This window comes from Boleophthalmus pectinirostris, unplaced genomic scaffold (assembly GCF_026225935.1).
Source record: "Boleophthalmus pectinirostris isolate CB_2022bp ecotype Guang Dong unplaced genomic scaffold, ASM2622593v1 HiC_scaffold_7, whole genome shotgun sequence".
Lineage (NCBI taxonomy): Eukaryota > Metazoa > Chordata > Actinopteri > Gobiiformes > Gobiidae > Boleophthalmus > Boleophthalmus pectinirostris.
The window spans coordinates 15,117,535-15,261,713 of NW_026571473.1; the positions used below are offsets into that span (position 1 = coordinate 15,117,535).

Consider the following 144,179-nt stretch of genomic DNA (forward strand, 5'->3'; position numbering starts at 1 on the left):
TACATATTTTAAATACTTTTTCAGTTTTTCTCTTGAGCTTATTAACCATTCAATTTTATTAATGTACATACTTTTATTTATTTGTTTCATTTTTTTTGTACTTTTCAAAAGGTTATATAAAAATAACATTGATATTATCTGCTGAAAAGTCTCTGGATATTTTTCAAGTTACAAATCTAATCTAATCTACATGTATTATTATTATTTTTATTTTTTTTTAGTTTTGTTTTTCCATCAGGTGTTTCCCTTTAGTCCACCCTGGCTCGTGTGCGTGTTTCATATCTGTGGGTGGCACTGTTATCACGTCACGTGGGCCCAGTGGAGCGTGTGTTGCAGGAGGATGTTCTTGTATTGTTGTTGTCAAGCATGTCAGGCATTCTGAGACCTGCTGCTAATCTGTTCTGCTCCTGGATGGCACGGATAGTTAGAGCTACTGTCAACACAGCCAACCGCATATTTACATTTACGAAGTGATGGCAAGGTTTAGCTGTTACATTCCTCATCACTGAATTGTATTTTTAGATGAGTAAAAATTCTGGAGTCTGAATTGGAAAATAAAATAATGTTTGTAATGGATATAATGCAACAGTATCACGTGATTGCATATAGGCAAAATAAGTTTCCTCTCTGCATGTGTATTTTCAATTCAATATAAAAAAAATGTAAAGCTTGGATTTTACAAATTTTATCTTGATTTGAGTAGGTTTCGACTCTGCTCTTTGTTTTCTTTATCAGTCAGGCAATTTTATTTTTAATATTTCAGATAGTGCTTTAAGCTTTTAACCAACAAATGCTTTCAAAGTATAACTCTAATGCTGTGCTTTAACTGTATATTCTCCATAATACAATGGCATAATGATGAAAATGTCCAACACTAACTATGCCTCTGTCAAATGATTATGGCCCATTATCGTCCACATTAGCACCAGATTAGCAGTCTGCCAAATTAAGGCTGATGCAAATCTTTGTTAATGACCAATAAGAGCGTGCTGTGTGTTTAGACTCGCCTCACTATAGAGCAATAGAACAAACCGCTCTATGTTACAGTACCAGGGATCACAGGTCGTATTAAAAGCGCATCTCATTTGTTTGTCTAGTTTAATTGAAAGATGGCTTCACTCTGCACCAGATGTCCCACATTTTGCTTTCACAACTATCCACTATAAAAAGAGGACATGGTTTACCCAAGATGCAATGCGATGAACTTTGTGTGACCCTGTCTGCCATGATGCCCATGTCTGCCTTGGGCGGAGTTACGTAGCGGCAGCTTTCGTCCAATCACTGTGCAGCCTCATAATGATGTCATCAGAGGATATACACGAAGACATGTTTGATTCATTCAGTCTTTCACTCCTGCTGTGTCCGATATTCTAGCGTTTTGGTGACCGTTTTTGTTCGATGACAAAGCAGCAGGTTTGTGCTGTTGACGGGTCATTGATGGTGCAGAGTACTAAGGCCAAGTTTGTAATGAGCTGACACCAAGTTCAACATAAAAACTTACTGGCCACCAGAGCCACACAGCTGCGAATCCAACCAGAATGTGGCGCATTAAGTGCTGCCCCCTGTGGCCTCACCTTTGTGTGTCTGCCACCACACATTAGTGAGCTGCACTTTGTCTGGTTAGTGAAGTGAGGGGCTCAGGGAACATACAAAACACGTGTGCAAAACCTAGAGGTCCAGAGCATTTTAAAAATGTCCACAAAAAAGTTTGGTCATTGTGCGTGAGACAGCACCTCCTTTGCCTTTTCTGAACACAGTGTTTGTGTGAGTGGTTTGAGTTGGAGACTGCAATGGTGCAGATTGACAGAATTGAATTTCTATCATTGCTAAGTTATAATTACCAGTTTCACAATTTCCTTGAGAATATTTAAACAAATGCTACAAATGACCACACACTTTGACAAAACTTTACAAAGACAAGGGGACAAGTGGATCTGGAGCCATATCCTGTCTTCCTGATTTCAGAGGGCTTGATTGACCAATCAGAGAAACACATGCTCTGTTTGCATAAAAAACTAATGTGGCTGCTTACACATAAAAAAAGGAGAAAAAACAACATAAAGGACTAAGAAACAGTGTGGAGTTTTTTCAGAATCAACAATCGAAGCACCAAACTATTACTTATCTAAAAGACCTTCTATATTTTGTTGTGAATGATACAAGAGGAGATTTCTTCCACATTTGAGAAACACATGCTACAAATTAGAGGTTGTGGTTGGGCCATCTAAGAATGAAGTAGGACTGTCTGGTCAGGCAAACTAATGACTGAAGTGCAATATGACAACAACTACGCTTCTGTCATGCTAATTTTATACACAGGTCCTGTGCCATGACGCACATTTTTTATCATGAGAATCAAGGACAGTGAGGTGGACAGGGTGTGATTGCCTCCAACGTCCAGGAAGCAATCATGGCAAGCCTGCCACCGCTCTGATTAAGACTGATAAATATCGATGAGCGCTTAATGAGATGTCACCCCAGAACAAGGCCCTTCCGTTTGGCCGTGCGGCGATGACAGCGATGGAGAGGAAAAATGACCTTGACCTGGCAACGTCCCCTCCAACTACACAGGTACAGTCTGTGTGACATTCATTATCATAAACGGGAGAGAAAATCAGATGGATTACACATGCAGTGGAGAGAAGGGTGGCAGATGCTAGCTAGACACAAGTCTGTAGTGAATTACTTCTGCTATACAATCGAAACACTCTTCACATCCATAGTACTACAAACTCAAAAACTTACTACTACTGCTGCTCCAAAGCAATTATAAAAGTAGCAGTAGTTATAACTGCTGTTTCCATCCTCAAAAATACTTTCTTTATACACTTCACGTTTTTTATTAAATCCGCACTAGTTAATGAAACCATTGACGTGATACTTTTATATTAATTGTAAAATTGGTTTGGTTTGTTGGATTGATTATTGTGTCATGTGGTGGTGAACCAAAGACACGTTCCCATATGGGAACAACAAAGTTAAAGCTGTTGTTGTTGCTATGGTAACAAAAATGTCTTCAGTAAAGCATTGTGTGTATATATCTTTATTTTCATGGCCAATATTAAAAGTCCTATATTACACTATTTTCTGATCTGTGTTATAATGTTGTTTCTTCATCAAAAACACACCTGGAGTTGTGTTTTGTTTCATTCACACATATTTAACACACAAACAGACAAAGGAAAATTACCATGACCTCACAAGTTGGAACAGAGATTTTTAGCTTTAGGGATGTAGACAGACTAATAATGGTTTACTCAAACGTGTGAATGAACCAAAACACAACTCCAAGTTAACAACATTCTAACATGGCTAAGAGCTCACAAGAGTCAATTCTTGATAGTATAGGACCTTTATCGATTAAACAATACACAATACATGTGCAGTCACCACTCAAAATGACTGTGAAGATGTCTGCTCCACAGGGTCCTACAACCTGACCCCAGAGATTCCTCGACCAGTGTCTGTCCATTATCCCTATTTACAGTAAATTAGGGCTTTATCTCCATGACCCATCACGAGAACATCTTATCGGTCTGAGCTCAGTTCCTCATACCTGATGTCTACCACACTGTGACTTATACTGGACCTCATACTCCCCCTGTCCAGCTCTGAACTCAGCCTCACCCCGTGTTTGCAGCGGCCCTTCCCTTCCAAACACAGTGCTGAAGAATATTGTCCCCTGGCAGAGCAGAGCAGAGCATCAGACAGAAAGAGCCTGCAGCTGCGCCCAAACACCCAACAATAGGTAGCCTGTTCTGGGGTAGAGAAAAGCCCGGGTCCCCCTCTTCTCCATGGGACGGGGGGCCCATGTGAGCGGGTGGTCAAATATTTTCAGCCTTTTGAATGGGATAATCCTCTGTGATGTCCCATTGACTAGTATGCCGTGCTCTTATGTATGGAAAAGGGCACAGTTGATGGAGCTCACCAGTTGTGTGTATGTTACAATTTGCTTTGCTTTTCGGGAAGATAGTGAGTTGTCAAATGATGTGTGCTGAAGCAATTTAAGGCCAAGAAGAAGGATTTCCATACACTCTTTGTCAACCCCAAGCATTAAGGGGAAAGTTTTAATACCAAGGGCATCTGAGTGAAAAGAAACTATACTTTTACTACAGTTTTATTGACAAACGACATTTCTAACCATTTCTGTTGGTAAAATTTTTCTTCAGTCCTCTGAGGCAACTAAAATTGTTGTAAAATTGAGCTATACAAAAATAATTTGACTTGAATTTTGTTACTGTGCCACACTCAAGGACACTCAGTTGGTTGGAGAATTTCATTACTTTGTAATATGGACACAGTGCTGATGAAAACACTTATACTGGGAAAAAAAAAACAAGCTGTGGTAGTAGTTTATTGAAAAGTGCACTATGTAACTTTTTGGATGGGGGTCCGTCACCTGCTTGTTTCTATGGATATGTCATTTCTCTGCTTGGAATGTTCCACAATATGACATTAAACAGCTCTACCGTACATTTAGTTCAATTGCATGTGGGTTTATAGCTCAAAAATACCTAGAAAAGCAGGCATTCTGACTGTGAGCGGGGGTTCCTCTCCACAGATCTGACCTGTAGTTGGTCTGGCTTTGTCTTGATGAAAATTGAAAGGTTTAATATCATACTGTGAAAGATTCCAGACAAAACAATAACATCTCCATGGAGCAAAGCATTTGACAAAGTTATACAATGCAACTTTTAGATCAAAGTTTTAGTGATCTTAGTAAAGTAAGAGATTGAGTGTAAACCAAATCTAAACCAGATCTAAGGATGGCAGATTCCTAAATAGAATCAGTTAGTAACATCTCTGCCCCTGAGCATTATGTAACTGTACATTCTCCTGTTAAAGAAATACATGGACAAGCAAAATCAGGTCTTAGGAAGGACTGTTTTTAGAGAATCACTATCTGTGATAGTAGTTTATTTAAAAGTGCACTATGTAATGTTTTAGTTGGGGGTCCTTCACTTGTTTGTTTCTATGGATATGTCATTCCTCTGCTTGGAATGTTCCACAGTATGACATTAAACTTTACATTTATTCAATTACATGTGGGTTTATAGCTCAAAAATACCTAGAAAAACAAGCATTCTGACTGTGATTGGGGTTTCCTCTCCACAGATCTGACCTGTAGTTGGTCTGGCTTTGTCTTGATGAAAATTGAAAGGTTTAATATCATACTGTGACAAATTCCAGAGGAGAAAAGCATTTGATGGACGTTCCACCTGAAAAGTTACACAATGCACCTTTTAGATCACAGTTTTAGTTTGAAATGATCTAGTAAGAGTACATTTTTCCTTTAAACAAATTCAAAAGATTGAACCAAATCTAAACCAGATCTAAGGATGGTAGATTCCTAAACTAGTAACATCTCTGCTGCTGAGCGTTATGTGACTGTACATTCTCCTGTCAAATAAATAAATGAAAAAACAAAATCAGGTCTTAGGAAGAACTGTTTTTAGAGAATCACTATCTTCTTTGCTCTGCTTCCAAGATGGCCGACACAAACTCAAAAATTAATCTTCAGAATGCCGATTTTTTTCCCTCCGTGCTTTGCTCGGTGAAAGTCATTAACTACAGACAAGATCCAGAGATGTGCGCACAGACCCGCACTCCTCTCTGCTGGAAATTTTTGCCAATTAGCAAGTTGTGAGCTGCGCGTGGTAATTAAGCTTTCCAGTCCACCGCCGCTGTGTACAAGCTTAAGTCCAGACAGGTCCGAAAGCTAAACGCCTCGCTTTTTGTCCGGCAATTATGTCAGGTCCTGTGTCACCGTGACGACGTGACCAATTAGCTGTGCCACGCCAATGTGAAAGACAAGGATTATGGTGGAGGGATGGAGCGAAAAAACAGAGGGGAGTCAAGGGAGTTATGATCCACTGGGAAAAACAGAAGAGAAAGAAGGTTTGAGTTGGGCTACACAGCTTGAAATAATAGAAGAATTGTTTGTGTTTCTGAGCTGGGCGGTCCTGATTTTCAACATTCAGCTAGTTGTTTTCATATTTAAGCTAATGACGGATCAACTGAGGGAGTTTTAAGCTTTATTGATGGTACAATAATTCTCCCATGCTTTCGCAAATCCAAAAGAAATCCCTCTTAAATAATCAGACTTTGACGAACAGAGCAATATGGAGATGGTTGACATTGGACTAGGGTGGTAAACAAAATGGGCGCAATGTATGGCAGAGTGGTTTGCCCTCACTGCGTACTAATGATGCAGTGAAAAATGTGTGAATCTTTTGTATTTTTGGTTTCGTTTACACTTGCGCCTCATCAGAATTGGGAATAAACAGATACTAATCATGAGCAAGACCAGGATTAAGCCAGGACTATAAGAGGACTAAAGCAGGACTACATTGGGCTCAAACCAGTTTCAAACCAGAGCAAGTATGAATGCAAACTAAGGCTACATTCAGACTGCAGGGCTTAATGCTCAATTCCGATTTTTTTGTGAAATCAGATTTTTTTGCGAGGTCACGACGATGTCTGTGTTTACAGAAGTTGTCCAAATATGGACGTGAGCATTGAGCACCTGGAGATTTTAAAGTTTCTGAACATGAACAACGTACCTGTTTTAAAGAGGAGATTGAGAAGGAGAAGGACGAGGTTTTTGGCTGTGGTGTTTTGTGGGGCAGCGGCAGCGACGTCCGTTGAAAGGAACGTGTGGATGTGGAGACGTAGCCAAGAGTGGTGAGTGGTGATGTGCTTCGTTTCAGTGACACAGAGTTCATTAACAATTTTCGCCTACTTCAGCGCAGAATAGTGACGTTTGTGGCTTGTTGATAATGTGTAGTTCGTATGAATGCGCTTTGGCCGTTCAGACTGAAGTGGCATGTCAAAAGATCAGATATGTATCAGTTTCAGGAGCACATATCCAAGTGGCCTGGGTCGCATTTGAAAAAATTGGATCTGTATCGTTAAGACTGTCATTAAGTGATCAGATACAGGTCACATAGGGGCCAAAAAATCGGATTTGGGTCACTTCAGGCTGCAGTCTGAACGTAGCCTAACTGTCCTCAAATATAATAAATGAGGTATTATTAAAACTCTATAGTCCAGAACCTTTTATCCATGTACTATGATGCTGATCTGCTACAGTTATCCATAGAAAGTGGATTAAGTTAGGTTACTTTTTTCGTGCCCGTAGGTAAATTTGTTTTGCAGATTTGAGAGGCAGGTCCCACATTTCACTTTCATTCATCCACATTATGTACAATAAACACGTATAAAAACACAATTACAAAATAAAGTGTTACAGTGCTCCAGTGCAGAGTAGGTTTGTTACATTCATTCATCACGCTTGGCTAAAATCACAATAAATATTAAATATATAAAAATGCACAATTTTTCCGAGACAAACCTACTAAAATTGATAGATAAATAGATTACAATTTATTCATAAGTACGATAGCAGCTGGAACGAAGCTCCTTTTAAAATGATTTGCTCTAGATCTTGGGACTAAAAGCCTCTGACCAAAGGGAAGCAGTTGAAACTCTGAATTTAGTGGATGTTGCACGTCTTTTAAAATACTCTTGAGTATAGGGAGTACAGTACCTCACTCGCCCATTTAACCAACTGATTCAGGGTGTTCTTGTTTTTAGTAGAGATGCTCCCGAACTATGAGACCAATGAAAACGTTGAAACTGATTCCATAAACATTTTATAGAATAGTGTTTTCATGGTTCTGTCCACATGGTAAAAGGACAACTTCCTCAGACAATGAAGGCGCTGGTGCCTCTTTTACACACAGCAGTACAATTATCATCAAAACTCAAATTTGAATCAATGAGTGTTTCGAGATACTTATAGGAGTCCACACACTCAACTGACTGCCCCTTTATAGATGTGATGTTATTCTGAGGCACTCGCTTTCGAAAGTCCTTTGTTTTAGATACGTTTAGGTGCAGATTTGACTCTTCACATTTTACAAAGTCCTCAACAACTGGCCCATGTTGGTTTTCATTTTTCTGGAGCTAACTCACAATGACAGAATCATCCGCATACTTTATTATTGTTCTATTCTCATAGTTACTCTGACACTTATTGGTGTACAGTATGAACAATAAGTGTCGGAGTTTGTGATTAAGTGAGATAAGTGAAAGGTTGGGATAAACGAACAGTTTTTGGCCATCTCTTTCAGTAGAATTTACAGGGCCACTTTTTTAAATTAACATTTTTGCAACATAAAAGAAAATGAATAATAAATTGTCCCAGCTGTTGAGTTCACAATAGCGTCTTGGACTCAATCCTTCTGAATGTTGCACCCTGGCAGTTCTAATAACCCAGCAGAATGTATCCACACAGGGGCACATTAAAAATAGATGAACTCGGGCTAACTCCTCCCAAGGATCAATATCCACTCATCAGCCGCCTGTAGCTATAAAGATGAGCAATAACAGTCCAAAAAATAGAATTACATGCAGCGCCACTTTAAATGTCCCCAGGCATTACTAAGACAGCACTAAACCTGTCTGAAGCTAAAACATCAAATCAAAAAACTTGGATTAAAAAATGACATATTTCTACTTAAGAAAGCGAATGAAAGTATAAAAGTGAGGAGATATTTCATGTCTAAAGAAAAGACAAATGCTGTAAATAATTGAAAAGGGATAGATAACAAAAAGTCTACGTAAACAACACAAATGTGAAATATGGAAGGATTAGTCCAGAATATCAAAATATCTGACAGTTATTACTTTCTTCTTGCTGTGTATTTTTTTTTTTAAACAAACTTTTTCAATGGTTGCAAGATTAAATTATATGCATCGATTTAACCCCATTTCACATCACAAATTCACATTTTTGTCCAAAGAAATTGACTTTCGGGTTTTTCATTTTGGATCTTTTAATCCACCTAAAGACATGTGTCCGTACTGTGAGCCAGAGGCGGGACCAAGTCTCAAGTAAGTCTCAAGTCTTTGACCTCAAGTCAGAGTCAAGTCCCAAGTCAAAGACAGGCAAGTCCAAGTCGAGTCTCGAGTCACTGGCCCACGAGTCCAAGTTATGTCCAAGTTAAGCCCAAGTTGTCTGCTTTGAGATTCAAGTCATTTCAAGTCTTTAAAACAAAGTACCAAATATATAATAGATTTCTGCACTTTTTATAATGTTTTAACTAAATTGTACTTAAAAAGTCTTGGTATATTTATAAATGAATATTTAAATAAAAGTTGTAGAAATTTAGATTTTTCCTTTTTAAATGCCTTGATAAGAGTGTGAATTATTACGGTCAGAATGGAAAGAATTCAGATTTAAGAGTGCTTAATGACATTTAATCTGTCAACTAGTCAAAGCATCATGTCGTCTTAAGTCACAGGGCTCAAGTCCGAGTCAAGTCCCACTGACCTTCAAGTCCAAGTCAAGTCCCAAGTCTTTGTCTTTGTTTATCAAGTCAAGTGTCAAGTCCTAAAGACAGTGGTTCAAATCTGACTCGGCTTACATTCCATTGTTCCTTTGGCTATAATACTCCCCAGTGTATGGCATAAAATGTGTCTATCTCTATGGAAAATGTTCCGGAGTATGCTTTCCAGTTCCACGGAATTATGCAGGTGAAAAGTTACACGGTGTTGCTATATTTAATTTCAATTTCATGACATCCATACACCCCTTTGGAAGCTCTAACCTCAACATCTTTCTACCAGTACCCAATATTTCCTCTCAAATCCCACACACAACACACATACAGTATATGGGTTTATTCTCATCTCTTTTCCTAAACATCTTCACCCCTCCTGCTCCAGCTGCCCTTTCTCTTCTTCATTGTGACTGTTTCTACACTCTACAATATTACCAGCACACTCTTTTCCAAACTCTCTCTAAGGCTCTGAACTATTGACCACCAGTATACTTTAGATTCTGCACCATTTTCAACTTCCTCCGCTGTTCCGCATGGATCCATCTCATTCACATATTCTGTCCGGCTTTGGCTAACCTTCATTTTGCTTTTTCCACCTGTGTCCACAAGATGTTTTGCTCTCTTTGCTGTATCGCCTGAACACTGTGTTAGAAGGTTTAAAAGAACCATATAGTACCCAGACTGTTCAAACTTGAATTTCAAAATTCTAGAATCTGCTTGTCTCTAATATTGTTTTGCCAAGAATGTTCCACAGTATGGCATTAACGTATCTATCTCACATCTTTTCAAACACTGGTGCTCAAAAAATATCTTATACATATATTTTCAGTGTGACCAGAGCTGCGCCTTCACAGATCTGACCTGTAATTCGCCACATGCCTGTCTCCATGGATACTGATAAGTCACTTTAGTGCGGAACATTCGGCAAAGGAATAGCATCACCATGGAGACGAGCAGGTAGCGGACTCTTCACCAGGAAGGTTACGTGGTCCACATTTAAACTGGAATCAGCCTTTTTACAAGCGAATAACCTCGACCACGGCATATAAATAGTGTGCTGTTGCCATGGTAACACTACTTGCTGTTTAAATCCCATACTGTACAGCTTGTGAATGTACAAAGAAAACAGTCAAGGCCAGAGTCAAGTTTGTATAATAATTTAATTGCAAAAAGGATAATTTAAAAATATCTCTACAATAACACATCATATTTTTTGTCATTTCATTTGAGTCATAGAATACGCCTGGATGCTTTTCAAAGAGAAACTGACAACTGCTTTGTTTCGCATGGATTTTTGTGTATTGTACAGTTGTAGTTTGTCTCTACATGTATAATATCGTATATCATAATAACTCCAGGAGACACATGTTATGAAATCCATCAGAAACACTGGGCTTGTTAGTAGGAGAAGTCAGCTACTGTAAAGGCAGTAATGGAAAAGCAGCCAAAGGGTTAAGTGCAGTCATAGAAACGGCATGTTGAAGGAGTCTAAACATGGGAAGATAAGATGAAGGAATGTTCCAACAAGTTTGTATTGGCACAGGAAGACGTGTTTGGCGAGACCAGTGACTGTGATTCACAAACTTTTGACACCACCTCAGGAAATATTTGGATTTCCAAGTATCATCTGAATGATTGACTTACTCTGGTCTGGGGGAAGGTACGAAATGAAAAAAGACATGGAATATCAGCGGTAAAAAGACTAGACCACGGATAAATCTGCTCTAAACATAAACCACAAAAACTGCATGTTCCAGTTCTAAGATAAGGTAAGAAATGATTTAAGACTTTCACAGTGTAGAAATCTGAGTAAGTTCAAATGGATGAAGCTAAACCAATTTATAGCCTCACCGCGTAACTTTTTGGTGTCGGCACTTCAACTGCATGAATCCATAGAAACAGAAAATTGCAAACCAGTCTTTTTTGAAAAATTCTCCAGATACGATTCAAGGCATACAATTTTATCCAAAGTAATACAATTTCATGCTATGTTTGAGCCAGGTTTGTGGAGATGCAAGCCTGCTCACACTAAATGATGAATGTTTTTCAAAGTCCTAGTGCAATAAAAGATTGACTGTGATATTTGCTTTTATTTTAGTCAGTTTTTTCTCAAGTGAGTTACACGTGGTGCTTTATATTCGAGCCTTGTTTAGAAACCCTTGTTTACCTTTGGCCTGTTCTATATTAAAGGTCCTATATTACACAAAATTGACTCTTATGAGCTTTAGGCCATGTTATAATGTAACCGTCTCAAAAACATCCCCAGAGTTGTGTTTTGTTTCATTCACACTCTTATTATTAGTCTACATCTCTAAAGCTCAAAGTTCTACATTGTAATGTCATGAAACGGTAGATTTCAGCTTCTTTTTACATTTTGCTCAGTGGAAATGGGCAATTCCAGAGATGAAATTATCCAAATGATTGTAGTGAAGATGTATGGAGTTTGAAAATACAGTGGAGCACTTCTTGTAATTACCACATGACACCACAAGCGTTTTCTGTTTGAAAGAAAAACTCCTAAATATGCAGGGTTTCTGTTCTAAATGTGAATGAAACAAAACACAACTCCAGGTCTATTTTTGATGAGAAAACATTATAACACAGATGAAAAAATAGCGTAATATGAACCCTTTAAGCTGTAAACACAACCAGTAGAAGCCAGTTTATGAAATTTTGCATCCACAGCTTGAGAACCCCTGAGAACTACACTTTCTACACTAACAAATTGGTTTCCCCTGTTGTTGTAAAAGTTAAATTTTAAACACTCCCATGGACGTGTTGGAGGCTCTTCCTCAAAGATGAATTGTTTGCTGCTGATGTGTTGGCAGCATAATCATTTAAAGATGTGAGTTGGTGCCAGAGGAGCTCATCCCTCACGCCCGCCTGGCTTTGGCTCAAAACAACACCACACCATGTGCACTTCATCAATAGTTCACCGGCTCCAAAGTGCTGCCGTTTTTCATACACACCTTTACCATATGATCCTGCTTAGTCCCTCAGTGGGACCATCTTTGTTTCATCAGCTCGGTGATGTATGGTCTGCAGCAGCGGGTGGCTTATGGGCTATTCAGGAAGTCAAGAGCAAAAGTTCTCCTGGTAATCCCGGAAGACATTTTGGTGTTGGTGTAGTATTTATGGTTTTAAAGGGTCAATATTACGCTGTTTTGTGATCTAAGTTGTAATGTTGTTTCCTCATCATAAACATACCTGGAGTCGTGTTTTGTTTCATTTGCACATGGAATTGCTAATCTCTTCTGAAATAAAGATAAAAGGTAACTGTTAATTTGTAAACTACCTTTACATGACATCACAAGGTGGTACAGAGCATTTTGAGCTTTGGAGATGTAATTACACTAATAATAAAGGATTTTTAAAATGTGTGAATGAAACAAAACACAACTCCAGGTATGTTTTTGAGGAGGTAACAACTTTCTAACATAGCTTAAAGCTCACAACAATTCATTCTGTGTAATATAGGACCTTTAAATGTATTTTTTTCTACTGAGATTATTTTCATTCAGTCTGTGTGTTTGAATATTGTAAAAAATAAATAAATAAAAAATAAACTTATTTAGACACTGCTGTTTGTCTGTTTACTATGCTGTTGTAACAATGCAATTTTCTTCATGGAACTGAATGTACTGGGTTCATCTCCTCAGTTCTTTTTATATTGATTTCAACAGGCTAATCACAAAGTTCCAAACCTGGATATGTAATGTTCTGCTCACTACGGCATCTGTATGGCATGCATAAATCATGTGACAGACTAAATAAGAATCAAAAGGTTGCACAAGTGGCATCAGATTAAAAACATACCTTGTGCTGATAGATCTAACCCACATAATATGAAAACTAGCTTGAAATTCCATAGCAGACACTGCACTTAACAAAATGCTGAAATAATCTGGACTCGTGCTCATCTGCTATCATTTAGGAAACTACGGGGTACACAAATTCGTACAGTCTCCTGGAATTGTAGTTGACTTTGACTGTACTGATCACACAGTCCGAGTGGAGACAGTGATTGCGCGGCAGACAGGAAATTAAGAGAGATAATGATAGGTCAGCCTGTCACACTGTACGTTTCTACGGCGATGGATCCTGACAATGCCTGATCCATTCCCGTGGTAATCGACCTGACAGGCGGAGACCAAAAGGTTTCTCCAGGATTCTCTGATGAGGTGGAAAAAGCGTGGGCCCTGTGACGGAGCTCTGCCTCTGGGCCTGCTCCTGATGATTGGCAGGCAAGTTGACAAGTCTGACACAGCACTATGTCAGGGTTTTACAAGCATTTAACAGCTATGGTATGTTAAGACAAGCTGGCGGTGTGAGGAATTATGGGAAATATTACACATGAGAGACATTGATGAATCGCTGACATGTGTTAAGGTGCATGGAAGATCATTAAGCAAAGGCCCAGTACTTTGGGATATGCTCTTTTGAAATTCAGGAAGTTTTATACAGCTCTTAAGTGCCAGTCTAAGCATACCTACATAGAGCAGAAACTAGGGTTCGTACACTAATGTCAGTGGATGTAATATTCTGTCTACTCTTAATTCCACCCCAACCCAAACATTTCACAACACCTGTTTTGTCAAAACACAGAATTTCATTTGTTATTTATCATATTTTTGTTACAAAACATTTACAGGCTGTTTAGAACAACAACAAAAATACAATATCCAATTTATATGTCATTTCTTTAGTTTAATGAGAATCCTCTTGAAATTCCTCTCACTTCTGATTGTTCCATAGTCCCAAATGGCCAAAGGTCCACCTGGTTTTGGTGCAGGGGGAGATGGGTGGGGGAGGTACAAATAAATACATAGGGCAGGAAATTAAAACAAGAATTTTGATTATTCTAAATCCAGGTAATATTAAGTAGAAAGTAAGGTGTCCATCATGGTTTCTCTCCGTATGATGCATACATATAATTATATATGTGTGGAAGTCCAAAGTTCTTTTTTTAATTCAATAAAAAAGTTTAACAGTTGTCCACAGAATATAGCATAACTTTTGCTCCATGTCACGGTTCAGTTCATGCGGTAACTCTCCACGTTGGCAAATAGCGGAAGCTGTATTGTACAGTATATTTGTGTGCAACTAACACACGACCAAACCCACACACTCCTCTGTCATTCACTCACACAGTGCACACTGGGTACAAAACACACAAAAGGCCAAGTGGTCGGTCACTGTGGTACAGTCTTTTGTAGCACATCAAGTGTCCATCAGGGGTCGACTTGGTTTATTTTGAAGTCATTTATCTCCCAATTGTGAAAAAGTGAAAACAAAAATGTGGACAAATGGGAGGGTGTAATGAAACACAGAGAGAGTTAATGGAGACATGATCCCAAAGAAGAACTGAGGGAGTCAGGTCACGTGGTTATGAAACAGCCAAAACAGTCTCCAGAGATGTGGCTGCCATCTTTGCCCTCTGACCTCCTCGCCCGGACCCGATCATTATCCTCCTCCCCAGCAAGTGCCCTTTTGGATAACACACCTTCAATATGAAGATGGAAAATAACATATATGTGCACTGAGAAAATGAAAGCAATAACATCTACTGGGTTAGTTTGTCCTTGTCTGGGTCAAAATACCTCTTCAGTTTCCTTTGACTTGATGTTTATGTTATTTTCATAAACCAGGGAGTGTCATTTCTGCCGTGTTCACAGCAGATGGGTTTGGATCAGAAGGTTAAGGCAAACCACATGAGAACGCACATGCAAATCCATTAGACACTGGAGGTGATGGTGAGGCATGGGGAAGGTTTTTTTGTCTCAAAAGCAAAACACACAAGTTCTTGTGGGATGAGAAATCATGGTAAATAAAACTGAGCAAAAGCTGAAGCGTCGGTGAGAAGGAGAAAAGACTAGTCCGAGGCACTGCACGCCTGTTCTTTGTGTCTAATTGGAAGAGATGGTGAGGCAGCTGGGGTTTCCCATGGCTCTCTCTGGCCCTGTTCAGCCCCGTTCAGCCCCTGGAGTCTGTCTGTCCTTAGACTGCATCAGTCTGTGTGTCCCACAGCTCACACTTGTACAGGGAGCGTCTGGTTCATCTGTAGTCTCATGTCCTGAATGCTACCAAGAATCTTCTTCTGGTGTCCGGCTAGCGTCACTCCTATCCGCAACAAATCCCTGTGAGACAGAGAGAACAGGTGGCTCAGTGATAATGCACAGAAGTCAACATGCAAGTGAAGATTTCACTTTCACCTAAGAGCAAATACACACATGATAACAGGCTACACAGGGCGAGAGAGGGGCCATAAAATGTGCTCCTCATGGGTAAGTCAACAGAACAGGGACACTCATGTTAGTGGATTCTGGGAACACAGAATATGTTCGTTGCCTGGCAGATGTGAAAGAGCTATAATCTCACTGGTAATGATTAACACAGTCATTTGCCACAGTCTGCACTCTGAGAGACAGCGCTTTTGGATGCTTAATTTGTTACTTTCAAGAGATTAAATTCAACCACATTTCCAACCATAATATTCCTTATACCATCAATACTGACTTTGCAAAATCTTCCTGAAATCTGGCCTAGTGTATGTTTGTGTGTATGTGTGTAAAACCTTGACATACAGTTAATATTACTACAACTGTAAAATGCCATGGGAGAGGGCACCTACACTGGGAGTCATTAGTCAGACTGCACAATCTAATCACCGAGGCTTTGTTTGGTTTAACACCGTGCTTTTCCGCTCACTTGTTTGATTTCCCCCGTTGATAGCTGCGCAAAAAAGCGTCTGGCGTCTGGGCCCTGCGATTAACTGATTGTTGGTTGTGTGCCACAGTCTGCGTCCTTCCCATTCATCCACGCACACACTGTATAATCTAATATTACACGTGATTACCATGGACTTCCTCAATGACTGCCTATCTTTCAATGTGGCCACTTAAACATGGACAAACATAAGCCAGTGCCATTCAGGCATTCATACTCCATCTGCAAATTCACCCTCTCAAAAAGCCAACAATAAATAATAATAAATACTTTTTAAAGCGCCCCCCATCAGTGCTGCGATGGAGGATGAAATGATAATAAATGGAGACTATTAGAGGAATTACTGGCCATTAAGGGCAGCAGAGAGCCACAGTACAGCACACCTGTCAGCCTGCTCAAATTGAAACAAATTACCCCCGCCTCCGCCGCCTATTATGCAGCTAATGAGGAAGATTTATTTATCATTATCGTCCTAATTCATTCATTTGATCATCACCGGACCGCAATTTCGCCCAAAGATTCCATTACATCATTTCCTGTTTGTAAACATGCAGGGAGGCACCAAGGTCGACCAGTGACCACAGTTAAGGGAACCTGCTCAATGATTAGTGTTGATTAGGACTTGTTATCCGCTGCAGCAGGTGATATTAGCCTCATCCTTATTGCATAAACCTTTCCATAGCAGAGGAAATGTGATTTGCATGCTACTTGGCATTCCCTCTCTTGTTATTCTTGGCTGCCAGAATAACATTATTGGAGTTCTTTACAACCTCCTCTGGATAAACATTTGCTGGGGCAATGCTCTGTGTAATTACTATGTAAAAGCTTTTAATTAAACTAAAATATTGCAGCGCAGAATCTAAATTGCGTCAATATAATAAAAACAAATTTTTAGCAATTTGTGTCAACACAGCTTCTCCATTCTAATTGCTGGGGTTTTATACCAGGTGCCCTTCCAGAAACAACCCTATTTATAGTTCCTCGAGTCTATACCAACGTGGTATAGGTGGCCCTTATGGCTAGATTCCCTGTGTATTAAAATGTCATCATCTTTTTTAATTTAGCATACACTTTTCTAATTCCCACAAGGTCAATCTATATAAGTCTAATTTGAGTCCATCACTCCAGGCCTGATTATGCACCCCCTCTCAGACTCACTCTGCTGTCATCTGGGCCACCAGGTCGAACGACGCAAATCCGGCGTTGACGAAGTTGTCACGGTAGCGGCTCATCTTGATGGCGTCCAGCCAGTCCCCCACAGTGGTGAAAGTGGTATAGTCAGGCACACAGCGGTCAAGCAAGGGCTGAGAGACCCTACAATTAATAAGGGAGGGGAGGGGGAGAGAGAGAAAGAGAGAGGGTTAAGGTCTATTGTCTCTGCCAGGCCAACCTCGCACCCAAACCCCCCAGCTGAGTGCCACCTCTCCCCCTCTCCTCTCCCCCTCCTCCTCTGGTCTCCCTATGTAAGGAGCTGTGTGCAGGGGGCAGGGCAGGGTGGGCGGGGGTCACTGTGGGGACTGGCTGGAGGCTTGGCGTGGAGGTATTCATTCATTTCATACAGATGGGCAGTTTTAAATTTCACATTCAATTCTCACCAAACACCAATGAAATGTACAGTAATGTCTCCCGTTTAGATCATAATAATGAGACAAAATGATTTATACATCACATTTTCATCTAAATGGAACAACATTTGGCAACCGCTTCATCAAAATGTGAAATGTCTGTGCTATGTAAACACAGATGTCTGCGTGTGGCTGCCTTATGTGTGGGAAAAATGTTGACTCAGCGACCAGACCAGAGAATGATAGCAACAAATGGGCAGAGTGCTTCAATGTCCACACTGTGATTTATGCGATGGGTTAGTGCATTTAAATTTAACTGCATGCACAACGTAAAACCATTATCACTATTTTAAAGTGGCATTTTTTTGTACACCTGTTGACAAGCCTAAAAGACCTTTCCATAAAATCTACTTTGATCAAGGCTGCAGATAGCGAGGCCACCGTGCAAGTTTTAATAAGTCTGGGTTGCACGCTATGGAGCAAAACAGAGTGGGCGAAGCGCATATGGAGGCATGAGGGTGACCCGGAGGTGTCTACTGAACCAGGGAAGAGAAAGAGCTGCACTGTCTCTCTGCTGTGCTCTGCTGATCCTGTCATCCTTTTTGATGGCATTAGATTCATTAACAATTTAAAGAGAAAGACCAGGAGAAAAAAGAATAGTCCAAAAAAGAGCCCTTAGTTTAATAAGAGTGATACAGAGGCTCCATTGAGTGGTGTAGATGGAGTGATTTTTAATAAGGGCTGCGCTGGGGAGACCCTGGCCCCCGGGCTGTAGTTAACGCACAACTCTGGCTTTTCTTAATGGAGCATTGTTAGGCATCTTTCTATAAAGCACACTTCAAAAGAGTCCAGACAGTTGCTGGCCACATGTGAGCCTGGAGCAGCAGAACGGGGAGGGGAGCACATGTACAGGGACTCAAGGTCAAGAGCTTTTAGAGAAAATTGTGAGAATAGTCTAGGAGGAGCATGCATATTGTTGTATAAGTAACTCTGACTTATGGTATATATTTGATACATTTGTTATTCTAGCAAGCAACAGACAAAACCACAGCAGGACTAAAGAAAGCATTGTAGTGAAGACAGAATTCAATTCAGTCATTTCAAAATCTTTCCGTATACATCTGCCAATAATTATTTCATGTCCTCATCTTTACATAAAGGTGCACTGTGTAACTTTTTTTGAGGAGGGCCTGCCTGTTTGTCTCCATAGTGATGTTATTGTTTTGCATGGAATGTTCAACAGTAGAGCAATAAACTTATCTATTTCCACAGAGAGAAGTCAGATCAGTGGAGAACAGACTCCAAACGGGTGTATTTTTGAGCAATAAAAACAACTGTAATTAAAAGAAGCTACACAGACTAGAATTCAACCATTACCAAGGAGAAAAATGACATTATGGAACTTTAAACTATAGAAAGAGTCCAGCTATTGTGCAAACGCTACAAGCCACAAGACCTACACATCTCAAATAAATCAGGAACTTATGAAGATCAACGGCAAAAGTAAATGCTTGCTTCTGCCTAAATTGTGTACCTTTCAAAGTGCCCTAATAATCTGTGTATTCTATGCATGTAGACGTCCAATAGCAGCCAGGGCCTTTCAGCAGGAGGCCATCTCTCTGCTGGCCCGTTTAAAATCTTGTTAGAGGCTAATTAAAAGGCGCCACCATCTCTTTTTTGCATCGCCTTAATCGAACTAATTAACTGCAAGCCTAATCTTCCAAGAACGTCACTCCGGCAGCCAACCGAGACCCCGGCTTTCCTCTCGAGCCTGTGCCAGGATTGTCTGGAGCCCTCCCCTAAGACACCAAGACCCGGGTGGCATGATGGGTAGGTAGGTCAACTGCCTCTAATTCAGTCTACAACTTCTCCATTTTCCTAGTTCAGGCTAAGTTTAAGTTTGAAAAGAATGGTAGAAGGGCAAAACGTAAAGTTTGGAGCCATAATGCTGAGAACTAATGACCTTACATTGAAATTTTTGATCACCATTGAGAAAGAGAATACCCCTAATTACAACAGACTTGCACAGTTTTTGTAGTGGAGAATCTGCCACATGCTTGTCTCCATGGAGATGTTATTGCTTTGCCTGGAATGTTCCACAGTATGGCTTTAAATATATCTATCCAGCATTTATTCATTAGGGTGCTTCTACTGCTCAGAAATACACAAACTCCATCTGTGATTGTGGTTGCATTTCCACAGATCTGACTTGTAGTGTAGTCTAGTGATGTAACCTGCTCGTCTACCCCCTGGTGTGAACAAATTTAATGCTATACCATGGAACATTCTAAATAAAAGCAATAACATCTTTATGGAGACAAGCAGCTAGTGGAAAAATCACACAATGCACCTTTAACTTGCATTGCAAATGGACTACAGTCTATAATATCTCTTCAAGTGTGTCACTGTTCCTGATTTACCACAGTTTTTCCTTGGATCACTTTTGATAGATACTGACCAATGCGGAACAAGAAATCCCACATTGTTTGGAAGATGCTTTAAGTGTCTAGACATTACAATTTATACCGCATTTATTGTAATTGGATATAATAGCACTTAATGTTGTTTTCTATCTCACATCTCAACAGGATAAACAACGCCGCGCTTGGAGTTTTAAACTGCTGAGTCTAATTAAACTCAGAGTGCTCCATTTGTCACGCTATATATTTCATGGTCTATATCTGGCTCTATAAGAATGTAGCAAACTTACCCAGTGGATTGTGTGCTGTTGGTGACCACTTTGAGGCTGGCCGCGTTGCGAATGAGTTTGTCCAGTGTGGCCACGATCTGGGTGAACTTGGGTCGTAGGTTCCTCTCTTTGACCCAGCAGTCCAACATGAGCTGGTGCAGAGCTGTGGGACAGTCCATAGGAGGAGGCAGTCGATAGTCCTGCTCCACTGCATTTATCACCTGGGAGGGAGGACAGGAATCACAATCAATTTGCCTGGCTAGAAATAGTAGGGACAAGGACGAGACTGTACAGAAAATAAAGTACAACGGAACAGGTTATATAAAAAAGTGAGTAAACTTTTTGTTTAGCTGTAAATTTCAGGGTGATAAAACTTCAGAATGTTTTTTATTTTTATTTTTATTAGTTTAGATGTAATTACTTAGACATGACTGAGGGCAGAGACCAGACTGATCTCAATTTTTTTTTTTTTTCTTCAAGCGAAATGGCAGCAGGCCAGGGTAAGTCTTTTGTGTTGTGTTTTTTTAAAATGCAATTTCCTTCCTCAACTAGAAAACTCTACAGTTAGGAATATTTTGAAGTAAAACAATCCCAGCCAAGCACGAAAGCTAGTCAAACAGTCAAACCAAATTCACTCTTCTAAATGCTGTAGTTATTGTTAAGTGCACCGTATCTTTTCTGATGGAGGGCATGCCACCTGCTTGTCTTCCCTGGAATGCTCAACAGTATGACATTAAACTTATCTATCATCTTGGTTCTTACTGTGAAGAGGACACCCTAAAGAATGCAGATTATTCAAGGTATTTTTCAACAACCAAAACAGCTCCGTGGACAGAAGCAGGTGGCACACTCCTCACCAGAAAAGTGCATCTTTAATTTTATAGATAAACAAATGGTACATGGCACTTACATCCTGATTGCTCATGTCCCAGTATGGCCGCTCGCCATAGGACATGACTTCCCACATGACGATGCCGTAGCTCCACACATCACTGGCGGAAGTGAACTTCCTGTAGGCGATGGCCTCGGGGGCGGTCCAGCGGATGGGGATTTTGCCTCCCTGTGGATATGCGAATGAGTAGGTGAGCATGAAATACTGGAGGGATGGAGCACGGACACAGATCACATACACACACGAGAGGGAAGAGAGAGGGTGAGTCAAGGAAACACAAGGGTCCACTCACAAGGTTAGTACAAAACATGGTATGAGCATATGGACAAATATATGGACTATACAGCTTAGCGTTACACAGTATATACACTGGTACACATGGTATTCTTATAGGGATACCATGACTGGAAGATAGTTTCTTCTACACATTTACAGGAGTTAACAGAGCAGAGGTAGAAAGTAGCAATTTCAAACTAGAGAACTACTTGGAGATTACACTCATAAAATCTAAAGCTGAAAGCTTTTTGAGGAGGATAAGAGCCATGGCAGTTGCAATAGCAGCAAGTACTTTTGTGTGTACTGTACATGAGTAGAATTTCTTCAGTACTTTTACTATTCAGTGGAATTTTATTTTAGTATTTAGTCTTGAATGAACAAAGACTTAAATCATAACGAACAAATGGTTCATTAAGAGTGAGTCAGACTTAGTAGCATTTTAATTAAGGGGTCATGGTTAGAAGTTAGGGTCTTAATCAAATAGTTACTAAGCCTATATTATCATTCTTAATTCACTTTTTGTTCAATATGAATTGAGTCTACGTTTATATTTAATTAAGGGTAATTAAAGTGTAGTGTTACCCAGTATTTTACCTGTCTCTGATAAAACACTTGTTAGCATCCACAGTCTTGCCCTGGACTCACCAGTGAGCTCGTGTATGTGGGGTCCGTAGGGTCGTCCTCCAGGAAGCGTGACAGGCCAAAGTCGGACACCTTACACACCAGGTTACTGTTGACCAGGATATTGCGTGCAGCCAGGTCTCTGTGTACGTAGTTCATATCTGACAGGTACTTCATGCCCGCTGCAATGCCACGCAGCATGCCCACCAGCTGGATCACAGTGAACTGACCATCGTTCAACTGCAAACGGAAGAAAAACACTTTAAGGATTTGTAACATGGACTACTTTTTATTGTGGTGTAACAAATCATTCATATTGCTCAGTAATACCACATTACAGAGTTAACAACAAGACATGTAATCATTTAATCCATGATATAGCCATAACATTGTTCTGCTGAAAGCACATAAACTGTAGAACACATCAAATGTTTAATGTATCCATGGTTTCTTATAGTTTTTTTTTTTGGTAAATTGTAATCTAAAGTTTTGCTGTGTTTTTGGCCACTTCTCTATCAAACAGTGAACAGTCAAGAATCTTGAAATTGAGCTAAAGAGTATGGAGAGACATTCAACAAAAAAACTTTAGTCACATGTGTAATGAAATTACTCATGCACTGAAGAAAAGTAAATTCTAAACATAATACATAATTTGCAATAACGCTTGTTTTTTTTTGTTTTTGGTTTTAACCACAAACTTACCCTTAAGAATGAGTCGAGCGCTCCATTTTCCATAAACTCTGTGACGATCATCACCGGCCTGCTCTTGGTGACTACTCCCTCCAAGCGGATTATATTGGGGTGATCAAACTGTCCCATGATGGAGGCTTCGGACAGAAAGTCTCTCCTCTGCCGGTCAGTGTAGCCAACTTTCAGAGTCTTGATGGCTACGATGATTTCCCTCCGCCCCGGTAACTTGAGGCGACCGCGGCACACCTCTCCAAACTCCCCTGTGATACAGCCCATGTGGGACAGGCAGAGGAGCGATGGACAGACAGACAGAGACAAAGAGAGGGAGAGGGGAGAGAGGCCATGAGGGAAAAAAGTGGAGGAGAGTGGGGGAAGAGAGGGGACAGTTAACTGGTTAGAACCAAGGAGCAAGGGACGGGCTAGCAAAAGGTGGGGTGACTTTCAAAAGGGGTAGAGGAAGGACTGCAATTAAGCCCAGGCCACTGTCAACAGGATGATGGGTGCTAGCATGGGGACAAACTTTGGGTGCTGTTAGGCTATGATTAAATAATGTAAAACAACTGGCATGAAGCGTAATGATGGCAGGTGGGAGCGTGGCAAAAGTGTGGAAAATACTAATACAAATAATGTTAAATAAAGGAAGAAAGGGGAAATGGGGGATGGATGGCCTAAGCTTCAGACTGGCTTGTGTAGCGAGCGCATGAAGAGGAAAGAGGTGGAGAGAGCAGCTTGGGAGTCGAAGAGGACATTTTGCGTTGAGAGTCTACAACCAAGCGTGTGCCAAAAACATGAGAAGAAGGAGAAATGGTGACGTTATGGATATGAAAGTTGTGATGGAGTGATAATGGGTGGAATAATGGATGGATTGATTGAGGGAGGGGCAGAGCAGAGGAAGGAGGGACAAGAGGGAGGAAAGGGTTGAGGACTTGTCACTTTTTAAGGCGAATGCTGGGAAGCGACGGGTTTTTCAAGAAGTAGTAGCCTCAGCAGAAGAAGAGGTAGTAGCTTGTCGCAGTAGAAGTAGTAGCAGTAGCAGAAGTATTGGTAGTAGCAGAAGTAGTAGCAGGGTTCTCCCATCTCTGCCTTCACAATGGCCTCAGATACAATTCTAACTCAACGTGACCTTTCCTGCAGCTTATGAGCAGAAATATTACTTAGTAATAATGTAATGTATTTAACATAGTATACAAAAAATAAATCAATGACTACATCATCAAAGTTACTTTAAAAAGGGACACACCCACATTGTGCACAAAATAAAAGTGTTCCCATGTTTTTCATTCACTACTTTGTGGGTGAGAACAGAGTCAGCCAATCCTGGAAGAGTGTGCATGTGATGGGCCCAGACTGATGATGTGTTTATTGAAACATGATTGCACTGGGCTGTGTGTTCATGAATACTTCCATATCTTTGGAGAACATCCATGAACATCATCCAGTACACTTTACCCACAGTGTTGGCTATCGTCCTTATGTCACATGACCCTGTATTCAGTGCACAGTATGTTCTGATTTTTAGAAGACAAACAAATAGTATATGCTATGGATTCAGTCAACTTGAAATCTTTTTAGTTTGTTAAGATTTGTTAAGAATTGGTTCAGTGTGATCTAAATGTAACTCAAAAATCACTGTAAATTGACTGCAATTGCTTATCATGCATCTCGTTCCAGGACTGGACTCTTTTTTTAGGGACAGATGTAAAAACAAATGTTCCACACATAAGGAAAAGTACTACATACTATGCACAATGCATAGTATCAAAGGGATGCTACAACTGGGCAAATCAGGCTACCTCAAAGACTACACATCTAGCACACTAACCACATGACAGTGTCTATCTGGGGAGTCTTAGCAGGTGACAGGTGAAGGTATAGAGGAAGGGGCGAGATGAGCTAGCGATGAATTGAATCAAAGTACCGCTTGGTGTGAAGTCCTCTAACGGAATGGCCTGGAGGTGACTAGCAGCCTTCCCCCTGTAGCTCAGGAGCTTGGGTGGGTTACCTGCGCCGATGACCTCCTCGATCTTCACGCAGGAAACATCGATCTCCTTGGCAAACTCGCGCACCGCCTCGTTGGGGTCCTCGTAGGTGAAGGGGTCGATGTAGACTTTCATGCCCGGCGTTACTATGGGGGATTCAGTAGCGAGAATTGGGGAAAGTGAATCGATGCGGCCAGACAAAACTTGATGATCTAACACCAGATATACATCCCAGTTAACATTCTGCAGCGACATTTGCATACAGTTATCATCAGGCACAATGTCAGAGGTGGAAGGCAACATGGTACTCACACGTCAGTTACTGTATCACTGTGGTAGTAGCGAGGGTTTAGTAGTACGGCACTAAAAGCAGTATCAGCAGCAAAAGTAATAGTATCATTAGTATTGAGGTTAGAGATAAGAAGAAGAGGTTTTAGCCAAGTAACCTTTCAATTATTTTGATGATTAATTCTGTTATCTTCCACCTCTACATTGCCGTGGTTAATGCATAATTAGTCAAATGCACATGAGTAAAAACATGCGTGCAAAGAGTTGCTGTTTACAAACAGCACGTTTCAGCTCAGAGACTTACTGTATTGCTGCAGTTTCTCAGTGTACTCTGACTCTGAGCCATTCCTCTGCTTCCTGTTGAGACGTTTGGAAACACAAAATGAGTGATTTTGACTCGACACAGCACGGTGCAAAAACACAAGTGAAGGCTAATTTCTGCAGTGTACAATGGAACACAATGGCAGTTTTGCATGGGAGGATAATAAGCTCTACCATTGTCTGAAGATTTCTAAGAAGAATTCAAGTAAAATAATGAAGTAAAAGCCATTTGGAGACATAAAACTCTCTAAAAGGTTAAATAAGCAGTTTTCAAAGTTTCAATACAGTTTTGATTCCATTCAGTACAATAATGCATCTAATTTGTCATTCTTGCATATGAACTGGGCAAGAGTGCAGCAACAGTGATATGGGGGCGGGTTGTAGAAATGACATGTTAATGCGTTGCTTTGTTGTCTAACCACTATCCAGGGCAATAATACCCGCCGGTGCATTAGCATCTCATTTCAAATTCTAATTTAGTTTCTGTAAAAATATGCCGATTCTGTGTTTCGTGTTATTACTATTCGTCTATGGTAGTCCTGAAGAGGATAGGGGCCGTGCTAACACCCTCCGACAGACACAAGTAATGTAAGGGAAGAGACGGAAATTATTATTCAGTGTAGCATGAACACAGTCCACGCCTGTCAGCCACACTGTCTGCACGGGCGTTTGGAGAGGACCCAATGGGTACTATTGTATACGCACAAGGTAGTCACAGACACAAACACACACACAAACGAGGGGTATAGGAAAGAAGTTATTAGCTGATGCAATGTCAATTTTTGGAGTTGTATTTTCTGTCAATAGAGCAGTGGACAGGGCAGCATCTGGGCTCATTGTGGTTGGGAAACAGTTGATTGCGAGCACAGGGACACGAGGGCGAGTCTATCAGGCCCAAACATCTGCTCCTCCATGCTGTGTCCGCTCTGCAATGACTAACTATTTTGGCCAAGGATGACAGCTATTCACAGATTCTTAGAGCTAATCTGCTATTCAGAGGATTCACAAAGGACATCGCAAGAACCCACTAAAAGGTTTCGTAGCGTGATTGGAGTACAGCTGACAATGACATTTATACAGATAGATATATTATGTTTTGCTTAGTTCTAGCAGCCTAATTAAAGCGGTTTGTGTAGATGTGTAGATGTGTTTCTTACCTGAGGCAGACAATGGCAATGACCACTACAGCAATGATAAATACAAAGGTAGCAGTGATTGATCCAACAATGAGTGGCCATAGCTCTTGCCAAGTCTTAGGTGGATCAGCTGAAAAGAAGAAAAAAAAATCCAACTGAATAAAAAATACTGGAAAAGTGGAATACAAATACCTAGATTTAATAATACTGCTGTTACTTAATACATTTGAAGAATAGTTGGTATTCCTCTTGTGTATTTGAGTAGAAGTAAAAGAACTTTCTGCCCAAAACTGCCATGTTTTTTTAATGCCTGACTGCCTACTTCACATATACTTGCATAATTGAAATCATTACTGAATTTCCATATCTGAGTTCTCATCAATTTTAAAATGAATTGACAGATATCTGCTCTTAAATAATGCACTTCATAAGACGTCATTGCATAGTAATGACTGGAGATAATGAGCGAACCGAATATTTTCTTAACCTTTTGGGGGGCAGACTGGTTTATGATTAAAGGCACTGCTTTGGGTCAAAAGTGCTTCTTTGCAGATCCCAAATATCCATGTATAAATAATGCATACTTTGGAGGTTAGTGCTGAAGTCTGCTGGGCTGCTGTACCGGCCGTAGCCTGCCACAGTGCGAGCTCGGACTTGGACTACATAGGGAGTACCCGCTTTGAGGCCTTCTATACGTGCGCTGCTTCTTTGGGCGGTCATGGTGTGAGCGATCGCCTCTCCTTGATCCTATAAAAGACGAGAGAGAGAAAGTAAAACATTAGATCTTGTTAATTGCTAATAGATCTCCAGTGAAAACTTTTAGTGCATTGAATTTTTTGTAAACTATTGAAATGTGCACTTTTTTAACAGTGCACTATGTAACTTTTCTGGTGGAGGGTCTGTGGCTTTTCTGCAGCCCTTCAATTACAACAATTATTTTTCTTCTTCTCAAAAATGCATCCAATACTGTTCGTGAGCTTGCCTCTCCACAGATCTGACCTCTAACTTGACCTGGTGACATTACTTGCTCGTCTCCGTGAAGATAAATCATTTTAATGCCTTACTCTTTGCCAACACATCTCTACGGGGACAAGCAGGTGACGGACGCTTCACCAAAAAAGTTACACATTGCACCTTTAGTCGAAGTGAACTATGTCAAGGCAAATATCCAAAATTATTAGTTGTTATTAAGTCTACTTTAGTTCTTTTCCACAGTACCTAAAATCAAGCTTTACTTCCTAAGGCATGGACTGAGCCGCAGTGAGGATAAGAAGTAGAAACAAAGGTAGCATTATCAATGGACAATGGATAATGAAAACATAAAACAGCTAAGGCAGATAGGGTAGCGGAAAAGCTAATTAGGGGAATGCGATCACACAGGAGCACAAGAAGAAAAATGCCTGGAATTTTGGGTTTATCAGCGGAGGCATTGTTTCCCCACAGTCAGAACAACATAAATAAAACAAAAGACCAGACTAAATGAGCTAGATCAAATTAACCAACACCGCATCTTACCTTTTCATGGTACTTAATCTCATAGTCGAGAATTATTCCGTTGGGCTTTTCCGGGGGCAACCAGGACAAACTCATGGTGCTCGCCGTGGCCGCCATCAGGTGAACTGTGGGTACAGCAGAAGGCGCTGCACGGGACAAAACACAACATTGGGTTAGATGTATTTCCCATGGCGTGTCTATTCATATTCTACGGCCATTGTCTATATGCATACAAGCCCAAATCCAGTTTTTGAAAAAGACTTTGAAAGGAAGTATGTCCGGTAGTTAGTATGCACCACCACTCCTCACTAATGCGCAGACTGTCCCCTCCCGGAGTCCTTGGGGAGGCAGGAGGGACCAGTAATTCTCCGGCGACATCAGAAAGAACGGCAAAAGTGATAAACAATCTCCGGTACATTGAGTTTTATACTATACCAGCTGCGGGCTATACCACACACATAGAAAAGTAGGGAGGTTCAATTTTGTACCGTTGTGTATGGCGTAAGATTTAAGACAGGAATTAGTACAACCACTATGAAGGAAAAGAAGGAAGTGTACGCATTTTTGGGTATACCGTGTTTATATGATGTACAATAAGTACAGGTAGAGGTTATAATCTTTGGGCAAACAATCCAAGGCCTAAGTCTGTTCAACAAGCCAAGATTTTAAGACTTGCTCACTTTTGCTCTACTGTTTTACCTGCCACAGCACTGGTTGAAGAGGATATTTTTATTTTAATAACTTCATCAGGTTCCTAATATATTTTATTTCAACTGTGTTACATTTTAGAGGAACATTACTTTTGAGATTTGAATTTAAAAGTAATAGTTGTATTGTTACAGAGAGTAGTACAAAGTCATAATGAAAGTGGTAGCGGCAGAAGTAGTAGGACAGTGAGTAGTAGTAATACATATAAAAGTAAAAATTTTAATAGCACTGGTTTGAAGGTCGCGTTTGCTCACAACATGAGGTCCATTTCTTAACTATAATTGTCCACTGGTACAATATTAACTCTCCCTATCTCCCTATCTAATGTTCGGATTCCCTTTAAAGTCAGCTCTGTCCTCAAGACTTCCATCTCCTCCGGCTCCCTCCGTCTCCCCTCCTCCTCTCCTCTCTCACTCTCACTAGTTTTGTTAAAAGCTTTTTAATCCCTACTTTTTCTGTTCTTTTGATCCTCCCTTTGCGTTTCCTTTCTCTGCCTCCTCGCTGCTTAAGTTTGTGGCTAGGCATCCCTCTATGTCTCTGCCTTCTCTTCTCTGCACCCTCATTCTCCTCCACTAGACAATGCTTCCTGGGCAAATCCCCTGGTTACCCGAGCCGTGGGATTAGGGGGGTCCTCCGCAGGGACAAGAACTTGTGTTAACTGTGGTAGGTGGGCCTTGAAGCTTATCACCCCCATAGTATTTATTTTGCTTCTTAAAAGGTGAGTTTGCATGTCCGAGATGGTCTGCAGACTACAATCACAGGGATAATCTGATCACAGCTGATGCTCTCTTGGCCCCTTCTTCCCACTGCTGGTTTTGCTCTGACCTCTCATAGTAATTCCAAGATTTTCACACCAGGTACCACCCCAAAAATCTGTCTCTTTAGGTTTTAACTGGCTAAAATGAGACTAAATCCTACTAACATAGCTAATACAAGAGATAAAATATGGTTTAGAACTGGACGACATCAACTGAAAATGCAACCATGTCTCCCCAAGCATCTTGGCTTAGATCCATCAAGGTCTAAGCCAAGATGCCCATTGTGTAACTTTTTAGCCAAAAATAGTTTTCAATAAAAGCTTTTTTACATTTTTGATATTTTTATTGCACTGAAAAACAAAGAAAAAAGACACTGCAGGCAAGCTGCTTGTCTCCATGGAAATGTTCCTGGCTGTAATATGTAGTATGGCATAAAATGTATCTGTCCCCATGGAGAATGTTCCTGGATATAACTATTTCCATGAAATCATGCAGGTGCTCCCTCCAAAAACTACACAGTGTTGTTTTAAGTTCCTGCCCAGTTTCAATCAGGAAAACAGATCAAAACTATTACTAAAATTAGGGGAGAGGGAGGCGTCTAGCAGCACTCTGTCCTCAGTCCTGATCAGACTAGTCGAGCGATAACTAAATGACCACATATCTCTTGTTGTCAACCCACTGCTAAACCATGTGTAACACAAAAGCTTGCAGCCCCTCTCTGTCCACTGAGGGTCTATGGTCCCAACAGAAGGCGTTTGAAAGAAGCAGAAGACAGAGAGGCTAAAGGTGAGGCGGACTGGGCCGTGAGGAAACAAGAGAGATGATGGGGGTTGGTGCTCTAGATAATCCTGGGTGTGTGTGGGGCAGGCCCAAGAGCAAATTTAACTTAGTGACCAAACACATCCATCACAATGTAAGAAAACCTGGGTAACCACCTCAAAAGAACAAAGCTGTTTCTTTAAGTGGGTTAAACATCACTGCAAAGTTTATGAGCCTAAGAGTGTTTCAGTATTGTTTTCATTCATTAAAATATTAGCATTATGCTGCTGTATTTTCTGCTCATAAAAATGATAACTGTGACTGATAAGTGCATATGCTCAAGTTTTTACATTCAGAATAATGCCTCTTTATTTCATTTACACTTGAGGGCCTGAGATTATCACGCATTCCATTATCATAATAAAAAACATATTTTCTGTGCTGTGGCTTGTACAAAGTTATTTTAAATAGTTGGTTAATGTCTATTTGATCTTACTTTATGTTGCCGTCAAATCCTGGCTAGTCCAATGAAAATAAAAAGTCCTGCATTATACAAAATTGCTAGCTTTAAGCCTTTTGTTTGATTTTTTTTTTTTCATTTCCACATGTTTGAGTAATCCTTTATTATTAATCTGTCTACATCTTCAAAGCTGAAACTGCTCTGTTCCAACTTGTGATGTCACAAAGTGGTAGTTCTCAAATTAACAGTTACATTTGACCTTTAGTTCAGTAGAGATTGGCAAATTCCAGGGCTGAAATGATCAAAATGATTCTAGTAAAGGGGTATGGAGTTTAAAAGCACAATGGGACACTTCCTATATTACCAGGTGACATCACAAGGTGGAACAGAGTGTTTTCTCTTTGAAAGAACTATGCAGGCTTTCAGTTTTTGATAGGGAAACATCATTAGAACATACTGTAGATCAGAAAATACTGCAATATAGGGCCTTTAAACAATTTGCAAACCACTATATGTCTATTTTAAATACACAAAATACTAGAAAAACAACTTAGTGATATATTTTTGTTGGACCAGCACAACACAACACTTGAATTGCATTTTTATCTTGAATGGCCTCGTTACCACAGTAGCTGGTGGGTTGCAGTAAGTGGGCAGCTCCAGGAGGCTTCCAATATGCAAAGCTTCAGTAACAATTGCTATTTGCAGTATTGTGTTAATACAGAGGCGAAATGTAGGCGTGCGAAAAAAAGGCCCCCTCCTGAGCTCATTCAGAAGATTTTTCCTGATCCACGTTCAATGAAAAATATACCATACTCCCACACACACTAAAGAATGATCACTGCTTCTTAAAGGGCCCATTACACTATTTCCTGATCTATGTTATAATGTTGTTGTCTTATCAGAAACATGCCTGGAGTTTTTTGTTTCATTCACACACGTTTAACACACTAACCCTGCATGTTTAGGCTGAGTTCTTCTCTTAAACAAAAAACACTCTGTTCCACCTTGTGATGTCATGGTAGTGCTCCACTGTGTTTTTAAACTCCATACACCTTCATTAGAATCATTCAGATGATTTCAGTCTTAGAATTGCCAATCTCTTCTGAACTAAAGGGAAAAGGTAGCTGATCACTAAAACTACTGCTTAATGACATCACAAGGTGGAACAGAGCATTTTGAGCTTAGGAGATCTACACAGACCAATAAAAGGATTACTCAAATATGTGTGAATGAAACAAAACACAACTCCAGGTATGTTTTTGAGGCCTTACAACATGGCTTAATGCTCACAAGAATCCATTTCGTGTAATATAGGATGTTTAAGAAACATATATGTCCTTGATAGTCTTGTGCCTGTTTGCAGCATTGTCTTACCAGCCTGATTTGTAGTGATGTTAACTGCGGAGAACTGTGGTGTGTAGGGACTCTTGCTGGACACCCCATTGACGGCCTGGATCTCAAAGCTGTACTGCGTGTGAGCCTGGAGGTTCCGTACAGTCACGCGGCGCTGGGTGAGTCCGAGATGGCGAGGAGAGATGTCCACATTGTCGTCACAGCGGGTGCACATGCCCCGCTCCGGAAGGCATTTCTTACAGATGATATTGTAGAAAATGTCATCGCGTCCGCCCATATCACGAGGCTCGCTCCATTCCAACACCAGGGAGGTCTCATTGACACTGGAGATGACACTGCGTGGCTGGGAGGGAACAGCTGAAATAGAAGGAAGATTGAATGCAGTGGTGGAATAAGTACTCAATTGTATTATTTGAGTAAATGTACAGAGCAAAGAAATACTCAAGTAAAAGTAAAAGTATCTCCAAATAGTAGTACATTGTGTAACTTTCCTGGTGGAGAGTTCATCAAATACTTCCCTCCATGGAGATGTTATTGCTTTGTCTGGAATGTTTCATGTAGAACATTAAGCCTGTCTATCTTCATGGAGACCAAACCAGACCAAGTTACAGGTCAGATCTCAGTAAAGGCAAACTTGCTCACAGTCGGAATGTATGTTAAGTATTTTAGGTCTAGGTATTTTGGAGCTGTAATTTAATAGAAGAATAAAAGATAAATGTAAGGTAGAGCTGTTTTATGTCACACTGTGGAACATTCCAGGCAGAACAAAGACATATCCATAGAAACAAGCAAAAAATAAATAAATACCCACTTAAAAATGTACTTAAAAGAATAAAAAAGTATTCGCACAGATTTTGAGATCTAATAAAGCTTCAAATGTAGTGATTTTGATAAAGAATTGTGCTGAATTTTGTTCAGAAAAAAACAGTTGAATCTTTTGATTTAGCTGTTTTCATTTGTTTATTGATGTTACATTTGTCTTTGCTCACATTTTGAAAGTGTTAAAAATAAACCCTCAGACTTTTCAGTAAGTCTCAAACAAAAAAATCTAGTGGAGCAGAAAATACAGATACCTGCTCTCAGATTTAGTGACGTAAAAGTAAAAAGTGACCACTTTTAAGTCTACTTAAGTAAAGTACAGATACTTAAAATGTATACTTTTACTTATTACGTTCCACTACTGATTGAATAGAATTGTCTTGTGCCATAGGTGGAAATAAATACAGCATAATAACAGGACATATTTACATTTGATTATCTGTGCATTCAGTGTACGGCTATCAACATAATACAAGAAATCTTCCACTAATACGTCTTTTATGCCTTTACTTTTCAGCTTTCCAGATGAGTACAGGAGTTCAAATTTGAATAGCATTGTGTTCAGAAAGTGACAATATAGCAGCAGAGCTCTGCTAAGTCTTATCCAATTAAAACTGCCTTATCTCACTCTGCACAGTGGGATAACCTGACTCTCTCCCAGCTACTGAAAAAATCTCTACTCAAAGATTCAATAACATTTCTGCAATTGCGAAAAATGTAAAAGTAGCAGGGCCCAAAATTGTTCTGCAGAAAGGATGGTTGAATTAACAGGAGATAGCCTTTCTGGCAGTTGGGGAGAAGGGGTATAGGTTGATAAGGTTGTAAGGATAAGGCTGGGAAAGCTGGCAGATTTGTTTGCTATCTCTGCAGTGTGGTGGGAACAAACCCCTGTAGACTGATAAAAAGCTATAGCAGCTACAATTCAAAGAGGGAAGTCTGGGCGGACATGGTTTACAGTAGGAGTTAATTTTTACAGCAGCCAGTGTTGACACAGGCCGAGTAGTTAGAAGAGACCATTCTGAAGAAGAAGTGAATATGAACACAATGTAGTGTCATAATGCAAAAATTACAAACTCAGAAAAAGCCCTGTTACTCAATGCTGATTCTGATACCATATTCGTAAATAGAACTCCTTCTTTTCCAGTGTCCATCATAACATAATGCTATTTTAATATTACAAGGTGTTTCTGATATAGGTGAAGGCAATATAAAACTATTGTGGAAATGTCAAGCTTTGTCTTATTCAACAGGCCAATAATATTTAATACGGTTATGGGGCAGCTAGAATTGATATTGCTAAAATGCAGAAATCTACTATAATATAGTGAGTTCCAGGGTGTAGCCACTAATAGAAATGTATGTAATTTTTTTCAGTATCAATACTTGTTCACGTAAGCATCTAGCTTTGATACATGCTTTTGTATTGATTAGTATGAAAACCATTTAGCAGATACTTACTGGTGCAGGCAGACTCAGGTGCATCTGTGTCGGAGCGGTAGAAGCCGTTCCGACAGGAGCAGATGCTGGCTGCTCCTGACGTGGCTCGGCTGTTGGCAGGGCACGGGAGGCAGAAGCCATCCCCTTGTTTGGACTTGAAGGTTCCAGGACTGCAGGCTAGAGAAATACAACAAAAAGATCATTTTATATGATTATATTTTATAACATCATAACCACTGTAGCATTCAGATGCAAACTAAATGATGAAGTAATAAAAAATAATCACATCTTGATGATTGCAAGATCTGCCCTGCCCTGGTCTTTTTGTGCATTCACACACAAATTCCTTCTCAAAAATATCAGAATTTTTTACGGTAATGTGGAGCTTATTGGTCATTTTTATAGTGAAAACTTATGCCTACAACTGGTAACTATGCACATGCAAATGATGTGTTTTTCTATCTCTACATGCTCCCTGTGCTCCTCACTAATGGCCTGAGCACTGTGTGCACAAGTAAAGAGCTTTAAAGCAGCCGGTCGCTGTTTGCATAAACCAATGCTCATGTGAAACCACTGTCAGCCCACATCATCAGCACAGCCTATAGAGGCGCCACTGTGGCATGGAGCTTTCATCTGCTCCTGCTTAATGATAAATGTACACATAAACATACGGCCTGCCAATCAACTACTGAACAGGACTTCGTGTAAAAAGGGTACAAATACATGCATCTATGGACATAAAAGAAAGAAATGTTTTCATTTATTTCCAAACAACCATATCTCACAATAGGCCTACATCACAGGATAGTTCCCAGTTAGAATTGCAGTGGAATTCAAATGAATAATGAAAAAGATGTCATTTATGTCCAATTCATGATCAACCTACGATTGAATGTACAGTACTAAACAAGATGCAAGCTAGGGTTTCAGACTAAAGACATTCTAAAAGTGTGATTTGGCACTGACAAAATCTCCCACAATTTTTAGGATCTTGAGCGAAAAAACAAATGTATACAATGATATATACTATAAATAGTATCTTTATGAGAGAAAGGGTGGAGTAAACTGTTCAGTCACTCCCAAAACTATAACTCAACTCCATGCTTTCTCCTTTCAACTGTTATCCATATAAACCCCTGTAATCCTAATCAAAATATTTGTCAACTACTAAAGCATTTGGTGTATTAAGACTCAACAGGACGATTACTTGACTAATCGGCCAAAGTATAAACAGTGACTTTAATTCTAGCATAGACTGATCCTGAATATTGATAGGTCTGTTACAGTTTTTTTTTTTCTGTTACAGTTAATGATGCATTGTTTTTATTGCATTTCTGATAAGTTGCAGATTGCAAGCAAACAGTGACACTTCATAAAAGCCGCAGTAAAAGTACAAAGTGTGCATGGAAAACTTTTCAAAAGCTATCCATGATTTGTTGACCTACTAGCACATTTCACCATGTTTGTTCTCCTGAGTGATAGATACTCCCTGGTTAAAACAGGTTGGAGGTCAAATTCACAGCAGACGGCTTCTTGCTTCTGCTGTTTTCTCATTTTTTCTAAGTCCAATATTAGCACTAGAGCCATGGTTGACAGCAACGTGTACATTAGTGCAGAGACTGTTTGCTCTGGTTCCATTAATCAGAACCATCCACACCACTGGCTAACAGGAAGGACGGCTTTATAAACAGATAAGAAATCTTCTGGTCTTTAGCAGGTGGGAGAATCAGACCTCTCTGCCACCGAGATGTACGGGTTCATTTGAGTTCGTGTCACCAGAGTAAACTATAAAGTCTTTTTTTTTACATGCAGCCTTAATGGAGGAATTGAAGAAACTGTTAGGCCAAACAGTAGCAGTTTATTTCAGTGGAGGGCCAGTCAATCACTTCTAGCTAAAAAAAAAAAAAGACAACATGCAATTCCTTGATCATTAGATCTGGCCAATACTTTGTAATATCATTATATTATCACATATAAAAAACTCTAGGGGTGTAACGATATCCATGTCTCATGATATGATATCGTCACGGTATGAACCTCACTCTACAATATTTATTGTGATATTGTGGAAAAGCTCAACAATAACAATAATACAGCCTTGACAAGACTTAATCCAAAGAACTAAGACTTAAAAGTGCTTAAAACTGTTAATTCTTCTTGTAGTCTGCAGTGAAATAGAGCAAAGGATCATGGTCTATGTAGTTCCCGCTTTCTTTTTGTGGCTATTGATGCACTATAACTCTTAATTTAAGCAAAGAGACTTGTAATTCAATATATTGTACTGGGCTATGATATTATTGTGAGAAATTGATGATACAATATCAAGATATCTCAGTTATTGTTACATCCCTAGTAAAAACACAGAAAATGGCATTGTAATCTTTCAAAGTGGAGTTGCCAACACATATTTACTATTTACTACTACTATTTGACTATGACTATTAGAAGGGCTCGCCTGTCCACAGATCTGACATGTAACCTGACCCTGTGGTGTCACCTGTTGTCTCCTTAGAGAATAAGTGTTATGTCATACTGTGGAAAGAAAAGCAGATGACTGTCCCTCCACCAAAAAAGTTTCACACTGCAACTTTAACTTTTTTTTTTGTGTCTATCCCTAATTATAATGTAATTTATCCAAAAGCATATATTTTCTTTAGCTGAATGTGCAAAAACATTTTTCCATCTAAGTATATTTGTGCGTTACCTGCAGGTATACCATTACGGCTCATTACATTATTGGTTCTTACAGGGTCAGGTCATTTTACTGCTTTCTTTCTTTTCCCGAGAGAAAAACCACCAAAAATGGAGAGGGCAAAAAGGAAAACAAGAGTCTACAGTTGTGGGAGGAAGAGGTGGAAGAGGTGGAAGAGGTGGGGGCACAGAAAATGCTAATCCGGCCCCCCTCCCCACTCCCCTGTGTCTTATCCTCTCAAGCAGAACATAGAGCTTAAGGAACTGATTAGAATGTATGCCCAAATTGGAAAAGTGTGGAGCATGGAGAAAAGTAAAGAATATTGGGGCGAAAAATGTGCCGCTGCGATGGGTAAGAAGTAGGAAAAAACAGGCCGAACAATTAATATTAATGCAGGAATCCTTACTGTAACTGTGGTGGCGTGTTAATGAGAGCAACAGCCTTGAGACATAAGGGAGCGGATTGGAGAGGAATAGTGGAGATGGGGCAGAATGCGAAACAAGGACAAACGGGAATAAAATGAGAAAAAAATTGTGTTACTTGTACTAAGATCAGGTCAACTGGCTGTATCACACTGTGCCAAATGATTAGTATTAGTTGATTCAGCTTTTATTATGAAATGAAGCATTCTTTTCAGTCCAGATTGCTAGGGATGTAAAATTACTGAAATATCGTGATCTTGTCTCACAATCACATTATGGGCTGTCACAATATATCAGATTGTAAGATTCTTAGCTTACATGCATTGTTTTATTGCAGTAACAGGTAAAAAACAGAGGGAAATACTTAAGAGTGTGATCTTTTGTTTTGTTCAGACTCAGTGTTTCCCATCAATCAAAGAGACTCTGATGGGCCTGCATAGTCTAAACCTTTCCCCCATAGTCTAAAAGAACACGGACTAGACATTGGCATAGCTAAATTTCACTTTGTTGCTCCATACAAAGCTTAAAACATAATTATACTGTACAAAACGACTGCTAAAATATCAAATGCAGGCAATACGTGATTCAAACTCCACAAATAGTATGAGAGAAAATTATTACTAGACTTGTATTTCTGTCTCCACAATCTAAATGAAATCTATGAGAAACACTGCAGACTGTATGAAGAAATAGCTGTTAAAAATAACTTCTATCTTAATTCTTTGGAATATCAAAGTAATATAGCACCAAAGGCTCATCAAGGCTTTTTAAAAGGAAAAAGTAGCATTTCTTCAATTCTTTTAGCATCTCCACAATATCGCAATAAATATCGTAAATGAATATCGTGAGACCAGGAGATGTGCATATCATTACATCTCTATAAATAACTGCACAAAACAACGTATGTACAGATTCACAGACGCTTACGTAGCTGTGTAGACATTAAATTGAGTGAATTGTACCCATCGTAATATTAAAACTAGATTTTAGTGTATTACAAAAATGTCCTCTTCAAGATAAATGGCCTATAGCCTGGTGCTAGAAGAACTATGAGGATTTATCTTATGTGGTTCCAGTGAAGCCTTGATTAGAGTGGGTTTTATCAGGCGGCGGTCACCAGGGTTTTCACCTTGAGCTGTCACAACAAAACAAATGACTTTTCAACTGTGTGTGCTGTGGACCTGTGCTCTTTCACCAAACACACAACCTGCTCTTAGCAAGGGGCCAGCTGCCATTTGACCTGTGAGCGCAACTTTAAACAATTTGTGTTCAAAACAGGTTAACAAAAGTGATGGGCTATTTATAACTATAGCAACGAATGATGAATGATTTCACTCATTCTTTTACGAGTTTATTTCAAGATAATTAATTATGTAATTGACGAGTAAGCAATTAGTCAACAAGTGAAGTGACTATTTCTATACCTACATTGAAATTTTGGATCAAATGACATTAAAAATCACAAAATATTCTTGTGCTGTTGAGTAGTCACATCTGAATAATTGTTGCAGCAACTAATACTTTTTTCATTTGTCTCGCTATTTTTGCTCCTTTTTTTAATCACCATTTATATTTTTGCTCTTTGTTATTATAATATATTTTGATTGCGAGCTGCTGTGTCCAAATAATTTCCCTTGTGGATCAATAAAGTTTGTCTATTTCTTCATCTAAAATACTGTTGAACTGCAGTGGTAATAGGGCATATTGATATCTTTGACATTTCCAAAATAATCTTTAGATTTTGTGTGCTTTTCTAATTTCATGCACCCCTACAGAGCAATCCATCCAGGCGATCAATAGTTCCACCAGTCTCTCTCTCTCTCTCTCCCTCTCCTGTCTTGGTTCCATCTGCACCCCGAGCCTAATTTTACGCCCCCCTGACCCCGCTCACTGCCCCCACCCCCTCCCTGTCACCGCACCCCGTTTAAGCCCAGACCTTGCTGTTTAAATTCACCTTGCTCTCAACCTCTGTGAACCCATCATGTTTTCCCATCTAACCTGAAACCGCCATGGTCCCTCCCAGCAGCGGCTCTCGTAAACACAAACCAGCCCGTATTGTCATTTCCATTTATTTACCTGTACCAGATGCCAGGCACAAACTAGGGTCAGAGGAGCGCTGCCAGTGTCACACATTATTTTAGCGTGTTGTCCGTGGATTAGTTTGTCAATGAAAACAAGGCGACTAAACGGTTTGTGATGATGTGGATTGGAAGAGGAGGTACTAACATTAACCTGCGATGGAGAATTTCAGCAAAACAATAGTACGCTTTTACAATTTGCATGCATCCAATTACAGGCCAGATCAAGTGTCCTTCAGCATGACTTACGACTCATTGTAATTCTCTCTGCAGTCAAGTCCATGCAAAATGCAAATCCAAGTTTCTTAGCTGTAACATGATACATTATTGATAGGGCAAAAAGCCTAAAACAGAGTCACGCTGCATACAGTTATTCCTCCATGTAGGCCTGTAGTCCTTAAAGGTGCACTGTATAACTTTTCTGGTGGAGGGTCTGCCACCTGCTTGTCTCCATGGAGATGTTATTGCTTTGTCTGGAATAGTTACATGGTGTGATATTAAACATATACATCGAGCATTTATGCATTACAGGTGTTTCTATTGCACAAAAATACAATAATTCCTTCCCTTGCGTTAGATAAGTTTAATTTATACTGTGAAACACTCGAGACACAGCAAGTTTCCATGGAGACAAACAAGTGACAGACCGCACTAGGAATGTTATGCAGTGCACCTGTAAGTCCCTTGTCGATTAATCGTCAACAGTGTCTCCGTTTATTTAATTAGTCAATGATTTATTTTATTAGGATATTATAAAGATTCATACAGACCGCAACAGGAAAGAAAAGAATAAATAATAAACTAAATGGAGTGTGTTAGCTGTAATTTTGGGAGTGACTGGATAATTTAATGGACCTTTGAAGAAGCTGTTTAACCACAGAAAATATATGCACAGAGGCTGTAGCGTATGACATATTTTTACAATCTCAAAAATACTGCACTGATAATTAGTGTATAAAACTCACCTTGACACTGTGTATCCTTCATGGCTGGTTCAAACCCAGCTGAGCAGGTGCACGCTCCGACTGGCACCATCCACTCTCCGTCTCCGTTGCAGTAGAGCTTGAGTGGCACAGACACCTCCAAGGCATTAGGAACACAAGTACCAGGAGCAATCACCAGAGAAGTGGCCTCTGCTCCCGTCGCTGTCTCCGGAAAAACAGCAAAGTTGGCAATAGTGGTGGAGCACTTTTTGTAAAACACCCTGACCGAGATCAAGGACATGCAAGCTCCAAGATCCTGGAAGGCCAAGTAGAAGCCAGCTTTAGATAACGGTCCAAAACTTCGGACTTTAGTGTTCACGCGACCAGATTCAAGCATCGTAAAGCTCTCGTCTGGGGCTATCGTGTCCACTTTGACATAAGGGTTTTCCATCCAAAAGGGGCTAGTGGCAGTGGCAGAATCTGAGTCGGATTCATAATAAAAGAGGTTGAAGGTCTCTTTGCAGGAGCCGGGGATGTTGGGAATGCTGTTACAGTCACGCACAGTGAACTTCATCTCCACATACACACGCAGCACATCCTTCCGTGGGATGAAGTCACTCCGCAGCCAGTTATTCTGGTTGAGCTCACGTACATTACACACTTGGTATGTCCGGATGGGGTTCATGGCATCGTCGTAGCCGCTGACCTCTTCCCACTGCGAAGAAAATAACCACAATCAGTAACCTATTCTGACATGCACAAGAAAACATTTCCAAAGCAATATATGTCTGAAACTAAAACGCTTGTGTTTATCTGGGGTACATCTTGTGCTCAAATTGTATGCGCATTACATAATAGAAGAATGTTAAATAACTTGACAGAGGTTGTGACCCGGGGCAACAAAAGCCAAGGAATGTCTTTCTTCTTTCTTTTTTTTAAGTAATACCAAAATTCACCTCCTCTTTTATGCTGAGATACGCCTTTCAACTTGGTTTATTGTGGTGAAAAATTGGGATTGATGCCAGGGAATTCATCACAATTACAGTAAACGTCAGCATCTTATCATAACATGTTTACCCCATATCTCTGTGAAATTAGCAGCTACACTCCTTCACAAGCAATTACACATGAGCTACAAGAGCAATGATCACAACATGTTTTAATGATGGGACGAAAGGCACCAGTTAACCTTCGTGTTTTCTGTCTCAACATGACTTCTGAGGCTTCTGTAAAACGCTACTACAGACCCAGGGGAAGCCTTACTTAGGTAAAATGGGGTATATTTCCTGAGCAATGATTACTAACAGGGGTAAATGAGCGCGTACAAAGTAGAATGTGAAAGGTTCAGCAAGCTCTAATGTATTTTTCAGTCTGAATAGAAAATGTCATTAAATCATTTAGTGAGACACGGAGATGCTTTTTGTTTTACATGATGAGAAATTATTTTGAGCTGTACAAAATATTCTGTTTTTTGATCTTTGAGGTGCTCTTCCTGACCTTCATACGACTAAGTTTGGATATACAGTACATAGGTAAGGATGAGCAATTGATAATTAAAGGTGGATTGTGTCGCTTTTCTGCTTGTCTCCATGGAGATATTACTGTTTTTGCCTTGATTATTCCACAGTATGGAAATAAACTTCGTAATCACAATAGAGACAGGTTAACGGTCAGATCTATGGAGAAGCAAGCCTGCAAATTGTAAGAATTCATATTTCTTAAGGTATTTTTGAGCTATAGAACATCTGTAATCAAACAAATACATGGGAGATATGTTCAATGCCCTACTGTGGAACATTCCAGGCAAAGAAATAACATCTCCATGGAGACAAGCAAGTAAGTGACCCTCCACCTTAGAAGTTACATTGTGCACCTTTTTGTTTAGTAACCTGATAACTATAGATATTTTTGTAATCTAACAGAAATCTGCAAATTTACATTACAGTATCACTTCATATTTTGCTTATATTCAAAAGACCAACACAGGGAGTATGCGCCGTGACTACTTATTACTTCCTCCTACATCTAACCTGATAACAGCATAATATTTTAAAAGTTAATCCAATCAAACTAAATGAAATGTCTGCAGTTGTTCTATAGGGGATAAAACTTTGCCTTACTAGACATTTAGCTGCATAGAAAAACACTGATAGTTGTTTTGCTGTGAGCTGTGGGCATCTTAATTAGGCCGGCGATATGGATGTGGCAGAGACAAGGCCATTCATCCAAGACCCTGGAGGCCACAAGGGAGAGAGAGAGAGGAAGGGATGGCCCGACAAGAGGCTGAGAGAAGGAGGAAGAAGCAACCATAGGGAATCAATAATCGCCAGCCGGGTCAATGAGATGGCTAAAAGCATAAAGTGTCAATGGCTATTTAGTTTGCAGTCATAAATCACCCACTGCATGAGAGCAATACCGCTATGAATATATGCAGAAGACATCGCAACGGTTGTGTATGGGTTGATTGTGAGACCTGGCAAGAGGTCCTCCAGCGACTATCCACTTGTGAATCCTCAATGAATTAAGCAGGTCATGTGAGAAAGGTCAAGTTTCTAGGCATTGATTTTTGCAGTAAAGATCATGATATGTGATTTGCTGTTTACTCGATATTGCCTGCGTATTTTGAGCAGTAGCAACCGAGTATCCTTATTTGATACTTAGATGAAGTGTGATTCCCTATGTACTGTATGTCAGAGTAATGTGCAATCCAGATGTTGAGCATTAAGTATGAAAATAAAATGACTGTGACAAATTGACATGTCATGATGTGTTTGGTCGTTTGGTCACGCCAAGGCAGAGACGCAGATGGCTTTAATAGTACCTGAAAATTGCTGTTTGTGTGTTTTAGCTTGTGTTTCTCAGTTGTCAGCTGGTTTAAATTTAGAATTACTACTTCTAATAGCTTTTTAAATTTCAGTCTTTAATGGTGCTGATTTTTACTGTCTCAAATACGTGAAGAACAGAACTTGTTCATTTTAAACAGTTTGCTGAGTAAGATATTCCTAGAATTCTAATTATTCCCCACAATGAGTTTATAAGTGCTGTTGCTAAGTGCTAAGAGTTTGTCATCACAGTAACAACTAGCATGCTAACAACTAGAGCTGGGTTTCATTAAAACCCTCACGCTCTCCTCAGGGTCACATTGACCTGAATAAATTTTTTTTCCTTCCCGCTCTCTTATGAAAAATTTTACCCATCAAAGTGAAAATGTTAAATGTGTCGCATGAGTTTCTGTCCACTGAACAAGCAACAAAATTGTAGCGCTGTAACAAAATAATTTTGTAAAATATACCAAAAATTCTCTATACAGCAGCCCACGATATCAATACTGTGTCAACACATTAAACAATACGATATATCCATATTTCGATATTTTTGCACACCCCTACTAACATGGCACAAGCATTACTTCCTGATTTACGGACAGACCTTTACGAAGTCTTACTGGACTCCAAAATGCTTACTGATAGTGATGATGCTAGCGTTTGACTCTCTAGTGAGCTCTCCAAGTAATTTATATTGATTTAGCAAATATCTGACATAGAGTGAAATGTATATTCATTTATCCAGGCTTGGGACTGGCAGAGCGTTCACAGTACCCATTGTTGAGTTTTGTGGAACTGTATGAATACTCTGAAAAACTGGTCTACAAAAAGAGGCTTAAGCACTGACTGTTGCACATTCAACCACAATGAATAAACAAGACCAACTGCCTGTCTTTGCGAATGGGAACTCTGGAGTGTGTGGCGCGCTCCACTGTATGCAGAAGTCTTCAAAAGGAGCATCTGTTGCTACTTTGGCTGACAGACGCGAGGAGGGGTTTGTCTTCATGGGGCTGGTGGGATCAGAGTTGAATGGCAGCTTAAACTAGCCCGAAGATGGACAGATAGGAGGAGGGACGGGTGAGGAGGCCATGAAAGGATGATGCGAAGGGGGGCTGCACCTCTGATTGTCCGCTCCACTGGTGTCTGGTGTGGCTGGCTTCATTAGCGCTTAGTTACTCTGAATTAAACCAAAGGCCAAATAGGAAGGTTGGGTGACTCGGAACAGCTGGGGTGGGATCTGGAGTGAAGGCAATGAGGTAAAAACAATGAAGAAAAAATGGGGCGCCATCTTTCAAAAAAACGAGGCCCAAGTCAGAAGGCACACACAAAAGCGAAGAGGAGGAGCGCCTTCCACATTTGAAGTATGGTCGAGGAGGGTGGAGGCTCTTTAATGCCACTCTATGGAACCCTTTGTAGGAACCACATGGGAAAGCAACGCAGACTGTCACTGGTACTTTGTGTGCGGTAGATTTGGATGTCTGCCTATGTAAAAGGTCAACACATAGATATATTTTAGTGTCCAAATGGTTTCTCCATGAGGATTTTTATGTCTTTAAGTGAGCAAAACGAAAGGTAACATCTGTCTCGGGGTGGGTCAGTGAAATCGAATTGCCGGGTGCCTATTTCAGCCTTAAAAAGCGCATCTTGTTGAATAGTAATAGGTAATCAAGTAATTCTAAATGATCTGTTGATGTATTTTAAGTTTAGATTTGAAAACAGGCCTGTCACGAGAAACACTATATTGTTCAATATGAAAGCTGGAACAATATAATTTTGGACTCAGTGTTTATTGTGTGTTTCTTTGCACTACTGGGGAATTTTTTGGCGATACTTTCAGCTATACAATAAGATTTAAGCCATAAAAGGTTAGTAAGCTTGTAACTTCTTAATAACTTATTTTACATTTAGAATAATAGAGTTTTTTGTAGGTGATCCTGCTTGAGAGTTATTGTGTCAGTTGCATAAATTAGTTTCAGTATTATTGTTTATCATCTGTATTTACTTCAGCAATATGTCATACTTCAAAATTTGTTATCATGACAGGTCTATTTGAAAAATGTCCAAAACGTACCCCTGTTTCGGGATGTGCCGTCCATGCTAATTCCGTCGTAGCCCACTTTGTGTCCATAAGCGTTTCTGTGGAAATAAAATGAAACAACTGTCAGGAACAAAGCTGCAGACAAGATCAATACAACTTTTGATAATTTTACAACCTCAGACGCCATAAAAGACTCATAAACAAGATTCTTGCTTTGATGTGCGTTTATGACAGTAGATTTCATCATGTCTTTCTGTTATACAGAGCTTGGAATCCAGAAGGTTTATCGCGAAGGTTTATTGGCATTTCTCGTCTGGGTAATTAGTTGCAATTAGACCTGTTTTTTTAAGGAAACCAGGGCAAGACGTTCTGAAAAAAGGTTCCCACTAGCACATGTGTACTCACTCGAAATGGCACGCACACACACATTCACACATGTGGCCTGGTACAGGTTGTAAAACTCAACAAGATATACAACCCAACAAAAGGCTTGAATGGATACAGGGTAATAAAGTTAGTTGGAACAAAAGGGAAGCTCTCGACCGTAGCAAAAGTTAGTAGTGACCTAACTTTGATACCACACAGAGTTTACGTTTATCCCTGTTCACACATTCTGCACAATGCTACGAAAAGGGTCATTTTGGTCACTATCTGAACTGTTCGCAAAAACTGACTTCTCTGAAAAGGAGTCAAGGAACGCTATAAATGTCGAGTGTTTAACTACCTGCCGCTCAAGGCACAGCAAGTAGCCACCGTTATGATCTCGACCGCTGTGGTACAAGACAGTAAAAGACGAGGAAAAACTAGGGCTATAGACTGAGAAAGACTATACTGACAGAAAAAAAAAAAAAAAAAAGACGTGTACATTTTTTATCCCTTATTTGGTTTAAAAAGATTCGCATGGTACGTTAGAGTTCAGTACAATTCTTTCTTTTTTGTTTAGTCGACTCCCTTCTTGCAAATTTGAGAAAACATGTAGCAGAGCTGGATTCCACAGTATGTATCCGTAAATAACGCAAAATATTCCAGCATTAAAAGTGCATTGTGTAACTTTATGGTTATTGCTTTGTCTGGAATGAAGACCAAACCAGATCAAGTTAGAGGTCAGATCTGTGGAGAGGCAACCCCACTCACAATCAGAATACTTTATTTTTCGAGCTATAAAACCACCTGTAACTGAATAAAAGCTGTTTAATGTCATGTCCATAGAAACAAGCAGGTGATAGACCCCAAACCAAAAAGTTAAATAATGCACCTTTAATTGTGGCACAACTGGAAGATTTCAGAACAGTTGGGAATTCTCATTTACTTTTACATTTACATGATAGTAATGAGTACTTTTAAGAATGTACTCTTTCTTGAGTATGAAAAAAACACTACTACACACAAGCAGATTTCAAACGCTGCTGTGGCTTGTACGCCTCGGGGTAAAATGGTCTGGAAGCTTCACAGAGCCAGTTCACACAATAACACAATGAGAAGTGTCTGTAGGGAGTGGCTCTCGAAGCTTAAGTGAATAGCATGTTGCAGTAGCAAGGGTCAAATTCTGCTCCCAGCCTTTTCCGCGAACACTTCTACTGCTACCCCCAAATAAACAGTCTCAGCAACAATCTCTATTCTGGATTTGAGAATTTCATATATAAGCACAAGTGCAATTTTACACACAAATTTGGCTTTCCTTCAGGCTCACTAAAGTCTATCTGTCTATCTGTAGAAATACTTGTGTCCTAATGTCCAAAAGTAACAATAAAGATTACAGCTACTTTAAAATGTCCCTGCTTTTAAATATGTCATATTTATTGCAGTATCGTGGGAAAGCTCCCGATATGGTGGGGAGGCTCACGATTATCGCTCGGTAGGTTATTTATTGCGATATATTGTGGAGATTTTCCTCTTAAAATGCCTTGACAAGACTTAATCCAAAGAACTAAGGCTTAGAACTGTTATTTCTGCCTTTAGTCTACACTGAAATGGAGCAAAGGATCATGGTCTATGTAGTTCCCTTTGTCTTTTTTTTTTAGCTATTGCTGCACTATAACTCAAAATTTAAGCAAAGAGACTTGTAATTCAATATATTGTGATGGTCCATGATATTACTGTGAGAATTATGACAAAATGATATCACAATATTTCAGTTATTGTTCCATCCCTGTTAAATTACTGTACTGTTTATATTCAATTACTGCTCTATTCCTATGTAGCATTGTAGTTTTAAAAAAGCAATATAAGCTTATGTTTGCTATACAGTAAAATGCAATTGAAACTGAAATATTATTTACATCCATTAAAGATGTGCTATAAGTGACCCTATAAGCTTAAGTGTACGGCAAGCTGCTTTAACAAGGGTCAATTTCAACATCAGGCCATTTCCACCACTTATTCAACTCCCATTCAGACATAAATAGTTAGCAATCACCCTTTTGCTTTGGAGCTATATTTTACACTCCAGCAAACACAACTACCGTTTTCATCTCTGAAATTGTGTCAGTGCATGTTAGCAGTAGGACCTCCCCCGGTTCGTGCTGTGAGTGCGATTTGGGACCTGTTACTGCCAGACATAGGCATAAGCCAGAGCGGTGAAAATGATACACCTCCGCCGGCGTGCTGTTTATTATTATGACTAGACTCTATGTACCGCCAGCTTGTCATTACGTCTGACCTTGCACAGTAACAACAACAATGGCTGCCTGAAAGCGCACAGAGAAACAGCCAGCACCTGTGCCGTGGTTGGACCAGAGAAGTGCACTGGCAGCAGTACCATGGACACCCCTCTCCCTTCTGGATGCATCGTCATTGGGGAGAGTAAGTGTGAACGTGCATTGGTGCCTAAGCCGTGCATTGTCGTACAAAGTGTAGCGTGAATCCCTGGTCAATGAGGCAGAGCAAAGCAGAGGCCGACCTGAACCTCACCCGGACCGCTCCCCTTTGTCGCCTGCTCTGTGTTTGTGTATGTGTGTGTGTGTGTGTTTGTGTGTTTTAGACGCTGGTTAAGCTTGTTTATTTGTATGTGCGGTGAAGACCATAGGGTAAATGGAAAAAGAGTGCAGCACAAAATTCAAGCTACATTTGCTAATGTATTACGTTTGCTACATTAAGCTAGCTTTTTCCACTGCAGGTGCTAATACTATAAAGGCTGTTACTACTATTTACTGCAGTTTTTCTCACTTGACAACTATTGCCAAACTACATGTACACGTAATCAACCAAAGTAACCATGTGTTTCAGAAGTAAAATTACACACAATAGTTACTATATATCGACTTATCTTTCAATGTATGATAGCTGGAACAATACTAGAATTTTTGGGGTTAATATTTATAGTAAGTACTTTTTCTTTGGGGAGATTTTTGTTATTTTTGTTGTAATACGCTACAGCAAGTTCAATAAGGCTATGTTCAGACTGCAGGGCTTAATGCTCAATTTGGATTTTTTTGTGAAATCCGACTTTTTTACAAGGTCGTTGACATTTACAATTAAATTCAACTTGTATGTGATCTCCAGTGTGAACTTTAAATGCCCCAAATGTGTCCCGCATACGCACCGGAGGACACAACCATGTCACATGCAACAGTGTTTACGGAAGTCGCCTGAACATGGACACGAGCATTGAGTGCCATTTTAAAGTTGCTGTCGTACCAGAGCCAGAACATGTACAGCTTATTTGTTTTATGGAGGAGAAGGACGAGGTTTTGGCCATGGCGTTTTGTGGAGCAGTGGCAGCAACGTCCGTAGAGAGGAATGTGTGGGTGCGGAGTCGCTGCCAAGAGTGGTAGGATTGCTATGTGCTTCGCTGCTTCACTGACAGGAAGTTCATACAGAATTTTTGTATGACGAGAAGAACATTTGTGTACATCTTTGAGTGCCTACTTGTACCACTCTCAAAGGAGGAAACACGTCTTCAGCGGCCTATTTTAGTGAGCAAAAGCATCGGCATTGAGCTGTATTTGCTTGCAACAGGTGCTTGTTACCGTGTTGTTATGACATAGTGGGATGAACGCGACCTGGCCATTCAGACTGAAGTCGCATGTGAAAAGATCAGATATGGATCAGTTTTAGGACCAAATATCCAAGCGGCCTGAGTCGCACTTGAAAAATTCGGATCTGTGTCATTAAAAAATCAGATACAGATCGCATGGGGTGAAAAAATCGGATTTGGGTCACTTCAGGCTGCAGTCTAAGTCACCTTTATGGCTAATTATTATTAAATGTTTTTATTGGGATTATGATTCTTTATTTTAATTGTTTATTGCTCATCACTTAATTATTATCGTTCATCGCAATATATCTCTCCATATCGTTCTTTAAAATGTATTATCGTGACCTATTTCAAGTGCATTAATATTACAAGTAACAAGACACTATAAAGTCCTTCTGACCTAGAAACATCATTCACCTGCTTGTGTGTGTGCCAAGCCAACAGACACAATTAAATAAATACGCGCAGATCACAGAGAGACAATGAGAAAAGAAAACAATGCTATTTAAAATGGTTTAATGGATTACAAATCACACACTCCAAAGAACAGAAACCTGATGAACAAGTTAAGAGATATGCAGGTCTAGTTTGAATTTGAAAGTTTCTCTTCAGTATTTCACTAAATGGGGTAAATTGAGCACATGAACATGCAAATTGGTGTGTGGAATAAAAGCACAGAGCGGAAGTGAAGCGTGCAGATGTAGTAGGAAAAGTGGATGAGGATTCACGAATGCACCAAGCTGTTTAATCCAGCTTTCCTTGCACGCTTTCACAATCTTTTATTTCCCTTCATTTGATTCAGAATTCTTTCCTCTCTCTCCCCACCTTCCTACTCCAAGGAAGTCATACAGGTCTGACCTCTTTCCAACTGCCATCCCCCTCTTTTTTTTTTTTTTTTTTTTATCCTTTGCCAATTTCTCCATATCTGAGCCTCCCCACTGCGCCATGATGGATGTCACTCGCGGCGTACGACACAAATGTTTTTCAGCCTCCCCGTCGCTCGCAAACACTATTCAATTAGTGATTCACTGTTTGAATAACCTGCGAATCGCTTCAGTAAAGTGTTATTTATAAGAGAGGTCACATACACTCGGGATTAGCATAACAAATACAAGGAGGGGGAAAGTGGCGCTGACATTTGTTTAGCTATGCGTGCGGAAAAATAATAAAGAAATACGGGGAGATGTGTTCTGCAAGCAAATACATGCCTGCGCGCACACACTCACACAAACACACACATGCACATACACTTAGACCAAGCCCTATATCTAATCCTGTAATGATAGGGCAGGCCTAATAACAGGGGACTGGAGCATTTGGCCCCACCGCTGCATCCAACACACATGAGTACACAGCCTCTTAAAATATTTCTTTGTTCAAACAGACTATTTAAAAAGGAAAATAAAAAGACGACTAGTCAGTGAGGGGAATGCATGTTTTTTACTTCAAGGTTGTTCGTCACTATATAGGTCAAAAGAAACAAGCAGTTGGGGGATTTTATTTGGATTTTGTTTCCAGAAGTTTTAAGCATCTTTGTTAGTGAGGTCTCTTTCTGATGACAAGAAAAGATAGCCAAACCCCCCAAGGCAGAACATAAGATGTGTCTCGACAAACTCCCCAAAAAACACAGGCGGGAGCAAAGAGCAACTTTCAAAGAAAATCTTGTTGTCACGGTGATGGATACCTATCCGCTTATTGACCCGCTATGAGGGTAGGTCTCTGATGCTAGTGCTAACTGCAGCACATGAATCACACTGACAGGAGAATTTTGCTTTCAGCCTCGAATAAATAATGACAAATACCTTCCAAAGAGCCATAATGACGGCTTTCCACAATCCTATAGGTGGTGCGCTGTTTTTTTCCGTGATTTCTCAGGTTGGGGTTCGCGTATACAGTCAAACGAGCAAGCGCATGGCAACCTGGCATGGGGCGGCCACTCCATTAAACTCTATACATCTGGGTTGCCAAACACTCGAGCTTCTGTTTAGCCACAGAAACAGTGAAATGTGTCAACAGAGAGCTGAGGACCTGGCGCTCAACTTATTAGCGCTATTAGCCTGATTGCATTGTGGACTATCTTTGTTAGCCCCTGCTTTTGTCATTGAAGGGACAAAAAAGAGGAAGAGGGACAGAGGAGGAGAGATGCCATTCAAATTCAAATGCCCTGTGCAGCCCTTTTTGCCTTTGTAGGGGGCCGGAGTGCCATGATTAGCAGAAGTCCCCCCCTTTCTATTTTATAGCAAGACACACAGCCACAGTAATTGGGTGCTGCTACATGAACGGGCCAAGAAGGTGATTCCTCGGTGGAATTCCTAAGCTTCAATTGACAACCCCCTCCAAAATTCTCCACCCCCAGTAGCACACACACACTTGTGCACCGGCTGTAGCACTCGCTGTCACTCAGAACACAATGCTTGTCAAACAATAAGTGCATCTATCAGGGTTACGACGTCTGAGGCTCGCAAATGAGCTCCTTTTTCTACCTTTTGGACCCTCTCTTGTCTTGCCGTTGCCCTCGCCGACTGTATTGCTTGTCCACATTGTAGTTTGCGTCGGTGTAATGAACGAAGTCGTAGCCCAGTACATTTGTCACCACCAGCTCCCTTGGCCTCAATTATTTTCTACTCATCAAGAGATAGCTCAGGGCCAAATACTATTTCTGTGGCGTCAATTTTTTCACATTGTCTATATTTTCGCTCACTACATTAGGGCTTTGGAGACTGTAGGAGCAGCTGTTCCTCAACAATGATTTACAATGGTTGGTAAGCAGAAATTAATTAATGTTAATGTTAATGAGCTACTACTTAATTGCGTTTAGCAGGATGTCTTTTAGAAGAAATTGTGCTTCTCTGAATATGAGGTCCGCACAGAATATCGCAGTGAAATCAAAATCACAATTTGAGTTGGCACACTTATTAAGACAGTAGATTATGTAATGCTAACAACAAAATATCCTGTCTTTGTACAATCCTATCTAATAGTTTAGATCTTTACAAACATTTTCTGAAATTCATAGGATTCTTGTATTAGTTTATCAGTTTGGATTTCAGTCTTCTGTCAAATATGATTGCACATGGACTTGTTTACAAAGTGTATTTTTATATTATTGTTAGGTAATCTTAGCCTGATTCATCAGCCGATTTTACTTCGTTTCACTTCATACAGTTCATACATACTAACCTCGCAGCCTTAGATTTCGTTCACTCGATGGTAGACGGGTATTTTTTATCATTTAACCAATCACTGCTATTTGGTCGTGACGTATGTAACGCGTCGCTAACAGGGCTAACTGGTATATTAAGCTTTTCCCAAATCCCGTAGGAAGAAGGACAATAACGTCTTTCCCCTTGATGAAATTCACCAAACATTCTCTTTATTCCGGCTTTAAATCCTCAATCTCGGGAATCGTTGACAACAATGAATATATGGCTCTTTGCTGATTGGCTGGTGACTGAACTTGCACTTCTGGGGATTTTGCAAACCATCTATTGTATTTCGATTCCTGACCTAGTTGCTGGAAAAAAATGAAATTGAGTGGAGGCACTAGGTGGAGCCAGCCTGGCTAAAATAATCTACATTTCTAATTAATTACAGCAGTTTTCACTCTTCTACTTTTTCCACCACTGATCAAAAAAAGGCACCACTGTTAAATCTTGCAGAACACATGAACTTTTGAAAACACACTTAAATACAACTTATCTGTGCAGGCAGCCATTTTGCGGAAATTGCTTTTAAAATACTTACAAGCCCTTAAAAGTCTAGCCTAGTTCCTGTCCTGTTCGAGGAATTGGCCCTTTTGTCTTGACCCCTCCCTCCTCCCTCTGTAGTACTTCTCCTCCAAGCCCTCCTCTCTCACTAACTCCGCTAATTACAAAGCACAGGGGCTCTGACACAGGTACGACTGGAGGGCAGCTGTACCGTAGAACCAGGTGTGCCTCTGTGTGCGTGCTGTTTAGATGTGCGTTTTTGTGCGTCAGCATCTTGTACTCTTAAATGGTGACTATGGGGTTTCAGTGCTATGGCGTGACTCATCGGCACACATAAAAGCAGATGTAGGTGGTTGAAACCGAGCTCCTGCTTTGTTTAATTTTGTTTATTGCATTATCGCCCTGTTTTTGACCTCTGCGGCTCCTTCATTCATCTTTTGCCAAATCTATTTTACGTCTAGCCCTTTGTGTGTGTGTCAATATGCGCATTTAGCTCCTTCTATTCATCAGATTTCTGGTTTTCCTGCCTTGGTCTGGGCTTCAGCATTCACTTTGCATTGTCCCCAGTGTTTATCGAGCGTCTACTATTGACCACAAAGTCAAAACACAAAGATCAACAGTAGTCACATACACACATACACTATCTGGGTTCACTATTACTCCTGGAATAATTGGCTAATTGCTCTCTGACTGAGAAGAGAGTTTGATTTTCTTTCTGAATGCACATATTTTCTGTAAGTGTCCAACGACCATGATCAAATCTCTTTAATAAGATAAAACTGAAACTGTTATTACCACACTTATTCAGATCTTTACTGTCTTCAAAACAGGTTGCGGTGACCCACATTTATTACTCGCTCTCCTAACCGCTTCCTAGCATTCTAATTATTCACCACAATGAGTTTATCAGCATGTTTTGCAACTTTAAAGGTGCACTGTGCAACCTTTTCTGGTGGAGAGTCCATCAGCAGTTTGATGGAGGCTGGAGGTTATTGCTTTACTTGGAATGTTATATATATGGTATAAACACATCTATCTAGCATTTATTCACTACGGTTGTTTCTATTGTTCAAAAAATTCAATAATTCTCTCAGGTGAAAAGGGTTTCCTCTCCACAGATCTGACCTGTAATGCAGCCTATAGATGTTTCCATCAGAATAGATTTAATGTCTAGGTCTAGAACATTACAGACAAAGCAATAACATCTCCAAGAAGATGAGCAGGTGGCGGACCTTCCAGGTGAGAGAAATGTTTACGCCGTGCACCTTTAAGAAACCAGAGCAAAGTTTTGAAATCACAGTAATGCTAACAAACATTACAGCCATAATAACTATTCTACTCATAATAGTAGTACAGCTCTAATCTATCTAATCATGTAATTATTTTCTCTCTGACAAAGGAAAGTGATAATGCTCTAAGCCCCATGCAGGAGTCTATTCAATTTTGTTTCTCCTCACCAACAAATTCTTTCTCATATCTCATCAATAGACACTGGAAACTGTTGCGAAACCCATATGTAGGCGTATGACATCTCTAAATGATACAGTACTGAGATTTCTGAAGATCTTTTAGTTGTTTTCTGCAGCCTAGGGTGTAATCATAACAGATAAAAGGAGATTGCCTTAACAACAGGTTCAACCCAAAGCTCTGTGACAACTTGACTCCTGTGGATTACTTAAGTTACAACTTTGAACCCACAACCTTTCCAAGTTTCTCAGTGAGAGCCCTACTTACCTCAACACTCTGAGGTGGAATGTAAAAAGCTCTTTGTTCAGGTGCATTCCATATTCTCTTTTGTCATTACAGCATGTTGTCCTTTTTACTTACCACGGGTGTACTCGTTACATCAATGCTCTGCTCTTCAAGAAGTACTCTGCCTACTTTTACTACATGATTGTAAGTTTACTCCTACAGTTGCACTTAACAAAATTCCTCTCCTATGCTGTCACACAAGTCCACGCTAGGATTGTAAATATAGAAAAGCAAATATCAACACAAAAGAATGACTTAAAGGTGCACTGTGTAACTTTTTGGTTGGGGGTCCATCACCTGCTTGTTTTTAGAGATATGTCATTACTCTGCCTGGTATGTTCCACAGTATGACATTAAACAGCTCTACCTTACATTTATTCAATTACCACAGATCTGACTTGTAATTTGGTCTCATTTCCATGAAGATAGAAAGATTTAATACCATACTATGAAACATTCCAGACGAAGCAATCACATCTCCATGGAGAAAAACATTTGATGGACCCTCCACTAGAAAAGTTTCACAATGAACGTTGAAATACGATAAAATGTGACTTTTTGTGAACAGTTATAGAATTATCTTGAGTTTTATTGGAACTAGTGTAAGGGAAATCAGCTGGAAAGTCCCCCTGGCTGGAAGGTCCCCAAGCTGGAAAGTCCCCCTGAATTGTACCATTTATTAAATGAAGTTAGTTAATATATATATATATATATATATATATATATATATATATATATATATATATATATATATATATATACTATATATACATTTAAAAAAAAGCAACAAATTCTGTAGCTTTCCAAGTTTCTTGTGTTGCGCTGCTTACAAATTATCTTCATGGCAAGCAGGTAAGGAAATAATTAATATTTCTTCCCAAATCAACAGTTACAAATGCTTTAGGACATGGGGAACAAGAAAAAAAATATTTAAAATACGATTTCATACTAAACTTCTGCGAGCAAATGAGGACTATATTATATACTGAGAAAATATGTTCTGCTTCGGGAAGATCGGTAAATGACATAAACAAGGCCCGACATTTTGGTCTCGCTACATTCACATCTTCATTTCTTATGATATAGAATGCTGATTTTCTAACTCAAGCCATCACAGTGTGTGATGCGGCCAACTAAAGGCCGGCGAGATCATCCCCCCACAGCAGTGCTGCCCAAAAGAAAGGGGCGCCTGTAGGGAGAATGGGATGCTCAACCTGGACCTTTAAAGCCTGGGGGGACATTCGAGCCGGTATTCAGTGTAAGACCAGATAACATAAATAATGTGTATTCTTTTGTGTTGAAGATGATTTTCCATGATCATAGTGATATTGAAATAGACATCAGTTACCAGGCCTCTTCCATAGCATCGAAATCGAGTTTGCAATTTTAGCATCGTGACACTAGTCCAAGCACCAACTTAAGTAATTTAAGATGCTTCAGAGATTCCTGAATAAATTATTGTGAAGCGTCTACTTCCACTTCAATTGTTTAAACATTGGAACTAGCCTCACATCCATCACCCCAGAGTTATAATCATTTCTGAATAGATTTACAATTTCCTCATTGAAGATAACAAATGTTCTTGATTATGGTCAGCTCTGTAGGCGTTTTAAAAACCACTGAGAATGGGCTTGGGACCAGATTTCTGCAGCCTGTTTATTTCTCACAACGGAAAGTATTGCCTCAACGTTTTGCTATAAATGAAGCGTGCATGGCGTTATAAGCTATCCAGGAAAACCCCATGCATCTTTGTATTGTGCATGCCATTATTCATCCTGATGTATTTCTAAATTTGAAAAAAAAAAGAAAAAAAGTGTTGTGTGAATACATCAACGTGCACCGTCCGTGTATATATGCGTGAGATGCAGAGATGCCAGCTTCAGATTTCGCCATAAATGACTCAGCCAACTGCGACTGAAAAATGCAAACACGCCATAGAGATTCAGGTTCACCGTTGTGCCACACTCCTGCTTATGGAAATGTGCATCGCTCTGTCGGAGTTTTGCTATGTCTATTGCTGTGGTTATTTGTATTAGTAGAAGCGCGAATGGGAAGTGAGCCATAGTAATCGGACTGTCTATTTTGTTGTGTGTTTGTGCATAGGCTACACTGTGTATTACAACAGCTGTTCATTTGATTCTGCCTCACCCCATGCTTCCGTGGTGGCAGCAATACCTTGGCGTCTGTCAGGTTTGCAAATGCAAAATCGTGCAACTGCAGTCTAAGCAAGATACAAGTCATTTTGGATAGGACGATGTGTGCATGTAAAAAAAGGAAACAACATTTTCACAAAGTAATTAAAGGTGTAACATTTGTGGTGGAAGGCTCGACAAATGCTTTTCTCTGTGGAGATGTTATTGCTTTGTCTGAAATGTTTCACAGTAGTGTATTAACTTTTCTATCTATCTATCTAACCCAACCAATTTACAGGTCAGATCTGTGGAGAGGCAACCGTCCCACAGTCAGAATGCCTGTTTTTCTAGGTATTTTTGAGCTATGAAACCACCTGTAATTGAATAAACGTAAGGTATGTCATATTGTGGAACATTCCTGGCACCGCTTAACTTTTTTGATAAGTGCCTGACACTTGATTGTCTCCATGGAACTGTAATTGTAATTTTCCACAGTATGGCATTAATCAAGGTGGGGACTTGTAAGTCGTGACTTGGACTCAAGTCAGACTTCAGTCACTATTTTTAGGACATGAGACTGGACTTGATCAAATGAACTAAGACTTGGGACTCGACTTGGACTTGAAGGTCAGTGACCTGGGACCTGACTCAGACTTGAGGCAACTTGAGAAGCACTTTTAAATCTGAATCCTTTCTATTTTGACCATAATAATTCACACTAAGATCTTGTCAAGACATTTAAAAAGAAAAAAATAACTAAATTAATTTCTACAACTCTTATATACACTTTTTTAAGTACAATTTATTTTAAAAGTTTTATAAATTGCAAAAATCTAGGCTATATTTGTGACTTTGGTTTAAAGATGACTTGCACTTCACTTGGACTTATGGGCCAGTGACTCGAGACTCGACTTGGACTTGCCTGTATTTGACTTGGTCCCACCTCTGCTTGATACTGTTACTATTAGCGGGCGCACCTCTCCACTATCTGACCTATAACTTGAACAGATGGCACCTGGTTGTCTCCATGAAGATAGATAAAACTAATGCGACAGGGTGTAACATTTCAGCAAAGCAAAACCTATATCAGAATATATACAAAGTTGTAAGGTTAATGCACCTCTTTCTGATGTACGGAAGCAATATAGACTACACACAAGGTTAAGAAGAAAAAGACATAATAACATTTACAAAAATTAAGGCATGAATAAATCAAATATATATCTACAAAAAAGTACTTAAAGATGAAAGTCAAGTTATTATGGAAATCTGAAGATCCTAGTTCAGTGCTAAATAATCTCCTTTTGATGACAACTTTCACTCAAACTATAATTATTTGTGTTTTTGGTGAGTTACATCATTGTGCATCTCAGATTTATAGTTCAAAGTTGTACACAGTCTTTTCAAACTTTTGGAGAATACCGTATTTAAGTGTATTTGCAGAGATGAAACCGGGGTTAGCAAAGCAGATTTAAAAGCAGGAAAACAGATTGATTCCCAGCGTTGGGTGTGGTGGGCTGTGACGTAGGCAGTCTCCATAGATTTCAAGCAAAAAGAAGAAAGGGGAGAGGGGACAGAATGCATTCAATACAATTACAAAGCAGGACAGCAGATAAATGGGAATAAAAAGCCAAGGTAACAAAAGAGAAGTCCAGGATGGAGAGCTGGAGCACAGTGTCTGGTCTGCTGTAGTCTACTGATACGCCAGAAAGGGCATCTGAGGTGAAACATATGCCAAAACCAAAGTAATGATGACATAAAATACTTTGATAGATGTCTGTAATGGATATTTTCTTTTGTTTTTTTCTAACCCTACCCTAACATTCTTGAAGAACAGCTCATGAGACAATGTTGACGGAAGGGGCACTGACTAACTAAGATGAAAATGTGATATCAACTGGTAGACATGTCGTAAAGATTCCTGCTCAGATTCTAAATGATACTCAGATACTAAATGTACTAATTTGAACAGGTATTGATTGACATGGAGAAAAATATAGGGCACGAGATTTATTATTATCACTATTAAAATCAACTACTGAATTTGAAATGTTGGTTTTGTCACAAGTTAATTGAGTACATTTTAAAAAGGAAATTGTCTAAGATGTTCTGTTGTATAAAAAAATCTGCATTAAGGGAAATTGGTGATTATGTGTGCATTGGGAGGGGAGCATAAACATCGGGACAGTTTGCTCAATGGGAGACAGTATATTGTGCTGCCTGCTGCCGCTTACCTCACTTCTCTAATAGCAGGTTTGGGGCCATTGTGTGTGTGTGTCTGCAATGGCTGACTCAACACACAACAGCCAGTCACATGGGAAACCTCCTGTATACTTACATAATGCACACCCATCAAGATAAGTATTATTTAAACACAAAAACATAAGCAAAAAGGGGGTTGGGTAATGACACAGAGGTTCACACATACACAAATAAAATGGTGTTTGTTCACAAGGGGAGCGGCCTATAAAAGAGAAAGAGCGGGCACTGAATGAAAACCCTGGCTTTTTGAATGGGTAAGCTGCATTAGAAAAGGGCTTAGTAGCCAGCTTTCTGTTTGAATAGGCTCACTCTCCGCAAACACACAGTCAATCTAGCAGTATTCTCCCATGCACCACTATCTCTATAATACAGTCACCCAATTAAAATAACATGTGGTTTAATGGGCTTTGCTTAAAAAGGAAGAGATATGGAAACTGAGCACTTTGACATTTTAGTTTTTGTTCAAAGAGGAAAAAGACCAAGCTCTCATGTTGTATATGTAGACAGTCAATAAGCATTATTACCGGAAATTATACATGGCACTACAATGAGAAAATCATTTTAATCATTCATTCATCTAAGCCTGTCAACTGAACACATTTTCAAGTGTGATATATTGCTACATAAACTATCCCTAACAATAATATTGAAACTACACAACACTATAAAGCAGGACCATTTTTTCTTCTATCATGTATGACAACAAATCAGTGTAGTAGACTCTCCCATTTGTTGCGCACATTAGTAAGTGTATTCTGGAGAACTGGATTAGTTTTTTATTAACTAAATATAGAAACTACATACTATATACTAGGGATGCAACAATAACTGAAATATTGTGATATTGTATCGTCAAAAGTCTACCAATAATATCATGGGCTGTAACAATATATCTAATTACAAGTTCCTTTGCTTAAATGCATTGTTTTATAGTAGCAACAGCTTATAAACATAGGGAACTACATATCCCATGATTCATTTCCGTGCAGACAACATGAAGAAATATGTTTTTTACTTGAATTCTTGGGATTATGATGGAAATAATTCACACCAAAATATTGTCAGGGTATTTTTAAAGCAAAAAAAGTGTCCTATCTACAATTATATTAACTTCTCAATAAATACCGTACTGTGAGATGCATATCATGATAATATCGTACCAAGAGATTTTGATATCGTTACATCCCTACTACACACAAAAATACAAAGCTAGTATAGTCTGATACTGAATTGGAATGAACACAAGTGAGAGAAGTGTCTTTATGTCTATTACAGAATACATTATTAATCCGTGAAGTATGTTATTCTGACCTGGGCTTGACCTTTCCCATTTTATTTCTTTAACAGTTCATTTTAATAAGAATTCTTACTTAATAATGGAGGATGTTTCTACTCAGTGAAACTCGAGTGCACATGTTTAAATAAGCTTTAATCATGACTTTTCCCACATAGTTACCTGACACCAGTAATTTATAAAGACATTGCAGGGTAATTATGAAGTCAATTATCTCCAGCGGTCATGTTAATTTTCCAGGTATGCCCTCATTTACCTGAGAGGAGGATTAGGGGAAGTGTCTCAGAAGGAAGACAAAACGGCATTCGGGGACATGCACGTGGTGAGTAATTATGTCTTAGCCCCTTGACTAACCTCTGTTTAAAGAATAAGAGGGACCAGGTGACTTGAAATCATCCCCTACGGGCTGGCCAACTTCAAATCAGCCTGTTAGGAATGTGGAGAGCTTGTTACACTTTACCTGCGAGCGTGGTCATTAACCAGCGCGGTCAAACACATGAAAAGAACAAAGGGGGAAGCTATAGGGGAGCATCTTGGAGTCAGGAATGTAACCAGATCAGTTTTTTTTTTTTTTTTTTTTACTCGACACGCCCCTTTCGTTCGTTAACCGCCACGCAAATCACACAGGGATCGCATACACCAAAAAATGTCCGTCTTTGTAAGGTGACACGGAAAGCAGCGAGGAGTGGCGCATTTTGGAAAACAATTAAAATCGGAACATGAGAATCTCCAGATGCTAAGAATAAACAGATAGAGACAGATTGCCTGCATACCAGCTGTCATTATATCAAACACACAGTGAGATGGTTGGATTAGCCGCTTTTGTTGTTGGGCTTTTATTTACAAGAATTACGTGGTGACACAATGACATATAAATTGTATAGTGGGCGCTCCTGTTCCTGTCAAATGTATTCCTTCTCTGGACGCTAATGTTTTTTGTTTGTTTGTTTTGCTTTTTTTGTTTTGTTTTCGTTGCTTAGAAATTATCTTGGCATTTGTTTGGTACTCCATTACAAACACTGCTTTATAATTCTGATCTAACAGCAAAGAGATGGGACAATTTGGATAAGAATTTCAAAATGTAAAATGATTAATATTGCGCAAAGTCGACTTTTGTGAGCTTTAAGCCATGTTATAATGCTGTTACCTTCTCAAAAACATACCTGGAGTTATGTTGTGTAAACACTTATTATTAGTCTGTCTACAACTCCAATTGTCAAAATGCTTTGTTCCACCTTGTGGTGTCATGAAGCTGTAGTTATGATGAATGTTAACAGCTACCTTCTACTTTTACTTCAGTAGAGATGGGATATTCCATGGCTGAAATTATCCAAATGATTCTAGTCAAAGTGTATGGAGTTCAAACACACAATGGAGCACTTCCTGTATTACCACATGACATCACAAGGTAGAAAAGAGCATTTTCATCTTGAGAGAAGAAATCAGTCTAAATTTGCAAGATGTGTGTATTAAACATGTGCGAATGAAACAAAACCCAACTCCAGGTATGCTTGTGATGAGGAAATAACATTATAACATAGCTTTTAATAAATACTGTAATGTGGACCCTGTAAGAGAGGGTCAACGTTGTTAGCCTCCTTGTTCATTTTTCTAGATTTTCATCAAGATGATTTGTCTTTTTTGGATGTACAGAATGAGACTGCAATATTCTAAGAAGATTTTTTGAGAAAAAATAGTGTTCTGTTCAGTATTCAGTAGATAGTCTTAGGAGATATATTCAGGTGTCTCTAGTTACAGTTTTACCAAATCATTATTATACCAAATTTGTCCTGCTCTAGCATACCCCTTCACACAAATCTCCCTGGACCTGCATTCCTAATCGGCACCAAGTTAATTAATCTCACACTTGGCTGCGGTAATAACTTGACTTGTTAGACCTCCTCTGTGTAAATGGACTTCGCTCTTTAGCGGCTGAAAGCAACAGTAATGAAGCAGCAGTAGGCTCCACCACAGAACACAGCAGAGCCATCCATAAAAAGTGACATTGTCAGTGCCGGGAGGGCTATGTACCGGCTACATTTACAAGATCAGACTTGATTTTAACTGTGCGGTAGTAGTAGCAGTAGCAGTAGCAGCAGTAGTAGTAGCAGCAGTAGTAGTAGTAGTAGTAGCAGTAGTAGTAGTAGCAGTAGTAGTAGTAGTAGTAGTAGCAGTAGCAGTAGTAGTAGTAGTAGTAGTAGTAGTGGTAGTGGTGGTAGTAGTAGTAGTAGTAGTGGTGGTGATAGGAGCAGTAGTAGTAGTAGCAGTAGCAGTAGTAGCAGTAGTAGTAGTAGTAGTAGTAGTGGTGGTGGTGGTGGTGGTTATGGTGGTAGTAGTAGTAGTCGTAGTAGTAGTGGTAGTAGTAGTAGTAGTAGTGGTGGTGATAGGAGCAGTAGTAGTAGTAGCAGTAGTAGTAGTAGTAGTAGCAGTAATGGTGGTGGTAGTGGTAATAGTAGTAGTGGTGGTGGTAATAGTAGTAGTAGTAGTAGCATTGGTAGTAGGAGTAATAGTAGTAGTAATTGTAGCACTAGTAGTAATAATATTAGTAGCAGTAGCAGTTTGTACTAGGTGTAGTAGTAATGGTGGTAGTAGTGGTGGTAGTGGTGGTAGTAGTAGTAGTAGTAGTAGTAGTAGTAGTAGTAGCAGAAGCATTAGCAGTAGTAAGTTTAGTAGTAGTAGTAGTAGTAGTAGTAGTAGTAGTAGTAGTAGCAGCAGTAAGTAGTAGCACTTGTGGTTGTATTGTGTTCTGTCAAATCCAAAAGATTCCAGTGCTATATTTTGTAATTCTCTTCAGTGCCCCAACAGTGTAGACAGAGTCCAATATTTGAGATGGCACTGTAAATCCATTACCTCTCCTCAGCTCCGTATTATCTGGTCAATTCTCCAGGCCAGGGATCGAGCTCGTCCCTTGTCCTATTAAATATTAATGTCCTTAACCTATGGAGAACAGACCTGATCGCCAGTCACCGCACACTATCCCCGCTTTTGGCAATTAAGAGAAACCGACGGATGGACAGACAGACACCCAAAGCTGCTAAGGTCCATATGGCGGGGGGGGGTTTCACTGGCCCACTTCAATTACATAAAGACCTCTGTGCATTGGCATAACACAGTCAGGGCCCCAGACAGCAACAGCAAAGACAGAAGGAATAAATCATGTAGCGGTTAGCAGCTCTGGCCAACACACAAATGCACCATTATGAACGCACACACACACACACACACTCACACTACGCAACAGTATACACATGTGGACTTTTATCTTTATATCTAACCCACAGAGAGGCTTAGACTGGGTTTATTCCCCTAAGTAGAATGTCTCACTATCCCTAATCAGTATGTTTACATGCAGAGAACACTTGGACTATATCAAGGCTTGGCTAATGCCTCTTCAAAAACTCTCACAGTTTAGCGAAAAGAAAACTGAGAATCAAATGCATTTTTGTAGAACTATTTTTGTAATATGCCCAGAAAAATCTTTGTTAAATATATTGTTGTTATATTTTTTCATTTAAATATAGTAGTGCAAAGTAAAAGTATTAGTAACATTGGTGGCGGTAGTAATAGTAGTAGTACTAGTAGTTGTGGTAGTAGTAGTAGTGGTAATAGTAGTAGTAGAAAAAAATGAATTGTTGAATATATTATGTCACATTTTCCATTTAAATATTATTTAATGGAAAATTTGCATATACAATTTAAATAGATTATTATAAATTCAAAATTATAAAAAATAAATAAATAAAAATAAATAAATAAAGGTGACATAACAAATACTGTATTTCAACCATCTTAGTTTTATTATTATTATTATTTATTGTAATTAATTAATTTGTATTTGTCTTTATTTATTTATTCAGTTTTAAGAATTATATACAACACAAACAAAACCCCTCTCCACACTCAACACAAAAAACTATATTGTGTTTTATTTTATGTTTTATTTTATTTTTGTGTTATTATTTACCAAATCTAAAATAAAAATGGCTAATAGCATAACACTCAACTGACACACTAGCAAGCAGTAAAGAGACAAATAATTTGCGTCTACCCTGCAAGGTTCATTGACACATGACACGTCTGCCAAGAAGGATCCAACCCATCAACCCAAATGGACTGAAACATAATTTAACTGTTGATATCTAGTCCTCTGCTACTGTATTGTGCCCGTGTCATTCTTGCGGGACGTGTGGGAGGACTAAGGGCCAACTCTGGTTAATGTTTTATTCACTCATTTCATTGATGTGTAACTAATGCTGGCAGTTTGAAGGAGCAGGGTATCACCATTGACCCCCTCCCTCACCACAACTACCCACACACACACTCACACACACACACACACACACACGCAGACAGACGCGAGCTCTGGCCACAACGCTGCTGGGGACCTATTGATTTATGTCCTGACAAGGTGTGCAGGTCTGGTTCATCTGCACGTCCATTTGCTCCTTATGAGATTGTGAATTAGATGTAAGTAGTTTTGCTCCTGCACTGAGACAAAGGACGCCAAATGGAGATGTAGACGGCCAACAGGAGCAGAGGAGAGGTGACAAATTAGCACCAGCAAACCCCAGCGGTGTTTACATGTGTTTGTAGGTGGGCTCCCGGATTTCACACTTTGGGGTCAGACTACGAGAACTTCAACGCCTGGTCCCCGAAATTTAAAGCTCCTATATTCCACAAAATTGACGCTTGTGAGATTTAAGCTACGTTATAATGTTGTTACCTCCTCAAAAACATACCTGGAGTTGTGTTTTGTTTCATTCACACATTATTTGAGTAAAACTTTATTAGTCTGTCTGCTTCTCTAAAGCTCAAAATGCTCTGTTCCAACTTGTGATGTCATGAAGTGGTAGTTTTCAAGTTAGCTTCTTAACGCCAAATGTCACAAATATGCAACAAACCGTTTGGATTAAGATACAAGATGAGACTGCATTTACCCAGTGCCGGTAAGTGCATATGCAGGACCTTCCTAGGAACCTTTAGCAAGCACTTGTTTCTAGTTGTCGCAATTTGCAACTACCCAAATTTCTATATTTTATTTTATTTTATTTTTTTTGCTATTGTAAAATTAATAATCTCATCTACTTAAAGGCAAAAACACATACATTTATATAAATTCAGGCATTAATAGCTATCTTTTACATTGAAATTATCCTGATGATTCTAGTGAAGGTGTATAGAATTTAAAAATACAGTGGAGCACTTATTATTATTACCACATGACATCACAAAGTGCAACAGAGCGTTTTCCATTTGAGAGAAAAATCAGCCTAAATTTGCAAAATTTGTGTGTTAAACATGTGTAAATGAAACTAAACACAACTCCAGGTATGTTTGTGATGAGGAAACATTATAACATAGATCAGAAATTCGCGTAAGTAAATTATGCGTGTGATGTATTGTGGACCAAATTAAAAACAAAATGAAAGACCGTTACAATCATGGGGACATTTCAGGTTGTGAAGGTAAAAAATGATGATTGAAAGTAAATCGAAAGCACATGGATTTGTTTGGCCAGAGCTTTTTAGGGGTCAATGGTTAAAAAGGTCAGACGCTAGAAAGTCAATAGTAGGTCTATGGATTAGCCGCTGCTGATTTAACTTCCAATGTAAATTAGAATTCATCATAGCGGGCTAAAAATAGAGTGAATGATTTTGAGGAATTTGCTAGAGATTTCAGTTTTCTGGGGGAAAAAAACAATATTTAACTTTTTATGACTGACTCAAACTTTCACCACCCACCTGGCATACTGTGTTCTCCTGTAACATAGCTTGCAGCCAACATAGTTAAAAAATAACATTCCCAGTGTTTATGCCTAAACTCAACCATTAACAAAGGATCTGCTCAGGCCACTGGCAAGGAAGTCTGGAAGCAAAACAACTTTTCAACTGGAACATCCAAAAATACCGGCACTTCCCATTTATTCTCAGTGTTGAAATATATCCCGTAAAAATCAACCTTGACCCGTGGAAGGCGTGCAGGTGGTCCGGGCGAGCAGGTGGGGTCAGGAATGCCGCAGACAGGGTTAATTCTGACCTGGTTAGTCATCAGCCCTGACCCTGGAACAGCCCAAGTGGGTAGAATACAAATGAATCCCCCAGGGCTTCGAAACAGTAAATCTGAGTCTGTTTTTATGGCATTCAAGCCACACAGTACAAGGCCGTGGGGATGGGTTGAGTGACCCTGAGCGGTGACTTTAACAGTAAACGGGCAAACTGGTACACATATAGTAAAAAAAGGCGTATAATGTAACACGGTATGACATTAAACAGCTCTGCCTTACATTTATTCAATTACAGGTGGTTTTGTGGCTCAAAAATAGAAAAACAGGCATTCTGACTGTGAGCGGGGTTGCCTCTCCACAGATCTGACTCATAATCTCCATGAAGGTTTAATAACATACTGTAAAATATTTCAAATAAAGCAATAACACCCCACGGAGAAAAGCATTTGACGGACTCTCCGCCAGAGAAATCTAATTTGTCAGATGTTCTTCTCCGTGGAGATATTATTGCTTTGTCTGAAATGTTTTACAGTATGGTATTAAACCTTTCTATCATCATGGAGACCAAACCAGACCAAGTTACAGGTCAGATCTGTGGAGAATCAACCCTGCTCACAGTCAGTATGCCTGTTTTTCTAGGTATTTTTGAGCTATAAAACCTCCTGTACTTTAATAAATGTAAGATAGAGCTGTTTAATATCATATTGTGGAACATTCCAGGCAGAGCAATGACATATCCATAGAAACAAGCAGGTGATGACCCCCCCCCCACCAACCAAAAAGTTACATAGTGTGCCTTTAAACAATACAGCCTTTCAATCATTGCGGTTTGACACAATAGTCAAATTTCTTCCTCCAAAGTTTGAACTCCGCTCCAAACCTCATGCTTTTACTGACAGAGAACTGGCTGTAGTCCTCTTGATTCAAAAGATTAGAAATGAATGAATCTCGATCTCTATTAAAATTCAATTCATCACCCAGCCCTAACTGTAGTAAAAACATAAAATAGGATACTCCGAGCGAGTGTTGCCAAGCAGATAAATCCAAGCAGAAAAACCTCCGTCAGGGTCTCATTCATTACTAATAAGTGTTGAGACCCAAAACATCCATGCTGCTCTATTTTAGTCATAATGAACAGGTGAGGAATTACTTAGACAGCTCCAGATGGAAATTGATTTTTTTTAAGTGTTGTCTCATTATCCCAAGCGGGCCACTTTATCCAGCACTACAGAAAGCCAACACCATACGATGCAGCTTGTATAACGCCAAGGTCAACTGGGCGTTACTGGTCCGAACACAAGTTGGTGAACGTGGTCAAATTTGTATGGATTATCCCAAAGCAAGGCCATTCGTGAGGGACTAATTAGGAAGGACCAAGTGGGCTCCGGTATCGGTTAAAGCCAAGATTCATAAATAAGTAAGTGCGAGGGGCAGCTTGGGCGCTTAATTAACAAAGCGTGAAAAAAGGGCGTGAATCTCCAGAGACCCGAGCCCAATCCGAGTCCAAGGGATGGGCTCTTCGTAGCAACCCCGTCCATCTCGGGAGAATTGATTGATGGCCGGCCAAATTGATTCTCCAATCATCACCGGTCTTTTTAGTTTGGGCATCCCTGGAGATTTACAGAGGCCAAATGTGGCGCAGGAGGCATGGCTCTAGCTTCCCCTTCCTGACATTAGCGCTATAAACATTGAGCCCCCACACAGCCCCTCCATGTTGCAACTGCATGCGCTCCCATCTGGCCCGAGGTTACCTGACACCACTGGGTGTTCTGTGCTCACACTTTTGTGTATCTGCCAATTGTTTTCACACTCTGAGGTGGTGTGTCTCAGATATTTTAAACCTCGACACCTCAAGTTTCTCTGAGTTAGGATCCCACTGTTATCCAAGGCAGGAGATAGGGTTGCAGACTCCTACTTGGCTTTGATCTCTTAAAAAAAACAGTATATTTTTGACAAAGAACACTGCGACTGTAGCCAACTAAAGAAATTCTTGGTTGACTCAAGACATGGCTGGTGCATCCATTAACCAACTAAAAAGTGGGCGTGATTCGGCAAGCTCTCAAAACGATCTTAATCTCACGCAAAAACGACTTTGTATATGTGTAGTCAATGTAAACAGCGTCTTCATATGTGAAAAGGCAGATTTAACTGTTCAGCGACTCCCAAAACTCCTGCTAACTCATTCAAATTATTCTCCTTTCAGCTATAATGATCCATATAAGTCCTTCTAATAAAATAATAAGCCGAAGTTGACTAATAATTTGGTCATCGAAGACAAGGCAAGCTCTTAAAATGATCTCAATCTCACGCAAAAACTGCGATGCATTTGAAGTAAATGTAAACAGTATCTTAAGTGAAAAGGCAGCTTTAACTATTCAGTGACTTCCAAAACTCCTGCTAACTCACTCAGAGTATTCTCCTTTCAGCTATAATGGACCATGTAAATCCTTCTAATAAAACAATGACTTGACTAATCATTTGGTCATCGAAGATTCCGTTGACCGATAATGCGTCTAAGCCAACCATTAAGGGACTACAGTACAGTAAATAACACCAATACCGATTAGTATTTTTCTCTCTTTTTTTTAACCCAAAATCCACATTGGCCGGTGTTTAACATGGAAAGACATCTTAATCAGAGGAAATGATGCTCTGTTTTCCTGGCATGCTTCTGTGAGAAACATTACACTCCGGAGAGTCATTGTGACAGTCAAGGCCTTATCAAGCACTAGGCAACAACAAAGGCCCTCAGCGGTAAATAGCATCTGTCTCCTGGCTTTTTTATTGTGGCTGTTGAGGTTTTCCTATCAAAAGGGGCTGACGATAACAAGGACGGGATAAGAATACTTCAATTTGTGTAATCGCACAAAACTGGGGTTACAGGAGAGGGAGCTGGAGAACAGAATGCTAAACGAAATACACTATATGATGAAAGAGGATACGCCAGCAGTTAGAAGATGTGACTGGAAAGATTATAGGTGAAACAGACAAGGCCAAGGAGACTCCTGGGGCGGGGAAGAAGACAGAGTAAACAGCGTATAAATGGTTTCTTTCTTTGCTAACCTATTATTTTAAATTGTGGTTTTGTATGAAAGTTCAACTGTCTGCCAACCCAGAAATCCTACCAATATTGTTATGAATCCATGCACCCACTAAACTTCTAAACTCAGAAGTTCAGACGTCAATAAAGTCTCCAGTCCATTTGTAATTAATTCAGCCTTGAGACTGTATACGCTTCATTTCAAAACTTGTCAACGAAAATACACAGAACTTGTATTTCTTACTCAGTAGCCCAAAATATCATCCAAGTTTACAACACTGAAAAACTGATACCTTCTTTGACTTTGACACAGTAGGTATTGGAAGGGTGCGTAGAGAGATTTGGACGCATAAAGTACACAGCTCACCTAGAGCCAAATTGTAGAGGGTGAAACTGCGGAGTCGGTTGATACATCATGCAAAGATGTGCATTTCCTAGTTTCCGCTTGGCTAAATTCCACCAATCAGATTTATCTCAGCACCAAACTTCTCATTCATCCTAAAAGGGTCAAATCAAGGTCAGGTCTCATGCGCACGATTCCGACAGAAGACATCTTTCCTTCTTGATCTATTTTTTAATCCCTTCTTTTACTCTTTCATTTCAGTCCGCACATACACACTGCTGCTTGCGATATTTCTTTCAGACCAAACTAGATAAGAAATGTCTTTGAACTGGCTGTTTCAGGACCCTTCTCTCTTCCCTGTAAGCCCCCCCGCTGCTCTGCCGGGACACAGTCTGATCGATTGGCCCTGACAGCAGCCAACTGAATGGAACCAGCCTGATTGATTCATTAGCAGAGCGGCGTTAGAACTTAAAGAGTGGCTATTTTGTATGGGAAAGAGGTAATATGCGTGTGTGTGTGCCATGGCAGCTAGCATGTGTGTGTGGGAGAAGAGTTGAAAGGTCAAACTGGAATTTCCATAGGGCGTTACAGGGGAAGCGGGGGGCTGTTTATAGGCTGACTTGGCACAGAGGGAGGGGGTCAGCTGCGTATATTGTCCGACACTTTTCATCTGACTAGGTGCAATTAGTTGTTCATAGTCTTTTTTGTCAAGCCCCTGTTAAATCACGGCGAACAATTACCGTCTTGCTCGCGCAGATGTAGGATAAGAGCTTTTTGCATGCTTCATAGAGTGGAGTCATTTAAGGATTTGGCTATCGAGGAAATCTGAGGCAATATATAAATCTTGGCTATAGATAAGGATGGTAATTTGGGTTGGGAACATCTCTCAAACCATGCAATAATTGGTGCATTATCTTGTGCACAAACTAAATGGAAGATATTTTGTCAGGCTCAAATTGGAAAATGGTACAGCGGGACTGAAGCTATTGGCCAGGATTTTTCAACAATAATTGATTTTAAACAAAAACAAAAACTTATGCTATAGCGGCAGATATCTAAAAAAGGGTAATACAATCTGACTTGCGACTTTAAATAAGAGTATTAAGGTGACAATTCTGTAGTTTTGTCATTAATTTTACAATTCATATACTTGTTGAGAATATTGACACTAGTTGCTGGAACTTAAAGGTCCTAAAATTTACTCAACTCATCGAAAACTTACCCAGAGTTGTGTTTTATTTCATTCACACATATTTGAGTAACCTTTTAATATTAGTCTGTCTACATTTCTGAAACAATAAATGCTCTGTTTCATCTTGTGATATCATGAAGCATTAGTTTTCAACTTAACAGCTCCATTTGGCTTTTGTTTAGTGCGGTTTGGCAATTCCAGAAATTAAATTATCCAAATGACTGATGTGTGAAGGTGTATGGAGTTTAAAAACACAGTGGAACACTTCTTGTATTACCAAATGACATAACAAGATGGAACAGAGTGTTTTCTGTCAGAGAGAATTAAGCCTAAATATGCAGGATTTGTGTGTTAAACATGTGAGAATGAAACAAAAAACAACTCCAGGTATTTAACACAACTCATCAAAAATAGATCCGATCTGAAAATAGGACCTTTAAGTTATGGCATAGCCTACGAGACGCATTCCACTAAAAAAAAACTCCAAGCATCTATGCAGCACCTCCCATTCACAAATATTTTCAATGCATGCTCGTAACCTCTTGTGAAAACAGCCACACATGCTCTTCTTCACACCTCTCCAAAGTTCCAGAGGCACAGGTGTCTCATGGGCCATAAATACCAGTCCACACCTTCACATTTGGTCTTCTCACTGGCTGGCTTCCTTCCTGATGGCATATTATTATCCTCTAAATATTGCACTCAATTAGACATTAAAGTCACGACAATGTCATTTTAGCTCAGACTTTTAAACAAGAGCTCCCACACAGCTGGTGGTATCTCCCGGAGGCTGTCGCATCCAACCGTGGGGAATGTGTAAATATCAGGACAAAAGGTCATGTGTGATTGGTACTGCTGCCACTGAAAATGCTATGATGGATTCACTGCTAACTGGTTCAAAGTAACAAAGAAACACATACATTTATTTTAAAACTTTAGAAAATATATATTAGGTTTGTTTAGGTTTGGCGCCAATTTGGTGCAGTCAAGAGAAAAATGGCCGATGATGAATTCAAGTTTAAGATGCAAAATTTCTAGCCTGATTCATCAGCCGGTTTCCCTTCGTAGAAATCGTCTGACGGATATGTTCGCTCGACGGTACGTAGGTACTTTTTTTATTTAACCAATTGCTGCTATTTGGTCGTGACGTATGTAATGTGCCGCTAATGGGGCAAACTGGTATATTAAGCTTTTCCCAAATCCCGTAGGAAGAAGGACAATAACCTTACCCTTGATAAAATTCACCAAACATTCTCTTTGTTCCGGCATTAAATCCTCATTCTTGGGAATCGTTGCCAACACAGAATGTATGGCTCTTCGCTGACTGGCTGGTGCTGTGTTTAAACATTGATCTCATCCATGCTGACCAGAATAGTCAGTTTTATGCAATGATGTTTTTTATCAAGGACATTTTACATATATCTTGTAATGAAAAAATGGCAATTATGGCACTAATCACTGAAAACGCATAATCCAAAATTCATTATTGGGACACTGTGAACCATGTGTGCGCAATAAGAACTGGTAATGCAGTGTATCAATTTGGTCTAACTCTGCACAAAAACCTCCTTCCCACTTCCCCCTTTTGGCCCCCTGTATTTTCTCCTTTAACAAGACCCACTAAGTGCTCCAAACCAGGTGATACCACTGTTCTCTCCCCTCCAGGCACTCGGTTTTACACCAGCATCCAGTCACGAGGCAGTCGTAACTGGCTAGTACCACGAAGACAAAAAAAAAATATCAAAGCGCTCCGTTAGCCCCATCAGCTCAAGGCTTGTTACAACAATCTGTAACTTATAAAGATGAGGGTGGAGGGACCAAATTGATCTCGTCCCTTACAAATTCCACAGGTCAAAACCATTTGCGCTCAAGATATGTATATGATCACTGCAGACCTATTAAATTTCCAAGATTTCACTGTTGGTATAAAAAGTTGTCAATTCTAACCATGGCTGGCAGTATTTCGGTGAAGCTGTTTAGATGTTTACGCATTTCAATGAGCCACGGAGAGTCAAACAGTTGGACTCTTTAAATATACACATGCCCAAATTGGTTATTTTTATTTGCTGGGGGAATAGTTTGATCCCTGGAGTTTTATTGTGTTCGAAAAACTATTGTTAAAAACGGAAATGGCTGGCCTTGGGAGTCAGTGAAACTACGCAAGGACATGTCAAATGCATTTAAAGAATAATAGCTTGTTAATAGCTGTGCTCAGTAGATTAATTTTACAATACTACATTCACTTAAGATTTAATTTGGAATATATGAGGAGTATTAAGAAGTATGGCTCAGTTAACCAGTCAAAAAAGTGTCATTGTAAGTTGTAGTGTTCACCTAATTTGGCCTAGTTTAACTTCTATAGATCAAACGCCATGAAATAAACAAATAAATAAATACTGTACTCTTAATGGGGAAAAGATCTACACCGGATAGACCCCACTGTACTCGAGACCTATTCCCCTCTCTCTTGCTCTTTCTGGCTGGCTGGGTTCACACAGCAGCAGCATGTGTGCAGCAGGGGGCAGGCCTAGACACATTGGATCTCTGCTTTTCCCTCCCTCTCTTTCCGTCTTTTTCTTCTCCCCTGTTCCTCCACTCCACTATGAGACCCCGAGTTGCCATCTCACAAGACCCCTGTGTCAGACGCCAAGCTGACCTGCTCACACGCACCGGCCCATGTGTACGGAAAACACACCACGCACACACACTGAACACGCGGAGAAGGGACCGGCCTCATTCTGACTGTAACGCTCGTCTGGGTTTTCATAAAAGTAAATAAAACATATGAGAAGGGATTTGTAGTTTGGGATTTGATTCTTAAATGTGTCTTAGGTTGCTACTGTAATTCAAAAGCTCTCTCCATTCAGTGTTTGGGCTTTGGGCCAGCGAAAAAGTGCATTGTATTCGCATATGATAAAAAGGCACACACATTCTCAGACTCAGTCATTGCGCTTTTAGATTTCTGAAAATGAATTATAATGTTAGCTCAATGTGAATTTGTAGTATTTTAGTAAAGTATAGTAACTGGTATAATTCTAGTTCCTTTAAGTAAAATATTTGTCACTTTCAGCTCAGTTCATTTCACTTTTCGTTCATTCAGAATTTCAAGGATAGTGATAAAGATTGCAGTTCGTTTTGCGTGTGTTTTATGATGTAGTATTTCGTCATTTGAATTAATATTGCCAACATACCAACGTCAATATACTTTTGATAGTACTTTTCAGGCTGGATGTCAAAAATACTGTATAAAACTTATGTATGTACTATTCACGGATCTTAACTACCGCTTGCTTCTGTGCGCTCTGGTCTGGTGGAACATGGCTGCTGCTCGCCGTCATGTGAAATTCCAGCTCGTTGAATATGTCTGTGCCACCGTTTGGGCCATAAACCAAGCGAAGGTGCCGGAGAGGCGTCCTGCAGGCATGTCTGTTAAGTCAGTCATTGCTCCCCGTTCTGTTCTGTTCTGGGTCTGCCCTTATATTTCAGAGTTAATGCCACAACGCTGCTTTCCCCACATTTCATCTCACCAGGCACTCAACATGTCGTCATCTGCTGCCCCGTGTCCTCAGCCTATAAGAAGTTACTGTGCATCTGTTCAAAATGGCTGTCTATAGGGCCAGTGACTGTGGCCTACATTTTAGGTCAACCATCTGCCACCACTGCAAAATAGTACTGAGAAAGAATAAAGAAAGAATATATTTGATCTTATGTTAAAAGATACACAAAGACATAATTAGTTTTGATTGTGCATATATTACTTTTTATATTATATTAATTATTACAGTTAATTTACTTACTCTTTTTTAATTTTTTTTTTTTAAGTGAAGCAAATATGTGGCCATGAGTGCCAAATATGGTTATTCTAAATTAAATATAAAAAAAAAAAAAAAAAAAAAAAGTTCCTCACTTTATGTTATAATATTTTGGCTCATAAAATTACACATCAGCTGGGCTTAAAAATATATATTGCAGGTATTATATGTACTTTTTGTTACACTTTTGAGATTTATATCCACAATTAGCCACACAATTAAAAAAAAAATACATTTCCTTATTTAAGAAGCGTCAAGACTAAATAACCCTGTTCAGATTTTTATTCATTAACAAAACAATTGAAATGGTTTCAAAACACAAACTAATTAGTTTGAATACGCCAGTGTGTTTTTGACGACCTCAGCGAGTTTCATTTGTACCATGACTTTGCTTTTCTATTGCAAATTGAGCGTCTCTTTAGCGCAGTTTCCCCCTCTCAATGCTGAGTGTAATTGCCACCATAGGATCGCTAATGGCGTCTTTTGTCACCGCAATTGTGACCTTAAGTACATTTGCCCAGTGATTTGCCTGCGAATTTATGCAGAGGAGCTCCTGGAGTTAACTTTACGCACGGTTATGTGAGGGCGGCATTGTGAGCGACTGAGAGGGGCTCGGGCCACACAAGCTGCTGCTGCTGCGCTCATAAATAACGCCTGGCACATGAAGGCCTGCTGCCCCGACCAAACGGACACATGGCCCGGCGACGAGTAATAGGAATTCAGCTAGACTTAACCTACTACAACAGTATACGGGCTTCTTGGCTGTCATTTTCCTGACTTCATGTTGCTTCATAGATCTGACAATTACACTAAATAGCCATCTTACTCCTGGATGAGATTATTTAACATTGCTTGTGATTTTACAGGAGAGCTGTACCGTACCAAACGAAACACACGATCAAACGGATATATACTAGGCAGTAGGCTATATCATCATCTTGCATTACAGCTCGATACAAAGGGTGGTTAGGTTTAATGAGCAAGTTGCCAACTGCAAAACGCAAGAGACAGGAAAACTCCTATAGAGGTGTGATCTCACCCACATAAAAAACAGAAATATGCCAGCTATTCCACAATCTCCACTTATAGAAAGGAAGAAAGGAGAGAGGGCACAGCACTCAAGGGGGAATCCTTTGCCTATAGGCACAAACGCTATTCGATAGAAGGCGTAGTGAATAAACAGCATCAACTTTAAAACGGACCTGATACTTAATTATGCAAATCTATAATATCTCAATCTTTTATCCTTAATAGTGTCACAGTATAATGGCCTCTATGTTTATCATAATAAATAATTGGTAGTTTTCATCTTTGCGTCAGGCAAAGTGGCCCTGTTACGCGCCACTGTCATCGGCTCAATTTGACTTGAACCACTGAGACAAGCTGAAGTTCAATGGCTCTGAATAAGGAGCTGTTTCTATAGATTAGTGTTAGAAAAATTGGGCCTAACTGAAAAAAGTGTATATTTCATAATTTATTATATACTACGTAGGTAAAAAGTATGACATACAAATAATTTAATATCTTGTTTATACCTGGCGAAAACATAAAACAGCTGATAAATACACGGTACAAGAGTTGCGAGGAATCCATGCACAGTTAAAGGGGTGCGTAATGGTGCTCTTATGAATAAAATATAAGGTAAAGGCATACACTGTCACGTGGTATAGCCAAATAGAAGTTTGTAAAATACAATTCATGTGTATAGAAAAAAAGAAAATGAAAAAATATATATATATTTAATTAAACAAAAACTTTGTCAGAAGTTCTCTTGGGCTATTATCACCCGGATGGAGAGATACGAGCAGGCCAAGGAAATTGCACACGACAATTTACTATGTTCAAGCGAACACACAAAAGTATGAAACCTTCAAAAAACGAACCAAAACTCCATACAACTTTTTCAGACTACTGAAAACTTGGACACATTTTTGGGGCAGACGAACACCACAGGACAGAGCGCACACGTCACACGCAACACTCAAAACGGGCTATTGCCTTTTCACTGGGCCTGTCTCTACACATCACATTTACGCACAGGGACCCTCCATTTGGCCAGGTTTAGTGGCTGTTTCCCGGCTGGGGTGCGCTGACCTTTGGGGCAATGTGAGAGAAACTGATTTTCTAGAAACCAAAACCTGATGGAAAAAGTCGAGAATTTAACACACAGCTGGCCAATAAAATATGTATCTTCTAATTTGAGACAACTTGTTATATGATTGTAGTTTGTTTTATGTGCTTCTGGGGTCATCTAGAAAAGGATATTGGTCAAGTTTTAATAGTTCGCCTTGTTATCTGAAGATAAGGAACAAAACAAGCCCTTTGATTAGATAAGGGCAAGATTATTTTAACTTCCACCGTGAGTGTATGTTTTGACACCCCAGAGCGGACAGGGGAAGCGACAGTGCGGTTCGACTGAAAAACAGTTAAAACCAAAATGTTGATTCAGGACCTCACGAAGCCACGATCGCGCCCCGTCTCCCCAAGGAAAGGCGCAAAACTACAAACTCCCGTCTCATGTCAAGTCAACTCACTGAAAGCTGTTACACTGATCCTTGTTGAAGAAAAAATAAAATAAAATAAAATAAATGACAACAGTCCCGCCAGTCTTTTAATAATATCCCAAAAGCCTAACTGAAAAGTTCGACCTGACCCACTGTCTTACATTACACTATCTCACTTGAAAGTTTCCAAGCTTCAAAATTACGTTATCTATGACAGACAGCGATTCCAAACGACAATATGCACAACTCGCTCCGGGAAAAGGCACGATGAAACAGTTCTGGGCCAAAGGCACATTGTCCCAGTTTTCATTTGGCATCACCACGTTAGACTCTACTCGACAGTAGACACAATTTGAGATCTATTCACTCACCCCTAAAGAATTAAAGATATTTAAGACAAATTTGATGTTGGAGAAGAAATATTCGTCCTACAGTAGGCCTACATGTTACAAATCAGACGGCTTCAAAAGCACTGAAGGCTCAGCCACTTGTGCGTAGATTTTATGTAAATCCGTAGCAACAATCTACATCACCTCACTGTTTAAAATGCATATATTTTAGTTTACACTTTGCAATAACGATTCGTTTTTTTAAAAACATTAATCTAATGTTTATGTGACTTGTTCAACTGTGAGTATAGAACATGACCAAAGGCCACGAAGTCGAGTGAGACTAAAATACACGAGGCCGAGTAGCTATAGTGGCTCTGGGGTCGGGACTCCCCGATGAGTCCGGTACGGAGTTCCACTAATTTCCTCCCAAGTGTCAGGAAGAAAGGCAATCCACAAGTACCTACCATTGAAATGTATGAGTTCTGTTGAACGCGCACACTGAAAGCTACACTTGGTGTACTGAGAATGACAGCGAGCGTATCGCTGAAAAACTCTCCTAAAACCACAAGTATCTATACTAGTAGAAATTAAAAAGAATAAATAAATATATAATACAATAATGCTGTACAGAGGCGTAATTGAACTGCTAAACTGTTAATTAAACTGTTTTGTGCGACAGTGCGAATTTTGGCATGCGCCTCACCCTCCATGAAACACTCGCCTCTGTGTAGGATACTGGGCATAGAAATGTTGCATAGAAATACTGTAAACTACTATCTTACCTTCTACAGCGGACACCGCGGGCAGCAGGAAGCTGCATAAAAGCAGAAAGTAATCCATTGTCATAAAGCGAGCCGCACGGACATGTAAATAGAGCCAGCACATAAGAGTAGGGAATACAATCCTCAGGCTGATCCGTCTCCCCAAACAGCCCACAAGTGCTGCCCGAGTCCCGCTGGTGTGTCCCACCGCTGTGTCAGTCCCCCAGCTCCAGCCCCATTCACCTCGCTCTGAGTGTCCCAGGTGAAAATAAACCCGACAGCGTGAAAAGAAGCTGCCTCTCTGCCTTTTCACTGCGCTCCAATGTGTCACTTTAAAGCGCACACTGTATGGGGTGTATGGAGGGCCCCCAGTCCCGTTCACGCAGCCGTAGTCCAGGTTGTGGTAATCATCCAGGAGAATATTCCCACTCGTGCCTCCGTAAGAACGATCCTTCAGAGTTTGTGGTCAGAGCGCACGCAGAGACGGTCGCGTATGGACAAGGCAGACCATGTTGTAGTCCGTAGAGCAAGTTATTCCAGTGAAGCAACACTCGAGCCAAGCGTGGTTCAGATAGTGCGTAGCTTCAAGTGTGGATAGGTGTAATTCCCTGAGCGAATGAGTCCTTAGTGTATGTCTTCTGTTGCTGCTGTGGAGAGCCGTCCGCTTCGCTCGGCGTGGTGCGTTGGAATGAAGCACACGGCGGCGCAACGGGAAGCGAGGAAAGGAGAGAGAGGGAGCGCACGGCCAGGGAGGAGGGGTTATCTCGGAGCAGCTGCTATGCAAAACATGTCCACCTTGACTGTCATTTACACACACGTTCATGATTAAAATAAAGCACACTCATTTATCACATGACGTGGATAAAAGCATATAGCCTACTTTTGACGGTGCAATTTGCAATTACCTATTGAAATTAACTGCCTTTTGCCAGAGCTACAAGAAGCAAAACAACTCAAAGCTCCGATGTATGTAAAGTTATTTTTATGTCATACTACCTGCTGAAAAACCTATAGAGTGTATATGATGCGTTCAGCGTGAATCTTATTCTTAATTTCATTCCTCGCAGCTTTGAGGTCTACAATTCGAGCTCCGAGTGCAAGCGCAGTGATGGACACACAGCGCCTCCTTGCGGATCAATTCTAATCCAAAGTGTATGAGTAGTTTACAGTTTATTTTTTTAGCCTACTTTTTCAGTTTTTCTCATGTATCATTTAGTGCGTTATCCTCCCCGAGTTTGTTCCTACATTGTCGATTTTATGCATGAACATTATCCAATGAAAGTATTCATTAAAAGGGAATTAATGAAGTGGATTTTTATTTGGTACAAAAACGTCACCCCTTGTACATGGAGCTACTTTTCCTGACCTGAAGCGCGAATTAAAATGTGAAAATCAGTTTTTATGGCTATTGACTGCTCGTAATCATTTCACACGTCTCAGTATCACCGTTATTGCTTTGTTGGTACTTCTACTACTACTACTACTACTACTACTACTACTACTACTACTACTACTACTACTACTACTACTACTACTACTACTAATAATAATAATAATAATAATAATAATAATGATAATAATAATAAAGTTGCTAATAACCTGATAGGCCTATTAGAAGTAGAGTGTTAGTAGTTTCATGTGCCTGTAGCTCGGGATGTAGATCATATTTCAGAGCGTATAAGTGACTGCTCGTCTCGTTAATATGATTCAAGTCAAGGCCTGTGCGCTCGGACCGTCAGTCTAGAAATAGGTTAGTGCATACGCATGTTGAGGTATAACAAATAATATTCAGACGTATTAAGGATATCAGCCTCAGTCAAAAAGGTTAAAGGTTGTTAAAAGCTGAAAGAGGGGTAATTTCCTGTCAGCAGACTAACGCTAATGTCACCACGTGATCTACGTACGCGCACCTTTTTCACATGTGAGTGATCCCCCTCCTGTCATAAATTTAAAAAAAGTACAATAAAACTTTACAATCTCCATTTGGCTAAATTGAAACAAGACAACAACTGCTTTTGTAAATTTGTTAGAGTTTTATGTCCATGGGTTATATTTTTAAATTATATGTTAAATCAATAAGGGGAAGTTTATTTATGTATTTATTTGATAAATAAAACAAGAAGTAAAGCCTACACATTTTAAATCTAACTAATGTATTCAGTTTTATTTTGTTTCTTGCGCTATGCCAGCTTCATCCAATGGCACTCAAAAAACAACCATGAACACAGCTGCAACTCCTCTGGACTCGTACACTTAAGATCACTTACATTGAGGGATTACTTTCAAGTGTGATATTACACAATATTTTTTTTTAATCCAGTGATGGTTATTAATAAAACTTCTAAATGACTCCTGTGTCCAAAATCCTGTACTGGCAAGTGGCAAAAGCAACAGTGTGCAGGGCAAACCTGTGAAACACCAATGTTATTAACTGGATAAAGCAGTGTTTTACAGCTACGGTTGGGTTTCTACAAAACCTATAGCACAGGTTTATTTCTTTCCTGTTGTTTTATAGTGCGAGTCATTTGGGTCCTGTTTGACTGGTGAACGCTTCCTGTCTATGAATGGCACAGTAAAACCATGCAGCCGTTTTGTACTGACTTTTGTGAGTTAGGATTAGAAGCAACAGAGAATACAGAGAGTTTGGGTGAGGTGTCTATTATTCTGTTTTACTCAGATCTAAAAGTGAAGGCACTGCCAGTCAAACCAGTTCAATTCATGTAAGTGGTCTACATATTTCATCCCACAGCACTTTTCTGTTTTAGATCGACTTTTATTTGGTTCCCAATGCAACCTAAAATAAACACATATATACACATTCCAAACAGAGAAGGAGCAGTGTTCATGAGAACGTCCCAGCGGCACATGGCGCACATTAAAAACTTAATAAGTAAAGTGGCAGACTTTTTACTGCCCTGTGGAAATTTCTCAAGCTTATACCGTTTCAGCTCAGGCCAGACCTTTGCTAACCTCATTTGTCCTTTGTCCAATTCATCTCAGGCCAAGTGTGTGTGTCTTTAAGAAGAGGGAATTTAAATAAAATAAATAACACATTATATTGTTTATTATTGTTGTATAGACTTAGAAATTATGTATTTATTGTAAAAAAAAAAAAAAAAAAAAAACTTTATTTAATATATACATCTAGACAAAGCTATGCAAATCCCAAGATGCACTGGAATTGTTTTGTTTCATTTTACGACTACGACTACTACTACTACTACTACTACTTTATGTCTCTTTTTAACATATTTACATTTCTATTAATGATCCGAAATGAAATAAATACACCAGCAGTTACACACTTAAAAGAAAACAAAACGTGTACAAAGAATTTGAAATACATTTATTGTAAGTGACAAAATTCACAAACTAGGAATTTGCTTTGTTCATGTGGTGCAACAAAAAACAATGAACAATAGTCAAATATAAACTGTATATTTTTCCCCACAAGTCCAAACCCAGAAACACATGACATCACCCTTAGAGACACATCCCACACGACATATACACGAGGTGAACACATGTTGTTCTTGATGTTCACTGCATCATCACCAGTGTGGCCTGCTTCCTCTCCCAGTATGAGGTAAAGCTGAGCGCTCGGCCATGTTGGGACTGTAGGCCGGGGCTGGGCAGGGGAGGAGGATGTGCTATAGGGGGTGGTTCTGGACAGTCTCTCCCGGTTCAGATGGATTCCAGGCCCAGGGAGGTGTGTGAGTGTGTGGGAGAGAGCTCTGTTCTCAGGGGGGTTTGAGGTGGGAGGGGGGCTAATCCTCCAGACATTCACCATACACTCCTTTTACATGCGCAGTGCACTCCAAGTATAATGTGCTCAGGAAACGGGTTAGACCGCTCTTGTCTGTTCACTTGTTCACATGTTTGTAGTGTCAGGCATTACACATTCACTTATAGCTGTGTACATGTGTAGGATTAAATAATTTGTTAACAGCTGAGTTCATCACACACCAAAGTTTTGAGAAATGATACAGTATAATGCACGTCAGTCACAAGTAGAGATGTCAAGATAGTTTGGTATTTAGGTCACAATGTAATAGTGTAAGAACTGAAAACTATAACTGGGTCAGTGTTAGAAGCAAAATTAAGTCATTTCAATTCCATATATTCTCTAAAAAAAGTAAACCTTAATATGGAGTGGCTTTTTATCTGCCTGTTTCTGTCACACTAACTTTACTTTCTTCATTCAGAAAGTTTGATTTCATTAAATTGGTCACAAAGAAGAGAAGTGGTAATCTATGGAACTGAACACAGCCCACCTTCTGGTTCTGAACGTACATTTTTCATACATTTTTCCCATAATGTTTAAAAGTTTGCTCAGGGCTACTCAGCTACATGGTGACCAATGAGCACAAGACCTATCATTTTATTTAAACTCTTCACTGAATTGAATTTTGTGTTTTAAACATGCTTTTTGAGCTTGAACAACCACATTACGGATATTAGTGACCACGTAGCTGGTTAGCCTCCAAGTTTCCTTTCAACTTTTAATATTTGATGAATTTTTCCAAAAGTCTATGGGAAAAATGAATGGAAAATTTACTTTGGGAACAGGAGCGGGTTTCGAAGTGGACAGAGCTGTTGAGCTCCATTAGACAAGGTGAATGTAAGTGAATGAAGGATTTCATTGTTGTTTGGTCATGTGTCAATAACCGTTATATGTTTCTTTCCACAATAATTCTTCCCACAGCCCCAAACGAATGTAACATAGGTCTCCAGGAAGAATAGCTGATAACTAATGGAGATCAATTAAATACAACATCAATTAAATACAACAACAACAACAACATAATTTTAACACTAAAGTTTTATATTTTTCAGTGGCAAGGAACAATGCTCACTTAATCAGTTATCCTTACATAAAGTAAAATTAGTAAACAAGGAATGTATCATGGAGATCAAATATGGAAGCAATATCAAAATGAAAACATAAAAATTGTATATCCATATTTTTAAGGAAACAAGAAATAAAGATAAATTACTTTGAGTAATGGACTTAACCCTCACCCTCTGTATGCCTTCCTAAATCCGTAGTTAAAGACACCAACAGACATATAAAATCACTGAAATTGTGTCTTTTGGAGGATTTCACATGACTATTAACAAAATGTACTTGAAACTGTCCTAACTACTGTAAACCAAATTTACTCAAGGGTACAAATAAAGACACCTTAACTTTAACCTTAACTTTCTTTATAGACCATGGAGTAATTTTGCGTTCCCTTACAGCACGTAAAAACAGACCCAAAATCCCACACAGACTTTCCAGTACTACAGCAACACCTTAAGAGCAGCCAGCAGCCCCTCCCCTACCACAAACACAACTTTCTATTTCTTCCCTGGAGCTCGGTCCCCTTCCTGTAACTCTACCCTTCTTCACACCCCCATCGCACTCCTCTGTCACTGCCGCCAGACCCCTCCGCCTCTGTCACCCACCGCTACTGTCTGCACGGTACTATGACGGTCCACTACCTCACTGTTGAAAACCTGAACGTCAACTCCGAGCGTGGGTTTATGAGTCAGCCCCATAACACGCGCTGAGTGAGCTGACACCGGTGACAGTGGAGCAGACAGCCAGTCATTGATAGTAACGCTCATCTAGAAACACACCGGAGAGACATATGTGACAAAGGGTTACGCACAGACACAAATGAAAGGTAATGGCCCTTCAATGTAAGTGACAGGATCTGGGGCGGAGTAGAGGCAGAGAAGCAGACTATGTGTTTGTATAAGGTGAGACGTGTGGCTGTTTGGATTGCATTGATGGATATATGGTAGTGGCATTTGACATAACCTTACCAGCGTCTATGGAAAAGCTGTATATAAATAAGTACACTGCAAGGAGGTTTTACGCAGTGTCGATAACAGTCACGGTCAATCAATCTTTAAGACGGGTATACTGCAAAATTTATTATCTACTATTTCTACTATGTTAGAATGTTGTTTGCTTCAATATAGAAAAGCAGGACACAAAACAATATACTACAACTTCACAAACCTGATGCGATGTGCAGTAGTTTTATTAGTGGGATGCATGCTGATTGTGTTGTGATAACGCTCTGAAACACCCAAAACAAAACTGAAAGTAACATTTTAAAATATTATTGTTGTTGAATACATCATTTCGAAATTGATAAAATGTGATTTAAACATGTTAATAATATTAATTCTCCATATAAGTGTAATAGTATAATATTAATATGACTTGATAAATATTGTCTTTATTATTACTCTTTGGCTACTCTAGTGGTTCCCATGACAACAAAAAGCTACATTTAAGTAAAAGGTGCAGTATGTAACTTTCTTGTTGAGGGTCTTCCACCTGCGTGATTGGAGATGTTATTGTTTTGCCTACAACGTTCAAGAGTATGGCATTAAACTTATCTATCTTCATGGAGACAACCAGGTCAGCCAAGTGGCCAAGTTACAAGTCAGATCTGTGGAGAGGCAAACCCATTCACAGTAAGAATGCTTATGTTTTATGGCATTTAATAAATACACATTTAAATGAAGACAAGTGAAATGTATACTGTGGAACTTTCACGGTAGACAAGCAGTTAGCAGCAGCCTGATTCATCAGCCGGATTCACTTTGTGGAAACCACCTACCTAACCTCGTAGTATTAGGATTTGTTTGCTCGACGGTAGGCAGGTACTTTTTTATTTAACCAATCGCTGCTATTTGGTAGTGACGTATGTAATGCAGCGGAATGCACAGTGGTGTCCAAGTAATTGCCGGCACAACAGCAAACAAAACAGAGAGTAAACATGTCTGCGAGGTGAACTTGCAAATTAAAGGTGAAATAAAAAAAGGTCCAAAGTCCAAAGTCCAAAGGAGGATAGCATATGCAGTCTGCTATCACAACTCGGACTGGTTCAGCTCTTTGATTGGCTGGTGCACAGTCTACAACTTCCCGGGTTCTTGCAAACCATCTGGTCATCGTTCCAATTCCTGACCTAGTCGTTAGAGAGAAATTAAATTGAGCGGAGGCACTAGGTGGTGCCAGCCTGGCTAAGTTAGCAGAGCCAGCACCAGAAGAGTTACACAGTGTACCTTCAATGTAAAAGTACTTTAAATATGTTAAACTGTAATCCAGATGTCCTTATTTTTTGTCCACATAATCACTGACAGTGAGCTACAGTATTAGCTGTACTATTTATAGGTAAGAGTTCTTTACGTGTTACTCAGCGACCAACACCCACTTTCAATTCTTCTTCTCCATTTCAGTTTTCTTTGTGAGATAATATTAACACTTGTCTATAGTGTAAACTGGAATGTCAAGCCTCACCACCACCAAACAGAACAATTAGACTTTTAACAGCTACACAATACAGAGAATGGAATGTCTGGTTTGTTTTTCTCTCATCTTGTCAATAGCCTCACAGTGAAGCCTATAGCCACATACCATTTCGTTATTTTCCCTCCAATGCAGAAAAATAAATGCTTTGAAGCAAATACACGTGTGACAAATTCCCAGGCTCGTTGTTCCGTTCAGGGTGAGGAAAACGGGCCACGCACAAGATGCATTTGACATGGGCTCATATCAAAGGTCTGGAGTGAAAAATGACCGGGGCTGGCCCAATAACACAATGATTGATTGGCTTCGAACCGCACACTGTCTGAGATAACATTGTTCAAAGTGTCCGAACCCAATGTCAACATCGCGTCCCCCCTCCCGGGCTTCAGCTCTTCCTCCTTACCCAGAAATCCTGCCGTGAACTTTGACCTGTCAACGTGTACAGCTGTGGGATTTTCGGCGTTCCATTAAGAGTGTGCCCCTGAAGGTTCAGAACAGTGGCAGATACTTTGTGATGTAGGTTAGCGGTGGTCAAGATGGAGAAATGTAAGGCGAAATGGAGTTTTGTAGAGCGGTTCTGTGTGTTAAGAAGAGGTCAATAGCTATACTGCCATTTTTGTGAACATCAAAAAAGTAAAATGGTGGTGGTTTTGAAGCCCGAAAGAGACAAAGACATTGCGTGAATGTATTTGCAGGCTATATGTTCCATCATCCAAGTTTATATTCATTTAGGTTATGACAAACTTCTAGAATAGACAAATATAGGTAGCTTACTGAAAGGTGAATTGTGCAACTTCTCTGGTAGAGGGTTTGTCAAATGCTTATTTTTCCAAGGTATTTTTGAGCTATAAAACCACCTGTAATTGAATAAATGTAAGGTAGAGCTGTTTAATGTAAGACTGTGGAACATTCTAGGCAGAGCAATGACATATCCATAGAAATAAGAAGGTGACGGACCCCCACACAAAAAGTTACAGACTGCACCTTTAATTCAAGTTTTAGTAACTTGTAGTTTTTACCTTATGAGCAGAGGTAATAAAAGTAGCCAAATGTAGGAATAAATTTGCCTGACCAGTCTATAGAGCTTTCTTGGATATTGCACCCGACCTTCCCAAGTTGAGGTAGCCAGACTGGCGTCACCTAGTGCCTCTGCTCAATTTCATTTCTCTCCAGCGACAAGGTCAGGAATTGGAATACACTAGACAGTTCGCAAAAAAACCCGGAAGTGCGAGTTCGGGCACCAGCCAATCAGCAAAGAGTCATATATTCAGTGTTGTCAATGATTCCCGAGATCGAGGATTTAAAGCCAGAACAAAGAGAAAGTTTTGTGAATATTATCAAGGGGAAAGACATTATTGCCCTTCTTCACTATGGGATTTGGGAAAAGCTTAATATAACAGTTAGCCCCGTTAATGGCGCATTACATACATACATACAACCAAATAGCAGCGATTGGTTAAATGAAAAAAAGTACCTGCCTACCGTTGAGCAAATGAATTCTAAAACTGTGAGGTCAGACGGTTTCTATGAAGTGAAACCGGCCGATGAATCAGGCTACTACTCTGGTGAAGGGTCTGTCAAATGTCTGTTTTTCAAGGTATTTTTAAATTATAAAACCACCAGAGCTGTTATAAAACCACCAAAGCTGTTTAATGTCAGACTGTGGAACATTCCAGGCAGAGCAATGACATATCCATAGAAACAAGCTTTGGTAACATGTAGTTTTAACCTTATGAGCAAAGGCAATAAAAGTAGCCAAATGTAGGAATACATTTGCCTGGCCAGTCTACAGAATTTTCTTGGATATGGTGCCCAGTCTTCCCAAGTTCAGGTAGATGTGATGATGGATCAGCCAATCAGAGGAAGGCATGATTACTACTCATGAAACAAACAAAAAACTTGAGATCCCAAAATCCCAAGCAAGGAATAAATGTCATAGTCATGGAATCTCAAGTTATCTAGTCATGTTAAAGATGCACTGTGTAACCTGTCTAGTGGAGAGTCTGTCACCAGCTTGTCGTCAAGAAGATGTGGCAAGAATGTTCCACAGTACGGCCATAAATCTCTATGGAGTCTTTCAAGCCAAATTATAGGTTCGATTTCTGGAGAGGTGATCCCATTTCACAGTAAGATTGGATGTTTTTGTTATATTTTTGAGCAATAAATAAAACCTGTAGTTGAATAAATGCAAGACTGATTCATTTAATACTATACTGTGGACAATTTAAGCAGGTTGCAGACGCCCTCCAGAAAAGTTACACAGCACACCTTTAAATGTACAAATTGAACATATAAAAATACTACAAAATTATCAGATTTTTTAAATAATGACTGTATTAGATATTTTTCTTAAATAGGTCAGTAGTGTTCATACTGTGGAAAAAGGCGTACAAAATAGACTTGTCTTTAAGCTAGCTTGCCAAGCAGAGGTCAATAGCTGCGCCGCTAACGCTTTATGAGCATCAAATTGCTACAAATCATCCCCGTCTAGTCACTGTCGGCAGAGTTAAAAGGCCTTTTCTTCCCTCTTACTGTCCGGAGCTGCTTTAGCACTTCCTGACGCAGTTAGTCATGACAAAAGGCTCACCGCAGAAGCACATGGTTCCAGTTTGGCCAGTGGAGCTACCATTCCAACATGGCTTTGATTCCTCTTTCCTTCTCACTGGGGCAGGATCACACCACTCATGTACGACACACCACGGCCCCCAGTGCGGTGTAACAAGATGCAGAGAGCTTTAACCACTATTGAATCATCTCTGTGTTAACTAGTGAAAGGCAGTAAATTTGGGAACATTTGAGTCGCTCTGTAATGCGAGTTCAATAGGAACATTCCGTTGTATGGTTTGGAAGTGTAAAGAGATATCTTGGTTATGGCCTGGATTTTTAGACAAACTATTATTAATGCAAAAATCAAATGCCACCCGTATAAGCAGGCTAAATAAATAAACAATACAAAATAAAAAATACAAATAAAAGCTACCAGCATTTCTGTTTTTTTCTGTTTTTGTTGACTTTTATGTGGAGCACTTTGGTCAGCTAAAGTAGTTTTAAATGTGTTGTATAATTTTACTTGAATTTAATTTAAATTTAATTGAACTATGGTATTCATGTATTTTTTCCTTTAAAACAGTGTTTGAGTTATATTTCTATTGACATCTTACATTGTACTAACTTATTGTTGAAGTTTATATAGTTGGCCAATAAAAATGTAAAGTAATTCAAAAATGTGTATGCTTCAATCTGTTTATGTATTATGTATGTACATTTACTAAAAATCAGTGTCAGTGGTTAAAAAAGAGGTTGTAGTAAACAGTTAAACATTTTGTATTGAAGGCACCAAAAAGTTTAAAGTTTTGTGTAGTAGTTGTGTCGAAAAAAAAAATGGAAAATGTTAATTATAAACTGCTTAAACCTTTAGGGTATGTACTACTTAAAGATATACAGTTTGTTAACTTGACCTTGTAGTACTTAAGGGGGTCTCCAACCTGTAGCTCGGGAGCTACCAGTAGCTCTCCACTCCATTCCAGGAAGCTCGCCAAGGGATTTCTGAATATTGTACTGAATAACTCAAATTTGATTAATTACCATTGTAAATGTGTTGTTTTGAACTTTGTGTTCTAATAAATGAATAATGGTTTTAGGTTTTATAGGCATCTAACTGTACAACACTAAGGCTTGCCCTCTTGTATCCACTCAATTTCCTGCAACTGCTAAAATTAGTAGCTCTACGGCATTTTCGTTTTGTAAAGGTAGCTCACCGGACCCAAAAGGTTGGAGATCCCTGACTTAAATATTTAGGGTATGTACTACTTCAAGATAGACAGTTTATTAACCTACAAACATGACCTTATAGTACTTAAACCTTTAGGGCAGGCATGTCCAAACTATGGCCCGAGGGCCAAATGCGGCCCTCCGACAAATTTTTCTTGGCCCTCAGGCTTCCAGGTGATTTGGCCCAAATTACCTTGCATCAATTTAAAATAATATTTTACTGCAAGTTTTTTTGAAAATCTACCTTGATAAAGCAAATATTTAATATTTAGTTTGTGGTTTTAAGGATTTTAGCATGAATAAAGACTGATGGCTCATTCTAACGTGTTTCATGTAACATATATCAATTATTCACTGTACTGAGTATTCACTGTTTACAGCCCTCAATCGGCCCTCTGCTTCATCTGTGTTTAGATATGTGGCCCTTGATGAAAAAAGTTTGGACATCCCTGCTCTAGGGTATGTACTATTTAAAGATAGTTTGTTCACTCAAAAACGGTAGATTTTGTCCTCAAAATTTTCAATGCAATACATTTTTTGAGTAGTCCTAATTTGTCGGGTTTTACAGTGTACTTGTACTTTTAGGGAATCTCGTAATATAGTACAAACTGCCTAAAACACAGGTATCAAAAAATTACAAAAATGACAGTAGCAATAAAAACTGCTGTTCTTGGCACAACCATCCTCATTGACTTTTTAAAAGGTCCAATATCACACATAATTGACTCTTGTGAGCTTTTAGCCATGTTATATTGCTGTTACCTCCTTAAAACATACTTGGAGTTGTGTGTATAACATAGATCAAAAAATATAGGAATGTGGGCCCTTTAAGCATCGAGATGTAGTTTACTATCAGCATTGGTGCAAATGTAGTTCACTGATGTTCTGAACACCTTTCATTCTTGTTATTCTACAGAAACCCCCTGTAAAAGCATTGCAACACTACAGTTGTGTGAAGGTTTCTATGAATAGTCACTGTATCCTATAGGCCAAGTCTTCTGCTTACCTCATCTCTGTGGGTAAGAGGTGGTCTGTGTTTGTGCATGCCACCTCCCTATTACCTTATGCGTAATGCAGCCAGCTCTGTAATTTTCTCGACACGCTAGGGTGAATGCGTTCGTCCTTAAGCGTGTTCCCTTTAACCAGACCATACAGCTTAAGTACTAGTTAAAGAAGCACTGGAATGCCCCCGATGCTAAGAACAGGCATCATTCATCTCTCTACAGGTGTGTAAATGTCAGAAAAAGCCGTCAACCGTGAAATAAGGCTTTAATTCTTCGCGCAACATTTGATACGGAGATATTAACATCCTGTAAACAACGCCTTAAATTACAGCGGAGAACAGCCGAGCGCCCGGGGCAAAGAGAAAGTAATCATTATTTAACAATTGATTGGGATAGTGACTTTTAAAGTAAGTGTTTTAAGGATATTTTAGAAAGAAGAGTCTGGCGCCAACAAGGGTGTGTGTAAATATAGCCTATAGTACTAGTACATATGAAAGTGTTCCTCCATTCACAACACAATCTTCTAAAGTCGTTTTGACCTTAGGAACAATGTTTGTTGTATTGTAAGCTATTAGTATCCCAAGTAAATATAAGTGTGAATGTGAGCTGATCAACAAACTATCGGAAAAGTGCCTTCCTTGTACATAAATTGTCTCTGCGTTTTGAATGGAATTTCCCATGTTAATGACAAAGGTAGAGGAATTTTGTTTTAGAACTCACTGCTACTTCCTCTATTTTTGTACTTTTCTTCACAAACTGACACTCAACTGATGGAAATCTATGATAAATATTTACCATAGGTACAATCCCACCAAACCAAGGAAGAGTTAAAAAGAAAAAAATGAAAACCATCATGTCCTTTAAAGGAACAGTCCGGAATTTTGGACATAGGACCTTATTTCCTAGTTAGCCAGAGTGTTGGAGACATGTTGAGACACTTTTTAAAATATTCCATCCAATCCTTGTGTTTGCAGAGGTCGCTGGTGCTAGACTAGTGTGGGTCAATGGCCATAGTTATCCTGCCACTAAAAACAGTCTTACCCACTCCACAAAGCACCTGAAACAAATCTATTATTACACCAAACTATTGATGTAAATGTCTGTGTTGATAGAATAATGTTTGAAATAAAATAACCTTGCATCGCATGAATAGTCATATGTTGAGCGACTATTTTCTCAGCAGCAGCAGAATTTTACTTTGCCAGTAAAATAGGTGCTAGGTGATATCAGTCCACCGCTGCCAAGCTTTTATCAGGACAACTCACTGCTGCTCAGACATAATTCCTTCAAAAGCAAGGTTGGTTTTACTTCTAAATTATTCTATTAACACAGACATTCACATGAATAGTCTGGCGTAATAACAGATTTGCTTCGGGTGCTTTGTGGAGTGAGTATGACCTTTTTTAGTAGCAGGCAAACTATGACCATTGACCCACACTAGCCTAGCACCAGCGACCTCTGCAAATACAAGGATTGGATGGAATATTTTAAAAAGTGTCTCCACACGTTTCCAACACTCTGGTTAACTAGGAAATGAGGCCTAATATCCAAAATTCCGTCTGTCTGTTTAAGCTCAGTAAACACAGTGCTTTACTTTTTGACCAAAATAAGTTTAAAAATAATAAAAGTTTTTGGTCTAACGGTCCAAAGTGAGAACTTAGAAAAGTATTGATACAATGATTCATTGTCTATGTCTCAAAACAGTTTCCACCACATTAGTAACCAAACTTTTACATTGACATGATTCATTAATTGGCAACCTGTCAATCAATAAAAGTCTAGCTGTCGATGAAACGCATTACCCTGAAAGATTCACAATAGAACACTCTGCTTTAGCCCGGAGCCGGCTGCATGTTTGTGCTCTTACCCACGATTACATCAGGTTTTATTAGAGCTACAAGTCAAATCACTGCTACCATGGCTCCCATCCTAACCTCCCATGTGACTCACAACAGGCACGCTGCCATAGATACAGGTATACATGCTTCTGCTATTTTTGGTCTACACTGAAAGAAACAACTCAATATCTATATGATCCCATAGTAAAGGATCTTAAGTTTAACTACATGAATTTTAAACCATCCTCTCAATAATAAAAAGTCTTGTATTTTAAACTATGCTTGACTGTCAAACATGTTATTGTGTTTTATGGCTTCATGTACCATGTAAATGCCACACACAAAAAAAATCAAAGTTTTCACTCTAAATGTGTACTACAGCTGGCGGGGGTTTACAGTCATTCTAAAACACGCAAGTCTGTCCTTTTCATTCTGTGATCAACGGGCAGAACGAGAAGAAAGCAGCGTCTCTGGTAAAAGAATGTCATTTGGTAATATGTAATTTAAGAAGGTACTTCCATGTACAGACAGGCCTGTACAGGGCATGGTAGACGCACTTATGGATGTGTGTTTGAGGAGGAAACATGGTTTGACAGGAACGTGTAGAAAGTCCATTGGCAAGATCCATTGATTGTAACTTTTGCAGAAAATATTTGTAAGGTCACTATATGTCAAAATATGTCTTAAAGTTTTTATTATCATTGTGTTCAACTACTGCATGTCTGCTTCCATTGGACTAAAGTGGGCATAATACTTTTGCATTAACTGAAAAGCACACTAAGGACCTCATTTATCAAGTGTTTGCTCACGTGGTGCAGTAAAAACCTGACGCAATTTCTCACAGAGACGCTAAAAAAGACGCAGTGCCTGTTTGCTCCTGAGTGAATGAATATGCAACACGGCTTTTTTTTTTTTTTTTTTTTGACAACATGCGCAAAATCTGAGGCAGAGGAAATGCAAATGAAGTTTCTTAGCGGGTGCTGCCAGATTTATTACAACTATGAGAGCAAAAACTGCATCATAATGTAGTACGTTGGAGAGACAGGGGCAAACATTTTACAAAGGATAGGTGCTGCAATTTCTGCCTTAATAGGGCATTTGATGGTGATTTAAATGCTTTAAAATGACCAACAAGGACAGATAAGAACAGCATGTTGTTTTCAAAGTAGCAGTAATGAAATATAAACTCTTTACCTGTGACACTTTGTCCCTGACTCGCTCAAGTCTTCCACTGATCCAGAGTGTTCCACAGCAGCTGTCCATCAAAATGGGCTTTCACGCGTCTGTCCTGTGTCCTAAAGTAGAGACTGTGGGCTCCCATCACAGCGTCCTTGCCTCTGCACCGCTCCTAAGCCACAGACGCGTACGTTTACACTGTTATTACCACAATCCGTCATTCATCTGTTGCTCTTCAAAGTTTTACAATGTCCAGGTCAAACACTCCTTAAACCAAACACTATGTGAAAAAGTCCTGAAGTAGGGCAAAGATTGACTTGCATAACTCTTCAACAATTCACTAGCCCATACAAGCAGAGACACACAAAAGGACTTGGATAACTGTGGCCTTCACTCTTTGTTGTGCAGCTGTACTTCTTCATTATATAGGTCTACTGTGGTTTGTTCTTGAGAAAAGCAAAGGCACATATTGACAGCCACACTTTGATCTGTCTGTCCCAGAGCAGTTGTAGCTTAATGTCCCAAGTATCACAAAATATTGTGTACTTATTGAATTGATGTGTCACTGAGATTGTCTAGTAAAAAATAAAAGCATTTCTAAAGGGCTCAGGAAGAGATCAATTTTATTGTATTTAGGACAAAATATTTGGTATCACACAACCTTTTTGGAAGTACACAGCTACTTGAGGTTTTGTTTCAGCCAATCCCTTGCCAAAACATGATGTTAAGTAATCTAAAAATACACAACTCAGAACTAAAAAGTGACACGACATCCGTTTTATGATTGCTATATGTCACTGTCTGATTTCTGGAGAAGGCTATCATTTTCCACGTCAGTAGACACCTGACGATTACGCTCTTTTCCTTCTTTACCTTTTTAAGAGTGATGACACATTCGGTTGATGGCATCCGTCACAGCCCCAGAGCCAGCTCACACAGCACACGTCATGTCCGCCTGCCGCACACACCAACACCAGCCAACAAGACACTGCGGAGCCTCATGATTTCTTATGAACAGGTGCTGGAGGGAAGAAATGACAGTAAATGTAGCAGAGCAAAATTTACTGTGTGTCAAATGAGAGATAATGAATCACTGAATAATGGAACAAGAATGTGTGTACAATACATCAAATCTCCAACACAAGACAGTATAGGACGCATATACAATGACAAATAGTAGTACATAATAAATGAATTCGCATTAGCAAATTGTTGTGAAAACAGTGTTCATAAAGTGTGATACTGGTGGATAATGCTAGTTAATAATGTTGTACTTAACTTATTGCTGCCATGATTTTGACAGAAACTAAATTTTTTTATGTATTATAAATAATTCTTTTCATTATTTGACATTAACTGTGCAGTATATCATTTTTGTGGTGGAGGGCTGGACACCTTTTTTCTCCATGGAGATGATGCTGCTCTGCCACATAATGTTCCACTTTTTGAGCAATAATATGTGTAATTTAAGAAATATAAAATATAAAGTAGATTAATAGCTTATTATGGAACATTTCAGGAAAAGAACCACCTTAATAGGACATTGAGAAGCCACAAATTATAGTGGTGAGTGGGCATTGCTCTTTTTAAGGTTTAAACAAAAAAAAAAAAAGGGTTCTATTCACAAACCAAATCTACCAGGCCAGTTGTGAGCAGTGGAGCATAATATGATGGCAGCAGTCATCACAAGGTGTTCAGTGACTGAGGCCAGCCCTCCCCACATCCTCTCCCTGTTGCATAAAATACAGACACAGACCCTGCGTCCCACTCCCACAGTTGTGTCACCCGTGGCGATGTGAGTGATCTCTATGTGGACGCCCGCGAGCTGCTGGACGGGGCATCTGGTCTTTTTCCCTCTCAGTCATTGAAATGTAAACACCCCGGTCGCCTGGATTTGCCAAATGAGCACCTGGTATTTCAAAGTGGCCTCCAAGCTGGGACTTTTTCATGTTGTGGAGTAAAAGGCCAGCCTGGTCTTCATTACACATGCACAAGCACTGCACGCATATTCTCCAAAGCAAAAGCTGGAGTCAGACTGTAGGTGGGAAGTGTAGTGAAAATTTGTAAAATACTGAGAAATGTTGTATATTTTATTCATGCAGTTGTATTTTATGTGATATTTGGTTTGTTATTTTTGTTGGTAGCTTTGTTTGTATATAAAATGCTAAAAATATGATACTATGCCGCCAGTTTACCAGACTTTCAATGTAAAAAAATAATGATTGTGGCCATTTCTTTGTATGGAAAAATATTATTTTTACAGGCATATTTGGCCTAATCAAGTAAGAAGACAACTCAACATTGTGACATATTATAAAGACATGAATATGCATATTATATTTAACCAATCTATACTGACCTGATATCTTGTGGATCAGTAAAGTTTGTCTAAGTAAGTCTAAGGCTATACCAAAATCCAAAAGCAGTCGCCTCACAGGGCATAACAAAATTATTGAAGTTATAAAGTTATACTACACCAACCACCCAAAAGTCTGATAGTACTCTTACAAAAATGGATTTGAAACTTCCCATGCATATTTCTAGCCCCCCACACATAGTGACTGGACCAAATACATGCACATTGCCACAGTACTCCGTCATCTTCTCACCTGGCTGTGTGTTTAGTCTGTACACAGTGTAATGGTATACGCGTGGATTACTGCAGAGCTCAGAGGTGGTGCAGCCCAGAGGCATGGTGAGTGTCAAAGACTGTCTGTCCTTGTCCCTATGGAGCCCTGTAAGCTGTCATCAGTATAGTGGCTCATATGGAGCTAAAACAGAGGCCATGCTCTCATATTGTCCATGTGAGGGTCCACCGTGATAAGAGAAAGTGGGCTGTCTGCTGCTTTGTGTTAAAGTGGGAATTTAAAAAGGACATTTGTCATCCAGAGTGAGATTAGGTTTCAAAGGAAGAATTCAAGCTAGTATAAAGAGAAACAAGGGGCGGAATACTTATACATGAGAATAGACAAAATAGTCTCTGATGGTTGATTCAAATTACATTAAGAATATAAACAACAGTTCAGAGGCTGTAACCAAGGAAACACTTGGGGAGTGGGTATTTATCACATTGTGGGCACTGTCTGTATACACACTTCCATCATGGGACCTGCCTCCCAAAAATCTGATCCTGATTTCTTAAAGATGCACTGCGCAACTTTTCTGGTCGAGGTTACACTACTGCATATTATTACAATGCCTGTTTAGGATTGCCTGGAATGTTCCAAAACCAGATCGCTCCTTGTGCACTGATGCGGTCAGCTTCTGTTGGACTAAAGGACACGAATATGTGTGTTCTTTCTGTGACAGAGGATGTGCTGATGATGGTGAGTCTGTTCTTTGCTTATCAAGATGGTTCAAGTGAAACTTTTCAGAGATTATACTCTGCAAGGCTCCTGACTACGGTAGCCGTAAAGGTCTGACAATCCATCAATTGGTGCACCTTCATAGTCTACCAAAGTCATACTAAAACATTTTGATTTCTGAGCACCGTGTACCACATAAAATTGATTCAAGGTCAAGCACAACCAGAATTAAAACATTAGGCGCGCTGGATTATAAGGCGCACTGTTGATTTTTGAATTGAAATTAAAGGATTTTAAGTGTGCCTTATAGTCCGAAAAATATGGTAGATGTTTTTTTATCACTTAAAAATACATTGAAAAGGGCAGGTTTGCCTCTTCATAGATCTGACTTGGCCTGGTGGCATACTTGTCTCCATGGAGACAGAAAAGTTGAATGTTATGGAACATTCAGACAAAGAATAATACAATACTTATTATGAAAATAAGCAGGTGGCGGACTCTCCACCAGAAAAGTTACGCAATGCACCTTTAAATCCTTTATTATTAGATCATCAGCATAGTATAAAATCGGATATGGGCTAAAATAGGTTAAGATTAGGCAGCAAGTAGTAATGGTGAAGGTTAGTATTGGTCTCCAAGAAATAAATGTCAATGTAAGCATGGAAACCTAACAAGTGTGTGCGAGAGTGTCAACACAAGCCAGTAAAGAGAAAAAAATAGGTCAGTTTTAGGTCATCTTCAAGGCAGTAGTTGTTGCAAGTTGAATAATGATATTACCTAAAGAATAAATCCTTGAAAAATGAGGCAAAACTCAAAGTTCTTAAAGCAAATTGGAACAGTAAAAGTTTATGCTGAATGACTCGTGGCTCAGATATGATAGCATCATCTCAACAGAAATATACAGATCCCAAAATACAATAAAGTCTTTTTCAGAATTTTGTTGATTCAGCAAGAAAAATAAAGTGATGAAACCCAGTATGCTGCAATACGTCAGTTTTTATGAGTTCTAACATTGCACTGCTTTCTGCCAGAGCACTGCAGACTTCAACCAAGATCACACTGAACAAGACAAGACTGAACAATTAGAACTGCACTGCCAAAACAACAACATACACAAAGGGCCCATATTACGCTATTTTCTCATCTATGTTATAATGTTGTTTCCTCATCAAAAACTTACTTGGAGTTGTGTTATGTGTCATTCACACATGTTTAACACACAAATCCTGCAACAGCAATCCACCTTGTGATGTCATACGGTAATACAGGAAGTGCTCCACTGTGTTTTTAAACTCCATACACCTACAATAGAATCATTTGGATGATTTCAGCCCTGGAATAGTCAAACTCTGCTGAACAAAATGTAAAAGGTAGCTGTTAACATGAAAATTTTAGCTATATTCTGTCGCCTGGTTGTTGAGTGCGGGGGTCTACCTACATGAGCCCAGGCTCGTGCTCCCCCGTCACCTCAGGGCCTCCCCTCTGTTCTGGCTTCCCTCTCTGGTCTACCTCCAAGTTCCTTACCTCCCTGATACGTTTAATGCATCACACCCAACTTTTTAAAGCATCACAAGTCAACCAAGGATAAGCGTAGGTTCGTGTGTGAATGTGTGTCTGAGTGTCTGTGTGTGCGTGTGAATGTATGCACATGTACATATATATATCAGGGAGGAGGAGCGTTCAGATCAGGAGGTGGTTCGTCGAGGCGCTGACCGGCCTGGTTGACGGGCAGTCGCCATGGGGGACGTGGGCGTGGCTCAGCCTGCTCCGTACTTGAGTGAGGATCTGAGGCAAAGCTCCAATGTACATACTCAACTTATTTTCAATACTCAAATAAACTAGTAATAATACAGGTCAACAGTACAGCAGTGCGCACACACACACACACACATACATGCACACACACAAACGTCCACACTAGCCCATCACCTTTCTCCTTATTTGTATGTAATGTTCGATTGTAATGTTTGTTTTGTATCTTGTATGTTGTTTGGTTCCTATTTTTTATAATGTATGCAGTTTGCAAAAAATAAATAAATAAATAAAAAATATGGCTTCATGACATCAAAAGGCGAGCATTTTGAACTTTGGAGATGTAGAACAGACTAATAATAAAAGTTTACTCAAACATGAATGAAAAAAAAACACAACTCTGAGTATGTTCTTAAGAAGGTAACAATATTCTAACATGGCGTAAAGCTCACAAGAGTCAATTTTGCATAATATAGGACCTTTGTTTCATAAAGTCTGAGAGAAAACATGAATGGTTGTACACGGGCACAAAAATATCAGTATTTGACCTGAGGGTGTTTGAGTCATCCCTGCAGCCACTTCCCCGAACAGCAGAGTCTGGTTGTGTGTGTTTGAATCACACCTGCGTGATAAGAGACTGCTATGTTAGCGCATGCCTTCACACTGACAGAGACTAGACCAGTGCTGTCTGTCATCGAGCCACACTGACACATTCTGGCTCCCATTCACACACCAATGGAGTTTCTGTTCGAGTCTTTTTTATAGGCTTCCCCAGCTCATTCTACTGCAATTAATCATCATCAGCTCTGTTATTATTTTTGTTTTGTGAGTGGTGAGAGTCCTACAGATCCAATTGTTTTTTTCTTTTCTTTTTTTTTCTACTTTTTGCGGGACAGTGGTAGATCAAAGTTTGCTTTTATGTCATGTGTGCATTCTTCAAACTGAGGCGATGTTGATATTCGGGGATTCCTATACTTCACTTGCTTTACAGAAACAATTCACTGGGGATTGCAATACGTTTTTAATGTTCTTTTACAGTAACATTGTGTTTTTTTTCCCTTTGAAGTAAACCTGTGCTTTCTGCGCTGACTTCCATTGGGGAACACATTCTACTGACAAGACTGGGAAACATCCTGACAAAACAGAGTACAAACGTTGCGCACGCTACAAAAACGCTGATAACGTCAATCTTGTTATTTTCTTCTTCCCGTTTCCCCTGGTGTCCCTCAGTGCTATCTGTCATTGTTTGTCATGTTGTCTGGGGCTTTTGGGCTGCTCCGCGTGGACACTTACGAGGTTCCCATGGGTGCTGATGGGAAACGGATACAAGACCTTGAAAGCTCTTCGATGAACTCTTCTTTCCCTCTTAATAAGAAAAGCAAACAGGGCTTCTGCAGGGCCCTCCTCTGCGCTGGGGGCAAAGGTATTGTAGATTAAAAAGAAGCAGGAAAATTGGGTTCACACTTGATGAAACAAACAGATTTGCATGTGTCTATCGGGGTGAGACGCTGCGGCCAGCTCCAGGCTAAGACCTGGCCCTCCTCTGAACAGTAGGAGCCAAACTCATTAATAGGATGTTTGGAAAGAAATTAGACTTCCAGGTTTGAGGTAGAGAGGTGCACAGGGATGTGACCCTGGCCTAATAAAAGCCAGGGGTTGTGATAATAGATATGAGCAAGCGAGAGCAGGGTCAGGATGGGTTCACAGGAGACGATTACCTCACTTGTACGAAACATGTGCTCATGCATTGTTGATCTCATCTAAATGTGCATTATATGATATATAAATAAATGCGTATAAATTATAATTGATAGTTACAAATTACCAATGATGCTGAACTATTTTGTGTACACGCAGGATGTTTAAATTGTCTGGCCCCATAACACATTATCCACATATGCTGTTTGTGTGGACCGCTACAATAAACTTGCTTGTAGGCGAATGGTTCAACAGTTCAAGTAAACATAAATAAACTCTCACAAAACATTACGGCCTGAAGCACTGAAGTTTGCATTACTTATAATGACTCTCCTTCTTATTACCCTTTGACCTCACCTTATGGCACACATGACATAACTGTGAGCTTCTGTCTCTGCATTCAAACCCCAGAGGTCCATTGTCATGCATTGCCTCACTCCCCGCTGGTCTCCTTCAGAGGTGAGCTGGACCCTGGTCGGGCTTGGCTGACCACAGATAAACCTCTTTCTTCTTGAGCGTGATGGAGGGACTCCTGGGAGAGACGAGGGCAGACAGACTGACGCTTTTCTTCTCCTCCGTGTCCCTTCAGCTTTTTCACCACACAGAGGTCCCCATCCTGGCAGGAATTTCACACCCTATTGACAATGTGGCTTATGTCAGCTGCTGCTCCTGGCCCTATTAACAGGAACTCATCCTTCCTTCCGCACCTCCGTCACCGTGGTGCTTCTTACTACTACTCCTCAGAGGTCTTCAATCTTCCAAGTTGTTGAAAGAAAAGTTCTATCTGGATGGGATTAGTGAATCAAATGAGAAGCAAAAATGTTGAGTTTTGGTAGAGTTAGTATATAGTTAGTGTCATAAAAGTCCATTTGAAAAGGCTGTTTATAAGGTACTTGTGAAATGCCTCTAGCTGTGTGCTTCCTGGCTAACTCCACTGTTTTGTTTACATAGAGGGCTTTTCACAGCAAAGAGTCTGTTTTTTCACAAAGGTGTTGGCGATAAAGTTTATTTCCTTCTCCACTTGACCGAGTGTGTTATCTTTGCTTTATAGATACAGTTCAAATAGCTCTGAAATACTGTAACACTCTTGTGAATGCGATTTTAAACCAAATTTGAACTAAACCAAATGTAAAACAGAAAAGAAATCTAACTAAAACTGTCAAAAAGATTTAAATCTATAAATTGATTACTTCAAAATTGCATGGCGCCACCATAAATCACACATCAACAATTTTCAAACACACTTCTTTGTGTGCCAATACATCTCTGCAGTGGAGAATACGTGGTTTGAATTGTGTTTTCCTGTTTATCTGACCCACCCCCAAGCTAAGCAAATAACTTATCCACAGACAAATAGACTCTCTAAATGGTGTTGAATGGACTTGAGCTGCAAAATCTTTCTGCAAACAAAAAACAGACATGACCCTAAAATCCATTTTTGTAATTAAACTGGGAATAAAACTCAAAATAGAGTAGTTAATACATTTAATGATTCGTGTCACCATGTAAATGAGAGGGTTGGTACATGCCATTCACTATGAAAATATGGCAAAGCTGGCACGATTTAATGAAAGACCAAATGCTTCTCTTTTCATTTGATCTAATAAAACTATGCTATAATTGCTGCAAGGGTACCCGGGATAAGTTAATCTTTTTCTACCATTGAAGTGTATTTCAGTCAAAGAGAGAGGTCACTTCCTGTGTCAGGCATACTTCTATAATGGAGCTGTTTTGAAAAAGACTAAGATGTGGAGTAAAGGTTGTCTGGGCTAAAATCTTCTTTCAGCTGTTAAGTCTAAAGATCAGAGCATCAAATCACCACTCAACCATTTTACATCCTTCCACTCACATATTACTTACATGATACATGTTCCTCCTCTGAACATACAAACCAATACAAGTCATTTCAGTTGACCTCTCTCATCTCCCAAACACTGAGCCGAGCTTCTGATGTACTTGTTACGAATTCTCATAACCCCCGAGTAACCTCAATATCTTCACTGGTCCCAATTTTAAAGGTGTAACTTTTTCTGGTGAAGGTCTACCAATTGCTTGTTACCATGGAGATGCTATTGCTTTGCCTTAAATATTCCACAGTAGGGCATCAGAGGTGCACAGTGTAATTTTTTTCTGTGGAGGGTCTGCCACCTGCTTGTCTTCATGGAAATATTACAGTTTTGCCTTGGTTATTCCACAGATTATTCCAATTTGGTAATCACAAAAAAGAAAAATGAATTTATCATTTATCTACCTATGTAGAGACTGATGGTAAGATCTATGGAGATGCAAGCTAGCACATGGTAAGAATTTGTGTTTTTAAGGTATTTTTGAGCTATAAAACACCTGTAATTGAACAAATGCAAGGGAGATATGGCTCTTGTCCTACTGTGATCTCCATGGAGACAAGCAAGTGCCATAGAAGTTATATAGTGCACCTTTAAATACATCTATCTTTCCATGGAGACTAGGTGACATTACAAGGTCAGTGAGGTCGGATTATGTTGAGATTCATGTTTATTTTTATTTATTTTTTTATAGGCAATAAAACATTCTAAAAAATAAAGTAATTATATTTACATGGGGAAAGCAGGAGCAGAGTTTACCTGAAAAGTATGTGCCCAGAACAGCTCTGCTCCCCCAGCTCTCTCCTTTGTCTCATTCAGTGACAATATTTCTAACCTACACAATGTCTCTGGAATCAACATTGTCATTTCACTGTCTATCTATTTAATATGCTGCTTTTCTCAGCCACATACAAGGTTACACACAAAACTCAAAAAGCAATGCAAAAAGTACTATATCAGGATAGGTTATTATGAGTATTACTCGCCTTTTCATTGCATGGGAAGAAGTCAAATTTTACACACTCATATGGTATGCTATTTGAAGCTTGACTAAGACCATATTGCCATGGAAACAGAATATATTTGGTCTCTCTCCCTTTTTTTTTTTGTTTCTTCTTTTTACATTGCAGTGAATTAAGTCTCAATGGAGTTAACAGTAAATCTATTTCTGAAGCTCACCCAATATGACAGGCAACTGAAAAAGACGGGTTACGCCTCTGATGGTTTGTAGCTTTACCATAAAAGTGATTAAAAACGGGACTGGTGACGGTAAAACAGCAACTAAAATGGAATTGGCGATGGATGGGGGTGAAGAGTTAATTAGCTTAATACGATTGGGAAGACAGGGAGTGGTTTGAGCCAATGGGGTGGGGTGCGGTGATGCTGTTGTGCTTCCTGTCTCCAGAACATGCCAGGGGTACAATAGGGCAACTAATCTGGCAAATTGAAAGGTCCACAGGAGGAGGGAGGCAGGGTACAGCAGAGGCACCGTGGAGCTCCCATCCCCAAAATGAGAAAAACAAATTAAATCCTCATAGTGTTCAAACTGCTCCCCCATCACCTTGCACTCGCTTGATTGAATTCCAGTCCGGGACACAAGGCGAGATTTGGTTTTACGATGTAGATACCATGGAAACGGAAGCTGTCAGTCTGTAAAGTGCATTATCTGTTTACTTATGTTAATTAAAAAATCCTGTACCTGATTTTTACCATCTTAAAACATGAAAAACGGGTTGTGGTTCAAAGTTATTACTCACTATGTCATGTATTCCGAACATCCTAATTAGTCACTACGATGACTTTAAAAGCGCTATTCACAATTTCAGAGACCAGAGCTGAGTTTTGCTGTCACAGTAATGCTAACAATAACCAGCACGCTAATTACACACTTCCTGATTGTCTGACTATATAATTAGATGGCGATAATACACAGCCGACTTTTTTCTTTTTTTTTGACCTCATTTTGAGCTGGATTATATTTGTACTGAGGCAAGACAGATTTTGCTCAATGACATGGGCCTTTAACTCTAAAATGGATGCCAATAAGAAAAGTAAAAAATGAAAATAAAAACTTACAGGAAAAAAAATTGACTCATATTCGCAAGTGAAGTGTGGGAATTCAGCTTCAGTTTTAAATGTACAGATTTTGTTCAGCCAAACCTGGTGACTTTGAGATACAGACCATGTTTCGCTTTTGCCTGTGGCCACTGTCAAATGATTTACATTTATCTACTTGTTGTACAAATTAGACATACAGAATTAAGTCTTGTTGCCTCAGAGGCAGTCAAATGATGGAGACGGACGACAAATCAGATTCACACTGTGCTGCTGATGGATGGACTTTCATTACAGTAGATGAGGAATTACACAAGGAACAGCAGTGGTGCGAAATGTGTTTGTTTTTTCCTTTACAAATCAAACTAACTCCTCTGATTGCATACCATCAGGGATTGACTCCAAATAGATGATTTAAAGGTTCTATATTACACAAAAAGGATAATTTTAGTCATGTTGGAATGCTGTGACCTCAACAAAAAAATAAATAAAACACCTGGATGGTTGTGTTTAGTTTCATTCATACACGTTTGAGTAACCCTTTATTATTAGTCTGTCTGCATCTCCAAAGCTGAAAATGCTCTGTTACATCTTGTGATATCATGAAGCAGTTTTCAAATCGACTGCTGCTTTTTTACCTTTAGCTCTAGAGACTAGCAATTCCAAATTAACCAAATGATTCTAGTGAACATGCATGGAGTTTAAAACACAGTGGAGCACTTCCTGTATTACCACATGACATCACAAGGTTTTCTGTTTGAGAGAAGAACTAAACTAAAACTAAATATGTGTGAATGAAACAAAACATCACTCCAGCTTTGTTTTTGATGAGGAAATGACATACATAGATCGTAAATAGCGTAATATGGGCCATTTAAGTTACAGACAACTATACTAAATAAGAGAAACCTGGAAGACTGCCTTTAATTTTTCCCCGCTCAACAAAGTAATTTGCAAACTACATGCCTAATGTCCTGTACTTAAGATTTATGCTACAATCCTCTCCATCCTCACTCCACCGCAGCAGCAAAAATGTGGGCCCTCAGCTTCACCATGTCTTCTTCACAACCAGCATTAATTTGGGAGACTTTCAGATATCTACCCTTACAGTGTTCTTTTTTTTAACATTAATAATACATGAAGATTGAAAAAAAAAATATATTGTCTATCTATGCCTGTGTCTCCTTGAAATAAGAATCAAAACGTGAATACAACTTTATATTCAGGTTATATGTTGCTGTTGGCGTCACTTTTAGAGAGGAAACACATTTGGAATTGGACTTTAAGTCATATCAGTCTTTCTGTCTCCTCTCTTGTCTATGATGTTACAATCTGTTGCCCTAGAAAACTGTACACAGTGTGATTAAATTACCATTTCCATTTTAAAAGCCCTGATGTCAATTTGAAAAGTGACTTATTGGCAAGAAATTAAAAGAGATGTTTCCATTCCATTTTGAAGATGCATGCCATGGGATAAAAAGGAAGGAATTTAGCAAAACTCCCTTGTAATTTTATGTTGTTAGCATGCACAGTTTTGTTCCATTTTTCAATTTCACAATAATTTAAGTAAGGCATTATAGACTAGTAATCACAATGTAACATCTGTCTATATGCTCTTTGGACCAGGAATGCTCTTCTTCCATGTCTACCAATGGCTTTATCAGTATCCCAGCAAATCAAATAAAAACTCCTATTTTCAATACAAAACATAAAGTTCATCCACATTCTAATGCATCCATTATAGAAACCAGAGACAAAAAGAATGGTGCCAATCATGTGAAAAGTTTGAAGCTAACAGACGGAGATGATCTAAAAAAAATCTCTAATTGAAATTCACTACTTTGGATTTAAATGTCTGAGTGAGGATTTTCATAGATATGCAAATGTTGTGCTCACACTGCTGTATACTGCGGAACCAAAATTAACATATTTCTGTGAGTAATCCAAGCCAACCTGCACAGATCAATGGTGCATTTACTCATGTTCATTTGTGTTGCCATGGGTGTTTTGTTATTTAGATCATGTTAGAAATTTCAAGTTGGCAATGATTGGTACATTTAACTAACCTAAAATGGATTCTTGTGAGCTTTAAGACAAGTTAGAATGTTGTTTCTTCCTCAAAAACATACCTGGAGTTGTGTTTGAGCATTCCTGGCTTATTAGTCTGTCTTCATCTCCAAAAATCAAAACCCACTGTTGCACCTTGTGATGTCATGAAGTGAAAGTTTTCTAGCTAATAGCTACCTTTTACCTTTTGGTCAGTAGACGTGGGCAACTCCAGGGCTGAAATTATCCAAATGATTCTAGTGAAGGTGTATGGAGTTTAAAAACAAAGTGGAGCACTTCCTGTATTACCATATGACAGCGCAAATTGGAAGAGATTGTTTTCTGTTTTAGAGAATACATGAATACAGGGTTAATGTGTGTTAAACATGTGTGAATGAAACAAAACACAACTTCAGGTATGTTTGTGATGTGGACACAGCATTATAACATAGATCAGAAAAGAGAGCAATATGGGCCCTATATAGGGATGTGCAAAAATATCAAAGTATCGACATATGGTATAGTTTAATGTGATGATTCAGTATCGATATCATGGGCTGCTGTATAGATATATCACCGAGAGTATTTTTTGGTATATTTTACAAAATAATTTTGTTACAGTGCTACAGTTTTGTTGCTTGTTTAGAGGAAAGAAACTCGTTTATGTGACACATTTGACATTTTCACTCTTTTGATGATTATAATGTTTGTGTTTCATATTCACTTTGCACAAGAAGTGGTTGAACAAGGATTTAGTATCACAGACATGATTAGCCATTATTTTTATTGAACCATATTAAATCGATTTGAAATATACTGTACTAAATCATATCAAAGCAAAAGTTCACTGTATCGAGATATGTATCATATCGTGACCTATGTATCAAGGTTTGTATCGTATCGTGGCCTATGTATTGACGTATGTATGGTATCGGCAACTTCTTAATGATACCCAGCCCTAACCCTGTATGTAAACTGTATGTAAAAAGTCTCAAACCAAATTATTTAAGTAAAATATCCAAAGTACACTACATTTGCTTTGAATGCAGTTGTCCATTTTTCCACACAGGACTTCCTGGTGACCAAGTGGCTGTGGGTTTCCTGTCTCATGTATCACCTGTCAGGACTTTAACACCTCATCTGAGTACAAAGAGCCTGTGAACCACCAAACATTTGTCCTTGTTGCAGTTACAAAACCTTATAGCTTAAAGATGCACAATGTAACTTTTCTGGTGGGGGTTCTGCTCCCTTCTGTCTCTTCTCTTCTCTTTATGTTATTGCTTGGTCTGAAAATGTCCTCATTCGGGTATTAAACTAACTCAGTCTATTTACATCTATTCAATTGCACATATATTGCTCAGAAATTCCTTGAAAAACATAGATTCTGTCTGTGAACGGCACATTCTTTGATCACATTCCTTTATTCTTAACATGATCAAGGAGGTGGCTGTATCCCCATTATTATTTTCCCTCTCTGCTTTTCCTACTTGAGCCAGTGCAAATCCTCTTGCTCGTAGTCTACATAGTTTTTCATATTGACTTGGAATTGATTTTCCACCAGACATAATTCCTGGCATTCCTTCCATTTATACACACTTGGGACAGGTACAAAGGATTCTTGTAGCTCTGTGTATCTGCATTCACTCTATTCTTACCATAAACACTTGACTTGATTAAACAGTGACCAAACATGGGTTCTTAAAGTGTCTGTGACAGGTTAGGGTGGTTTCCCGGGGGGACAGCGGTACTGGGGAACGTCGGGCTGACCCCAAAATGGGCGTTTATTTTTACGAGAAGATAAGCATTGATGAAATGTCAATCAGAGCAATTTTGGCCAGTATACTACATAATAACAATTTTATTGCATGGTGTGGACCAAATAATCAAACTAGTGGTGTGAAAACGCCCTTAGACTTCTCATTTTGCTAAAACACAGTTAGGTGTTTTTGCAAAAACATTCACTTGTTTTGCCAATTTTCCAATTTTTTTGTTAGTGTTAGTGTTTGAAAATCATGACCTCACGCTGGGGAATTCCATAACTGTTACATAGCAAACTCCTCTAATGTACACAGACATTATTATCTGAGAAATACAAATATAAGGAAACCACTTTATTTTGCTGATATGTTTAAAATATCAGGAAAAAAATGTGTTTCTTTTGGACAGAATTCTCCCTAGTGTAATGTCATCAGTGTTTTAGAACTCTCTCTACTTCCTCTACTTTTCAACATATTTTTCTACTTTTCTTCACAAACTGCTTCTTGGTTGGTGTAAAATTATAATTTCTATTTACAACAGTTAAAATCCTACCAAATGAAGTCAAAATTAGAGAATCATAAAAATGTGTCATGCGCACATTAAAAGTACTACCATCCACTATTTGGTTTAAGCTTGGAGAAAATTTCATAGTTGACAGAAATTTAGGTCATCTCACATGATACAGGGGGAGGGAGGAACTGTATGGTTATTACCTTCCATTGAAGTTCACTTAGCATTTCAAAGGGAAGGTCTGACCACATTGTCACACTATGGTTAACAGTTTAATCCCCGTGCCAAGGAAGCACAGGATCCTCTTTGTGGCCCGGCTCCTGAGCGTCCAATGGCTGAACAGTGGCAGTGATGAAATTGGCAAGACGCGACGCAAGAGAGGAGGAAATGAGGGACACTTAATCTGTCAGAAGTCACACTGAGAATTAGCAGCAAGTAGGTAAGAGGTTTTGGATGGCAGGGCAGCTGGGTGGGCTCAAAGGCAAGAGAGGACAATAGGCAGGTGAAAAATGACATGTACATGCAAATGAGGCTTGAATGGAAATGTTGACAACCCTGCTAGGAGCTTGAATCCATCCAACTAATGACAGGACATTACCTTAGAGGTTAGTTAATTTCAAACTTGTCGCCCAAACTCCGATTTTTAATTAATACAAAACAGTTGTTGTCCTTGAGTGTATTTTGAATAAACTAAAAGCAAATTAGCAACTACTAGGACAAAAATTGGAAATGTAAAACCGTTCATGAATTTGGAACATCTTAAATTATAAACTAGATTCAATCATTATAATAAAGGCTATATTTATTTATATGTATGTTTATTTATTTGTTTTTTAGATTCAATTACAATTTGATGCTATGTGGCTACATGAGACAGGAAGGAAGTCATTGTAGTTAAGAGGCAAAACATTGTTGAGACTAATTGTTGTTGACAGAGTGGCACTTTAAATGGATGGGACCAAACTCTACAGCTCTTATTCTAGAAGTGGACTTGACCAGCTGACTTCTGACCTCTCACCTCCACTGGTCACATGACAGGCCGGGCTGTGACCCCTGGCGACCTGGTTGGTTAACGGGCTGACAGCTGTGCGGGGAGGTCAGTGGAGCTCTTGCCAATAACACTTTACCCAGCGCTAACACAGGAGCAGCCTGGCGAAGCAAGGCATTAGAATCACCACGGGAATAACAAGTCAGGACAGGACAGGATTAAGATTTCCCACAGAATGAGACGTCCCAGCTCGGAATAACATATATTTGTGCATTAAAGATGGATTTTGTCACTTTTCATGGAAAGAGTCCGGCACCTGTTTCCACGAAGATGCTATTGCTTTAAAATATTCCAGAGTATGGTATTAAACTTTTTTTTATCTCAATCAAGTTAAGTAGCTTAGATGATAAATCCAAGACATATATAAGTTTAATGCTGTACCGTACTTTTCGTGGAACATCAACTCAACGTACACTTCCGCCGTCGCCTTGTCGCCGTCATTTTTGATTTATGGATCTGCGGCGAGGTCAATGCACCACGAGGTAATTCACCACCACAACGTTAAAGGAGGCCAGGATTTAAAAATGGTGTTCGTATCTACAAAATGAATAGGGAAAGCGTAGTACCAGAAATATATGTAGAGCGGATGTAGAGAGCCTTTATTGTCTGCGTCGCTTTCCTTTGCTGTCGACGTCAGTTCAACGCGTAGTTACAAAATTTCAGAGGTGCACGTTGGTCGACGAGGGCGATTTGACACAAACGATTTGACGCATGACCATAAACTGGGCTTTAACAGCACCATGGAGAAAAGCAGGTGGTGGACAATCCATCAGAAAAATTACATTTATAGTCCCCCAATTTACGCAGACGATTTGACGCACAACCATAAACTGGACTTAAACAGTGCCATGGAGAAAAGCAGGTGGCAGACGCTCCATCAGAAAAATGACACTTGACATTTTAAAACATCTTGCAAACATTTTCCTAAATATATTGCTTTGTCAAATCTGTGTCAGTATTTGATTTCAGTACATGGACATTTTGCACCCTGACTTTCACCACATTGTATCTTGTGCACAATACTTATCATTCTGTATTTTATCAGCAACGTAACACATAAAATGGTTTAAATTCAATTAACTGGATGTTTGGTATCTATTTGATGTGAGCTGAGGTGGTCTTTCAGTGTATTCTGACTTGTCAAGAAAATCTTCACTCCTAAATGGACTTCAGGTTATTTTGACGATACTATTTTTTGCAATTTTGATTGGTACATCAAAAACCTTATTAAAGCTACTACAGAATTCACTTTTATATTTGCAATTCAGTTTTTTATATTAATAGCCTTATCTGAATTTTACTGCATTTGCCGAATAAACTGAAACTGCAAGTCATGGACCAAGCCTTAAATGTTTGTCTTTCTCACCTTCAGTTCACCACAGTTACAACACATGCACTATTTATAAGTAATACGGCTCTGTGCAATCTTCTGTACAAATTGTTAGATATGACCGCAGTTACTCAATATGGAGAGAGGGATTTCTCAGGGCACTTATACAAAATCCAAACTTATTCCACATAATCCACAAAAGACGTGATGTTCAAATGTGCTTAGTCCTTGCCCAAAGGGAGGGCTCTTCTTTCTCTTAGATTCATTCTGTGCCAAAAATTCTGTCAACATTTTTCACTTTTTTGGAGATAGCAACCAAGTTTCACCTATATCAAATTTTTCATAAAGGATAGACGGCTTAGTTTAACAGTTTGTTTTGGCAATGCTTTAGCACGAGTGAGACTGCAATGGCCCAGAAAGTACACAGTGGAACCGGTTATTTTTCAAAGAATAAATATGGTGTGATATTGGGGTCAGTGCATTGGCTGTCTACTACAGTCTTGTGTTTTGAAAAATGCACTGTTTTCTTTTCTTTCTCTGTGCATTTTGTGAGCTGTGCAATTAGCCCTGTCGTCTCAGTCTTTCTGCCACTGAGGCCTGGCCAAAACAAATGGGCAAAATATAGGAGTGGGTATAGAGGGTTTTGCATGTTAGCTTGGGAAATGTTACTATATTGTGATAACCAATTGCGTTTCAAGCAAGCCGAGCTAAAAAAGGAAATAGAAGTAATGTAATACAAGAACAGAATAGTTCAAAAATATTAAAGGTCTGCAGAACTGACTCTTGTGAGTTTTGATGGTATAATGTTACCTCCACAAAAACAGTGAAGTTCTAGTGAATGTGTACAGAGTTTACAAACACAGAGGTGCACTTCCTGCATTACCACATGACATCACAAGGTGGAACAGAGCGTTTTCAGTTTGAGAGAAGAACACAGCCTAAATATGAAGGATTTGTGTGTTAAACATATGTGAATGAAACAAAACACAGCTGTCAGTCTGTTTATGATGAGGAAACAGAGATCAGAACATAGCACAATATGGGCCCTTTAAAGGTGGACTATGTAACTTTTCTGGAGGATAATACTTTCCTGTAGTGTTCCATATGGTATTAAAAAGCACTTTGCAGTTGCAGTGCATTATTACAGTGATGGGGGTCGCCTCTCCACAGATCTGACCTGTAACTTGGCCTGACCTGACCTGGTGGCATTATCTAATTCCTTGAATCTATATTTCACATGGGGTAACGTTATCCATTAACTATTAAACTCAGTGATGAATAAAGATGTCATTTAAAGAAACACTGAAAATGTAGAAATGTGAAAATATCCAAATTTGAGATAGGTTAGAAAATATCAGAGCAAAAAGTAAAATCTAGCTATGTTAAGAATTAAAATAAAAGTTTTACTAAAATTTGAGTAAATTTGACTTTGCAAGCAAAATTGTCTGCCAATGGAAAAAGACTTTTCATACTTAAAATATAAAAATACATCTTGCTACACAAGAAACTGCTAAAATCTATTGCTGCTTGAATTAAGAAAAACACACTTGTTCCATCAGTAGATAATTTTACTTGTCAAGTTAAATCTACTCAAATAAAGTAAAATGTTCTTAATTTAAGTCATTTTGACTTACCTAGATATTGCCTTTTGTAGTGCCGTGGTTATAGTGCTCCTGTGAATGTTTGAGTTTTAAAAACTGCTAAAAGGATGTGGGCACTCTGTAGACTTGACTCTGCTTGTGGTGTCAGTGGGATGGTGTATGGGGATGAATGCATTGGTGGCCTGGAGACAGCTACACAAATCTCACGCTTGTTTATTCTGCTTTGGATGCAAATGACAATCTGAGGTCACCAACACTCTTCGGTCCACCACCCTGTCCGTGTCTTTGGAGATTCCCGCTCCGAGGTTCATCTCTTCTCCCTAAAGGCCCTTGTGTTTGATCCAGCCCCTCCTCACTCGCTCGCTCGCCCCACTTCTGTTATATGTCCGTATCTTCTTCTCCCCTCTTGGCTCGGCATCGTTACAAATTCTGATTTTGAAAAAGTTCAAACAGGCGTTCCCCGGAGGAGGACGGCTGATTTCAGAACAGAGCACAGATATGGAGGGGGGCACCCCGCTGAGACATCCCCGGCTTCGTTCAAAAAGTCAGGAAGAAGAGAGTGGAAAATGGGAGGGACTCTGGGACCATGGGGGAATAACACAGAGGTTGATCAGCTCCTGTCTACATCTCTGCTGCAGGGTGAACTTCTCTGCATGTGTCTCGTAATGTCAGTCGGCATAAACAGGAGAGAATGAAGTGATCTGGTTTCAACTCTGAGGAATACTGCTAAGATCTTCATTACGCCAAGTCCTAGCAGGATGGATTTACTGTATAATTAGGGCTGCCATAAAATATTTAGATGAAAAAAAGTTGTAGTATCTGCAAGAAAATGGAAAGTACAGAGATTTGAGGAAGTCTGATAAAGGCCAAATTATAAAAGTGATTTAATTGGGTCAGAGCCTCTCTAAAATGCCATCTCCAATCTGCAGTATTTATCAAAACTCAAACATGCTCATGCTCAATCCTCAAGTTTGGTACTCCTGATCAACATAATATGATGCTGCCCTGAGACACAGGCTGAAGGCTGGATCAAATTCAGAGGACATACTTCTCTACAGGGAAAATTAGAGCTACAAAGAATTTATCAATCTATCAAGTGGGTCATGAAAGGAATTGATACTTCGCAGTGACATCAAGCTGGGGGTATTCTACTTGTATTTCTATATAGTGGGACGTTCTTCAGAGTCTCCAGTTAGCATCCACAGGGAATGTTGATGCATCGGCTGTAAAGTGGTGGTGTAGTACTCGAGACTGGTGTTGGTCTCGAGACCGACCTTGAGACAGTTTTTTTACAGTCTTAGTCTCGCCTCGGACTTGATCTTGTCTCAGTCTCGAGGTCTGACACTCGATGTTTGATAAACTGGAGATAGATTTATAAATACTTGTCTCGTCTCAGTCTTGACTCTCAGAGGTCTTGGTCTTGTCCTGGTCTCGGGTAGCCAGGCTGGCACTACCTAGCACCTCCACTCAATTTCATTTCTCTCCAGTGACTAGGTCAGGAATCGAAATACACTTGATGGTTTGCAAAAACCCCGGAAGTTGCAGACCGCACACAGACCAATAAGCCAAGAGTTGTGAAGCCACCAATTACTTGGACACCACTGAGCGTTCTGGCACATTACATATGTCTTGACCAAATAGCAGCGATTGGTTAAATAAGTACCCGCCTACAGTCGAGCATACGAATCCTAATGATGCGAGGTCAGACGGTTTCCATGAAGTGAAACCAGCTGATGAATCAGGCTAGGTCTTGGGACCCTGTGGTCTCGGAATGGTCTTGGTCTCCATTACTGCGGTCTTGATTATAACATTACTGTAAAGTATCAGTTGTGGTGAACCAAAAAAATTCCCATGAGTTGCAGATGCTGTTGTTGTCCCCTCCAACAAATACGGTAAAATAACTTTTCACTTTGAGTTATAACTATTGGATATTAGGCAGGGGGTCTCAATCTTATGTGTGATCAGCTGTTTTTACAGATTACAAACAAATAAAAAATGGTCTGCAAAAGAAGCCTGACTGTTTCATCCAGCTGACCTGTAACCTGCCTACATGACCTTTGACCTGCTTATCACAAAATAAACATCTCAGTCCGGTTGGGGGCAGTCATTCCAATCTCTATTAATCACCCAGGCACCTGCAAAATCAATTGTTGGATTAAAGCATGCTCACGGCCATTAAGTTAGAGCCTGCAGCAAAGTAAAGTATTATACTGAGTACAGAAATGCTTTTTGAGAAGGTATTTAGACTGACCTTGCAAATCACTTGAATGCACCATTATTAGGGAACAAATAACATTTTCTTGAAGATCTAGGCAAGCTCAGGCATATCATTTAGTCAAATAAAATATTGTTTTGTTATTGGTGAGACAATAGATTCACCTCTAAGCTGTGGAGACACTGGCGCTCTTGTCTGTATACATTATAACATGCACTGTATTTAACTTTTTTATGCGTACTATTTTTTTTTTTAATACTATGAACCAGTGTTCTTAATAAAGATTGAATTGAATTGAATTGAATAGTGGCACAGTGGGTTGAGGGGTTAAAACCTTCCTTGAGCTGCAGTGAGTCCTTGAGCAGGACAAGGTCAATTGTGAAAGGAAGAAGTCAAGCATGTAAGCATAAATAAAATGAACAAAGTTATGTACAAAGTTGGTTAATACTTTTAACTCAGATAGTGTACACAAAAACTTAGTCAAGGTGAGAAATCCTGTGGGTGTCATAAAAGTAAGAGTCTTGTGTAAACTAACAAAGCTTCACCTTGTATTAACAAAAACGTCTTGTACAGTACCGCACTGTTCGGTCCCAAGCTATGTAAGTGTGACATTTGAAGTTCTTGCTTTAATAGTTCTTTTATTTGTGGGGCCTGCCATTGTTAGTGTTTTGCAGATGATGAGAAGACAGGAGGAGGAGGGGTTAAAGAAGTGAGTAACGGAGAGAGCCAGAGGAGGGGGTCCGGTCCCCTTGAGAGTCTGACCAAGCATTAATCTTGTGCTACTGACAGCTCGCCGAAAGTTTCTCAAGAAGGCCTATTTCCTTCAGCTATTAGAATGCCTCACTCAAGAGCAGCACAGAGTATTCAGAGGTTGGTCAGATAGAGTTGAAAGGGCTATAAGAACAGAATATTTCAAGTTGCAATATTTTTGTCAAGCAAAAAATACCTGGAGTTGTGTTTTGTTTGCTGTATTATCTGGCATTGTCTTTCTAGATCACTGGCGGCTACCATGAACTTCCAACTACTCAAGCCACTAATAACCACTCACAAAAAAAACAACAACCTGAAAATAAGTTTTATATTGTACTGAAACTATTATGTTGTTTGTGCTAGTAGCTGCTGATGGACCAACTCTTTTGACAGTACAAATATACACCAAAAAGCATAACTTAAAGATAAAAATCTAACTGTTTTAGCTAATTAGAAGCAGCCAAATAACAATACACAGTGATCAGTAAACACAATTAAAAGTCTTTTCTGTCAAACAGTAAGTCAAATGAAGAATTAAGAAGACACTTAGCCATGCTGTTTAATAAAGCATAGAGTGAAGACACAATGCAATCAGGACGCTTTGTTTTTACCTGCGTTTGATACACTCTATTTAATTAGCTGGAGAGACGTCTGACCCTATTCTGTAAAAGGCTCCCTCCTCCTTTTCTCCTCAGCCTAAACAAACTCATTAATTCACAAACACCTGCTGATGAATATCCACAAAGCTCAGAGCAAACAGCACAATGATACAGGTTTATCTCAGTGTTCCAGAGATGTCCCACTGACTTACTGCTGGGTCTCAGATGACAACATTCTATAGATCAATAATATTTAAAGGTCCTTTACTATGCAACATTGACTCATTTGAGCTGTAAGCCATGCTAGAATGATCAATAAAATACCCAGAGTTGTGTTTTGTTTCATAGACACCTAGTCATTTTCTATATCTCCCAGGCTGTTCCACCTTTTGATGTCATGAACCGGTAGTTTTCAAGTTAACAGCTACCTTTACCTTGTTCAGTAAAAATGAGCAACTCTAGGGCTAAAATTATCCAAATGATTCTAATGAAGGTGTATGGAGTTTAAAAACAGAGTGGAGCACTTCTTGGATTACCACATGACATCACAAGGTGCAAACTGAGTTTTCTGTTTGAGACAAGAACTCAGCCTGAATATAGAGTTTGTGTTAAACATGAAATGACGAAACAACTCAAAAGAGACACCTGCTGATGAATATCCACAAAGATGAGGAAACACCATTATAACAGACCAGAAAATAGCATAAGATTAGTTTAATAGAACTTTAATACAGATAGCAGCGGCTAAAGTTATTGTTAAAATGAATAGTTCTTGGGTCTATAATAGAAATGATCAGGTTCAGTATTTGGGCATTTACCTTTGAAATATTTTATATCAAAGTAGACTACAATGTTATCAATAGGAAAAACTGCTTCTGTCTGCATCCCATCTGCGAATATGACATCATCACATTCCAGTATCTGAAAAGCAACAATACAGGATATTTATCTGACAGCAGCATGCAAACCATTATACACATTTACATCCAGTATTATTTACTTGGACATATCTATCGTAACAGAGGGCATATAGAAAAAAAACAGCTGGGTTTCACATCTTAGGGGCAAATAATATTTAATACAGATGGAGGCAGCTAATGTGAATATTGATAAAATGTTTATTTTTGTTGTAATATAGTGAATTATTGGGTCTAATCACTAAAAGAGATGATCAGGGTCAGTATTTGTGAATTTACCTTTTGGATACTTCATAGCAAAGTGCAATCTATAATAAGAATATCTAAGAAAATCTGTCTCTTGCCCTCATGTGAAAACCACCCATATGTGTACACACATTCATATAAGCTTCTGAACTGAATAGTTTGAAGTGTTGTTTTCACATTGTTTACCTTAAGTCGCTTGTTGAAAAAATAATCATGATTAAACCAGCACTGTACATTAGCCTCACTGCATTACTGACTTAGCTGCATTCACTTCACAAAGATGAGGAGAGAAAGAGCTTCTTCAGTGTCTCACAAGACCCACATTATGACACAGTCCCTGCCTGACACTGACACTGCTGTACACTTACTCAATGAGGCTTTGTCGCCATTCATTGTGAAGCTTTCAGTCTAAAAAGAATGTACAAGAACAAGTGTATAAAGGGGGACTGCCTCTATATCCTTCTTCATTTTGGATAACTTGGTTCTCAGCTGTAATGTGTAAAGGCATGTGACCTTAATGCTAATTATCTATGAATGAACAACACAAACACAACCTCCTTAATAAAACAACTAGCTATAAAAAAAAGTCCATTAAAATCTACAACAAAAGCTAAATTGGATTTTGTAAACATTGCCAAAAGGATAATGCTATGAAGCAATAACAAGCATACAAACAATAATGTTTAGCTTGAACTCCAGCCAAGTGAGTAGTGTTCAGGGATCAGTGGAGCAGGCCATGTATAGGTCCTCTTTTATTTGCCCCAGACATGAAAAGCTGCTTTATAGAGGCGAACTTCAAAAGTCCAGCTGGCCTTTTCTTTTCACCCTGAAAAGCCACTAATGAGTCAATTAGTAGCAATGAATTTGGTGCATTGTTAGTGGATAAAGTCATATATTGGACAGATATTTCTGACACATTCCAAGTCTAGGATATAAATTGGTTTAACAATGGGACTAAAATTTCAAGCTATCACTCATCAAGCAGTGCAGGGTTTCAACTTAATGATCATTTCCACATTTTCAGTGACAGTGTGATGGCAGAGTCGGTATCTTTCTTGACCCTGGGTATCTCTGCTCATCAATCTTCGAGAGGTCAAGAGGCCAGAGCAACTGATATCACTAGGTGTGACTGATCAGACAATAGGAAAAACAGATTATACCTTTAGTCTCCATGACAATACACAAATAAACTGTTGGTTTTAAAATGTTGAAAAATTTACACATTTTTTTATCTGAGCTAGGCGCTGCCCATACTAAGCCATACTGGCGTTAAACAAGGTCAAGGCCGTTGCCGGGAAACTATCTCTTCCCGTTAACTTCCAGTGAGATCCATTGCAGTGTGTATTAGTTTGGACGTCTCCTCTGAAGCCCATTGTCTTTGGACTTTTCAGGCCTGTCAGTTCCATCGTGTCCAGCCTCCACAGCTGAGAGCCATTTGCTGCTCTTCTCCAGAACTCGGAGCTACAGTCTGCTGGCTCTGTTTACATGCACAACGGAAATCTGATCATTATCAGGTTTTTGCAGTTATGAGATTATTGAAATGGCATGCACAATCTGATGTGAGTAATTTGATTTCTTTCTGATCTTTCACACCTGTCCATGTTTTAGCAAGGGAAATACAGCAGGGAAGGAAAACTAATGAAGCAGAGACAAATATTGCTGGCAAAATGTAAAAGATTAAAAATAATATTTTAAAGTAATTATAATTTGACTTGCAAATTCCAATGTGCACATTAATCTGATTATTATCAGACATTTTCAGTTCTAAGAGACTATTAAGATGTCATGCAAATAGCAAAATCATCAGATTTCTTTCTCTTTTTTGGTCCCTCTGATTATTCACACCAGATTTAGCTGTTTCCATGTCATTTAAATAATGACATGTACTTTGACTTTAATTTGATTATCTGATTCTTTTGGCATTATTTTACAACATTGACAACATTTTCTTGCACTTCACAAGTTTGATCAAATTTTCCACACAGATATTTCCTCTGGTACTGCACTGTTAGCCTGATGAACATTTTGGTGGGAATTACATATATTGGTTTAAAGAACAGAAAGAACTTTTTTTTTTTTTTTTTAAATAACCCTGTGATGGTATTCTTCTTCCTTTTATTATGAATGCACTTATGTTACAGACCATTACAACACACTCCAAATCACATGCAAATGCTTGTTAAATTGCCATCATCACACTGTTTAGTCTTACATTTGGCATAAGATCCAATGATGAAGTACCAAAAAAGAAAGAAAGATGGATTCTGTCACTTTTGGACTCAAATGTATACGCGACCCCTGACCTTTAGCAGCAGCACACTGGAATATTTAGGTGAATGTAAACTTCCCCTTTGTTTATGTACCAGATGTTTACACTTGATGTGTGAGTAAAGTGGAGGCTCAGGAAACAAGCGGGGTTCAGGGGGTCACACAGAATGAACAGAGTGAAATGCTGTCAACGGCCATTGTCACAGGAGACACGAGGAGGGGAGGGCTGAGGTGGGGGGTGGAGGTCTGACTGCTCTGAGTAATGGCTTCTGTCTGACAGGGCCTTGGGAAATGGACTTGAAGCGATCGATACGTTATAATGTTAACAACGATTCCTCCTCCCTTTGTGCTGCCCAAGACAAATCTATTAAAGATCCAAGCCATCCCGTCGTCACCATCCACCGCCTGGCATACAAAGAGGAGGAACGAGATGGGCAGAAAATGATCGGAGGGAAGGAAAAAACTAAATGGATGCTCAAAAAAAGAGGCAATTTTTGATGCTGTATCGCAGAATTTTGATTGTGTTAAAAAATGGTCACTCATTGTTCTGTGACAAGGCATTTTGTGAACATTATTTTTGAGGACTTGCATTGGTTGATGTGCAGCTCGGTGGAATGTGTTTTAGAGAGGCACATTAACTAAGTAGTATTGACAGTATTTTGATCTCAAATTGTTTCTCAAAGTATTTTGTTTAGATGGATATAGTCTTCGGGGGGGACAATAAAGGTCAGAGTAATTAATAGAATCAAAAAATCTTATTATCTTTTTTGTACCAAGACCAGACAACACCAGTATAACATGCACCATAGATAAAATCCTCCAGCTGTGTTCCTGACCAGTGGTGGAATATGTTTTTGGTTTTTTTTGCAACTTAATTTTTATTGGCTTTTTAACAGAAAAGAAAAAAAAGAATACATAAAACAATAGAGAACATGAGGTATTGGGAGGAGGAGTATTACCAGTGCAAAGAAACGTATATGGTGACCAGCATTATAATTTCAGTGTTATAAAAGATTATTCAAATTCCACAGCTCCTAAATGTAATCCACTTCCCCCAGAGCTTCATAAATTGTGAGACCTTCAATCTAATGTTATAAGTTAACTTTTCCATGAGGTGAATATTCTCTACAATGTTTATTCATTGTTGTTGATTCGGTGGTGAAATATGTTTTACTTTTATTGCACTACATTTGAGAGCAGGTATCTATACTTTCTACTCCAGTATATTTTTGAACTGGACTGAAAAGTAAAAGTGTTTTTTTTTTTATTATTGCTTGAAAAACGTTGAAAAGGCTGAGGGCTTTATTTTGAACATGTTGGTTTTTTGAGCAAACAAAAATACACAAAGAAAAACAGCTAGGGAAAAAAAATGAAATCAATTGTTTCTGCTGAACAAAATTCAGCACACATCATTATCAAAATCATTATATCTGAAGTTTGATTAGATCTCAAATTCATGTGGTAGTTTTAACTTTACTTGAGTATTTCTTTGCTCTCGTATCTGTACTTTTACTTAGGTGTCTAAGGGCCTGTCCACATAACAACATTTTTTGGTCGAAACGGCAAAGTTTGTATTTGTTTTGGCCTTTCATCCACATGGAGTCGGCGTTTCAGGTGGGAGAAAACTGTTTTTTGAGAACATGTTCCAGAGTGAAATCTGAGAAAGCCGGCGTTGCATTCTGTGGACAAGCAAACCGCAGGTTTTGGAAAATGATGACGTCACAACCCCATCCTAGCCCTCGTACTAGCCTCCACGGACCGCAAAGGCTGTTGCCGAAATGGGACAGGTGTAGCCAAAGGAGCCGCTCCGCTCAGCAACCGAGATACGCTGCTAACGTTAATGCTAACAACACGCCCCATGCAGATTACGCACATGCATCAATAACAATAATTACCCATGGGTAATTAAACTGTTTGATTTTGAGACCTGGTTATTCTAATAATTCTCATCCAAATCTTATGGCTAAAAACGAAAACTTATGTTTATCTTTTGCAAAACTAAATGGGTATATTTTTGAGATACATCTAAAATAGGCTTAATTACCTTAAAGTTTAAAAAAACAAAAAACTGTGAGGAGATATCGATTATTAAATATTATTATTATTGTTAACTGCACCATATATAGGTGTGACATATGTATTACATTGTTTTCACTCAGTGCTACGTTGTTGTCTGGATGTGAATATTTAGTGATCCAACACATGTGTGGATGCAAATATTTTTCAACTCACAAAAAAATAAAAAAAAATCCAGGAGCGTTGCCATCTGGATGTAGCCTAAATTGAGTACTAACCAAACTTAGCTCACGATCTGGAGATGGGACCCCAGGTGCTGCACTGCAGTCGCTCACTCCTCCTGTCAGGTTGCCCAGGTGGCACTGAAGGATGGAAGGATGGGTCAAATGCAGTGAACATATTTCCTTACAGGGACCATAATGTTTAGCAAAACCAACCTCATTGCACATATCTGTAATATGTTTTCCCACCATTCAAACAGAATTCCTCTTAAGTGTTTGAGCTCCATGCATGAATCCTATGATAATACATTTAGCTAAATATATAGTCTGTTGCCATGTTGCTATCCTACATCCTTGCGTTTTTCTTGAGTATGGCTTTATTTATTTAATCCCTGGAGAAGCATTAATATTACATGAATAATTTTTCCCAGTGGCAGCATTTACGCCAATGAAGACATTGTAAAGACACACTAGCCCGTCATGTTCGCTGTGTCCACATATGGCTATTTCATTAGCAGCAAGCCACACATACACCGGCACTGCATTCCACATAACAAATCTGAATGGGGGAGTATGATTAGTTGCAGCTCTGCCTCCTGCTTTCACCACCGCCCACACATGTAAACATTCATACAAATTCTCAGAAGCACATTGAATAGTATGTACTCAGAGTCAGGCTTCTTTCATTCACCAAAACATCACATTAGAAAAGCCTTCTGCCACATAACCCAACCAAGAGTGACAAGACCTGTACAAGCAAGCTCACAAACACCCAAACATGTCAGCGCAGCCCAGATACAAATAGGCCCGGACTGCCCAACCCCCAACCACGCAATCAGGGGCCCATGCATCCACCCCCTGCAAGCCCAGCAACTGTACATTCTGGCTTTTTACGATCCTGACCTCATATGTAAGTGTCAGTGGGTTGCATGGAAGGGATCAGCTTAAGTGAAAGGGCCCCCGGTTCGTTCCTTCCTGCCTTCGACCCCCCAGGCTGCTCTCTGAGATCGGGTTTGCGCCCCCACCCAGATGTGACTGAGGTCAAGGGGGTGTCATCCCTTAGCTCCTGTACGTCGTGTGTGTGTGTTAGTGCACGCTCCAGTGTCAGGAATGTCACAGCCCTTGGCACCTGATGGCCCCGAGCTGTCAGAGAGATGGATAGACCAGTGATGCCGATCTAAGGTAAGGGTGGATCCGATTCCTCCAGAATGACGCCCCTGCTTCCCTTTAACAAGTGAGCTATTTGGTCTGGGACATGTAAACCTGTGTAAGACACTTGTCCCCTCGTAGTGTGCACTTTCACTTCTACTCAGATCATCTCAAGTCTATACTCAGAGGATCTAGTTCCACATAGTGACATTGGTGTGTCATTAAGATCAGAAAGTTTATCTTACATGTATGCATGCTTGTATGTCTGTAAGGTGTATGTATGCATATATATATATATATATATATATACGTATCTAAATATATGTATGTCTGTGTGTATGTATGCATGTATGTGGGTAGGTATTTATCACGCTGTGGGGAGTCAAATCTGTATAAACACAATTCCTGGGGACCTGCCTCCCTCATGGGGGGAAAAAAACAAAACAAAAAACAGGTACCCAAGAAGTTAAATCTTTAATTATAAAATCAACAGCATGGTTTAAAGTTCACATATGGGATAAAATAGGTTAGGGTTTAAACTAAGGTTAGGCAACCACCATATTTTTCTGACTATAAGTCGCACTTTTTTTTTTTTATGGTTTGGATGGTCCTGTGACTTATACTCCGGTGCAACTTATATATTAAAATGTTCACACTGACAGCCACAAGAGGGCGCTCTAGGCTTATGTGCCGGTATCTGCTGCTCCTATTACTCCTGTACCACTGTCACTTTGCCCTCTACTGCACATGTCTCCTGCAGAAAAGCAGCTGTCCTGCTGCAAGTAGTGAAATATTCAGCCGAAAGTGGTATTTGAGCAGCAGAAAGAAAGTTTGAAGTGAGCAAGAAACTTGTGAGGGACTGGCAGAAAGCGGGGATGGAGAACACAGCTTCACGGCAACCGGCAGGGTGCACCGTTTAACTTTCCTGGAAGTCATTGAATGGCTCGACAAAGCCTGGACTTCAGTGACAGCCGAAACCATCCTGCCAGGATTCAGAAAGGCCGGAATAATTCTACCTGGAACTTATGCTGAGTCTGACGACAGCTAAGAAGCGGCGCTCCATTTACCTCCAGAGGTCATGGAGTTGCTCAGAAATGACACAGAGGATGAATGGATTTAGTGATTTGGAGTGTGATGGAGAGTTTAGTAAACTTGTTATGTTATGTTGTTTATGCTATTGTTATCTGAATAACTGTTCATATGTTACCTTAATAGCCTGTTGTTCTCTGTTCTATTGCCTTTCAAGACAAAATTTCGGTTCCTAGTCTCTGATTTGATAAAATAAATTTCCCCCCAAAAGTACGACTTATAGTCCGGTGCAACTTATATGTTTTTTCTTCTTCATTATGCATTTTTTGCTGATGCGACTTACACTCCAGAGCGACTTCTAGTCCGAAAAATATGGTAGTGACTCTCAGAAATGAATGCAAGTTAATATAATGTGTTCAGGAAATTTCACTTAAATTACACATTTTTCTGTCATGGAAAAATGATCCAGTCAGACAAGGTTTAATTTTGATTACTGCTACAGTGGGTTTGTCTTATGCTTTACCATTTTCAAATGTAACTATAAATATAAATATCAAACTTTGTCCCATTCATTCAATATTGTGTAGTTTCTTAACATTTTAAATAATGCTTTCTCAATCATTATGTTACTATAAACCTGTCAGTGTCATTTTATCTGCCATGTCTCGCCCCATGTCTAGACACCACATCACATTAAAAGATGGATGGTGATTACGATAGAATAAAGTTGTACAGTCTGTTTATAACTCAATTCTCACTTGGCTGTGGCTCTCCCCTGGATTACCCCGTTCACTTTTTAATGGGGGCCAAATGTGTGGGCCATATTACATTTCGGGTTCGGAGTGGCTTGCTTATCAGATTTTCCCCCTGCACCAACGTTGTCAAACACTGCGCCGCCAGTTCCAACATTAAGCAGGACATAAGTCAATACTCAGACCAGAGTGGTAACACTTAGAAACCTTTCAGCCCCCCTCGGCCACTTAAATATTTAATACACGGCTGTTATGACTTTCAAGATGGCCGCCGCGGAGCTGTCATTACTTAGCACACGCCGAGTCCTTTCTAATTCAGCACTGAGTTTGCACGTCAGCAAGCGTTAATTTATGTTCAAGGCACAAAGTCGCTGTTAAAAGGCCAATCGATAAAGTATCACCAGAAGGTTAGCGCATTGACCTGACTGAGCAATCAATTACCTTATCCATAACTAGCTAAAAGCCTCAAGTGGGGGTCCTCCACATGCCCTGCTGCATTTGAATCAGCAATTTGTTTTAGCATAGCATTTTCCACATTGTGTAGTTTTTAATGAACAATTCTTCATTATAGCTCTGTTTACATAAATCTATCTGTCCTCAATTGAGAGGTGGTGATGAAAATGGGTAAACGCACATTTGTGTGAGGGCTAATTAGTTTGAGTTAGGGAACTTGTACTCATAATATGCCAGATGAATACACTGAACAATACAAATAATACAAATGATAATGATGGAAACAGCAGACGGTTCTTTGTTAAGAGAGATATGCTCATACAGTACTATAGCTCATCTCATTTTAATTAACATGTGTATTCAAACTTAAGATTCCCTGCAATTATCTGTTCAAAGATTTTCATTATTTTCAAAGAAAAATAGCCAAACTGAGGTGCTGGAGAGATGACATGTACATTTGTATAAGCTCTCTCTTGAGGATACTAACAGAGCAGGACACAGGCACAGTTTACTCTGCACTGACAGCAGCACAGTGCACTACCTAAAGGCTCTCAAAGGAGATATAGGAGAAAATAATGAGGGAGTAGGGCGAAAGTAGCTCAGTGCAGTTGGTAGAGTCCATGGATCCGAAGGTTGGCAGTTTGAATCCCGCTCTCGACATGAACATCATTGGTTGAGTGGTCAAATCCACTGTCCTACAAGCTGGCTGGTGGGATTCTAGCTCCCACAGATGAATGCTGTCGTTGTGTCCTACCTCGCACCCAGTGTCTGTGTACACTGGTGTGTGAATATGTGTGTGAATGGCTGAGTGGCTCCTTGTTGTAAAGCGCTTTGAGTGCTTTGAAGGTGGAAAAGTGTGGTATAAAAATGTGACCATTTACCATAGTGAATGTGCGTGTTTGAAAATGTTACAGAAAATGTTATAGAAAGCATACATTCCAACAGAAATACTCAAGAGAATGATGAACAAGAAATATTTCTGTTTGCTCAAAACTGAATGCATTATACATAGTGAAAAGGGGACATTAAGGTAAAGTAAGTATGCAAAGATCCTACACATGTAGAAGGGTAGTAGTTTGAATCTCAGTCTCAAAGTTAATACTAATATGTCCATTGGGCAAGACACTTCACCCACCTTACCTATATTTAAGTGTACAATAGCCATGTTTCAGTTAGTCTGAAAGTCTGCCTAAAGTGAATGAGCAGTATAAAGTTTTGTTGAGTGCAGGGAGTTACCACAGCCTTTTCTTTTGTTATTATCAAACTTAATTGAATAGCATGGGCTATTTAAGTAAGAGAACCACACATAAATACAAGTACACAAAGTATTGTTGTGGTGAAACCTTCCATTGCAGTAAACAATAGTACAGGCTCACAGAAATTCAGTTACATGCATATCAAAATTAAATTAGCAAATGCTCTCATTTCTCAGATGAGGAGCAGGAGCAATAAGCAAACATCACATACCCTGTCTACAAATGAGGTGCTGGTGGCAAATGCTTTAAACCCATTCCCCAATCTCCCAAACACTAACTCAATAAACACGCTCATGTTTATACAGAATGAATTTTCATCAACAGCAGAAAATTACATTTTAATCCATGAAACTCATTGCATTGAAGAAATGCTTTGACTGCTTTGAGATAGGCAGAGAGTTAATGCTGCGCACCAGGCGCTGAAACAAAAGTCACAGATGATGAAAGGGGTTTGTTGTTGCCGTTCCCTTTTCTCTGTCATGCTGATGGAAATTAGCACAGATACCAGAATCTCAATGATGGCTCCGAGCTGCTCAAATCCTCTGCAGACCACATTCAATCCACGCTCATTCTCTCTCCCAAATCTCTCATCGTTTATGAGTTGATGGATTGAGTTACAATCAGGTACAAATAAGCAATATGTATGCTTAGAACCAAAAACGATTAACATTGTGTAATCACACTTTTACACAAGAAGTATTCTCACAAACTACTTTTTATGTTTGAACAGTTCTGGAGAAGAGTCTTTGTGCAATTAAGCATTAGATCTCACAGACACATACAGACAGAGAAATAGGAGCAAAAACATAACCTCTTGCCAGTCATTTAAATGGTCTTCCCCAAAAGACCTTTTCACTTTTAAAACCGTTCCTATATTTTTTTTTCTACTTAAACTTTTGATTGTTGCACTGTTTCGGTGGTCCAATTGCCTCTTAATGTGTATGGCTATAGACCCTGATGGTGCTGACAAAAGCACTGGAGCTTGTTGGCTTTTATGGCTGAAACAGTTGCCCACTGTAACCCAGCCAGCACAGCACTGGCCTCTCCCTCCTCACTTTCTCCTTTACCTCCTCTGGTGCCTACTGAACCAAAAACACCAAGGAAACCAACCGTTTTCAGGCCTTTAATTAGCTATGTTGGTAGGAGAATCTCAGCAAAATAAAATATAACTACCGTTTCCTCAATGTGCAATTCTACTAAACAGAGATGTGGCCTTTTTCCTTGGCAAACAATCACTTGGGTCAGTTAGAGAAGGCAAAATGTTTTCAAAGCCTGTGCAAATTGTTATTGTTTCTTTGATGATACACATTTTGAACATATACTTTTTTTTTTTATTGAGGCTCTGAATGTACTGCCCGCTCAAGCAAGGACAAAACATCTGAAAGTGAAACCCGTGTAGCGAGGTGTTGACAGTCGCTGCTGAGAGATTGCACTATTAAAGTGAAAATGATATGGCTTTGAACCTAAAAACAAAATAGAAAAATAGAAGCCATCAGACAGCAACATATAGATATCGCAGTAAAGGTGTAGCATTTAGGAACAGTAATCATTTCAATGTGAGTTTGAAGGAGAATTGCAAGTAAGTCAGATACATGGACTCATCTTTTCAAGTTGACAAGAAAGAAGAAGAAAAAAACTTCCATGTATTGCTGACATATATATTGTGGATAACACTTGTAATAAAATGTCCTTAATTATTATCTTAAAGGGTCATTATTCCATTTTGAACCATGAGTGGAAAACGTGTTTCATTTAGCTAATGATGAACCCTGACAGAGAAACAACTGTTCTCTCTGGCTGTTGTCTCCACATGGTTCTCATCTAATGTCTCTGAAATGATAAAATTGTCTTTCCTTTGCAAGTACCGGTAATTACTTCTTATATAATATTACATATAACTGTTTTAAAATACACAGGTCAATCACTATTTCATTTTTGCACTGTTTTCTCATTACAAGCTCTTGCATACAGCTGACAGATATATTTGTTAGTTTTGTTAGTTTTATGTCTTATTTTCCACTAGTCTTTTGTTATTTTTGCAACTTATTTTGAATGTATTATTATAATTTATATTTTGCTCTTTGTTATCATAGTATATTGAGCATGATATGTGACTTACTAAGTCTAAATAATTTCCCTCGTGGATCAATAAAGTTTGTCTAAAGTCAAGTTTACACTGAAACGAATCACCATATCAGAAACGATGTGAGTCCAGACACGTTGTTTCTGTGTTCAAAGCCTTCCCTATCCACACAGTAACGCGAAACCACCTGAAAAGCTAGTCACATGACTAGGCTGGTGTCACGACATCACGTGGGCGGTAAAAACAAGGAAGTGGAGCACTGTGTCTGAAGTTGCATCAGCCAATTTCAAGCCGAGGAAGGAGCGTGAAAACGGTCTTTTCATGGACCGACGACATAGCAGGCTTACTAGCAAGTAGTTCTAGCTACGGTGTTTCCCATTTGTCTACGGTTTGTTTAAACTGTTTTCTGCAATAGCGTCACATGACTGATGTCATGAACCCAGCAAATCAGGAATGTCAAAGTCAAAGTGACGTGGTCCAATAAGGACAGCAACAAGAGCTCCTACGGCAGCGTATCAACGTTTAACGAAAACGACTCGAATATGTACTAGTGTAGATGGGGCCTAAGGCTAAACCTAACATGCATGGAACTGAACTAGAAACAATAAAAAGGGCATTGTATAACTTTGGTGGAGGGCCTGTCAAATGCTTTTCTCCATGAAAATTTTATTACTTTGTTTGTAAAGTTTCACAGTATGATATTAAACCTTTCTAGCTCCATGGAGACCAAAACCAGAGTAAGATGCAGGTCTGATTTGTGGAGAGGCATCCCCACTCACAGTCAGAATGCCTGTTTTTCTAGGTATTTTTGAGCTATAAAACCACCTGTAATTGAATAAATGTAAGGTAGAGCTGTTTAATGTTATATTGTGGAACATTCCAGAAAGAAAGAAGCAGGTAACGGACCCTTCACCATAAGTTACACAATGCACCTTTAAATTCAGATGCAGGCCCTTTAAAGCCTTTGCTATCTCCAGTGAAGTTTGGATTAAAGGCTTGCTGTCTTGTAAACAGGTATTATTTTGGCCCTTGTTATTTGGGACAGTCTGGTTAGCAGGGTCATCACCAAGTGCCCAGACAGTGATGTAACAGACAAACTTGCAGAATGGTCTAAAAACTTGCTAAGCTCTGTGCTGAACATGAGCTGGAGTAAATCCCTAAGAGCTGTTTATGAGAGGAGGTTTATGACTCACTTCCATAAACACTTAACTTCTGCGCAAAGGAAACATCGGAAGGAGACAGTGACACGCCCACCCAAGGTCAAATGTCATTTTGTAGATCACAGGTAACTTACTGGAAAGAAAAGGGCATTATCCAGGACTTTATGTATGGCAAAAACAGAACAGATCTCTCTGCTTCTTGGGTGGCTGCATCATCCGCCCACTCCATATAAAAACAGTGTGGCATACAATACAGATTATCCAGGTTTGGTTTGAATTCAGGAAGTTGCCACGGCACCACCATTATTATTCTGTTTGTATGGGCTTGCACAGGACTGCCCATCTCAACAGCAAATAAGTTAACAATGGTAACACTTTAGTTTAGGAAGCACATATTAGTAGCTAACTAATGATAAAATACATAATAAGTGTTTGATTACTTCTTTTCGACTAAGGCTGTAATAATAAGTGTTTGATAAATACCGACTAACAGCTAAGTAAAAGCTAATTAGCATATACCAATTACCACTTAGTTAGAGATTAATATGTGGTCCCTAAACAACATACATAATAACATACCGATTACAAAACTCAGAACACTGTACAATGATGATTTTAGACAATTCAGCCTTTCACTTTTATCATTCTCAGTTGTAATGAAAGGAATTCCATCTTAAAGGCATTTAAAAAAAAAAAAAAAAAAAAAATCCATGTTATAATGTTTCCTCAGCAAAAAGTGTTTTTTGTTTGAGTTTAGTTTTGTTTCATTCACATGTTTAACACACAAACTTTTCAGATTTAGGCTACGTTTACATGATGATGGTCTGAATGGAAGACGCAAAAGTGGCGCCGTGTCTTCACTTTTTATTCCGCGTATAGTGTTATAGAGTGTTTTCGAGTGACGATGATGCAAAAGTGTGCAGAATTCGGGTATGCTTGGGTATGCTTGTACTTAAAGCAACAAGGGTATCTTTAACATACAGAACTTTTCATGCCATGCATTTTCATCAGCTACTCCATCCACAGCCGTCTGCAACAAACTGGTGCGTCCAGAATTTGACAGAGGTAATTGCAGGTCCTTCTCTGTTCACTAATAGTATCTCGACATACTCTGTACATTTGTTGGGATGCCTCCAGTAAGTATATTACAGCTGCCAGAGCAACTTGAAGGTCCAACGCACAGAAATGATTTGTTTCTGTGTACCGTATGTATGTGATGTAAACGCGTACGTGACGTGAGCAGACCTGACCAGAGTTTTGCGTCTTGGGCAGTGTAGATGGAAATGCTATGGCAGAGCGTATTCATCTTTTCCACTCTGGAGGGTGGTTTCAGATTTTTGCGTTTTTAAGCCCCAAAAATGCCATCACCATCTAAACGAAAGATTAGGCTGAGTTCTTCTCTCAAACTGTTCCCTTTGTGATGTCATGTGGTAATGCAGGAAGCTTTTAAACTCCATTATTTGGATGATTTCATCCCTGGAATTGCCCTTCACTGCTGGAATAAAGGTAAAAGGTAGTTGTTAACTTGAAAACTACCACTACATGACATCACAAGGTGGAACAGAGCATTTTGAGCTTTGGAGATATAGACACTAATAGTAAAAGGGTTACTCAAAATAGTAAATAGTAAAAGGGTAAATGAAACAAAACACAACTCCAGGTGTGTTTTTGATGAGGTACCAACATTATAACAGGGCTTAAAGCTCACAAGAGTCAAATTTACATAATAGAAGACTTTTAAGTGCCAACACAAACTAACTGAAGTGCGGTTAGAAGCAGGCAGAAGTAAATGGGTGGGGCGGAATAACGTTGATTAAGTTACTCTTTTATATAGGGTTTAGTGTTCACAAAGCCTCCATTATATCGTTTAGAGACTCTCCAAATAGGAAATCTGTGTGTTACATTTGGGAACATTATCAAAACAAAGTAGAGCCTGTATATAGAAGGCTTAATATCTCTCCCAGCACATATCTTTGACAGGCTTTCATTCGTGCCATTTGTGAGGTGATAAATGCCACCAGGCGGGGGTCTCATGCATTATCTCTTCTCTAAACACTGCCACGGTGACAGTTGTTGTCTCGCTTTCTGTCAATAAAACCCCTTTATAGAACATCATTAACTTTGATTGGGGTTATATTTATTATTACCCAATCCTCATAAGGGGTGGTGTTTATTTTTATCTGTGCTGTAATTTCTTAAAGTGATCGCAGATTCATCAGCCATTTGGAACAGACACAAAGCCCCTTACTTTGGAATTACACATTTTTAATCTTGGTAATCGCAAAAAAAGGTGGAATGCTGGTAAGAGTTAAAAACTGGGTTGCAAACTTCTAGGTCTCATATTATTTATAATCCCTGGAGTAAAATATTTGTTGAAACTGACTTTTTAATTTCATGACAATAACAATAACTGAAGTAAATATGAAATAAAAAATGGGCATTCAAAGCGTTTTTCATCAAGGAACACTTCACCCATTCACACATGCACCAGTGTATAACATGCATGCATTAGAAATGTTAGGAATTGTCTTGCCCGTGAACATAAAAGCATAACACTATAATTTGATCAGCTTCAACACTACTGCACCACAATGTGTGAATATTACCCAGAGAAACAGCTATTTTCTATGGAATTATGGGACAAAATATAAACCTGTTTTATATTCAAACAATAAAAAAAAAACAGTTTCCACAGTGGGAATATTGCATTATACTGCATCCTGTGTCCCTGATTCATGTGTGATTAAATTGACCTTTTTCCTACTTTCATAACACAAGAGCTCTTTTTAAGAATATATCTGAGTTTCATAGTTTCACTCTTTGATTAAGATAGATTTATGCACTTCATGAAGAATTACTTTCTATCTGTATTTACATTTCAAACAGTCCCAACTTTTTTGGAATTGTAAACAGTCCAATTACTTTCAGCATTTCCTTTTGTTTTACCACCGCTGTCCGTTCCTTTTTAGCCTAATTAATGAGCGGCATTTCAAACCCTTGGACGACTCTTTTACGAGGAAAGAAATAAAAGAAGAAAAAGGACGTAAAAGTGAGCACGGGGGAGTATGGAGCACAACTGTCCTCTCCTAACAAAGGCTTTATTGGATCACTTTATGGGCAAACTGGCAGCACATGTCGGCCATGCTAAGCCACAAGTATTCTTCAGTTGATTGTTAGCACGGTCCGCAGAAGAAAAAGAAGAGCAGCGTAAACACACAGACATCGGCAGCTGGAGCTTTGGGCAAACTGGAATTAGAAGCAGAGACGCTCCGTGGCACGCCTCATGTGGCTCCTGATCAATGCCATGGAAAAATCCAATCAGAAACAGGATTTGGCCCAAAGTCGAGCTAGGTCATAGAATATATTGTTGATTTTTATTGTCATTTCTTCGGCGGACTCCAGCTATTGAACTTTCGGGGAATAAATTGTGACTTTAGTACACATATAGGGAGTGTAATTTTCAGATCTTTCACTGTGAAAAAGGACACTTGTACAAAGGGCAGTAGGAACATCACAACGGTCTTTGGGAGACTCATTACTTCTGGTAATGACTGGAAACTACTGGCTGCAGTTTCTCTGGTGGCAGTTGCAGCACCGGCTTTAATGGGCAGGATATGAGGGATTATTCGAGGGTGTGTTTTCAATAAAATCAGAAAAGGAAAGGAAGAAACTGTTGGATTTGTTTTACATTCTTTTCTCCACAATCTTCTTAAAACAAAATCACTCTAGTTATGGTTAACTGCTGCAATCTGCTTAGTGAAAATACTTTTTGTTTTGTTTTTAATTTTTTGTTGCTGTTGTCAAGGTCATTACGAAGAGGAATGATGATGTTGTGTGGTTAAAGAAAAAAAAATGTGTTGGGATTTTAAAAATAAATGTTCTATATACTGTTATTTTTTTTGTATTTGTTTTTGTGTGTCAAAATGCCATCACATATTTCACTCTTTGTTACATTACTGTTTGAATTTGAAATAGATAAACTCTCTAATTTTGCATCTTTTCATAAGATCTAATCATAGCAATTGTCTTTATTCCTTTTGGCAATCATTGGATTTTGATGGTCGCACAGACAGAACTACAAAAAGTCCAAGTAGTTTTTGATAGTAATAAATAAGAGTATGCATCAAAGTGGACCACACAGGCCTGTCTCATGTGGTTCCCTTTGGGCCCTGAGCGCTGTGAAGGCCCATGTAAACAGATAGGACTAGATAATCATTTAATTGAGCTGAACTGACACAGACCATGACAACATGTGTCCTCTGGTGCTGGAGGAAAACCAAATGTTCCATCTATTGTACATCTTGAATTGGGCTGGATCCGCTGGAGAGAGTGTCTCAAATCAAACAAACAGAAGAAATGAGAATCAGAAACTGTCTGGTGAATTACTGACATTTAACATTTATCTATGATTTCAGCAGATTTCTGGCATACCTTCCATTTTCACTGCTGCATTGAAAATAGGTTTAAAGCTACCGTTTGTAAATAGACTGGCCGATAAAGCCTTGTCGTATTTTCACATATCACCACTAGATGCGGCGTACTTCACTACTGTCTGTAAACCAGCTTTGGCAGGGAGGGAAACAAGTTTCACATCTGCCATCTACATCTACATCAACAAAAAAAAAACTCACAGATGGTAGCTTTGAATTAGACAGCTTTGAATTAGACATTTTTATACACACAAAAAATAATTACTTCTATGAGCTTTTAATAGTATAATAATGGGTTTCCCACATCATAGACTTACTCTGTGTTGTATTTTGGTCCGTGCACGTTTGAGTAATCTTGCCCTGCATTTGAGACTTGAGTGCTCAGATTATTTCTGTTTTTACCTGATCTTTAAACTCTAGTCATACATTCAAAAATTCTGTTTCAAATTTTCAAAAATAAAGACAGATGAATGAAAATTTGCAGCTTGTTACGGTTAAATAGATTTAAATGGTTTAATGGTTAAATACATTTAGATCAGTATTGCAGTATACTATGAAATAATGATCTGCATTTCCAGACAAAGCAATGCTATCATTCTAATAGGTTTGTTGTGTGTATGCTTCTTGTTCTGCAAACAGTCAAATAAAATGACTACTACTACAAATCCTAGATGTTATTTTAAGGAATAAAAAAATCACTTGTCTTTCCTGCTTAATCCATACCACACATGTTGAAAGAAAAATAAGAACTGATTAAAATTAGTTACTTTTAATAAAAAGTCTCTCCATTTTCAAGGCGCCAAATCTATGCACATGTTCATTTCTTATGCATTTTGATCTTTTTGGGGGTTTGTGTGATAACTTTGACACAGTCTTTGTCACACTGTGCCACAGTTGCATCATTCGGCACAATTCTAACGTCATTGTTTGGTTCTACAAAGTCTGTGAGGATAAAACATATTGAACCCGCTTCTGGTATGTGTTATTTCACAGCCAGTCCATATCAGATAACACTTCAACCATATACGCCGGGAAAAAAATCTAAAACATAAGCGAATTTAAGTGATGTATAAACTGTGAAAAGGCCAATGTAAATGGTGTTTTGGCATAATTACGTGATGAAGAAGTGAGGAAGGAGGAATAGATACATGAGAAGGAAGAGGAAGGGAATACCACAGTGGGAGATGTATAAAAAAGATGGGGACTTAGTGTAAATTGAGAGGCAGAATACTTTCCCTCCGTGAGCTGACAGAGTTTGACGCTCAACTAACTGGGCTGTTTTGACAGGTGTCAGATGGTCCGTATTACGATTTCACCACTGGGCCCTCGGGAGCCTGCATCATGGGCCACAACAGGACCGTCCAAGCTGCAAAACAATAAAGTGCCATGGCGGAAAAGTTTAAAAAAATGGACACTGGACTTTGTCGACGTGGAAATCGCTGGCGAGGCACCAAATCGGCATGTGTCACAGTGTGGGGGAAACTGTCTGAGAACAAAAGCCACAAGACAAAAATGCAGACAGGATTATGAATAAGGACCATTAGGGTTTTCTGAAAGTGCGAATGACAGATTTTTATGATTTAAAAAATTTGACTTAAAGGTGCATTGTAGGGATGTAACAATAACCAAAATATCATGCTATCGTATTGTAAAAGTTCTCGCAATAATATTGTGGACCATCACAATATATCGAATTACAAGTCTCTTTGTTTAAATTAAGAGTTATGGTGCAGCAATAACTAAAAAAAGACAGACGGAACTACATAGACCATGATCCTTTGCTCCATTTCAGTGCAGACTACAACAAGAAATAACAATTCTAACACTTTTAAGTCTTAGTTCTTTGGATTAAGTCTTGTCAAGGAATTTTAAGAGGAAAAAGTCAAATATTTACAGCTTTGAGTCTCAACAAAATATTGCAATAAATATTGTACCGTGAGATTTGGATACTGTTAGATCCCTAATCGTGAGCCCCCCCACCATACCGTGAGCTTTCCCATGATATCGCAATAAATATCATACAGTGACGATATCGTATCGTGACACCTGGATATCGTTACACCCCTAGTGCATTGTGTAACTTTTTCTGGAGAGTCTGTTAACTGCTTGTTTCTGTGGATATGTCACTGCTTTGCCTGGAATGTTCCACAGTATGACATTGAACAGCTTCAGTTTTATAGCTCAAAAATACCTCAAAAAACACGGTATTCTGAGCGGGGTTGCCTTTCCACAGACCTGACCTGTAACTTGATCTGATTTGGTGTAAAGATTTAATACCAGACTGTGAAATATTCCAGACAAAGCAATGACATCTCCATGGAGAAAAGAATTTGACGTGCCTCCACAAGTAAAGTTACACAATGCACTTTAGTCTGATGGGATTATGACTGTTGTAAATATGCGTGATACTTGTACACAAATCAAGAAGGCAATTTGTTATCAAAAGTTGAAAAATGTGTTGAAAATTACAGGAAGTAGAGAGTTCTAAACACACAAAGATGCAATGTAATATTAAAAACAGCTTTATATTTGTTTTGCCATTTGTTATGCATTTCCTATCACTAATTTGAGAAGGAAATGACACGTGCACACGCTATAAGAGCTGTGTTTTCTATTTTTTTCTCACTGATTACATGCAGATAAATTGCGTGATGAAGTACTGCAATATATTCCTTTGAGAAAAGTAACCATAACCTGAATACCACCAGATGAAAAAGTAACTGTAAGTATTCTCTGTACATGTATTCAGTTCTTTCCCAACACTGTTAATAACATTGATCTGGGTTTGCATTGCTTAACATTGGAGCCTGGACAAAGCGCCACATTTCACAACCTCTCTAACCTCTAAATGTGTTGAAAACCATCAAATCTCCCCAATGCACATGGCTATGATTTGTAATGGATGTGTAAATGTGTGTGATTAAGAGTTATACTGGAGCAGAGCTGTAGGTTGTGGGTTTGAATCCCACTGACGCATGTTTTACAGTCACCGCAACAAAGACGAGCGTCCACACTGGCTCAGAGCCCTGGGACTGTGGCGGCGAATCTGATGGTCACCACTCACCATGGGACAATGTCTGAGAAGACCAGAGAAACAGTACGGTCTGGAAATGTCAACATGAAAGTTTAGCCTTGAAAAATGGTGTCTGCGTTCTGGAAGGACCGCAGGCATAGACAAGAGATGATAAATATCCGGAATACACACACAAAAATATTTTCCCAATACTGACTAAAACTGTAGTGATCTTAGGGGATAGGGGACTGTGAGGTGGAGATTATGGAGTAAAGAACCAATTATAATGCACTTCCAAGGATGCCCCATTCCCTTGTGATAGAGCCACTAGTTTTTCTATTGATCATCTCAAAACTTTAGCAAAAGAGTTCTTGGCTCAAAAGATGCGCAGTAAAGTCTGAATAGGATCGCACCTACTGGAAATGCCTAATACATAAAATATTTAGACTCCAGTGAGTATTACATCATGAAGCAGAAACAGCTTACAGAATTGGAAAAATGCAGTGTATTCCTTCAAGGGTTACAGGAAAGTTGTTAACACATCTTGTATAAAGTCATAGATTTTTATTAAGTCCGTCAAGTAACACATGTGTACTTTTCTTCCAAGAATAGTCCAACAACAGTAAAATCTGCATTTTACAGAGTCAAACCTGCACACAAAGGCGTCTGTGTTAAATCCTATAAAAGCCCAATCATACGGTAAAGCAGTAAAATTGTGAGGCACTTTGTGGAATGGACCACTGTCCTTGACCATTTTGGTGATCCTATTGCCTGTATTTTTAGTGGTCATCTATAACAAGATAAAAGTGCCCTCAGTATCTGGCAATCAGCAGAATGAGACACGAGGGTATCTGGTCAACTGTGTAGTCACCTATCTTTCAAAGTAATTATTTATTTTAAAGAAAGTGAAGTACATTCCCATGTCAAACTTGGCAACCTTAGTTATATTCTTCCATGTTCTAATGTACTTCCAGCATTTTACAAATAAAATAAGTCACTGTTATAAATCTTATTTCGATTATTTCAAAAACACTTCCAGACGAAAGAGTTACAAAAGAGAAGCATTGAAATCATTTTATAACACCATTGAGAGGGCTACTGTCTTTGGAGCCACTTTTGTTCCACTTGGAAATCTTTCCTACATTATTTCTCCATTAAGAGGAGGTTTTCTAAAATACCATTTCTCTCTTGAAACATCTCTCCCAGCATGCAAGGAACTAAAGGAGGTGAGAATTTATGATAGGAGCAGACACTAGATCTCTCAAAGCACCTCCATGTTCCAAGTAAAATAATTTGAGTTTGGCGAGTTTTCAGCTTTAGTTTTGCACATATTTAAAATGTCTTTACTTATTCACAATAGCATAAAGTTATTTGTAAATGATTGTCTCATTGATGGTCTCTACACAATGAGCCATAACATTGTGAATATATTGTGTATTCAAGCACAGTTTAAACAATCTGGTCATACATAAAGAAGTTAGTCTGGGTTCTGTCTCATTGTCTCACTTCTGCAGTGGTCTGGCCTGGTGGAGTCTGGAGGGGGGTCTTGGCTATGGCTCATTTGGCTATGGAGATCAACTTGAGTAATGTCCATCAGAAACATAATTTTTTGCAGAATATGGTAGAGCAGCTTCTCTATCAGACCATCTCTCCAAATGCACAAATGTTGTTTGCTGTGTCATTGGACCACTTTTAAGTATACTGACCACTGTATGAAGCACAACTTTGAATGTCAATTTCTTGATAATTTAACTTGCAAGAATGTGAAAAACTTAAAAATCGACCATATGTTGTTCAAAAACACACTTACTGTGTTATCTTAAAAACAAACATTTAAGATAACCACCTAGAGTTTGTTGCAGCAAAACTTAAATTTCCCTTGGGATCAATAAAGTATCTCTCTCTCTTTCTCTAGAGTTGCCAAAAAGTTGTTTATGTCCAATTTTGCAATTTAGATGTGAGCTGGAATCTTTTCTATTCAAATACAGATATTTACCACGGCAAAGAAAACTAAAAAACTATTTTACTTGTCTCTATGATTTGAGGACCAAAGTTGTACTTCTGATATACCATATATAGTCACTGTGATAATAAAATCAATCATTCCCTTCACCTGTCAGTGGTCTTAACACTATGTCAGATCTCTGTGCTGTATTTCATGTTTTCTATGTGTACAATAGATATTTTATGCTCGCTACACGTTTTACAATGTTGTCTTTTACAAATTAGACCTGTGGCGGAGGTGATTTGTTGCAGATGCCCACACCGGCAGCTGGGTAAATTAAAGAGGTTTCCTGGCACTCCTCCAGCTCTTTTACGGGGCTCTGATGCCATTCCGAGTGGTGCAATTTACAGTGTTTTAATGACGCCGTGTATTTTTAACTGAATCCTCGTATCCCGACGCAGTGCACTAATGAGAGGGACGCCGACTAAAGTAAGAGCCACTTGGAGGAGGTGGTAAAAGTTTGTGGCTGTGTTACACATGCAGTAAAAACCAAGGCGAAAGAAAACAATGATCAGACGTGTGCGCTATGTGGGGATTATATCAACATCAAGCAGACAGCGGCGTGTCAAGTCTGTGAAATGACCTATATGCTGAAGTTTATGGACACATTTAAACATTTGAGAACTCCGAGCCAGGTGGATCGAGTGTTAAAAAGGGATTTGTAAATGAGCCCGATAAAAGGAAAGTAGTAAAAGAAAGTGCATTTTATTAGTGGTTTGCAGCTACATTGTCTTGTAGTTCATTTAATGCATTCTTTACCATAAACTTTGCATTTAAGTAGTTTCGTAAATTTTTTTATTGATTGGTATTTTGAAACACAGACTTTTTCTTTACACACTTTCTAAAACTACATCAAAATTGGGACTAAACTTACAACTAAACCTAAAAAAAAGTATAGAAACTAGATGCTCATCTAAACAAGTATAAATATTGTAAGAAAAAAAATAAACTCTAAGACTTTATAAATCTTGCAGGAAATGTTGTTGCAGCAACTCATTGTGCAATCACAGCAAAACTACAAAAATCCATCCACACAAACTAAAAGTGCAAATAAGACAAAATTGGATCTTTTTGAAATGGTCTTGATCTATTTCCAGCTATTTCCAGTAGTATAAAACCACATGGCATCAAAATCAGCATTGAGTACTGTTCCGTAGTACACTAGTACACTATTTCGACACAAGAACTGAACTGTGAGCAGAACATCAGAAATACACTGGGCTAAAACCAGGATATATATATATATATATATATATATATATATATATATATATATATATATATATATATATATATATATATATATATATATATATATATATATATATATATATATATATATATATATATACACACACACACACACACACGCACATATATATATTATTTTTACTTGTACATATGCATTTATATAATTATGACTTATTTGACATCAGTCTCTCATTATTTTTGCTGCTTATTTTGAATTTATTATTACCATTTATACTGTTGCTCTTTGTTATTATATTATATTTTGAAGTTATTGTGTGAGCTACTGTGTCCAAATAATTTGCCTTTTGGATCAATAAAGTTTGTCTAAGTCTAAGTCTAAGCCAAACATGAACACAGCCTTAATCTCATACAATAAATAATCATCTTACTTAATTGTCACAGAGTTGAGTATCACATATTTTTCTGGACTTCCTTCTCCTCGCTGGTGGTCCGCTGTCCACTGCTCACAGAGAGCTGTCACACACTCAGAACAGCGGGGGGCTTTAGGACCATGTGCTGTAAACCCCACAGCACACACAAGTGATAATGAGCCCTGGCTCCCTGTTTACCCAGACTTCATGGGCGGCTGTCAGCATGTGGTTGGAGAAGGCAGTACTATCCGCTCGCTTGTGTACAAACATCCAACATATAAAACCCATGTACACACAGACATCTACAGATACTATTCCTGTTCGGCAAATTCTCCGAAAGAACAACATAAAAGCGCCAGACATGAAATAAGAGCCACGAAAACAGAACACAGCCTTTGGCACTAAAGCTTTGTTTCAATTTCCTGAAAGTGTAATAGAGCATGCAGAGAATTAAACCACCAGATGGACGGAAGTTTCCTTTGGTGGCCCTCATTTTAGATAGACGCCAGGCAATGACCCCAAACGCGTCCATAAATAATATCGGGAGCGGCGTTATAACACTGTGGACCTTTTCATTTTAATAATTGAGAGTTCCACATTAAACAGCTGTGCCAGACTACTCACCGTATTACCTGTTGTAGTCGTAAGCTTTGTCCTAATATGATATCAGACTGTGGAAGTGGGCGGAGCTGATGTTCACATTGTCAAGGTGACATAGAATAAGTGGTTTATTTTCCCTTAAAGGTTACTGGGTCAGTCCAAAAGAAATCAGCCGCCCTCCCCTATGAGCCATCTCAGATTTGGCTGAAAAAAATTCTAAAATCTAAAAAATTGAGCGGCAAACAAGATTTTGGGGGCCCACAGTGCCCCCCTTAATAAAGATACCCAATATTTGACAACAGATTCAGAATCTATGACCAAGAAGCTACAATAAGACAAATTTTCAGCTTCTTAGCTCTATATTTTATGATGTTATGGTCTCTCAAACATGCTTATAAATTAAGGCTTCAGAAAAAGAGAGCATGGCCCCAAAATGTCAACAGGCCATAACTCAGGAACGACTCAAGGGATTGAGCTAAAATTTGTGATTCTTTCATTTGGTGATTTTAGAAATTTTTTTTCTAATTTTTTTCAAAATCTGAGATCACTCATAGGGGAGATTCCTTAAAAACGGCTGATTTCATATGGACTGACCCTACTGCAAAAGGAATGTATTATTTCAACTGTACCTAAATATGCTGAATTCATAGCACAAAAATTCAAAATGAATGAAAAAAAAAATATATAGACAGACAGATTAAGCATCGACAGGGGTCTGGGTCACTGAACATTTTACTCTATTTTCTGATCTGTTATAATGTTGTTTTCTCATCAACCTAGAGTGTGCTTTGTTTCATTCCCACGTTTAACACAAAAAGCCCGAATATTTAGGCTGAGTTCTTCTCTCAAACGGAAAACACTGTTCCACCTTGTCATGTCATGTGGTAATACAGGAAGTGCTCCACTCAGTTTTTAAACTCCATACACCTTCGCTAGAATCATTTGGAGCATTTCAGCCCTGGAATTGCCAATCTCTACTGAACAAAAGGTAAAAATTAGCTGTTAACTTGCAATTTATCACTTCATGACATCACAAGGTGTAACAGAGCATTTTGAGCTTTGGAGATGTAGACAGTTTTATAATAAAGGTTAATCAAACATGTGGTGATGAAACAAAACACAATTCCATGCATGTTTTTGATGAGGTAAGAATGTTCTAACATGACTTAAAGCTTACAAGAGTAAATTTTGCACAATATTAGTTTTAAATAAGATCTATGAATCATTGTTATTATAAAAGTATTATTTTTGCTATAATTTACGCTTAGTGGTTCTCATATTGAGGTATAAAAGTTCCTTCAGGCAGAACACAAGATCATGTACAAGTCTAGTGTTTAAGTTTACTCGTTTACTTGTTTTTAGAACAAGTTCTTCTTTTTATATTCACTGTAGTCATGTTAGACCTGGATAAGGCCTGGATAGTCCTGGTTTAGATCTGGTGATACTAGGAAAGCCATCTTCTTATGTGGTGCTTGGTATAAAAATCTTGAGAAGCACTGGTCTGTGCTTTTTAGGCAGATTTTTAGGTATAGGAAATTAAGATGATAATTACAAGATTTTACTTCATCAAGCTTTGTCCTAAACTGGCTAGCATGGCTGTTACTAAATACTCTTGCCTGAATGTTTTCAAGGTGAGTGAAAAAAATGTAACTTTCTCTTGAAGGACACTTGCTGCAAAACACCCGTCCATCCTCATTAGTCTGGTCTTCCTGATCTGAGAAGAGTTCTTTTCTCCAACAAAAGCAGCTGTGAACATTTCCCTGGCCCCAGAGGAGGGTTTGACCTCCTGTACCCCCGTACCATTACCAGGGCTGGTGCGGCACTTTCTTCTGACTAATGTACGCTAATATCGGGCACCTGACCCATACCAGAACCACTGAGGGAGCACGCACCTCCACTAATGTAACCAAATCTCAGCGGTTGACCCTGTCTCCTTTCATAAAGTAGGCCACATTCTTCCTAAAACACTATTAAACATGCTTTCCCACGTCTCTGGGATCAGCAAATGTGTTGATTTACATTGCTTTAAGTGCCGGGAGATTTTGTCCTGTCAAAGTATAACATATTATGAGGAGATAAGATAATCTATGTCGAAGCGTAAATAAACTTAAATCTATATTGTCTCATAATAAAAGTAGGAGAAAATGGAGATAACATGGTATAATATTTCCACGTGGAGACACTTGTGTAAACATGTATTGGTAAGAGTATCTGCTAAATCACACAGGGTCACGATGGGGTCATACAGATCACCTAAATAAGATTTACTGTAAAAGTCATTATTCAAAAAAGCTATAATGTACAATTATCTGAATGTAAACAACAATACAAAGAAAAGATACAATACAAAGACCATTCCCAAGTGAATGGTAAAGATAAAGGGTAAACAATTTAAATGGCCATAAACTGAGCGGTTCAGTCTCTCCTCCTCATCTGTTGTTGTGTATATGCAAAACATCTTATACTTGCCATGTATGAAGTAAGTGTGATTGGGGTGGTGGATGGAGAGTGACTATATTATAATTCCTTCTGTAGCACTGGTTTATCTTTGTTGCTTGCTGTTTTCTTACCATTGCTGATATGTGCCGTGCATTACATGACTTGTATCTGTTGTTTCTTACCATTGTCTAGATCCTGAACATTACAATTGTTGGGATGCTTATGTGATACTACCAAGCTATAACAGTTACTCTTTGTCCACACTTGTAAATAGTTCACATAGTTTAATTGAAAATGTCTGAAAAACACAAAAGAAAGCTCATTGCATTAAGTAAGTTTTCTTCTTCCCACTACTTTTTGGGCAAATTTTTTGTTATGGTTATTTTCATTTCTATTATGATTTCACTTGTTATATGTTCTGTTGTATAAGAATGTATGTCTTAGTAACACTTTATAATAACTACACCTTATTTAGCCTTAATAAAGGATGAACAAAGA

The 144,179-nt window shown here is 39.2% G+C and overlaps 1 protein-coding gene across 8 annotated transcripts; it reads right to left on the minus strand.

Annotated features, from left to right (window-relative positions):
• Positions 1-13,964: 13,964 nt before the first annotated feature.
• Positions 13,965-79,080, minus strand: LOC110160222 (ephrin type-B receptor 3). Of its 8 annotated transcripts, none has more exons than XM_020924862.2 (16): positions 78,432-79,080; positions 45,333-45,397; positions 40,479-41,151; positions 34,343-34,498; positions 32,087-32,422; positions 28,046-28,170; positions 27,115-27,277; positions 26,552-26,660; positions 25,378-25,430; positions 24,809-24,931; positions 22,819-23,066; positions 22,141-22,356; positions 21,238-21,387; positions 20,349-20,548; positions 17,232-17,387; positions 13,965-15,484 (listed from the first exon to the last, which is right to left on the minus strand). In XM_020924862.2, exons 1-16 carry the CDS (start codon positions 78,532-78,534, stop codon positions 15,376-15,378), a joined length of 2,985 nt encoding a protein of 994 aa, XP_020780521.1. In that variant the 5' UTR covers positions 78,535-79,080; the 3' UTR covers positions 13,965-15,375. The 8 variants fall into 8 exon arrangements, with proteins under 8 accessions (XP_020780521.1, XP_055020803.1, XP_055020804.1 ...); XM_055164828.1 differs by having other exon boundaries at positions 24,725-24,931; XM_055164829.1 differs by having other exon boundaries at positions 24,809-24,943.
• Positions 79,081-144,179: the final 65,099 nt, after the last annotated feature.

What these genes read in the sequence shown, in the direction of transcription:
- LOC110160222 (XM_055164826.1), bottom strand. Translation starts at nt 78,534, where the DNA reads ATGTGCTGGCTCTATTTACATGTCCGTGCGGCTCGCTTTATGACAATG. An exon ending in ATTGCCATTGTCTGCCTCAG is followed by an intron (nt 25,431 to 26,551) that starts GTAAGAAACACA and finishes ACGTCTCAACAG; the next exon opens with GAAGCAGAGGAATGGCTCAG. An exon ending in AACAGCACACAATCCACTGG is followed by an intron (nt 17,388 to 20,348) that starts GTAAGTTTGCTA and finishes TATTAATTGTAG; the next exon opens with GGTCTCTCAGCCCTTGCTTG.